Raw genomic sequence first — 144,179 nt, forward strand, 5'->3', positions numbered from 1 at the left:
GCACAACCATGATATCAAGGCTCTGCAGGAGAAGATGGGAATCTGGCTCTAGGATGCTGCTCCTTCCCTCTGGGAGGTTGAAGATGAACTGGCCAGGGATCATTGATTGCAAAGGAGAGAAGCATTCGGAGAAGCTCAAATGAGGGGTTTACTGGAAGGTGTTGAGTATGGTTGTGCAAGGTTTGCTTTGGGCAAGGACTCCTGACTGAAGGGGCATGTGGCAAGCACACTAACAAAATGGTTGGACTTTCTGGAAGTTGGAGAAGAAAAACAGATTAGCATCTTTGCAGATCCCTCCACCCAGAGGATTACTGTCCCTATGAGGAGGGAAGGCTCCAGTTTCCGAGGAATTTCTGAGTTCCAACTCTAAGCTTAAAGAATGTGTGAGTCTTTCAGATTCTCACTTGGACCAGGTATAACCAGTACAGATTAGAGCCTGAACTCAAAAACCACCATACCTACAACTGCTCTTTGACCCTGGCCTCACAAAGAGAGCAAGGAAAACCAAGTAATTGGCCCACAGGAGTAAGCTTCTCCATCCAACTGAGCCCTTCCTTTGTGATTCCTTCCCAAGTTCTGAGTCTGAGTTATGCAGGAGTTAATAAAAAACAATGAGCAATTTGAGGGAAGAAATGGTTCTTGGAGAAGAATCTGGAACTGACAAGACCAGAAGCAGCATTAATCACATTAGTCTACTCTATTTCAACAGGGATATGTCATTACAAATTTGACTGGACCAAAAGCATCTAATTCTACTGCCTACCCAGACACAGGCAAGTCTTGAGTCAAATTTCTGTTGGTGGAAGCCAAAATATTCTTTTTCTATCACTATTTTAATCATTTTGATGTTACACATTTGTTATCTATTTGTGCAAGAGATAAAGGAGCTTCCAAAGACAGTTTTGTCATCTATCTGATGCTAATTGGATATTTTCCAAAGTCTAGAACCCAGGAAGTACATCCAAAAGGGAAGGACATTACTGGTCTTGAAAAGTTGAATTATTCAGAGAGCTCTGTCAAAATATCTAGTTCCTACTGGGATAGTTCTAGGGGAAATTCTTAATTGAACAGAGGGAAAGATGTGCCCATGGAGCCTTTAATGGGGCTAAAACCTCTTTGGCATACCTCTGCCACCAACTCTGGTTTGTCACCTGAGGGAGAAGAAAGCCTCAATAGAATAAAAGAATGAACAGACCCTAACAGTGGTTTTGATGAAAAACTAATTAGGGCTATAACAAGGAGATTATTAATTCCGACCTTATCATGTTAAAAACATGAGCATTGGAAAAGAACAACCCTCAGACCAAGCTCTGAACACTGCCACCAGGAGGGGCATGAATGATGAATTTGAATGCCCGGAAGGGAATCAGATATATGGGCAAGCAGAAAAGTTTAATGCTAAAGAGACTATGATGACCAGACTTTGGAGCCATTGCAGGAGTGAGGTCATTATGTCATGTGTGTGACTAAGAAAGAGCCGGGATGGGTGGTAAGAGCAAAACAGGAGCTGGTACTAGGCAACTTGACTCCAGGCACTGAGAAGAAAGGAAACATACATAGCCGGCAAGTGGGCAGAGGACCCCACCTCTTCAGAGCATCAAGAAAAGTATGCTTTTAATTCTATCTTAATTTCTTCCCCCAGTCAAACTGAATATGTTTTAGGGCTTTTGCTTTTTTTAAAAATACAGAGAAATGTTGCAATTATATACCAAATGAGACATGAAATAAATGTTATGGATTTTATTTCTAAAATAAAAACTTGAGCTGATTTGACTTAGTCTTTAGCCCAAGGACATGAACAGCAAGAGAATTCCTATTTGGGAGATGTGCAGGGTAAAAGCTGAGACAAAACTGAAGGGCCACTTTATTAGCCACTAAAAGCCAGGCCACTTTAAAGTTGGACTGGACCCTCAGAAATCCTATATTGGTGTTGGATTGAGACTTCTACAAAGAAGCATTTTTTTCTATTCTGTCCATACACATCTCAGGAAACATATCTCTATTTTTTTAAGGTCATTTGTAATCTCCTATCTTCCCTTTTCCCCCATCAAGAGCTGGACGATGTTATAATTTTCTGTTGCTAAAATTTTTATTTCTCTAAACTGGTCATAAATGCTGGCTTGATGACAATCCAGAAATACTCCAAACATATACCAAACACAAAAACTCGCTATAAAAATTGCTTGGTTTATTTTTGTTTATGTTATTGAGTTCTTGCAAATGACACAGCTGAATGTTTATCCTACCATAAGGAAATGCATGTTGGTATTTGTATTTTTGTTTTTGGGGTTGTTTTTATTTTAAGTTTTGTTTTAAAAGATAAGAGCAATAAAGAAGGCACTAAAATGTGAACATACCCTACTCACCCATATCACACACAAACACATACACACACATAATTCTAAATTTAGGGGAAAGTTATTTTACAACCTTACAAATTTTTATTTTTCTCTCTTCCATCAAGTTTAAAATAGCCTGAATGCATCAATGTTAAAACACAACTTGAGAAAGAGTGGGCTGCCACCATTTTTTCTATACTGCACCCATTCCTTTTCCTAGGATGGCTATCGGAGACCCACGGGCCTCTACTCTACCATCGTGTAAGAGTTCTGCTTGAAAATAGTTGTCAGGACAGGCTGTCCTGGACCAGAAGGGATGGAGAAAAATATGCCCAGTGAGGAACAAAACAAAGGGACCAGGAGAGAAGGACAGCTCTTGTTAATAGCATTAAGTCATATAAGACTCCCAAAATTACAGTGGCAACAGGCAATTTAACCAGATTTCATGGGGACTGCTGTGAAATGGCAATTAAATCTAGATGAAGGAGTAAAGCAAATAATGGAGAAATAGGATATTGAGACATATGCATGTAAAACCCCTTACTTTGCAATCAAATATAATAAATGAGAGCTCTGGGAGTTGGACTAGTAATCTGAATTAAATACTTCTTGGCCACTGTTAGGAGGCCTGTCATCCCGAAGCCTCAACTGAACCATTGTTGGGGCCTCACTCGTCTTCCCTTTGAAGGGAAAAAAACTAAGTGCATGCCCACTTCCACGTTTTATTCCCCTCTCTTACAACTCGGGAGGTGTATGGATGCTACATCAGATTCTGTTTTTCTAAAAGTTGTCCATTAGCCTCTAAACCACCCCCCCCGCCAAGCCTCACATTTACCAAATAGATATTATAGAGATGGATTCTGGGCTTCCAAACGTTGAGAAAACCCAGGGAAAAAATCCCATCTGGATGTTTCTTTCTGGGAGTAACATGAAGTCAGGACATTGAGATCCCTTTTGAACATTTTCTAAGTAATAACAATCCCTGGCCCTAGTCAGGGCACATGCAGGAGGCAACCAATTGATGTTTCTCTCTATCTCTCTCCTTCCCTTCCACTCTCTCGCTCTAAAAATCAATGGAGAAAATATCCTTGGGTGAAGATTAACAAAACAAAACAAAAAAAAAGAAAGAAAAAGAAAAAAATGCTTCTAGTCTTCCAAAGCATTGGGTTGGTCAAGTAAACTATTTTTCCCTGGTTGATGAGAGTTGAAAATGCATGTGTGCCAGACACTGGACAAGATGTTTCACCCATAGCCACTCATTATCTGAACACCTGGAGAGAGGGGGTGGGAAATCAGCACATGATAAGGGATATAGGTGCCACCCACTGTGCTAAACCCATTACATATATCGCTGAATGAGGGGTGTGCCATTTTCCAGTGTATACAGGTGCCCCAAATGTTAAATATGAAGCACAGCCACAAGTCAAAGGCAGTCAGTCCCTAAAGCCCAAAGCCTTCTCTGTACTGCCTGCAGATCCCAATAGCTGGCACCTCAGATCCCAATGCAGACATCTTCTAACAGGCCTCTCTGGGCCTCAACATTTTCACAATAAACTTCCTCAAGTTAAACCTCAAAGTTCTCCCAGGACCTTGCAGCTCTAAAATCCAATGATTCTCTGGTCAACTCAACAAGCACAAAAGCAAGGGTATCAAGTACCTGTGAAGCATGTGGATCATCTCTATGTCTACTTGGATTTCAGTGCTGAGTCCTTTTTGTCCCTAGTTCTTCCCCCTGGTCCAGTCCCTTCCCAAATAACAGGTAACCTCCAAGGATTCACATGCTGCAGAACAATTCATAGTAATGAAATGTTGCCTGCTAACATAAGTCATCCTAAAAAAGCAGGACAATCAGCCTAGGAGAGCTTCAAAATCAAATGACTTGTTTCTCTTCTCAAAACTAATCAACTAGGCCTCCAGGGAGAGTTACTTGCTGATCTCTGAGTGTAAGGTGGTGTCCTCTCAGGCCCTTTCAATTCAGATATCAACCAAAAGACCTGAGAAGTTACTGTATTTCTGGGACTTTTCTTTGTTTAAAAGGAAAAAAAAAAAAAAAAGGTGCAGAAAGATATTCAGCGGAATAAAAGAGAAACATCGACGTTTCTATTGGTAATCTCGTCCATGTGTTCCCTGCTACTGAGCATTTTCAGAAGGCCTGACTGTCTGGGTTAATTGTTTAATGCTTTTAGTTAGAATTAAACTTTGCACCTGCTCTGACAGTGATAAATTAAATGTGCTCCTTTTCCAATACTGTTGCCCTCTTTAAGTAGAGACCAAGAAGTGTATCTCCCTTCTTCCCCTGCATTTGAGGAATCTCTGCTACACTGGAGTGTAAACCAGCATAATTTGTCACCAGAGCTAGCGCCAATTAAATTGATTGCGTTGGACTGAACTCTGGGACCCCTAATGCAAGCACTAAGGGAAAAAATGGGCTCTTTTCTGCCCATTCCCCCATGTGGCACTTAGGCATAGCTCAACAGTGGAAGGCTTTCAAGGTTCAAAAGGGTTTTATTTTCAAAAGAAATGGGCATTGATCAGCTGCATTTAAAGGCAAAGATAATTCCAGAGCTTGAAGGCTGGATTTGTGTTTAAGGTCTAAATCTCTTTCTTTAACCTTGGGGTGGGGGGGGCAGTATAACATAAAAGCAACAAAGAGATTAAGATTACAAAGGGTTTGCAAGTGTAAATGATGCAGTGGTATTCTCCAAACACAACACAGTCCCCATTCACAAGCTCAGGCACAGGCCAGCATGCGATCTGTTGGTTTTACACCTATAAAAACAACTTGTGTTTATCTGTCACTCAGCAAACCATTTCAGGCGAGAGGGGGAGAAAAAAAAGGAAAGTGGAGGAGAAGTGAACTTGTTCATACCAAAGAATTCAAACATGCCTTCCTTAAACACTCTGCGAAGTAAACACACTAAAGGTCAGGTGGCAGAGACAATCTGAAAACCCCCCTCTCTTTTTACACCACTCAGGAATACCAGAAGCAAGAAGCTCTGTTCCAACCCTTGGATTGTTCCCCTCATTATCCCAGCCTCGGTTGCTCAGATTTGTTATGTCACGTCCTACTAAGGGAGGTTGTTTCCCCCTGCCCTGAGAGGAAAATATTAGTAGGCCTGGAAAGGTGGTCTGGTGTGTATTAATTCTCTTATTTGTTCACCTTCTACTGTGTACCAGGAGCTGAAGGCCCAGTCATTCTAGCTCCTCCAAGAAAACTTCAGAAACTGGCTTGAACCTCTTCCTCCCCTAAACTACTGATTTTACAGTCTGAATTTAACTTAGCTCTCATCAGGTATCTTTTTCTCTAGTTCCCTTTGCACATGTCTTGTTTCTCGAGATGATTCTTTGTGCATTCTAGAACAGTTTATATATATATATATATATATATATATATATATATATGTATGGTAATATATTTTAGTAAATTATGAAACCATTCAGTAGGTTGCAACCAGATTTTTAAAACTGAAATGGTTGGATAGGAAAGGACAGATTGGTGTATTGTAAATAATAAGGGTATTTGGTTTTGTGAAAAATTTACTTTGATGTGTATTTGTTCATGTATCTATAAACTGAAACTTAATTGTGTGGTATTGTATAATAATGTAAAGTGCTTTGATAATTGTGAATTATCATCAAAAGACAGTTTTAAAGCACTAAAATGCATTGAATAAAGCATAATATACATGGGTAAAGTTCACCCAGAAATCAGAGTGCATCAGAAAGATGCCAACGAGTTCCATAGGCAGTGGGACAATGGGAAGCCCTGAAACAGACGTGCAAACTGCCTTTGCAATCATGGAAGCAGCTTGTGTCCTCACCATCTATGATTAGAAGAGAGATAAGAAGTAATATTCATACATGATTTTATCATCAACAAAGATTTCACCTTCTTCATGTCACCAGCATTCTATAAGGAAAGCCAAGCAGACTTTTTTCCATGACTCCCATTTTTTAAAATATGAGGCTTGAGTGGTTAGGTGGCTTGCTTATCCAAGGCCATATTGCAAGTTGGTGTTAAAAAATGAACTCAGGTTTTCTGACACAAAACCCAAGTTGTTTCTTGTACCCGTCTGGAAAATTACAGACTGGTTCATCAGAATCCTTCCCAGGGATAAGGCTCTAAAACAAATCCTCCCTCCTCCAGAAAGGACTTGCTGATACTCCCCTTGACCTGACCCACAACTAGCATCGTTCTTGGGTAGCTCCAAGCAAGTGGGTAATGTTTGTTCTCTAGCTCCATTATAAGCTAGGGACCATGATATATTCCTCTTGATAAATTCTTATTTTTTGCTTAATCTATTGAACACCTCAGCCTCCCATATGAGGCTAAATATTAAGGAGAAGAGAATAAACTTAGTGTGGGACCAGGAACCATCAAAGCAATCAGCAAAGCTAGAGTCCAGAACCAGGGGCCCCATCCTTTCATTTCAAATCCCTGGGCATTCAATGGGCACCTATACCAAGCCAGAATGGTGGAGTCCTGTGGAGCTGAAAGTCTGGGGTGCAGATAGGCAGGCAATCAACTGTGATGCACAGTAGAGGAAATGAGGGCTGATTCCAAGTATAAGATATTGGCTCTGAAGATGAGAAAGTGGAGAAGAAAGGATGAGAGAGAGCTCTACTGTGAAAGTAGCAACTGAGCTGAGCCTTGAATGCCCATGAGATTGTCACCAGCAGAGGCTTTTGAGACTTGTCATTAGTTTTGACATTTGCAAGACTCATTTCAAACTCCATGGAGCAATAGGATCAAGAGCCACAGCGATTAAAGTGGGAGGTCACCAGGAGAACCCACCCTGCTTGGCTTCAAGACTTCTGCCAATATCTAGGCTGCTAAGGGTCAAAGCTTTGTCCCTGAAGCCAGTTACCCAGGTCATCCTGGTGGTCAGCTGCCATGTACAACGAAAGAAGCCTCACTCCCAGCTCTGGGGACTCCGCAACGCCAATTGCAGTAGGGTTGCTCTTGTCCATAGTGTAGACTGTATCAACCAGCAGCCCTAATCTGTGACTGTCTGAAGTAAGAATGAGCAGATTAGCCTTCCAAACCCTCCAGGATCCAGTCAAAGTCATGAGAGGCCAGTAATCAAAACCAGGTTAGCTCCATCCTTGAGAATGCCTTGTGTTTTGACATTGTTTCCTTGGTGGAAGGGAGGTCTCTCTTTTCCCTGCCCTCAATTTGGCGGTTCTTCTGGTTGCAAGACAAAATATTTGCACATTTTTCAAGTAGCACAGGAAACCCTTATGGTCAGGGAGAAGAATCCAACCACTGATTTTTGGTCCAGGTACACCCACCACTGGCCCTCACACTCCTTTGTTCCCCTGGGAGTGTGGACTAAGGAGCTATCTGGTTCTTTTGTCTGGGAAAAGTCAAGCTGAGCCCCAAAAGCAAATATTTTCCCTGGAAAGGGTTTGCAGGGCAGAAGGCCATGGGGACAGAAACCTCAGACTCTCCCAAAGTCCCCTGTCAGTTGAAGATTATTCTGTGTCAAGTGCCAGCTGAGGGAATTTCCACACCTCACTTCCATTACCGCAGGCAAATGTTCGGTATCGGTCATGTCTTTCCTTTACAACCGGAAGCCTGAGCGGAGTTTCTGCAGGTCCCTTTGCTCATTACCACCGGCTCACTTTGGACTCTTTATGGATGAGGATTTAAGATTTCCAAGATGGTTCTGAGTGTGAGTTAAGCCCCTTCCCACAAAGAACTCCTTCCCTCTCCCCAGGGAATGTGAGTGAAGTATATACATCTGAGAGATGAGAAGACTGAGAACAGAGGGAGAGCAAATAATCTGGCCCAGAACCAATGGAGAAAAGAGAATTCAAATTCTGAATTCACCTTTGCTATGTTTTAATCAGAGCTCCTATTTCCTGAAGCCAGTTTTCCAAGCCACATTAGACGAATTTGTTCCGTAAGACAGCATGCATTCCCAAGAGGCTTTTTGGGAGGATTGTGTATGAATCTTCCCCATGCAGGCTTCTTTCTTTAAAAAAGCATTTTTTGGTTTTCCCTGATACAAAAGCAATAAATTGTCTTTGGCAAAAATTAGGAAACAGAGAAAATAACAAATATAAAGATCACTCCATAATCTAATACCCAGAGATAGCAATGGTGAATATTTTGGTATCCTTTTGTTGTATTCATAAATTCATTTTTTTCCCCAAACTAAGGTAGCACCCCTTGTCTGCTTGAGTCATCTTTTGCTTTACACATAATATCCCACTGTGATCATTTCCCCATATTGATAACTATTATTCTATAGTATCAATTTAAATAACGGAGATACTAGTAATGCATCATAGGAGTGTGCCATAATTTATTTTACCATTCTACTTTTAGACACTTGAGTTGCTTCCTAGTATTCAAATATAAAGAAGACTGTGGTAGAAATGCCATTATATTAAAGGTTAAGCAATATGATAAAACACCAACCCAACTTCATCCCCATTTATTAATTCATTGTTACTTTCAGGGAAATCGTGCCCTGACAAGGTTCAGTATCTTCTTTCTTGGACCCTTTTATGGACAGGAAGTATGTCCAGCACATACCACAATGGCACAGATGCCATCAGAAAGGGGAGAGTATCAGATGAAGAGTTGAGGGATTTGAGTCTATTACCAGCTCATAATCCACTGTGTGACCTTGAGCAAGGCTCCTACTTCTGCAAACAACACTCTTCTCACCCATTAAATAAAGGAATTGAACTGAACAACTTTAATATTCCTTGCAGCCCTAACACCATGGTCCGATGACAGTGTTATGGACACAGCACTCAAGCCCAAAAGAGTGAACTGTATAGGGCTAACTAAGCCCTATACAGTTCAAAGAACTCTTCTGTAAGTCAGAAGAGCAGTTCTCAGCTGCATCTGGAAGCAACTGTGTCTCTACCAGATATACCATTATGTCATAAGCAAATGAGTCCTCATAATAATTTATGGTTGAAAAACAATTTATTTTAAGAACTGAGAAGAGATTCAAGATTTCCATCACTTCCATTCTGATATGCTGAGAGTGGAAGAGAAGTGAGTAGATTTGGAGTTCGTTTGCCTAGAAGAGCTCAGAACTTTGCATCCATATTATTGAGCGGTTCCTTAGGGCTGAGAGTCCTTATGCCTATGGTCTCCAAAGTGCCATAAAAGGACATCACTGCTCCTCCTCACCCCCTTCATGTTCAGTCCTCAGGAGAAAGCAGACCAATCACACCCATTTAAGAAACGAGGAGCCTGAAACCAAAAGGTTCCTTTTTTTTTTTTAATATATTTTATTGATTTTTTTTTTTTACAAAGGAAGAAAGAGGGATAGTTAGAAACATCGATGAGAGAGAATCATTGATCAGCCACCTCCTGCACAACCCCTATCAGGGATGTGCCCGCAACCAAGGTACATGCCCCTGACCAGAATCAAACTCGGGACCTTTCAGTCCGCAGGCCGATGCTCTATCCACTGAGCCAAACCGGTTTCGGCAAAGTTCCTTCTTGAGACAGTAGACGAGTCTCTGTGTCCTGGTCCTAGGCTTACCTTCATGGATCTGCTGTCACCTGTTGACTGCCTGATCTGGTCGGCTGGAGGCAAAGTGGCTGCTTGGCTCACATGAAAACTTATTTGTGCTCGTGGTACCCATATACATTCAAGTGAGCCCAAATATGCCATGTGCAACAGGAGTGGGGAGCCATGTCATAAAGCTCTCCAGGAGACTGCTGTGTGCGTGAGGGGCTGGCTGTCGCCTGGCTTTGAAATATGCAGGATACGCTGAGGCGGACGCAGCTCATCTTCATGCCTGTGTCAGTAAACTATTCCTGAAGGGTTCAGCCTCTAGTGAATCATCCCCTCCAAGCCAGCGAGTAGAAACCGTATTTTATCCCTAGCTGAGAATACAATACAGAGCAAACTACCACGCTGGCAGTAACAACCAAGAGAAAGAAAAAAGCCTCTAGTGTGGAACAACACAGACTGATTCAAACACTCCAAAATTACCACCAGGGCCATGTTCCCAGAGGAAGCTCAGCTTAGGAGGAAGAAAACTTCAGTCAGTCCCAGAGCAGCCATAACTACATTTTATATATATATATATATATATATATATATATATATATATATATATATGTGTGTGTGTGTGTGTGTGTGTGTGTGTGTGTGTGTGTGTGTATGTGTGTGTGTGTGTATATATATATATATATATATATATATACACACACACACACACACATACACACACACACACACACACACACACACAAGTATATGGGGCAGGGAAGGGGCAACAGCAAGATTTTCCTGCCCAGGCCTTGCCCTCTCCTTCAAAGCCCAGCTCTCCTCCATGAAGTTGAGATTCTGTGAGGCTAGCATTCCTCTTCCTCCAGGAAGGTTCCACCCATCAGAGGCACAGCTTTGCCACGTTTCAAGAGATCAGAAGTCGGGTGGCCCCAGAAATCTCCCTGATCACTTCAGAAGAACCTGTATAGTTAAGAAAGAATAATCATGGTTGATTAGCCAAAGATTAGGAGGACCTTGAGACAATTACAAGGGAAAATCAGGTCAGTCCCAATTTTCCATCTCCCTTAACCAGGCTCATGGGAGACAAAGTGGATAGAACTCTTGAGGTTTTACCAGCAACTCGTTGTGGGTCCTTGGACTGCCCAAGGCTCAGCCTGGCTCAGACCTCTTGCCTTCCAGCCTGACTGGCTGGTTCTGGTGAGGCTGCATGTCAACACCTCCAAATCAACTAGCACTGAAAGTCCCTTGGGTGATGTTCTTTAGAGCATAGACATGGGTCCAGTAGAGTCCTCACCTGATAATCCAGTATAACCTACAGATGTGTGAGATATGAATGAGGTAAAAAAAATAATAATAATAAAAATAAAAATAAAAATAAAAAAACACTATATATTTTTGAGGAACACAGGAGTATTGGGGAGGATGATAAACCCTGTAAGAGCACGACCTAGGTAGCTCTGGATGCACACGGAAGGGTATTTCAGCTGAAAGGAAAAGCATAGTGTCTATAAAAATGCTTTGGAAAAGACAAATCCATTTTCCAGATAGAATCACTGAGTCCTACAGTGTTTCACAGCCTCCCAGGGCTGAAATACAAGTTTCCCATTTTGGTCTTCAAAATTCTGTGCAATATGTGATTCCCCATGTCACAGATCAGAAGACTGAACTTGTCAGAACATCAGCATTCATATCACCGCTACATGTAAGGCAGAACAGCATATTGGTCAACAGCGCATTCTCCAGTCCTATTGCCTGGCTTCTCACTCACTAGCCATGTGACTGAGGCAAGTTCTTTCTCTCTCCGAGCCTCAGTTTTGTACCTACAAAAGGAGTATAATAACTGTACTGCCTTAAAGGATTATTTGAATAATTATATCAGATAGTATAGGGATAATTTAACAACTCACAGTGGTTATTCTATAGTTGATAAAACCTGGAGACAATTAGGGCACTGAACGAGCCTAAGACTGCTAGTTGCATGATCTTGGGCAATCTTGAGCGATCTATGACCTTGTTGTTTCTGAACTTGTGTTTCCCTGTTCATAGAACAATTTGTTTGGATTAGCTCAGCTCTATATTTCCCTTCAACCCTAACATTCTATGGTTCTAAGCACATCAAAGCCTGTGATAAAGCATCTCAAAAATCACCCTTCAACAAAATCTTTCTGAACACCCTCGACCCTCCCAGCTCTGCTCTAGAAATAGAGAAACTCCCTCAGGACCACAGAGTTTGAAGAGTGGGCAGAGGCGAGGGAAGATACTACAATACAATGAGCTCAGAGCTATCTACAGAGGGCACACAGGTCAGGTGATGCAATGGGCCCAAGCCCGCCCCAAGCCTCAGTCAGTGGTTCTGCAAGTGCGTCCCCAGACCTGCAGCGTCGGCAGCACCTGGGAGCTTGTTAGACTTGTCAATCCTTGGGCCTGCCTCATACCTCCTGAGTCAGAAAACTGGGAGTGGAGCCCAGAAATCTGACTCTTAGCAAACTCTCTAGGTGATTTGGACATAGGCTTCTCTAGGGTAACAAAGGAAGTCTCTGTGGTTGGGAGTTAGCCCTTGTTATACTTCAGCTTTCTTCTCGGATCATGATAATATAAGCTGGTGCAGCATGGGGAGACACCCTCCCCCCCCCCCCAACTTCCCTGAGCCTGACTTCCTTGCCCTTTGAGCTCAAGAATGCAGAGTTATAACCAATTGGAGGTTGTGGCTAGACCTAACCCTGAGGAAGAGTGACCTCTCTGCATTCCCACCCTCCGGCCCTTTGCCAGATGGTTCTCACGGTCAAACAAAGCCACGTTCCAAGAACATTATCCAGCAGCCCCACAGGAAAACAGATGAATTTCTGGGGGACCAGATGAAATGTGAGGCCACCGGTGAGTTGCTAAAAGCAGACCCTGTCCCTAAGCCAGATGTTTGGTGTCTCCCAGTCACCCCCACAGCTCAGTCTCTGTCGGCCCAGCCCTATACTCTACCCCTGCTATGGAAACACCATCTGAGGAAGGCTGCACTACCGCCCTCCTGGGCTGGCCACTATGTGTGTCACATTGGGGAGCAAAGTAGAACTCTGTGTCTTGGGGATTTTTAGATTGGTAAGGCTTTTTTTTCTGATTAATCCTTCTACAATACATCTGGATAAATTGCCAATAGGCTGCAAACCCTATCAAGAATGTCTAGCAATTACAAGACCCCCAGACCCAGCCAGCATCAAAGCAGAATCATCTTCCTTCATCCCAGCCTTCAGTCTCCTGCTAACTCATTGCTCCTCTGTCTCATAGCCTCCAGAAAAAGTCAGTGAGCTCCTTTTAGACTCTCTTCTGAGCATAAGGCAGGCACCCTGGCTGGTGGTTCCACATAGTGGACTCAGGTTCTTCCTCAGCAAAGCCAGGATCACCTTCCTGGTCTCCCAGCACAGGCTGACTCCTAGGCATTCACAAACATGGCACCATGGGTACCCCAACCACTCTTACCTACCCATGTCTTCACCTCCCTCATCTATAATTCAAGAGAAAAGAGAACAAGTAGGGAGGATGACAAAAGAGTGAATACTGAGATGACAAAGTGGCAATAAACATAATAGATGGCACCAGCTGAGAAGGCCAACGGGCCTTCACACACTCTGGCTAAATGGCATGGCCACCATGTTTTCTTTATATAAAGTTAGTGAGTATATCTTTGGATTTAGAGACAAAATGATCATCAATAGAGAAGAACAGCCAATGCAAGATTTCCCACCACCTGTTGGGAGTTGCCCTTGCACACTAGCTCTGCTCTGCATCCTGGACCACTGTCTTAGGAACTAATCTCAACCTCTGGGGAGCAAAAGGATGTAAGGACTCTGGACTTGTGACTAAGTAATCCTGTTAGCCTTTAATAACCCATTACTCCACCCTACAGATGGTTAAAACCATTTTTCTACCACCTCTGACTTGATCTCATCTTAATTCCTTTCAAATATTTTAAGACACTTGAAGTGGAAATAAGGTGACCAGCCATGTTCCACAAGAACTAAGTCTTCTCCATGGACAATAAATATATTCAAGTGTTGTTTACTAACATTGTGCTCTAATTGTGAGCTACTTATTTATCTTATTTCTGAAACTTGGAAAGATAGGTGGCTATGGAATTTTGGGGGAGGGGCAATTGCATCCTCATGACACAATATTGTCACCTTGGTGTTTAACTTTTTTAAAAGAAAATTTATAATTTATCCCTAGGTTTCTTTCTCTTCTTCTCCTTTCGTTCTATCCTTCCCGCCCTTTTATGATTCCATTCTTTCTTTATATTCTTCCTTCCATCTTTTCTTTCTCATACTAAAAAAAGAATAATAAATAATAAGATTTTTGCAAGGAAAAATGATTGCACACAGATTCATATGGCTGAACTGTATGCATTCCTTTCTCTTAAAAAAAAAAAAAAGGCATTCCTAAAACAGAAGAGCTAATAAAGTCCTATATTTTTGATGATAGTGATGCAGCAGTACAAACAAATTATAGTGTTCAGAAACTCTGAGATTGAAAAGAAATGCACAATGTGTAACACCAAATTTGCCTGTCAAGGGTTTTTTTTTATTATTATTATTCCTGCTTGTTTCATTTTATTTTATTCTTAAAGCTGATGTTTGCAGCTCTTTGCCTCACTATAGGAAATTCCAGATCCTAGAATACTGATTTACAGCTTCAATCGTCACCTGACAAATGCAGCCCTTGCTAAGTGAGAGCTGATCCATAACAGGTATTTCAAATTTTCGTAAGTCACAACATATCAACCCTGAAGTGAAGAGTTTCATTCACAGGAAACAATTTTCTGAAATCAGCAAATATTTTTTTTATAAAGAAAAAAGGTAAAGAATAAAGGCTGGGTGGGAAAAATCCTATAAAGATAACTTCCTACCTGAATATAAAACTATGTTGAAATATGGTGAGTTCTGTGGTTTGTTCTTTTTATTATAACTCTCCCCCACACCCCAGGTTTAACTCTTATCGTCCCCTGCCCAGGTGGCTTTCCAGGAACCAATGTGGACGGCCTGAGAGCTGCACTGGAACACTCAGGGTTAACTGGTAAGACCCACAGCTTCTACCAAGGGCTGTTGGCTGCTTAGTGTCACAAAACATTGTGTCTGAGCCACTCTGACATCCTACTTCAAATTTTCATGGAATTGAGACCATTTAGGCATTGGGTTACTGCCATAGACCTATTGTGTATCACCCGCCAAAGTAGCTGCTGCTGCTGCCAAAAGTGTTAATCCCTAGTCTGATATAGAAGCACAAAGATCAGAAATGCCACTCTCTCAGTAAAAGTTCTTTCTTCACTAGAATTCCTTTTTTAACTTAAAAAAAGGCATATTTTTACTTCTTCCCAAAAATGCAATTATACCTGTAAAATTTATAGTTAACCAGTGAAACTAAAACATCTAGGTAATTTCTACCTTACTCACTAAAAAAGAGACTAAAAATTTGAATTAAAAAAAAAAATTTATTTCAGACCTTCCCAGTTTGGCTCAGTGGACAGAGCACCGGCCTTTGGACTGTAGGGTTCCAGGTTCGATTCCAGTCAAAGGCACATGCCCAGGTTATGAGCTCGATCCCCAGTAGGGGCATGTAGGAGGCAGCCAATCAGTGATTCTCTCAATCTGTCTCTCCCTCTCCCTTCCTCTCTGAAATCAATAAGAATACATTTTAAAATACATTTATTTAAAAGATGCTTCCAGTTATTCATTTTGAATATGCTATATTTTCTTATACGAAATATCTTTTTACTCTTTAAAAAAACAAACTTACTGTGCAAAAGCAAAGCCTCATAGCATTACTAGAATAGCTCCCTAACTTATTTTATTCAAACTTAAATGTCAAACTTGGGAAATGTTCAGTTTAGGGCTGTGGCTTTAATTTCTTTAGAAGAACAAATATTTCTTCAAATTAAAATTTACCAAAATTCATAATATACAAAGTAAAACCAGCTGGGTGCTTCTCTACCCTCAAATTAGTCTGGAAAAGAAAAAAACTAACTGTGCTAGGTATCATATATTAAAGAGCAACACCTAATGGTAGAACCCACACTGCAGGCTAGTTCTTAGACATTGGAAATATACCTGGCAAAGTAATCCGGAAAAGGGCTAAGTTTTAAATGCTTCAAATATAGAACAAGAACATTCTCTGAAGTGAAATGTGTCCCTTGGTGTGGAGTAGGTAGAGATAAAGGAGGACATAAAGTGAAGTGCAGCCAAGTGCCTTCTATTTCTAAAATAATTGCAAAAGCACACCCAATACGTCTCCAGGAGTCCACAGACCTTGGCCACCAAGTTAACATTGTCTTCATATAACATTTTCAACTCATTATTTGTTAACTTTTTTATGGGCGTCCAAGAAACGCTTTGTGGAATCAGTTGGGAAAAAAATGAGACTTGATATAAAGCCAATTCTGCTTAACAGCAATTATCTTATAAGGTAAAAGATACTGATAGCATCAATCACTCATTAAAATAGAAAGATAGTACCAGCACAATGCAAAACTGCACAATCTATTTTATTTCTATTTGGCTTTGAACTGCAAAGGCATGATTCCACTACACAAAGAAAACTGCCAACTCCACGAAATTCAGTAATAAAAATCATTAAGATAATTTAGACTAAAACAAATTTATTTGACTCCATTTTGGGGGGAGGAACTTCCTCAACCCTTACTAGGACACACATAGTCTCCATAGACAAACTATTTTCAGTCAAAAGGACCTTTTTAGAAAGTGGAATCCTAGCAGACTCAAGAATTAACTAATTTGTAATACAGATTTTAAGTAACCAATTTACCAGGTAAAATGTTGAGAAGCACCTTTTGAATATAATCAGATGCTCAGATATAATCAGATGCTCAGAGAGCCTCCCACCCTGGCTCCTGCCCAGCTGGTCTTGTGAATTAGCTGGACTGCTGGCAACCAGGTGAGCAGAGATAAAGGCTGGAGAACTCTGGCTTCCATGAATAAGCCATGATTTACTCCCAGTAGATTATTGAGAGCAGAATGCTATGGCCCGGTGAATGCAAGGGAACCCAAACCAGGAACTAAACCTTGTCACTTTCGAAAGAGAGCTCCATTTTCTCCTAGATCATGAGCACTCCAAACCTGGTTTCCAAATGAAAGAATTGCATCGCCATGAGAGTTGCTGGGTTAGTTTTTTATAGCCGGTAACACGATATAACATACAGCAGCCTAAAACAACACACACTCTCTCAGTTTCTGTGGGTCAGGCGTCTAGGCATGGCTGCGCTGCCACTGCCCCCTATAAGGTGGTGATCTATGTATTATCAGGGGTGAGAGTTCATGTGAGGCTCACATGTGGAAGGATCCACATCATGCTCCCATGGCCGTTGACAGTGGGCAGTGCCCTCCCGACGGTTGCACTGCAGGCCTCCATTTCTTCCTGGATGCCATCTAGATGCCCCCTCAGTTCCTTGCCAAATGGCCTGCTTCATAGGCAACTCACACCACGGCAGCTTGCTGCTCGAAACCAACCAGGGCTATAGATGTCTCTTAGCGAACTACTCGTGTTTCCCCGAAAATAAGACATCCTCCGAAAATAAGACCTAGCGCATGGAAAGATAAGACATCCCCTGAAAATAAGACCTAGCGCAACTTTGGGAGAAAAAAATTAATATAAGACACTGTCTTATTTTCGGGGAAACAGGGTAGATGTCACCATCTTGTGTGAGGGAATTGCACACATGCATTCACCTCTGCTGTATTTCTGTCAGTGGAAGCAGATCACAGAGCGCTCTCTCTCTCAAAGGGAGAGGTTTACCGAGGGTGTGGACACCAGAGGGGAGGATCAGAAGGTACACTAGGAGTCTGTCCGCCACAGGTTACCAGAAGGCTAAAGACAATGAGCTGTGGCAGCTACCTGGAACATGAGATTAGCAGACTTGTCTATGATTCCAGAGCCACGGCTCTGCCCCCGACCCCCTACAGAGACCACTCTGCGATCTAATACCCCCTTCTTTCTTTTTCTTTTTTAAAAACTAATCTTTTTGTTGGAAGTATTATGTGTGTCCCCTTTTTGTTCCCCACTGACCCCCTGTACTTGCCCCCACCCTCCCCCAGGCCTCGCCACACTGTTGTCTGTGTCCATGGATTATGCATATACACACATAAATTGTTTTGTTAATCTCCCCCCCCCCCCTCAATCCACCCTCCCTAGCCCCACACCTTCCCTCTAATAAACCTTTCTGTTAGGTAAATTTTCTCCCTGATATTCAGCCCAATTTTACCTGCTTTTAGCTTTATCCAATTATTCACTGACATACTCCACCGGGCCAGGCTAAGCATTCCTTCTCCCCTTTCCGTATAGATCCCTTGTCAGATTAATTCTGGCATCAGCAGCGTCAGCCAGCCATGCTCATGAGGTCCAACATGGTGGCATTTATGTAGCTGGATCCTGGCAGGAATTCCTCATCTAGAAACTTACAGAAGCACCAGCCCTGACTGCAAGGAGAGCATTCCTTCCATGTCCCCCATTACCTGCTTCCGCATCCTGCTCAGCGTTCCCAGCACCTTCACTTTTCCCTAAAATCCTCCTCCTCCTCTCCATTCCTTTTTCTGGCTTCAGAAAGATCTGAGGGACTTCAAGAATGCCCTCACCCCCCCCCCCACACACACACACATACACACACACACACTTTAGATGGCAGTTTACCAAGACCCGTCCTTTGTACACCAATAATGGATTCAGACATTTCACTCCAGCCTTCTGAGGTGACACAGAAGCCCTGAGACAAAACAGCCTGTTTTAACTCCCGACTGCAGTGGATTTACAAACCTGAGGAGGAGGTGGTTTCCACTGGGCTTTTTTCATATTGGCAACCTAAGATGCCAGGTCTGTGTGCTGCTTTGGGGGAAAGTAGTTACGTATACGTGCACGTGCGTGTCTTTGTAAAATCACCCTCTCGTTTGTGAATTTTGTAATTTTGTTTATTTGGTCTTAAAAAGTAGTGACTATTGAACATTTTTTGCTACATGCTACATTTTGCCACAGCCTCGAAGAAAAACATTTTCTATCACAACTCAAAGCAGAATATGTATGTGTGTATACATATGGGTGTACAAAAATATATAGATACATATAAAACTAAAATGAAATTTCAGGAAATAATATTTATTTTAACCTAAAGTGTGAGGTAGCCTTACCTTGTTCAATTAGTTAAAAAGGCTGTCCTCAACCCCTTAAATTAATGTTGCAGCCCACTAATGAGTCAAGACCAAGAGTTTGAAAAACCCTTAGTGCAGAGGCCCTGCCTTCACCTCTGACCCTAGAGTCAGTTGGTGTGTTGGGGGGCGGGGGCAGCCACTAACTTTGCTCCATCATTCCTGTGGTAAGTAATCAGACCCTCAGGAGACCTCGTTCCACTTAGAAACATGTGGACTTCTATCAACTGCCACAGGCAGCCTCTGACTCCCTGACCTTGGCTCCAAACACTGAAGAAGACAGAGGTTGAGATCAGGAAGAAAAATGCCAAGCTAAATCACCACACCCCTCTCTTCCGAGGGACTCAAAGCCCACCCAACACACTGTGTGGATCCGGAGTGGTGGCAGCAGATGCAGGGTAGAGACAAGAGTCCTCCTGAGATTTACTTTAATATCGAGTTCCCCGATATAAGAGCTCTTCTGGGACTGACTTTATAATCGAGCTCGGAAATATAAGCTCCATGGAGTGGTCACAATTTGACCCTAGTGTAAAACCTATCACTAGAAGACACATCACAAAAAGGGCCATCCGTTAACGTACGTCTACGGTGTAATAATTAAGGCTCTGGAGGCACCTTTTAAAATATTTCCTTCCCAATCTGGACTTTTCTGTCCCCTTAATGTTTATTTCAATGACATTAAATGTGAGAACTCAGGGAAGTTATGTAAAGCGTTAAATACGTTTATCTTAAACTTTCTCTTTGCATTGGTAATTCATTTCATCTACTGGTTCTCCTAAAATAAGTTAGATAATAATTCCCCTCTAGAATGATGATTCCCCCTTTTCAACAGGAAAGGACTTGTTGGGTCGTGTGGAGTGAAAGATGTCTATTTTCCTCTCAGGCCATCATACCCCTGGATGCGGGAAGCCGGGTTCTCCCAACGCTGGCATGCAGGTCAACCCCTTTCCATGGCTGCTTGCTTTACACAGGCCCCTATTACACGGTGGCTTCGCTAAGTGACAGGTACCTGATTAGTCCCATTTTTCAGCTAAAGAAACCCAAGACCACAGAACACATGAAGAAATTAGAATTTAACCTAATACTCTGAATCCAAACCTCACTCTCTCTTAAAAAAGACTGCCTCTCGATTTACATACATGGATTTGTACATTAAAAAAAAGTAGTGATACCCCCTGGCCAGGTTGCTCAGTTGTTTGGAGCATTTTCCCATACACCAAAAAGGTTGAGGGGTTGATTCCTGGTCAGAGCCCATACCTAGGTTTCAGGTGCAATCCCTGGTCAGGGCAAAGACGGAAGGCCACCTATGGTTGTTTCTCTTTCACATTGATGTCTCTTTCTCTCTCTTTTCTCTTTTTCTCCCTTACTTTTTCTCCAAAAATCAATAAAAACATCTCCTTTCTCTCCAAAAATATAAAAACATATCCTTGGGTGAGGATTTAAAAAATAAAACACAAATAAAAAAAGATAGTGATTCTATAACTAATATAAGGATTCATTACTTAGACACTTTTTTTTTCCCCCATGAAAATACACTTAAAAAATCAAAACTAAAGTCAAAGTTAAAATGTGGTTTTCTTCCTTTTATTGCCAAAATGTTTGCAGTGCATAATGAATTGGATAAAAGTAAACTACAATACTAGAGAGGAGGCACAACATTTTTTAAAAATATGTATCAAAAATACTTATTTTTCAAACAATGGATAAGGAATTTGCTGTGTTTAAAAATGAATTCTTTGAAAAAGCAAGCTCAGAATAAAATCTTATCATCTAGACCTAGAGGGTATGCTATGTGAAATTAGTGAGACAGAGAAAGACAAACACTGTATTTCATTTATATGTGGAATCTATAAAGCAAAACAAACAAAACAAAAAAGAAACTGATTCATAGTTGCAAAGAACAAATTGATGTTTACCAGAAGGAAGGGGTCAGTGAATGAGAAAAACAGGTGAAATGAATTAACAGGTACAAAATTTCAGGTATAAAATAAATAAGTCACAAGGATGTAATGTACAGCATAGGGAATATTAGTCAATAATATGGCAAAAACTTTGTACAGTAACAAATGGTTACCAAACTTAACATGGTGATCATTTTGTAAGGTATTTAAATATCATATCACTGTATTGTGAACCTAAAACTAATATAATTAGGTTTCGTGCACTAGTGGCCCGGTGCATGAAATTTGTCCACATTAAAAAGGGATTAGAGAAAGTATTTTAATATTGCTATTTTCCCTTTCTCTATAATAGAAGTGTCAGAGATGAAAGAAAATTAGTAAAATGTATATGAAAACCTTCCTCATCTCAGAGGCTGGGGCGCACCACGGGACCCAGAGTCAAGTCCCTGCCCACCCACATGCACCTCACATGAGACCCAGACCCAGACGTTTATCTCCCTCCTTCCAATTGTGCTAGATCCAGACACAGCCAGTCGCACCCTTATCAAGCCCCATCGGGCATAGGATGTAGCTTCAGGTCCCTTGGCCTGGTGCCAGGACGGGGGGGCATGGCCTGAGGTTCTCCAGCACAGACCTCGGAAGGGGGCATGCCTTGAGGTCCCCAGTCAAGCCCTGCCAGGTGGGGGACAAGGCCTGAGGTCCCCTGTCAAACCCTGCCAGGCAGAGGGGCACAGCCTCAGGTCCCCTGGCCCAGTGCTGGGGTGGGGTGTTTGGCTTGAGGTTCCCGGCCTGGTACTGGGGTGAGGGATGCCTCCTGAAGTCCCCTATCAAGACCCACCTGGTAGGGGGCTCAGCCTGAGGTCCCCCGACCTGGCACTGGGGCGGGAGTAGCAGCCTGAGGTCCCCTAGCCCAGCACCAGAACAGGAAGCACACCTTGAGATCTCTTGTCAAGCCCTGCTGGATGTGGGGCGTGGCCTGAGATCCCTCATCAAGCCCACAGGGCAGGGGAAGGCGTAGCCTCAGGTCCCTGCTGATTGCTTGTTAAGGCTTCTTATGGGAACTTGGCCCCAGCTGTGAGTGCAGCCATATTTGTGATGGAGTGATGGTCAATTAGCATATTTCCTCTTTATTAAATAGGACATGTCACCTTTACTTCAGTTTTGTTTTGTTTTTTTAAGAATGCTCAAGCTCTCTGTGCATTTAAAATATACACTTGATTTTACTTTCAAAGAATATATTGTTTAAGAAATATTTAATATATAAAATTAGATTTACTGGTATCTTGCTCTATCAAGTAAACACACACACACACACAGAGAAGTTCATCTATATTTAAAATAAGACTCTCAGTACTGTCTCAGAATTGGTAATCAACATGGTATAACCATAAACACTGTCTCTGCCACACAAGGCTTATGATGAAGCAGAGCCTCTGCATTAACACTGGAAGATGTGTCCCTTGCAGATGGAAAATGATGGTCATGAAACAGTCCTCACTGCCTTCCTTCCAAAGGAGACTTAAGCCCTGGCTTGCTGGTTGGTTTTTAACCTTATAAGTGCCACAAAGAGAAACTTCAGTCCATGCTTGACCTTTCGTGTTTCTTCACTCAAAAAAGCCCATGAATTATTTCAGATTCAATGGAAACCCAGATGAAGAAACAAACTAAGGATAGAAAGTGAAGAGGAAAATGAGTGGCTAGGAAACCTGAGATGGAATGCTCCTGTCAGACATTTCCCATCAGAGAGACTGGAAAGAAGTCAACTCCCTCACACTCCAGACATTCTCCAGCCAAAGATACTGACCTGTGAGTTTTATGATCCCTGTCTTCCTGGTCATTTTAAAGTAATGTTGACCTCCCCCCAACCCTGAATCTTTTGAGCCTTAGGATATATTTGGGGTAATAAAAATATATATATATATGGATTGAGAGTGTGGTTCTTGTAAAGTAAAATGGTTAACTCAAGTTAACTTGTCTAGACATATAAATAAAGTCTCTTAAAAATGGAAGGGCCACCACAGCCAAGATAGGTTTTTCCAGGGTTGTCCTATGGCTGAATACTTTCCCATGAGCTCAACTCACCTCAGGGAACAACTTTAACAATAAGAAAGAAATGCCTGGTTGGTATGGCTCAGTGGTTGAGCATCAACCCATGAACCAAAAGGTCACAGGATTGGTTCCTGGTGAGGGCACATGCCCAGGTTGCAGGCTCAGTCCCCAGTACAGGGCATGCAAGAGGCAACTGATCAATGTTTGTCTCTCATCAATGTTTCTATCTCTCTTTTTCCCTCTCTCTCTCTTAAACAATAAAAAACATATTTTTTTAAAAAATAAAGAAATAATCAAGCCCACCATATGAAAATCTCTGTGGCCTCCATTTAATTTTCTGCCTCTTCTTTGTATCACAGCTTCCTACAGGTGGCATGCAGAGAGCACTTCCTTAACTGAATTCTCCAAACCTGCAAAGGCTGGAAGCCCAGGACATTTTCTGGGAAGATGGCATGAAGGCCAACCTTATAAATGCCTGCTCCTGAATAACTCTCCCATTGGCCTATGGTAGGTATCTGATATTCAACCACTAAAATGCCATTCCTTTGGGTTAAATTGTCCCCCAAAGAATCAGCACGTTAAGTTATTACTTACAGTCTTCTATTTTAATATGCCTTGGTTTGCTGAACACCCACTGTAATACCACAGCAAGAAAGAAAGATGGAAGGAAGAGGAACCATGATGGATTCAGGAAAAACCTTATCTCACAGATTAGGAAACTGAGGCTCAAAAGAATGAAGATAATTGTCCAATAACACACAGCCAATCAATGATGGAACTGCAGCAATAGCTGACCATCAAGCCAATGTCTTCTCTATTGTATATACTCCATGCTCACAGTTCTCTGTACCAGATGGAATATAGAAAATACTTGGTTATTAGAAATCTGGGCTCTATTTAGCCTCTAGCCAAATTCTGAGTACCCAACAGCTAATAAATTCTTTTGACTGATTATTAATAAAACTTTATTGTAAGGCACTAGTGTTATTTTTTCAATTGCTTTCACATTTATAATCTCATGTTTATCTGCAGAACTGATAGGGTAGGTGTTATCCAACTCAAGGACAGGAAACTAAGGCTCTGAAAGGTACCATGCCTTTTGAAAGCAGGCACAGAGCCTAGCTAGAACTCAAGTGTCTTGACTTGCTGCCAGTGTTCTCCCATGGCCCGGATTCAACAATACTGCAGGAGCCAAAAGAGTTAATGTGGATGCAGCAGTAGATGGCTCCCTGCCTGCCAATGGAGGTGACTTTGTATCCTCAGGAACCTTTCTCCACCCTCATGGTGAGGGAGGGGGCAGGCAGGCACTGGCTTTTATGAGCCCATTTATAATAGAGAAACAATGGCTCGCCAACATGCCCAGTGCTCCCACACAGGGAGCAGGAGGCGTCCCAGCCACTGCCTGCAGGGCACCTGGGGTTCCACCCATGAAGAATCAGTCCTAGTTGTCACGCACTGGGACTTCTCCCTGGGTCATCAAAAAGTCCTTCAGGCAAAAGTAATGCTTTTTTTTCTTTTAAGGGACACGTGTGAGCACAGACACACACACACACACACACACACAGACACACACACACACACACACACACACTTTGTACATAGTTTTGAAATTAATTATTTATATGACTATTTTTTTCCAAATGGACAACAGTAGCAGAACCTTCTGCCTTGTTTTTATCTTTGTACCTCCAGCACCTTGCTTGAGTAACATAGAGGTTTGACAAGTATTTGTTGAAATACAATTAGGGTGGCTGTAATACCTGTTGGGAGGGGTGAAACATTAAGTCATGAACTCTTTAATCTGAATTAGTGCTGGGTCTTTAGTGAGGACATGAGCTCTAAGAGAGCTGGAGCCTCATTCTCTTGAGGGTGTGAAGCAATGAAAGAAAGAAGGACCCCCTGAGAACAAGTCCCCAAATGGACAAGGAAGTCCCAACCTCAGAATCCCAGATTTCGGAACTGAGTTGCATTTTATTGTAGGTCCCTTCAGTTCCATTTCAAACTTTAAGATTCAGGAAAGAAAAGTTGCAAAATCTGACACCAACTAAGCTCTTGTGGGATGATCAAGGCAATGAGACATGGGGTAGTTCCTATAAAGTCTGCCCAGGCCTCAATTTCCCCTCCCACAAATGTGGGTTCAGGGAAAAGACCTGATAGTTATTGTTGTGCAAAGAAGAGACCTGAGATAGAAACAACCAGTGCAGCCTGAGTGAAGCATTGATGTCTTCTCTAGGGAAAACTGGGGGTGCTTGTTTTCCATCTTACCTCCAGGTCAGCTTTCCCAAAAGGAGTACAAGAATGTGCCTCAACTGGAATGAGGCCGAATGTGCCCTGATTTGGACAAGGAGCTTGGTGAAGTCTGGTGGGGTTACTCAGTATTGAGTGGAAAAGTGGAAGAAAGACTTTCCCTGTGCAACATATGGAAACAAGATTGAGTTCTGAATAAATCTAAGCTTGTCTTAGAGTCGGAGGCGACTTTTTTGCAAAGGGGAATATAGGGTTGCTGTTCTTATTTCTATGGCTCATTGTGGCATTTCTGGATTCTGTTTCTGTTCATTCTTTATTGGTTTTTAAGTAGCCTAGTGCTTACTATGTTCCCAACACTACTCATACATTATCCTACTAAATTTTCTATTTGATCAATGTGTTAGGTATTATTATGTCCACTTCCTAGGTAGGGACATTGAAAGAGACAAATTAACTAACCCAACATCACACACCTAAAAGCCAGCTCAGCAAAGGGATCCATATTCAGCCCTAGATGACTCCAAACTCTTGCAATTTCCAATATTGAAGGCTACTTTTTTTGTCCCACGATCTACCTTCCCTGCGTCAATGATTCTTGGTCCAGAACACTGATTCCCAGGGGAAGAAACGGATGCCAGTAAAACCTAAAAGCTCTAGTCCCTTCTAAACCTCTGTAAGACGTTGGAGACAACTGCCTCAGGTTCTTCTACCACTGTACACGGAGTGGCATTTGCACCAAAGGAGGTCACATTAAGCAGCATTTGCGGGCAAAGGAGGCAGAAGTGAGAGAGGTCATCTCCAGAGGGGGAGCACCTAGCAGCAAGGGCAGTAGAACCCAGAGAATAAGGCCCACCCAGTGTCATGCCAGAACAAGAGGAGGAGAGGGGGAGGGAGTAGATTCTGTTCTAGCTGCCCAGACTTGGGTGTGTATACACAGGAGGCCATTGGGAACCTCAGAAATACTAGGGGGCTGAAGAAGGAACAGAAAATGTTTGAGATATGAGATACATCACCATAGCATTTTCCAACTTATTTTGATGTTGAGTGAGTGTCCTTCCATGTCCCATCTGGCCTCTTCTAATCAGAAAAAATCACAGAAGTCAAGAAGGAAGTGACCTTGTCTAGCTCTTCTAAATCTCCTGCCCCCCTCCCCAAAGAAAATTATACAAAATCTGACACATTCTGTCTGGTAATCAAGTTATGAATAAATGAGCCCTGGCTGGGTGGCTCAATTGGTTAGAGCATCCTCCCAATACTCCAAGGTTGCAGGTTTGATCCCAGGTCAGGACATATACAAGAATCAACCAATGAATGTAGAATAAGAAATTAATGCTTCCCTCTCTCTAAAATCAATAAAATAATCTTTTTTAAAAAATATGAATAAATGAATGAATGAAGCATTGTGCTCACCTCAGGAAAAGTAAACAACATGATCAAGAGCACAGAGAAGAGAATGAGAAGAACATGAGGAGGAAGCATCAGCCTAACCTCAAATTAAAGGTGAATGTTAAGGAGTGGTGAGAAATTGAGTTAGAGAAGGAGGGTGGAACCAGTCAATGATCAGCCTAAAAACCAGAAGCAGAGGAGCTTAAAGTTGGAGCAACAAGGAACTCAAAGGGATGAGGAGACAAAACGTGTATGTCTCTCTATAACCCAGTTGTGGTCAGTAGGAAAAAAATATGTAATTTTAGTCAAATATGTGGGTTTTTAGGTGCCCTATGATATTAAATGACCAGCTGAAAATGTGTTCTCTCAACCAGTTAATTTATTAGTTTTCAGATTTTCAGGTTCACTTTGGGGAAAGCTTTTGAGGACAGCATGCAAGTTTATTTTTTGTTGATTTTTTAATTGTGCAGGCATATTATTCATGTTAAGCCTAGTGTGTGGATAAGAACTTGAAAGAAGTGAAAGGAGCTTTCAATAGGCTTGGCAACAAACAGCCTCCCACATACCCTGGTCTGTTTGGCAGAGTGAGTCCTCACCTCCTCTGCTCTCTTCACGTGGGTATTTGAGTGAGTAGCCTGTGTCCAACTACACTACCTATGCAGCACTTAGAGCTTATCAATTAATCCCTCTGTTTCTGACATCACATTCTTCATAAGCCCCTAGATACTGAAATCACCAGTGAGATTACAATTTTTCAGAATTACCACACTTCCTCAGAATCTGCTTTAAACTCCAAAAGATTCCTCTGCAATCTGCTTCACCCTGTTCCTTCTCTGGCTCGTGAGCAAAATGTGATAGGGCTGCAGAGAGAGGAGGAGGAGGAAGAAAGAAGAGAAGGACAGTGTTGTTCCTTTTTGCATTAGATAGCTCATTTACCTCAGTTTCCCCATTCTGGGAGGAAGCAGATTTAATGGGGCTCATTGGGAGATTTTACTTCTAAATTCATTTTAGAACTTCTGAAAATCAATTAAAATATTAGAAAGAAAAAGAAGAGATGAAAAAGAAAATGACTGACATATGAGACACATCATCATAGTATTTATCAGGCAGTGTTTGTCAGATCTTGTGCAATTTTCTTTAATTTAATTACCTCTTTAAGGCCCATGGTATTAAGCCCTCTTTTTGACCCTATGGAGAGAGCTTTCAAATAATTCATGACCACTCAGAGCATCTGCCCCACCTGTTACACACGCCCTTCAAATTGGCTTAGAATTTTATGACATTTTCAGCTAATAAAATTATCCTTATTCCTAGGACATGCACTCCTCCAGGTACAGCACGCATGTTCTGAACCCCACTTTTGAAACTTGCCCATTGTAGGGTAGCTGTGCCATTATAAGCTGATTATATTGTATAGATGATTCCCTTCTCCCAAAACTGATTTTTCCAATGTCTTGTCTCCAAAACAAAGTGCCAAAGACTCAGTCCTCATCAGCCATCTATTTGGAGCCAGTGAGAACATGCACAGGAAAAGAAGATAGTGTTTATTTCCATGTGGATTCTAGAGAGAATATTTAAGGTGCTTTAGTTTCTATGATAATGACTCAATGGTCACCTTTCTAAAAGAGAGAAATTAAAGGTTTTTGGGTACTTTTATAATCATGTGTTATTACACCAGTGAGAAATGGCCTTTTTATCCAGATATCTGTACCTGATTATAGTAATAAAAATAATAATAATAATAATAATAATAATAATGTTATATTTTTATAGGCCTCAAATTCCAAAGGCCCTTGAGTGCCTCATATCCTCATCATTATAGTAACTCACTGTTAATTATACACGAACAGTCTGGGCATGTAAGTAAGAACACTTGTCTGTAATCTGACTCATTGGTAATGGTAAGGTCAGTGGTTCAAATCCTGTGAAGGATGCTGACGAACAACTATGGTTGCTGCTTCACTAATGTTTCACATCAGCAGGAATGGAGCTAATGGTTGCAAAGGAAGAGGAAGGTTGCAATATCATGGCTCTGGCCTGGAGATGACTAAAGATTAGGACTTCAACATATAAATTTGGGGTGGAGAGCAAGGAACACAATTCAGTCCATAGCAGACAGCATCCCAATTCTGTATTGTAAATATGACCCATATAGTCCCTTCCATGCAATCTTCAACCAAAATCTGGCATTTTAGTTAGAGAAGAGAGAGGTAGAGCTCCTCCCTATGATTTCCCCATGATTCCCATTCAATGTTAATCCCAAAGTCACTTCCTCAGAGACCTTCTGTGATACCGAAAAGTAATATTGCTATTCATCCCAACCCCCAATCACATTGCCCAAGTCACATTTTTTTCATAGCACTTCTCACTATTTGAAATTGCCTTGTTAATTTGTCTACTTCGCAGTTTGTCTTTCCCACTAGACTCTAAATCCCAAGGCAGCAGAAACCTTATCAGGTTTATAGTTTTGTCCCAGGACCAAGGAAAGAACCTAGCACATAGTAGGGTTTAAATTCCTGTGTTCCTAATGAGCATACCAAGACTCAGTCAGGAAGGCTCAGAGACCAGGTTTTGTAAGAACCTGAAAGACAAATCTGTCATGCAGAGGAAAACCCACATTGCAGGAAGCTCACCATGTTTGAAGAAGAGAACTAGCAAGGCTAAAGCAGGATTTCAGAAGTGTAGCACAGCATTGGTATGTAGTATAGATTGGAAGGGGCTTTCTGGCCAAGAGGAGTGGCCATAGTTAATCTCAGGAGACAAATTAGATGATACAAGAAAGATACAAACAAAGCAGAGACTCCTGACCTTCATCCATCCACCTCCTCCCTGAAGATCTTATATTCCTTTTGGGCAGCATGAAAAGCTGAGAACATTCTCCAAGGTGTTGTTAATTTTGAAGCTCTTAAAGAGTCCATTCTAATGCCCATACTCCCTGAGAAAAAAAATAGTGCATCTAGTGAATGTTCACAGGCAAACAGACTTGACAATAATGGTGGTGATGCTTAATATGCTGAGTGCTTGGAATATGCCAGCAATGTACTTCACTCAATCCTCAGAACAACCCTTTGAAGCAGATGCCTTTACTATCCCCATTTGAAAGAAACCCACACCACAAAGCCATTAATTGGCCCAAAGTTGCCCGCAGTAAGGGAAGGAGTCAAACCCAAGCTGGAGTCTAAGCTACGGAACCACTGCCTACAAGACAGTGGCCTTGTAGAATGAAATGGCCCAAATGGGACAGACCCTGGCCCCAGGCTCAGCAGGAAAAAGTGGGGCCCAAATTACTTGTGGTCAAACTGAAATGCACAGGATGTGTATATGTGAGGGGGGTCGTGATCACAGACAGTGGGCTTCTCCCATGAAGTGAGGTAGAGACCTATCAGCTGCAGAGATCCACAGAGAAAAGCAGAGAGAAAAAATGAAGCATCCAAATTTAAACTAATACACAAACCTCACTGTTTTCTCATTATAAAACCATCTTCTCCCCAAAACCAGTCCACAGGAAAGTACCAAATTATGGACTTATTGTGCTATCCTGATACCCTGTTTCTCAAGAGAAGAGACCATAATGTATTAATGAGGAATAGAAATGGAATATGTTATCCCCTGGGAGCTGATTTTTCCTGTAATTTTTACTTATTTCGTCCATTTTGGTTCCTTCACCAGCAATGGCTGAAGAAGGTATCAGTCTGTGCAGGACATCCTGCAGAGCCTTCCAGAATATGTATCCTATAAATGTACTTATATTAAGTTGTTATCACTCTGGAGCCAGTAAGCTTGATGGTAGCATATAAAGTCAGATCATTCCAAATACATCCAGAGAAGGAGAGATGAAATGGAAGAGTTTATTTTGTTTCTCCCAGTAGGTCGGTTTTAGAATCACAAAGTGCTCTGAGGTCACTTAGAAAATAAAGAAAACGGAATGTATCCGACGGCTGCCCAGGCTGGGGAAGCAAATCCTCAAATCACACAGAACTGGGGAGGATTTGGTTTCATTAAAAGCAGCCACTGGCATTTGGCCCCTAAAGATGAAAGCAAAAGCCCCTTAAACAGGCTCGAACATGAGCTGAATTTCCGGACAAGTCCCCAGGGTGCCGGGATCATTTCAAAGGAAGAAATGAGCATCCACATCTTTCCAGAGATTTGAAAAACATGTTGATCCCAACCTTCTGGAAGAGAACAGGCAATGAGGAACCGACATGTTGAGTGCTACAGAGACTCCTTGATTTAATTCTCATCACAACCCTGGGCATGATACCATTCCCATTTCACTGATGAGAAACTGAGGCCCCGTGAAGTTCGATGGCTGTTAAAGTTCACGTAAGTGGCAGTACCAGAAGCCCCGAAGTCTTCCCAAAATCAAAGTCCACACTCTTTCCAGCACTTAACAGAACAGTGAGCGCTTCCAAATCAGTGGGTCGGATTCTCGCCAGGCCTAGCTTCCCCTGTCGTCATCAATCAGGCCCTTTGGCTTTTCACGTGGGTCCACAGAAGTTTATGTTCTGCTCTAGCTAGTTCCCGGAGCTAATTACTAAGAGCTTAAGTCCCAGGCTCAATGTCTAAGATGTCTAAGTGAAAAAGCTCATTTACTAATTTGGGTGTTCATGTAGGCCTTCCTCCAGAAAAAAACAGAAGTTGGCTATCCAGCCTCTGTACAATTCCAAGATAACAAAAGGGGTCAAAATTGAAGCCAAGAAAAATGTATGCCTCAATGATGCATGTTTTTATGTCTGGTGGCCACAGAACTGGGGTTCTGAGCTTTCTAGCATTGGTCTAAAAGAGGAAGAAAGGGTGGATGTGGGGAGAGAAAAAAAGGAAAGAAGGAAGGAAAGAAGGAAGGAAGGAGGGAGGGAGGAAGAGAGGGAGGGAGGAAGGGAGGGAAGGAGGGAGGGAGGGAGGGAGGGAGGGAGGGAGGGAGGAAGGGAGGGAGGAAGGGAGGAAGGAAGGGAGGGAAGGAGGGAGGGAGAGAAGGAAGAAAGAAAAAAAGAAGAAAAATGAACTTATGAGATTTGCTATGTGCACAAATTTTTAAAAATTCTTATAATAATAGACTAAGGACACCGCACAGAGCTATTTCCAACTCTTACCCTACAGAACATTTCAAGAAAAGCAGTTCTTCAGGGAGTCAGGGCAATATTATTTCCTAAACGCTCTGCTTATTTCTGAGTCAGCATCTCAGTCTCAGAAGCCTCAGATCACAATCTTTTCTAGGAGACATCTCATACCAACAGAAAGTGCATGGACCCCTGCAACCCTACTGCAAGAGAAAGACATCAGCCTTCTGGAAGTCAGACACCAGTCTCACAGTTTCATGCCCCCAGTGATCTGGGATGGATTCCTAAAGGCCCAGAGTCACCTCTAAGGGGGTGAAAGAACATTCCTTCCCTTCAGGAATAGCTCTGGTCTGGGAAAGCCTACTTCTTATGGATCCATCTGAAGTTTTCACCTAAACAATAAAGCCCACCAAGACCTAGATCCTGATTTGAAAAGTTCTAGAAATTCCATTTTTATCAACATTCCCTCCCTCGGGAGAGCTCCTGAACTCCAAGGAACAATCTAGTTTGTCAGAAGATTTCCAGCCTGCTCTGAAATTACCCACCCATCCTCCTTTCTCTCTTAAACATCACTTGGAACAGCAAGCAGGAAAGAAACACCCTTGCCATCCCTCTAGCAGCCTCAGTGTCAACTTCTCCCATGAGCAGGGCCAGGTCAAGGAGGTGCTGGAATGGGGAGTGCTGGGAACAAGAAGGGGCAGCATGCATGACTCCTCACACCTACTGTTGGACACGGCTTGACAGGACCCTCTCCTGGGCAGGCTCTCCTGCATGGTGTGCACTTCAAAGGTGAATCCAAGTGCCTTTCCAGCCAGGGTTTCTGACTGTCGCCATGCTGAGAAGTGAAGCACTTGACATTTGGCCGCCATGCTGCTGTGAGCACGTCTGATTTTGCACAAGGCATGTGGAAATCAGAATGTACCTGTCACAGGTGTCAACCTCTGTCTGACAGGTACAGATCTGAAGAGTGGTCACAACTTGCTGTTCCTCGTTGCAAATATCTCGTGGTGACCTTTCATCTGCAATGTGCCCCTTTATATTCCAAGGGTTTCCTTCCAGGTGGATGGCTGCATGCTGGGAATTCACAAGAGATAGTAACTGCTAGTGAGAGCCATTCTACACCTACATGGAGCATGTTGGAAAATGACACTGACTTTTCCTGGCCAACAGGATACCGATGGAAAGTTACAACTCATATATAATAAATCAACATGCTAATCCTTTATGCATATAAGAATATATGATTCAATACCATTTGGCATTCTGTTTTGTTTTATTATTTATTTAGCTGCTCCCTGCCTCATTTGACAAAGGATTATAGGCAGCTATTACATTTTATGGAACAAGGGAAATTCTACTTCTGTACTAAGTTTTCATAATTCCATAGGACATAATCAATTGCTTTCTGTGAACAAAAGGGGCCACATGCTACCTAACAAGCTCAGGGAAGGCCTGTATGGCAGTCTTGCAAACTCAGAGACCTAAAGTAACCACAAAGAATAGTCTGAAATTGAACTTTAACTAAAAACAGTTATGGTGGGTAGTTATGTCCTAGGCTGCTATCTTCATTGACAAGGTCAACCTTTACCTTAACTGAGCCTATGTCTTTTTGTATCTATAATAACAGACCCTTGAAATGTCCAGGTAACTTGTAACTTCCCTTTTTCTGGATCCCTTGGGGCACATCCTAATGTGCTGGGCGCGAGGACAAATTCCTTCATTATTATCATGTCAATTATTCCTGCAGCCTCCTAAGTATGTGTCTATAATTTTACTTTTTATCCAGCCGAGGCCGGTTTGGCTCAGTGGTAGAGCGTCGGTCTGCGGACTGAAGGGTCCCGGGTTCGATTCCGGTCAAGGGCATGTACCTTGGTTGCGGGAACATCCCCGGTGGGGGGTGTGCAGGAGGCAGCTGGTCGATGTTTCTCTCTCATCGATGTTTCTAGCTCTCTATCCCTCTCTCCTCCTCTCTGTAAAAAAATCAATAAAATATATTTTACATAAAAAAAGAAATTTTACTTTTTATCCAATCCCAGGGCTTCCCCCAGCAACCCTCCGCCACTTTGCTTTCTTCCACCTCCCTAGTCTATCACCAATGGATTTCATGTAACCCACCTATGTCCCTTCCTTTGATTGCAATGTATAAATGCAGATGTAACCCACCATTCTCTGGAGTGTTACCTCAATTCGCTGAGGTTCTGCTCCCCAGCATATGTCGACAGTTTGGCTCAAATAAACTCACAAAAATTCTTTACAAATTTCAGTGGGTTTTTTTTACGTTAGCATTTCTTTTTAGGGGACACAATTTTTCATTAAGCATATCACCACTGGCAATAACAGTTGCTTGAGTGGCTTATTACTCAAATGGCATCGTGTTCTTTGATGAATGGTGGCTAGAAATGTGTTAGTCTTATGAATGTTTAGACTTTCTCACTGGGGTTTTTTTTATTTACTATATTATCGCCTAGGATTACTAAAACAAGATACATTTACAGCCATTAACATTTTGGTTAAAATTTCTGACCAAAAAATTACTTTGTAGTTGTATTTTTTTATACATTTGAAACTCTAAACCCAGACCTTCACAGATGAACAGAGTCATGGCTAAGATCTACTCACCTGGAACAGAAACCACTAAAGCCACAAACTGGAAGAATCACCGAAATGGTAATTTTGACAACTCACTGGAGGCTGAGGAGCTCCCAGGGGCCACTGTCTCAGGGAGGCCCCAGGGTTTGGTGGATTTGACTTCTAGGGACCCCAGCAGGTTCTCACAGCTAAAAGCCAACAATGATCTCTTCATGGCTAGGGGAGAAGGATGTGAAACACACCTACACATGGAGAACAGTTTCCATAACAAAGCCCTGTTCTCTAAGAAAAACACTTTGCCTTATCCCCTATAGGGCTTTATGCCATAAAAGAGAACGGTCAATTACCCAACTCCAGCATTCTCTAGCTTTCCTGTCTCACCTAAGGACAAGAAGACATTTCTTAAGGTCTCAGGTCCACTAAAAGACTAAGATTTTTATCTTATGGTTATTTAACACATGCCCTCCCTGACATCTTGCCACCACATCAACAGACTCCAATATAATAACAGTGGATTACTACTCAAAGAGCTACAAGGTGCAGACTCCACTTAAGGAGGAATTCTTAAGGAAGCCCAAAGAAGATAAAGGAGACAAACAGGACACCAGAGGAATTTGAAACTCCTGACACCTAAAATTACAACACACATTAAATACAGCCCAACTCCACGTTAGACTGATTACTAACTTAAATTTCATACTAAAGACCTTTTACCCAAGTTCTTATTACCCAATCATTATGTCCAGCTTTCAACAAAAATTACAAGATATGCTAAAAAAAAAAAAAAAAAAAGAAAAAGAAAGAAACAAAGAAAAGAAAAGAAAAGAAAAGAAAAGAAAAGAAAAGAAAAGAAAAGAAAAGAAAAGAAAAGAAAAACAGTCTGAAGAGATAAAGCAAGAATCAGACTCAGATATTATACAGATAGTGAAATTATCAGATAATTAAAAATAACTATGATTAATATTTTAAAGGCTCCCATGGGAAAAGTAAACAGAATGCTAAAACAGATGGGTAAAGTAAGCAAAGAGATGGAAACTCTAAGAAAGAATAAAATTAAATCCTACAAATCAAAAATATGGAAGAGAAATAAAGAATGGCTTTGGCGGGTTTATCACTAGAGTAGTTATTGCTAAGGAATCAGTAACTTTAAAAATATGTCAATAAAAACTTCCCAGATTAAAATACAAAAGGAATAAAGAATGATAACAGAACATCCAAAAATTGTGAAATAATTTTAGAAAGTGTAACAAAAATAATTGGAATATCAGGAGAAGCAAGATAAGAGCAGAAGTAATAATATAATAAAGTAACAATAATGATCAAGGATTTAACAAAATTAATGACTAAACTGAAGGTCCAGGAACCTCAACAAACACCAAGCAGGACAAATTCCATCAAAACTCGACACCTAGATATATCATATTCAAACTGAAGAAACCCAAAGACAAAAGGGGGAAAAAATAAAGAAAAACCTTATCTACAGAAGAAAATTTATGAGTTAAGAGTTATAGCAAACTTCTCATCAGAGCCACGTAAGCAAGAGAATGGAGGGAACCTGGACTGTGTAGCTCAATGGATTGAGCACCATCCAAGTGCCAAGAGGTCAGTGATTCAATTCCTGGTCAGGACACATGCCTGGGTTTCTGGCTCGATCCCAAGTGGGAGACATACAGGAGGCAGCCGATCCATGCTTCTCTTTCATTGATGTTTCTCTCTCTCTTCCTCTCCCTCCCTGTTTCTCTAAAATCAATAAAACTTAAAAAAAAATAAAAAAGATAATGGAGTGAATTATCTCTAAAGTATTAAAAGAAAAACACCTTTTAAATTTTCCTTCGAAAGTGAAGGCAGTCTGATTTTCTGGGTAGTCAGCCAAGCCTAGGGTTACAGGTTGGTGAAGCAATGAAGATTCAGGGAGAGTGGAGAAGACAAAGGGGGCATCATCAACAGTGATAAATCATGGTGATAGTACATATCCTTAATATGATGTGATGTAATAAAAATGGCAATTTACCTCTGAGATGTGTTTTTTCCAGAAACTATAACCCAATCTTAATTAGGGGGGGGGGGGGGGGGGGGATCTAATTGAGGGTCATTATCTAATACACCTGACCAGTACTCCTCAAAATTGTTCATCCAAAAACAACATCTGAGAACCTCTCACAGACAAAAGGAGACTAAGGAGATATGACTGCTAAAGGTGTGGTGGTATCTGGATGAGATCCTAGAACAGAGAAAGGAGGTCCTGTTAAATTTAGTTCATAATAACATACATTACTGTTGTAATAAATGTACCATACTAATATAAGATGTTAATGAAGTGGCCTAACGTAGGCCTGGCACGCAATCCAGAAACTACCCTGCCCCCTTCCTGTGACAGAATCTATCCTTAGCCAGCTGTGCCCTAGGGTTTGATTGAGCTTGAATAAGTTTAAAAGCCAAGTAGTAGTGAGCACAGCTGAGAGACTTTTGCCACTGTGTTGAGCTAACATGCTACTAAGCCCTTATTCAATATTTGTTGAATGGATGCATTATGAATTTAGGAGGCATTTCTTAGAAGCCATTGTAATGTTTCACTGATGTGTAACTTGTATATATCTAGAGATTAATAGCATTTTCCATCTACAGAAAGGCCTGAGAGAAATCTTGTTACCTAACCCTTTTATTTTCTAAATTAGAGGCCCAGTGCATGAAATTTGTGCATGGAGGGGGGTTCCTCAGCCCGGCCTGCACCCTTTCCAATCTGGGACCCCTCAGGGGATGTCCAACTGCCAGTTGGTCAGACATCCCTCTCGAAATTCAGGATGACTGGCTCCTAACCACTCACCTGCCTGCCCTCCTGATTGCCCCTAACCCCTCTGCCAGCCTGCCTGCCTGATCACCTCTAACTACCTTCCCCTGCCGGCCTGATCTCACTCCTAACTGTTCTCCCCTGCCAGCCCAATTGCCCCTAACTGCCCTCCTCTGCCGACTTGATCTCTACCCCAACTGCCCTCCTCTGCAGGCCTGATCTCACCTCCAACTGCCCTCCCCTGCTAGACTGATCTTACCTCCTAACTGCCCTCCCCTGCCAGCCTGATCTTGCCCCCAAATGCCCTCCCCTGCCAGCCTGTCTCACCCTCAACTGCCCTCCCCCATTGGCCTGATCGCCCCTAACTGCCTCTGCCTCAGCCCTTACTATCATGGCTTTGTCCAGAAGGAAGTTGGACATCCAGAAGATGGCTGGTTGACCAGTTTAATTAGCATATTACCCTTCTATTAGTATAGATAGGTTATATAGGATAGGATTGCTTAAATGGGGGTAGGGAGGGAAAACCTTTTTTAGCAGAAGGAGATGCTCTTGGCAAACAAAAACACATAATCCCTATATCTGGACTGATAGGCAACCATATGCACTATACTGCCAAGCTGGTCATTAAAAAATTTAATCACTTTCTTACACCTTACACCAGACAGCTGTTATCCTTAAAACCCCTCCTCAGCCCCCACCTTAGGTTTTGCCTTCCCAGTTCACCCAGATTTGGTTCTGATTGGTCAGTTTCTATGCCAGGCAGCATCCAAAGCCCCACCTCCTAGGCAGCCATTGCCTTCTTGCAATTCATCCAGATTTGGTTCAGATTGGTCAGTTACTATGCCAGTCAGCATCTCAGTCGCTGGGCCTGATCATAGAGGCGGGGCTGATCAGCAGCCTCCCCAGGCTGCTGGCAAGCAGACTCAACTGCTGACCTCTGAAAGAGAGAGAGAGCTTGGCTGCTGGCAAGGCACTGCCACTGCTGATCAGCCCCGCTTCTCTCTTTCTCTCTCCGAGAGGTCAGCAGTTCAGCCCGCTCGCCTGTTGCATGTGCACTCTGGCATTCTGTTGAGCCTCTGGTCATTGTGGATGTTATAACCTTGGCTCTTTATATATATAGACAAGAATGGGCCTTTCTTTTCCTGGCTGTGGTCACCACCTTTCTACTCTGGCCCCGGAGCCACCTCTTTCAGCTCTGGCCCCACCTTCCACACTGCCCAGAGGCCCTGAGCAGCTGGGGTGGTGCAGAACGCCTGCATCAACAATGCAAGTGTCCTGCCCCCAGCCGCTCAACGCTTGAATATGCAAATTAACCTGCCATCTTTGTTGGGTTAATTTGCATACTCATTCCTGATTGGCTGGTGGGAATCACAAAGGTACAGTTAGTTTGCATCTTTCTCTTTTATTAGTGTAGAAGATAAGAAAACTGCCTCAAAGAGATCAGTTAACTTGCTAATGTCACACAACTGGTTGATCCTTACACCAGAACTCTTTTTATTATTACCAGCTTCCTACTTAAATATATTGTAGTAGTACAATAATATGTATTAAAGATTAGTACACATTTGTTGGTGTGCACTCCTAGAAAGCCCCTAGGTTCCATCATGTCTATAACTAGTCAGTCTCCATCTGTTGCTTCCCTCTCTCTGCCTCTCTGTCCCTCTTCCCCCTCCTTTCCACAACTTCACCCTTCCCACTTTGTATGAATATATTTCTATTAGTGTTATTTTCCTCCCCGCTTATTCACAGTTAATTCAATATCAATGCAGATTTAAAGAGTTAATCTTGCTGACTATTACACCTCAACCCCAATAAGAAGGCATCATAAACGCCCCATGGCTTAACAAGGACATCCATGGGACTTCCAAATCAAATCAGCAAACTTATATTTGATATTTTAAAAATCAGCAGTTCTTTTGGATCAGTGTTTCATTGGCAACACAACTAATTCAATTAACAATCTATGTAATCAATATGAAGAAATCTAACCCTGGTGGTAACCTGGCACAAATCTGAGTTTCAGACACCGTGCTTCCCCTACATAAGTGCACTGTCATCACCTCAAACGTGAATTATGTGGCCATTACTAATGCACTCCTCAGCCAAGAATCTATTCTGGATCATGCCTCATACTTTAGAATGCATATGTGAACAGTCCTCTCATCTGCCCTCTAGATGAAAACAAATGTCTAATGAATCCACCCCTTATAGTTTGTATGTTCAGAGGAACCATAATGGGATACACCACCAGTCCAATCAGATCCAACATACAACTACCCACTCAGTTTACATTCCTGGTCCTAGTTCCCAAGAGCATAAGTAGTTTTAAATGGTTCCAACATTCTGTCATGAGCCAATTTCTCTCTTTACTAGCTTGATCTAATAAAACAAAAAGTCCTTGTTTTAGCTTTCAAAGGTTATTCTTCAGATGCAGAGCAACACATGTCATTGTCAGTCACGAACCTGCTGGCTGTAACGAACTTATCAATACTGTATCCCCGGGCAGCTGAGATTTGATAGGAATGAAAATTTTATAGTCTGGAAGAGAAAGCAGTATCAGAGTAGGTCCTACACAGCCAAGGATCAGTGGAAGGGGTACTATGGAAACCCAATCATCACTCCAAATAATCAGTTTATAGGTCTTTAGAGAAAATGTGCAGTGTGAAGATAGTTGATTGCTTTGTTAATAGTGGATGCTTAATTAATATTAGCAACAGTGCATTGAAAAATATTTGTCATGACTTCAAAGAGTTTCCCACCACACAGGGGTTGAATGGTCATGTTGAGGGTTTGGTAGAGGAATTGGGGAAGAGAGTGGTCTAGTACAGGTAATCCCCCATTTGTGACCCAGAAAATCAATGTAGGGGTCATGGTCAGTATTACTTAATGAACAGAATGTAAAATTTCAACACAGCAAGGATAAAAATTGTTTTGTGAAACTTTGTTCCAGTTGTCTGTGTGCACACATGTGCCTATGTGTAACATGGGGATTGTGGTAAGAAAAGTAAAACACTGCTTTAGATGATTTTCACAAACCGTGATTCTATTTATTCACCTTGCCTTTCCACTTAATTTTATACCAACTGGTCCATGGTAGGTACTCAGTACCTGTCATGCATAACATCAAGTAAAAATAACAGAATCTTAGAATCTCAACAACTCTTTAAGGTAGGTATTCCGACACTGATTTTAGAAGATAAGATAAAATTACTGGCCCTTGCTAAATGACTCAGTCAAGGCCACACAGCTGACCAACTTGTGCATTCAACATTTGAACCCAGTCAGAACAGGGCCTTCAAGCCTGGATGTGGGCAGTACTCCACTGCACTATTTAGAAGCCTGATAATGAAACAGCAAAAATTAAAATAAAAAAATCATCAAAAAATTTTAGCTAATTAAAAATGAATCTATGAGGCTCTAATAGGAATAGCAATCATGGCAACTTGCACATTCCTACTATTAAAATAAATCTCTGAATCACATCATCTATAGTGGCAGTGCCCAAATGCCAGTCTATAGAATGGGTATATCACAATCACTGGAGAGGTTTTATAAAAATACAGATTCTCAAATTTCACTCCTAGAGAAACTGACTAAAAAGATATATTAACAAAGCTCCAAGGTTCTAGATTTAGAACCATGGATCCAATTACAGTTCTAAATGGAAGATCTCACAGAACTTCTAGCTGGAAGAAACTGTGGACAACATTTGGCCTTCATGTGCACCAAGAAACCTTTCCACGAAAATCAAACTGAGTTCTATTCAACTCAGGGCCCTATTTGAACTGAGACTTCCATGGATCATCTCAGGCCAAAAGCCAAAGGCAGGGAACACTGTTATAGAGCCAGGAAGATGGGACTAGTCATCTTGAGGAACAATTGCAAACGATAAATAATGCTTCTTGGAAGATCAGTAAAGATAGATTTCAGGCAGCATCTAGGCTTGATCATTTCCATTATCCATAATAAGGCTTATCAGAAATGGTGGTTTCTAGAGTGCTTCTAGCTGGTGCATGACAGAGAAAGCCAACATTTACTTTACTTGAAAGATTAAAGCAAACCTGCCCTAATTGTTCCTACTCATTAATGCCTCAGCTTCTTGAAAAGGCAAGTAGAATATTTTATTCCATTATTAGCTACAACATTTAAAATACTGAGATTCTTTGAGACTTAATCAAGAAGAATCACATGCAGCCTAGCAGTTTCTGACTTGGGTTTAAATTCATACTAAGGAATACATGACTAATATAAGATCTTTTTTTGAAAAAAAAAGGTTTTGATGAAAATATAGAGCATGGAGAGAGAAAAAGTACTGAATGCCTGAAGGGAAGAGGAAACATCACTGAAGAAGGGGAAATATATGATACAAGAGAAGGTGCCTGGGGTACCCAGGGGAACTGGTCTATGTCACAGTTGCCTGACTTAGAACAACCAGGTCAGAAAAATGTGCCCCCCTGAGCTACATCTTAGGCAAGTTACTCAGCATTCATCAGCAAATATGGTAATAACCCCTATGCTCAGGATGGTTTTGAGAATTCATGGAGAAAAAACTTACATTCCAGAAAGGATGTGGCACGTTTCCTGGCATATAAAGTGCCTCAGTAAGTGTTAGTTAATCTACAGATTAGACTTAGGCAAAGAATTTCAGGTGTACTGACTGACAAACCTTTCCACACAAATCAAAATGAGGTCTATTCAACCCCGAGCCCTATCTGAACTGGGACTTCCATGGACCATCTCAGAGGAAAGCCAGAGGCAGGGAACACTGTTACAGAGCTAGGAATCAAAGAACTCCAGGGTAGTCCATTCAGGTCGTTTGCAAACCAGGAAACTCCACTCCCTGGGAACCATTCAGGTAGGTGGCCCCCCATCCCAGATTCTCTCAGCAGCCGCGAAAACAGGTATTTCTGGCCCTGGGAAGCTCCATTTGTCGGTTACACAGGAGGCTTCCCCAGGAACTAAACATTTTGACTTCTCTTCTTCTCCAGCCTGTCCATGGAATATCTCCAATAGGTACTTTTGAACACCTATTCTGAAGTGATATGGGTAAATTGCAAAACATTAATTTACTATTAACATAATTACAGGGGTTTTTTTTGTTTTGTTTTGTTTTGTTTTGTTTTGTTTTCTGCTCTCCAAAATTTGTTTAGTGCTTGGGGCCAAATACCTTTCACTCTCACAATACCTCCTTTGTTTTAAAAAGAAGATATTACAGAGTCTGGCTGGTGGGGGGGGAACTTGCCCTTTGAAATTTCCTGTTATCACAGTCATAAGCTGCCTCTAATCAGAGGCAGGGCAATAAATAGACACAAGGCTTCTTTAAATGACCACAGTCTGCTAAGAATTAAAGGTCTTCCTTTGCTTCTCTCCTCAAAATGTATTTTTAAATAGTTGCTCAACCCTAAGCGTTCCCTAATAAGGTTCCATTTAAATAAATTTGGAAATATTTCCCTTCATTTAAAGAAAGCCACTCAATTTGGAAATGTCAGATAAAAATACATGGACATTTACAAGGCTATCACCTATTTTCAGCTGTTTTTTTTTCCCCAGGCTCGCTTTCTGTCTTTCTTTCCTTTTCCTTTCTTTTTTTTTCTTTTGATTCTTCCTCCGCTTGCTGTTCCCAGTAGCTTCTGGGAAGCATCCTCACCCCAAGAGGACAGGGCTCATCAGATCACAAACAATTTCATCTGTTTTCCTGGCTGTAGCCATTATATGAACAAAACTGGCCCTGGTCGGCTGATACAGCCCTTCTGAGTCACCCCAGTTCCCCAAGCCCCAGCTGAGGTCACGTGACTGAAATGAAACCAACTTGCCCTTAACTTTGGAAAATTAGCCACTCTCCTCCTTGCTGTGCCATGTCAAAATTAAAGAGTAAACAGAGGTCCCCCCAGTCCCCCTGATTGCATTAATCATTCAAATGACGTATTAGCATTCTTCAGACTCTTCTGTTGTGCTTCCAAATTAACACCTCCAGGTTCAAGGGAATAGAAATTAACTGAATTATCTGGCAGCCCCAGATGTCCTAGCATGCTCTTCCTTCTCACTGATTTAATATGCCTGAAGAACAGTTATGAGGCAGAAACACGGCTAATGGTCAAGAAATAATTTATGACATGTGTAACCAAAAGCCTTAGCCCCCTCCTCCCATATTCCAAAGTGGCTGGGATTCTGGGGAAGCCCTGGCAGCTACCCTCTCTCTCTCCCAGGTCCCGGTGAGAGTGCTGGGAGTCACACACCCCCAGCACAGGCTATGTAGCACCCAGCAGCATCTGTGCAGGGAGTCTGTCCCAGAGCAGGATGAACAGGAAAGGTGGTGAGAGCAGCGCCCACAGATCAGACAGGGGCCTCTCTGGCATTTCCCAGCTCTGGCCACTGGCAACCTTCTTGTCAAGGCATGAAAAGTATCAGCGGTGCCTCAGAGCTGTGTGTGGAAGGGCTTTTTAGAAGGTTGATGTAATCCTTCACAACAGAAGCCCGGTTCCCTTGGGGGTTAATCCTGTCATTTGGGAGTGTCTCCAGGGCATTAAGCCGTAATTGCTTGCATAACTCCAAGAGGCAAACAGGAAGCTGGCAAGCACACACGTTCGAAAGCTTCCTAGAGCCAGTTGGTTGTCCTTGGCGTTGCAGCCCCTTCCAAACCAAAGCTCCATCCCCCTACCCATTCTGGGGGGTGGCCTCAAGAGGAGGCAAGAGCACGAGGGGTCACCCAGGAACCTCTGCCCCTAGCTCCCAGCGGCTCGGCTCTCCTGGAACAGGGCGTAGGAGAATAGAGATAGGGGAGGGTCAATACCAGACATCACCTGAACACAGAGGCCTGGAAAATAACAGGCAGAAATGCAAAGGCGTTCTCCATGCCTTGGTGGGAACCGAAACATCGGATGTTTATTAAATGACATAGCGGTGGCGACTACTTTGCACGGCAAGCCCAGAAGTGTATGCTGTCACTTTAAAAAAAAATTGAGCCGATGCCAGGCTAGTCATGGTAATGCTCCCATGGCATGATTAGATTCATGCCCAGGGTTGTATTTGCATATGATATTCAGGGCATGATTTTTTTATTGTTCTTAATCAGAGCCGAATGTCAACAAAATAAATGAAGTTGCGAGTTGAAGTGAAATTTTTATCACATCAGGGATGTGCTTTTTCTCCCATTTATCACAGCCCATATTGAGAGAGTGAAATTTTTTGAAAATGTGGTAATCAATGGAAGAGCTCCATATGGCAGGGATCAAAGGTGTTACATAGTGTGTGGTTCTGCTTTATTGCCAGCCAGTACTGTTAATTGGACAACAAGATCAGAGGCAATATTAAAATCCAATTAAATTGATATGAACAGATTGCCAAGTGATGTACACTAATGTATAATTGAGTATCAAGCAAATGCAAGTCCCCATCTTCTGCTTCTACCTCCTGAATAAATGATGGCGCCATAGAGGACAGAAACAAGTTTGCACATTAGCTCCACAGCTCTGGGCTCTCATTTGCTACTTTCAGAGTTGATGACTTTTGGTTTTCCTCCTGGTCTGTCTTAAAGAGACAGACCCTTCCCCTGTCCCCTAAGGCCCCACCACGGGGCCCCCCACCTGAGATGGGTTTTCCTCCCCGAAATCATTTTCCTTCCCTTTCGAGACTTGGAAATGAAAATGCATGTTTCCTATGCTTCATTACATGTCTATTATATAGCAGGTCCTAAAAGAGCAGCACATTGATAATACATTGTGCTAGTTGTAAATGATCTGTCCATCCAGAGCGGAACGCTAACACATTTCTAATGCTGTTTCCTAGATAGAAATTATGGCAGAACGTTTCTCACTCCAAAAGCAAAGCCAGAGAGCAGAGCCTTCAATGAGCGCTGTCAGGAAACCTCTCCGCACAATGAAGGGCCGGAGCAGCAGTTGGAAGAGGGCTGTGGGCGATGTGCATCCCGGGCAGTGGATCCCATGGCCCAGCTGGCCACCGGGGGCTGCCAGCAGGAGCTGAAGTGGGCCTCCATTCATTCCTCTCCAAACGGGGCTGGGAAGGGATGGGATGGAGAGGAAGGCAGTCCCTCCCACTCAATTAGAGCAATTAGCTCATGGGCCTAGCCGGGGCCAGGCCTGGCTGAATAGGATCCCCCTGCCCCGCCATTTGTTATGGGAGCTGAGCTCACACAATTTAATGAGGATCAGGCATGGGTAAAGCCAAGGGCCGATGCTGGCAAACACTCTGGGGGCCTCGTCCCGTCCTCCTGGAAGAACAACCCCAGATTACCCCCGACAATAGAGCCGGTTAACTTACACAACTCTGCTTAAGAAACAAGCCTGATGGGACGTTGGCAGACGTCCCCCTGCCAAGCAAGAACTACTGTGGGCGGCCGCCAGCTTCTCAGGATTTAAGCCCAGGATGGAATGGTAAACGAGGTAGCAGACTGTTTATTCCAGCAGCCAGATTGTCTCTGGCCATAAAGTTCTGTGTTTGGAAAGTGTTTTTTTTTCTCCTCCCTAGTATATTTAAAAAAAAAAAGGGGAGGGGGGGGAAGAGGCATATAGAAGGGCATATTGAGAAAGATGTTTTGTTATCATTTATTCAAGCTGCTGGAAGAAAAGCATAACCTGCCTGGCTTTAAATGGACTTGCTAAGACAGACCCCTATCTCAGCATCTCAAAAAGAGGGAAGCAGAGAAACCAGGAAGACCCGAGTGTGAGGGAGACATTGGGAGGAAGGTGGTATTTAATATAAAGCCTAAGAAATGGGGTTTTAACTGGTTTGAAATTTGAGTTGCAGGATTAGGCACATTTCAGATGTTGACCCAGCATTTATGTCTTTTTACAAAAAGGTACACACTTTTAAAAATTAGATTTTATTTGTTGACCTTAAAAAAAATGAGATGGTATCTACACCCATAAACCACTTTGAATTTTCTCTTTTTGGCTTATTATAGTCAGAACAAGTGGTGGATTCCTCGTCAGCAGCTACTTACTAGGCAACTGTTGAATCAAAATGATGCTTTGTTTTCTTTGTCCCAAACCCTCCTGACGTAGGTCCAAAAAGCCTCAATCAGCAAATCCCCTTGATGGTGGAGCAAAGAGAAACTTCAGGTGAAATCAGCACTAACAGCCAGGAATCCCGAGAAGCAAGTGGTCCCGCCCACACGAACCACCACAGGCGATGCGCCTTGCTGGCCTCCTGTTAAATGGGGAAAGCAAGACCAGACCATCTTCCCAGTAGTGGAGCCCAGTTATGGTTTCCGACAAGGCAGCCAGCTCAGGGCTGTGACTCCTCTGCTATCACTGTGGCAAGAGTTGCTTCACAAATAACAGAACGGCAGGCTCCCTGGCCCTGTGTATTCAAAGGTCTCTGGGAACTAGGATGAAGTAGTTTCTAGAAGCTGCTATGTGAGTTGAGTAATTTTGTGGTGCCTGTTAGCTCACACTGTGACTCCTGGGCTGCCCTATAAAGCAGTCCAAGATTGGGGGAGAAAACAAAACAAAATCCCCCCAAAAAACCCTAAAATGTCTGATGGAACTTAATAGAACTTAATGATATTTTAGCAGAATAAATTGAGTAGCTTACAACAAACAAAAACCAAATTGTTCGTCTTGAGACAATGTCCGCCCCACTTGGGAACAGTGCCCTAATATTCCTGGCCTTTTTCTGATCCTCAAAATGTAGGAAACCAAAAAACTGAAGAACCCGGAAATGTTGATCACAACTGCTCCACTTAGAGAACTGGTCCCAGTGCCAAGCACTGTGCTATGCATTTCATAGCTTCTCTTTCCTTTGCCACCACAACCTGAAAGGGCGGGAGGGAATATTATCCTCATTTTCCAGAGAAGCAATCCAAATCTCAGACAAGTTAAGTAACTTCCATGAAGTCACACAGGGGAGAGACAAAACTGCAATTTAAATCCAGACCTGCCTGTCTTTATTTATATATATATGTATGTATATATGTATGTATATATTGATTTTTTACAGAGAGGAAGAGAGAGGGATAGAGAGTTAGAAACACCGATGAGAGAGAATCATCGATCAGCTGCCTCTTGCACACCCCCTACTAGGGATGTGCCCGCAACCAAGGTACATGCCCTTGACCGGAATCAAACCTGGGACCCTTCAGTCCACAGGCTGAAGCTCTATCCATTGAGCCAAACTGGTTTCGGCCAGACCTGCCTGTCTTTAACCAAAATTTTATTTTCTATTTCTAATCTACACAATCCAGCCTCCCAGAGCTGCTCCAGAAGAAAAGACCAATAATTCGAAAGTCTTTTTAAACTACAAAGTCACACCACATAGAGCTCTGGATTCAAGATGCTTGAAGAAATGAGAGTTATTCCTAAAAAACTAAGGAAAGCCATGCAGGTGGTTCTGAAGACAGGGTTCAGAGGTTAGGATTTGTACTAATGATTTCCTGGCTTCTAGTAAGTCACTACTAGTAAGTCTCCCTCCCTATGTCCTTTACCTCCTGGAGGAGCATCAACTTACCTGTCTCTCTTAAATGTGGAATAGTTATAAACACTGAAATCACTTTAAACTCCTCTGGGGGAAAAAATACACCTGAATCATCACTATTACCATAGAATCACGTTGCAGGTATCAGGGCTGTTCCCACTTATTCTGATTCTCTTTCCAGACTGCATGGTAAAATTTGGTCCAGGGGTGGCCATATGTCTCATCTTAACCAACACAGAGATTAGCGTCTCTTCAGAGTAGATTTCAGAGCTGTGTGATTCTCCATGTCCTTTCTGCATTATGGCAGAGATGTGGGAGGACATGTTGTAATGAAACTCCTCAGCTTAAATCCCTGAGGGACTGGATGAGCAGAGCCTCAGTGGACCCTTGGTGGATACGTAGTATGAGTGTAAAGTCACAGAGATGTCTGGGCTCATTTGTTACTGCAGCATAACCAAACCACCTAACAGATACAAACTACAGAGAAAATCTGTTTCTGGAGAATGCCAACAGAGAAACAGACCATAAAGGAAACTGAATGAAGAAAATGCTTACATTTAATAAATAATTACTAAGCACTTATTTTTTGTGATGGCTGTGCTGATGTGCTAAAGAAACATTATTTATTCTTCCTGAACTAAGAAATTCAAAAGAGCACCTTCTATTAGAAAAACAAGCAGTGTTATTTTAGGAAACTGATTTAAAGTTAGAAAAAAACTGCCTTCGACACATTTTCAACTATCAAAATCTATTTATAGTCTGGGAAAATAATTTCCCTCCCCAAAGTTATCTACAAATCTAGTTAGATGTTTCTATTATCCTTCAGCAAATCTAGCTAGATGTTTCTATTATCCTTAATTCCCTGTAATTATTAATTTGTAAAAGCACAGGTAATTATACCTAAAAGAAGGAAAACTTTACTCTAGATGTATTAAAAACATTCCAAGATGGTGACTACCACTTCTATAGACTTCTGCTAAATGCTAAATTAAAGACCAGGATTAAAAAAATTTTTTTTTTAAATAGAACATGTACGCCAAAGGGCAATCAATCTTTATGGCCACTTACACTCAAGCAAATAAGTAAATAAATGTATTGTTTCCCCATTTAATAAGGTTTATATAAACTTCAGTTTTGTTTGTAAGAAAGCAATTGTCCATTGTAATGAGCTTACACTATGGCTTTGGTCTTTTTTTCTTTTTTCTTTTTTTCTTATCCTATGGGCTTACTTCCCAGGGCCAGTAAGGTTTTCACATTTCTAAGCAGTAGCACTCCATCATAAAAATATAAAAGTACATAGCATAAAAATCTTTGAAAAAAGCATTTTTAGAAAACTTGTTATGTGAGAAAATGTCAAATTCCATAGTCCCATGATTACCTTTTCAAATCATTTCAAATTTCTTAACTGTTTATAAAATTACTAGTGTAATGGATTCAAGCACATTGAAAGGAAAGTAATTAGTCCCTCCAGTGTAGGAACTAATGCAGGTGGTCATGGGTGGTTGGTGGACCGGACTGGGTGAAATGGGTCAGACACGCCCTGGAGTCAACCTCTCATGGTCCCTCCCAGTCAGCCACATCTGGGCTGGTGCTGCTGGTGCAGCAGCTCAAAGGGTGTCTATGGAGTGAGCAGAGTCCCTCCAAGAGGTGGGGTCCCTCTACCTGGCCTGTGGGAATCAGCCAAAATCGGCTCTCTGACACCCCTCCTCCCCCTGAGGGATCCCAGAGTGCAAGAGGAGTCACAAGGAATCGGGCTCCTTCCTCTCTGATTCCAGGATGCATCACCCAAAATTCACTGCTGCTAAGCGACCGCAGCTCAGCAGCTCCTGCATTGAGTGTCTGCCTCCTGGTGGTCAGTGCATGTCATATCTACAGGCAGGTCGGATGGTCGGTCACTTAGCCTTTTATTTACAGTATATAGTTTGCCTTCATTAAGCTTTTTTATATATTACACAATAATTCATGTCTATAAATATAAATAGATATTTACATGTACATATACATACATACAAATGTACATATATAGGTTTACAGTTGTTCATATGAAAAATAATAAATAATAATACATGAATAAACTGTTTTACAAACTCACAACTGTAAACCTACTTTTGCCCCATCCTGTATACATTCATATATTAAAAAGCCAAATTGAAGAGATATGTGGTGTTGGAGGCAAGTCTCAGGACAAAATTAGAGAGAGATCATGGAGCGGTCAGAAGCAGTGCTATATTGGGAAAATTCTCAGCTCAGCTACTACCAACCTTTGCCCTCTGGGCAAATCCACACTTTTTTGCACTTCCGCCATTTCACCTATAGAACAAGGAGATCAGGCCAGATCTGAATGTCCCTCCTTGTTCACCCATCGGTGGACCTATTACAGAAGCTGCTTCTAGTTTGCAAATGTTACTGCATAGATTAAAAGTCTGTGTAACTAGGATTCCAACTGGGTAGAAACATGTCAGCCAACAGCAAAAAGGGAAAACTCAAACATGAAAAAGTTATGACATCAGAGTGGCATGATTGCTAGACTGTTTCTTTTTTTTGCCTTTCTCCGAATTCACTTAATGTTATTGCTACATTATTTTTACTATTTTGTAAGTGAATACAAATTAAATAAATACAACAGCCTGTGTGGAGGACAGTGTTTATAATGAAGCCCAGGGAGTGTCAACACATGAATATACATACCCCTTCTTTATAATTATTAGCACACAGCACTTACTGCTCACAAATCCATGAATATCAATTCCAATTTTTCAACAGCAAAATTCTCTTAAGCAACACAATTTTTTTGTTTAATAAACTGGCAAACATTTTTACTTTTCAGGTTTTTGTTTTGTTTGTTTGTTTAATAGTCTGGCAAACACTTTCATTTGTCAATGGTCTGTTTTGGCATTGTGCCACGATATACCTGATGTCACTGTCTCACCCTGTCCACTCATGCACACATGCTAGCAGACATGACAAAGCTGGCATTCTCAGGTTAATACTTATGCCAAAGGTCATAAAAGTCATGTTAAGCAAAAGTGCCCAGGGAATTTGGGTCTCTCTCTATTACCTTGCTTTCCCCCACTGTCCCTGTTTTGACAACATAATGTGATTACATAATAACTCAGACAGGAAGAGAATTAGACACCGTACAGGAAACCCAGGTGAGGCCCCCACGGAGTTATCAGAGTTAGTTACCCTGCTGCATGAGAAGTCAGGCAAGAAACAAACTTGTGAGCATCTGGAAGCCTTGCAAAGCCCTACTCACTTCTCCGCCCCACTCCCCCTCAACAAAACTAATCCTTTCCACGGGAGAAATGCGGCTACTTCGAAAATGGTTATTTTCTGCAAATCAAACACTGATAGCAACAAATGAATTATTTCAATCAACAAAAAAGTTGGTGGTTCAAAGAACCAAAAAAGTCAGCAACCTCCTTCTCGGTGCCTTCTCTTTGTCTCAGAATAATCCTGAGGTGTGCCTTTTTGACCCTTGACTACAAGGACCTAGTTTCTGAGCAGCATAGTCTAAACCATTAGCACCAAAATCACCTACAGTCCATAAAGAGAAGTCAAGGTTTTAAAATATCTTTCTCTCAGAACGTGAGTGAATAGTTTTCACATGAATTCCATACCCGACAAATCTACCGTATTTTCCGGCGTATTAGACGACTTTTGAAACGAAAAAAAGTCAACTGAAAATCGGGGGCAAAAGACCAAAATTGCACAAAAATTATCTGTAGGTCTTGACGGCAAAGTAAGTCTTTTCTTTAAAGTGGGGGGTAGTCTTATACAGCGAATATAGGCCTAACCCTATGTTTTAACTGTAAAATTAGGGGGTAAGAGCTCACCAGAAAAGCAGGCTCTCCCAGGGTTAAACCCTTATCTGCAAGATCTCAACTCTGGTTGCTGTCAACACTTCTCTGAAGTTCACAAAGAAAGAAAATGCAACTGACATGGAACCCTCCTCCACAGTGTGGCTGACTTCAGCACTGATATGCCTCCTCCTACCTAGACAAAATTAATCTGCACAAAATGAGAAGCCAACAGGAGTCCTTGGCAATAACCAAGAAAGTGAGACAAAAGTGCCAGCAGCATTTTCCCTCCTCAGACCCTCCGATCAATCATCTCATTATCATACTGAAAGTGGTTCCTATTTTCTTCTCCAACTATTGATGTGGCTTTTATAATAAACAAATGAACAGAATTTTTTTAAGTCTCTGGTCTTGTCACATGTGTCGTCCATTTAAGATTGGGAGATCCTTCAAGAAGACAGGGAACTGTGAAGGGAGGCGGTAACCGGAACAACAATTGCCTGGGACCAAGCACTGTCTTGTCCAACACAGTAGACAAGTACCTAGACTCTAGAGCCAAGATACCTGGGTAGTTATCTCAGCTCCACCACTTACCAGCTGTAATCTTGGGCAACTGATTTAATCTTCCTATGTCTCCATATCCTCATCTGAGTAACTGGAATACGCGGTGCCTTCTTCACCGGGCCACTGGGAAGATTCAATGAATATTGATACTAGTACCTGGTACAATGCAACTGCTATGCATTAGCTATGTTACCAGTTAAGCTCATGAATGTCTTTGGATATGTAATCACTTCCTCTCCTTGAGGTCCCATGTTCAAAACTAAATTAATAATATCTTATCCACCCAACTTACCTCACAGGGTTGTTGAAAGATCAAATAAGCCAATTCATGTGATGAGTTGTTTGGGATACAAAAATACTTCGCAGTAATATCTGTAATATATTACTTTCCAATATAATAATATTATACCCTGGTCAATTAAAATTGAGTCCTTCCTTTTAAAGAAACTAAAAAGAAAGGGGAAAAAATAAAAATAAAAAAACAATCCTGGATTGGCCAGAAACTTCATTATGGGCCAAGTTGAGGGGAAGACTGGTACAGGTATGGGCCAGCTGGCTTTTTCCTTCCAACAATATATTTCAACCCCACTATATGGGGCTTTTTCCTTCCAACAATATATTTCAACCCCAAAATAATAGCAATGGCTGCATTTCATTCTGTTTACTCTGAGCTAGTCATTGACCTCAGTATTTTACATATGACATTTTACTCACTATATGACATGAGTGTGTGTGTGTGGGGGGGGGGGGGTGATGACAACACCAAGTCACGGTGGCTCTATAGCAAGTCATTTGCATTTTCTCTGAGAAAAAGACAATTTAGTTTTTGATCAGTTTGTCTTACTAGACTCTGAAATCAGAAACATTTGGTAATTGCTGGTCAATGCAATGTCTGACCCCAAGAACTGCCCTGGTGAGGACTGGCAGATGCTGCTGTTGGAACTGCTTGATCCCAATAGCCAACCAGGACAGATGATGATTTGGAGTTTGGGGCTCACAAAGGCAAGCCACCAGCTCTCCCTGGATGTTGGTTAGGCTGAACTGCTGGACTGAAATGGCCAGCTGTGCTGATGCCAGGTGAGCATGGTTGAAAGGAACCAGATGCCAAATGAGTCAACTCCATTGACACTCCTAGTCAATAATTGAATGCCTCTCCCATTATGTTATCCCAATGCCACACACCCTTGACAGTGTAACTATCTTCTTCAAATGTCCCTTCTTTCTCTTCATCTCTAAAGAGATGCATCCTGGGCTATCAGCACTATTTCTACTTACATCAGATCCCACTTCCATTTCCATCCTCTCCTCCCAAAAAGCCCATCCTTCTCTTTTTTTAAAACTCACCATGCAAACACACTACCAATACATATTTATGAAAATAATAGCAATGGCTGCATTTCATTCTGTTTACTCTGAGCTAGTCATTGACCTCAGTATTTTACATAAATTAATCCTAAAATAATTCTATGAGGTTAAGACTATTATTATCCCTTGTACTGATGAACAGATTAAGGCAAAGAAATGGCAAATATTGTGCTAAAGGCCATACAGGTTCCCTGTGGAACCTAGACATATGCCAGTCCTAACCAGGGCAGTAAGACCAGGATTTAAGTCCAGGAAGTCTGATTCTGTGAGCCCCAGATTTTAGCAAAGTACTGTGCACCACAATACCACACACAGGGGGACATGTCTCTTCACAATTTACACAACTCAAAGTAATTTCATTTCACACTGGCCTCCCTGGATATGGTGACCCCAGTAAACTTATCTCAGATCTTTTCAAGGAACACAAGAAAGAACCACTTTAAGGCTTTAGTGACATACATGGGCTCATTTTAGCTTGATCCCAAGGATCCCATTTCCACACACATAACTATGGGTAACTCTATGAATATTCATCCTTGCTGTGTACAAACTTCCAAAAAAACATAATTACACCTTCCAAGTAGGATTGACATTTTGTAAATCAAAATTTCCCAGTCAATAAATAGTAAAGAACTTAGTGTGCCTGCCCCTGGCAATACAATGGTGAAGATAGTTCTCAGGGACCCTGTCCAGATGGAGACTTTTGCAGTCTATAGGGAAGACAGACATAGAGAGAATGACTGTAAATAATCAAGGGAATAATGACAAGAAAGCAAGATGCTCTAAAGAAATATATAGGGTGCTTTTGAGAAATGGAGGGAAAGAGAGAGAGAGGTAGCTAATTTCCTTTAAACCCATGGTATCCTTCTTGGAATCTGAACTGAATGCTTTCAAAATTGCCCCAAATCCTGCAATCACTTGATAAGTATTTGTGAATTAATATCCTAGACAAGGGAAATGAGTATAATGTTTGCAAACCAGAGTAGCAGTGCCTTTACACTCCCAGTACAAAGTTGAAATGAGCTGGAACAGAGAATGAGGAGAAATAAATACAGGGCACACTTTGCTGTGGCTGAAGCACGAGCCACACTTACGGGATTGTTTGCAGCCTCGCTTCCATGAAGCCTAATACAATGAGGAAGGGCTTGGATACCCAGCCAGGATAAACACCCCACCAGGAGCCTGCTCAAGGAGAGAACCCAAACCCCACCAGCCTGCGCTCTCTTGCTGTGCCCAGACACACATGTGGGCAGCTCCATGAGCCAAAAATGCTGGCCCCCTCTGGGACCCCCCACCCCCCACCAATCAACACATTCGTAAAGTAGCCTCAGGCTGCTGAAGCTCATAATCAGACCTGGGTTGGATTGCAGACATCTCTATGATGCCAGTGCTGGCTAAAGTGATTAGGCACAGAGCATTAGCCAAATAAAAGGAATGGAGGACAAGGAGGCAGACAGACAGGGAGATTGAGAGAAGAAAAGGACCATGCAGTCTGCACCAGGGGGACAAGGAAGTAGATAAATGCTCTATGACACTTAAAGAGAGGAAATTAAAAGTCAAGGGAGTACCTGAATCCAAATCATTTATGGCTTAGCCAAGGGGCCAGTCATGCAGTTAACCAATAACAAGCGCCTACAATGTGCCGGTTTCCTACATTGCGGATGCTGCAAGGAACAAACAGTCTGACCCCTCCTTTCATCAAGCTCAAGCCTCCCAATATAGCCCAATGCTGAAGGCATCCATTAAGACTATACATACATTTATAACAGATTTTTTGGAAGCAGGAATGAATGAATGAATGAATGAATGAATATAATGGACAAACAAATGACTATCCCTCTGTGGTGGTTAATTCTATGTGGTGCTAGGCTATGGTGGCCAGTTGTTTGGCCAAACACTATCATAGATGTTGTTGTGAAGATAATTTTTAGATGTGATTAATATTTACAATCAGTTGACTTTAAGTAAAGTCATAATATTGACAGTCTCAATCAGCTGAAGGCCTTAAGAGGAAAGATTAAAGTTCACCCCCAAAAAAGAAATTCTGCCCCACAATTGCAACATAGAAATTCTGCCTGAATTTCCAGCCTGCTGGCCTGTCCTACAAATTTTGGACTTGCCACCTTCCACAGTCACATAAGGCAGTTCCTTAAAATCTGTCTCTCTATAAATAGATATAAAGATACAGATATAGATACAGATGATATAGATATAGATATATAGATAGATATAAATATAGATATAGAAATAGATATAGATAGGATATGACTATATAGATATAATATATGCATCCTATTGGTTCTATTTCTCTGAGAAAAAATGTCTAATCCACCCAGTAAATATGCCCATTGATTATAAAGTAAGCCCTAATTCCAGGCATGTAAAAACTAGTATTTCTCAGAAATAAGGATATACAATTATTATTAATTTAACAATTACCAGCATATTATGGATTGCAAAGAAGAACCAGAGGAAGCTCTGGAAGCGCCCCACCCCATAAGCCCGGGAATGCCCGAGTGCTAGGTGTGCACACAAAAATGGGGGAAGACAGAGGGCTAAAGTGGCAGAGGAGAAAGGAGAACTGGTAAAGTACGAGGATGCCTTGATAGAATGCCCATAAACTCACCGCCACCACTCCAAGCCATTTCCAACTCACACTGCCCAAAGCCAAGTCCCTGAATGAGTCTCACCAGCCTCTTCTCCAGGTCCTGGGGGAGCTGCCCCAAAGCAGGGCATTTCTCTGTGGGCTCAAGCCTCCAACTTTCCCAGTCAGAGAAGGAAAAGCCAAGAGCAGTGAGTCCACACCCTACTTGCACAATCCCAAAAGGGTTAATTCCCAACTCCCCCCACACACACACCCCACCCCCTACTGTAAGTAGTGGCAATCTTTCCTAATCATTTCCATTTCTATTCCTTTTTAATTCTCCCATTCCCCTCTTTGTTTTCATGACCTGTGGGAACCTGAACTCCAGCTGGAGGTAGAGTCTGCCTTTATACTTAAAGCAGATATTTAAGCAATTATCCTGTCACTAGGCCTTGCCTTGACTCCTCCATATGGGTTGCTCCCAAGCAAAGCATTTTGTTTCTCCTTTGTTCCCAGTGCACTGAATAAAATTACTCCAGAAACCCCTTGCCCTTAAGCAACAGGGCTGGGAAGAAGGAGGTAAACTGGGCTGGGGACCTTCAATGTCCAAAAGGAGGCAGGGAATGGGCAGATGCCAGCCTCTTTGGCTCTATCCCCCTATCCTAACCTTCCCATGCTGGACATGCTGTTCCCTTAGCAGCAGAGGACTCCCATCTGTTCCCCGACCAGAAGCTCAGGTGGTGGGAAAGGACAAGGGTGTGAGGAGGCAGTGAACTCTGCCTGCCTCCTCCGTGGGCGGCAGGTGCACAGGCTTCCCTAGGACCCTGCAGGCCCAGCAGTAGGAGCTCGACATCAGGCAGAACAAGACATGCAAGCAAAGCCCCACTGTGTATGTTGTGACTTCAAGGTGCCATCACAGAGAGTACTAGGATGTCCATAGGGAACCTGAAGTGTTCGTTTCCTAGGGCTGCTGTAATAACAAATTACCATGAACAGGATGGCTTAAAACAGTAAATTTATTCTCTCACAGATCAAGAGGCAAGAAGTCCAAATCCAGAACCCCTGAGCCAAAACTCCATTCAGAGGAACTAGGAGAGAATAATTTGTCTCTTCCAGCTTCTGGTGGCTCAGGGCATTCCTTGGCTTATGGCCTCATCATTTGAATCTCTACCTCTGTAAGCACATTGCAATCTCCTCTATATGTATGTCAAATCTCTCTCCATCTCTCTCTTTTAACGATACTTGTAATTGTTAACTGAGTGGTTCTTAGCCCTGGCTGCACCAAGGTAATCAAGACTATCTTTGTTTTTATCCTTAACTTAATCACATCTGCAAAGACTTTGCCGTATAAGGGAATGTTCATAGGCTCCAGGGATTAGGACCTGCTATCTATGGAAGGGACCATTATTCACCCTATTACACCTCTCTACATATCCCTACTTTATTACAGAGTAAAAGAGGGGGCTAAGAGAGAAGGTGGAGGGGGCTTCTCTTATATTCTAAATTCCTAAGCATTGAGAGGGAACAAGAATCTTCTCAGACAAGTAGTGACCAGCTCATTCACAGCCACAGAGGCCAAAGAGAAGAGAGTAGATTGGGATTTTATACTCCACTGTAAAAAAAAAAAAAAAAAAAAAAAAAAAAAAAAAAAAAAAAAAGTGGTCAGAGCTAAATTTTATATTCACCATTTATTATCAATGTGGCTCTGACCAAGTTAACCTGATGATGTGTCTGAGCCTCAGTTCCAATATCTATACAATGTGCAAAATAATCCCTACCATACTGAGATATTGTAGGAATAATTAAGTACTCCCCATGTGCCAGATATCATGATCAGAATTTTGCAAATATTTTCTACTTTGATCCTTAGAGATATGTGTAAGGTATTTTAATGCCCATTTTACAAATGAGTAAATGGACACTCAGAAAAGGTATATAATATGCCCAAGATCACACAGCCTAAAGTAACTCACAAAGCCTTGGTTTTTAGCCATGTCTGACTCCAAACCGTAAGGCAATCAGCAGAAAGATAAGTTAACTTTGGTCACATCTATCAGAATCCCCTGGAGAGTTTACACTTTATCGATGCTCAGTCCACCCTGACCAATGGAATCAGCATCTCTGGGGATAGGGCCTGGATGGTTGATAAAAGCTCCCAGGTAACCAACGTGCAGCCAGGGCTAAGAACCACTCAGTTAAATAAACCCCTTTCCCTCCTCATGCTGCGTGAAAACAGGCCTGCCTCCATCCCACACACCCCATTCCAGCTAGAGCACCTGCTCTCTGATTTCTAACTGTGAGCTCTTCTGAATAGCCTTGATACCTGATCTGACAAGAAACACCATTCCTTGCTAAGCAAAGAATGCTGCCAGTTATTCATTGATTTATTCACTGATTAATTCAATGTATGCAAACTCCATGCTGCTTTCTCTCCAGCCTCTAGTACAGTAACTGGCACTTAGTAAGTGTTCAGTGAATATCATTCTTTCATTCAAACTGTTATAAAGGTTTCTTTGTTACTTATCTCTTAGATATGTTTATTTCCATTTTGACTAATTCCCCTCATTCTGGGTATCGCTGTGTGGGTCCTTCTCCGACTCTCTCTATTTCCTGCCTTACCACTGAAATTGGCTAAATGACAGATGTTCAACCAGTGTGCCATGGCACATTGGTGTGCCACAAGAATATTTTTTAAAATGTAATACCTGATTATTTAATTTAGTTAGGAGCACTGACCTCTATTCCCTTAGATTGTCAAATTTAAAAAAATTAATAAAAGACAACAGCCAACACAACAATAGCCATCCAATAAGAATGAATGAATTTATAACTATTTTTTGTCAGACTGGAAAAAATATAACATATTTGTGGTGTGCCACAGAATTTTAGTAATTCGTTTATGTGTGCCATTAAGTAGAAAAGGTTGAAAATCTCTGTGCTAACCAATGGCCTCCCCAAAAGATAACATTGTTCTAATCTCTGGAATCCATGTGTTACTTTGTGTGGAAAGTGTCTTTACAGATATGATTAAGGATCTTGAGATGAGAACATTTTCCTGGATTATCTGTGTAGATCCTAAATGCCATATCAACTATCCTTAAAAGAAAGAGGCAGAGAGGAAAAAGAGGAGACAACGTGACCATGGAGGTAGAGACTGGGTGATATTGCTACTTGCCCAGGAATACTCATAGCCACCAAAAGGTGAAAGAGGCAAGGAACAGATTTGTTCTTAAAGCCCCCAGTGGGAACGTGAGCCTGCTGGTATCCTATTTTGGCCCAGAGATAGTGGTCTTGGAATTCTAGCCTGCAGAATTGTAAGAGGATAGTCTGCTGTTGGTAATTTGTTACAGCAGCCACAAGAAACTAATACACAATTTATCCTAACCTTTACCTTATGCCTACCTCTGGACTCTGACCACACCCAGACTGGCCCCCAACAGCTGGTCTACCTCATGCCAGATTATTGTCCCACATCATCCTTCCACAAGGGCTCTTAATCCACCTGCTCACTCCTGGGAGCAAGGGCTTGGATTTCCTTAATAGACCAAAAGGACACATTGCCAGACACCAAATTCAGAGTCTCCAAGATAAAACCCTGGGTGAAGAGAAATGGAATGCAAGACTAACCCTAAAGGACCATCAAAATCTATTCCATAGACAGCCCAGAAAAATAGTTCATTTGCTGAGGAATGCTAAGAGAGTAGAGACATGCAGAAACAAAACAAGCTTGAAAACTAAAGTAAAAAGTTAGGAATCCCCAGTTCTCTTATAGTTTCTCCATTTCATTTGTTCCTACAGAGGACCACAGATCTTCCATCACCTTTAGTTTGTTTTTTCCAGAGGGAAGCTCTCATTAAACAGAGAGCTTTTAGTAATAGTTTTTAAGATACTGGTGCTCAAAGTCCCTCACATTTATACAGCACACAGTGCTTTTGTAAAAAGATTTCTACATCCATCACTTCACCGATTCACCCTGTGAGGATAGGTAGGAGTGTTAGTGTACTATTTTAGAGGAAAGATTTGAAGACTGAACTAAGGTCTAACAGTTTGGGGAAGTTAATCAAACAATCAGTCTAAGACAATAGCGTGTATCATGACCCTGCATCCAGAGCTCTACATCAGCTCTTGCCTTTGTGCCTCTACGGCTTAAACACTCAGAAATGCAGTATAGATTCGCCTCCAAATCAACAGCTCATCCAGCTTCACACTGTAGATGGATCAACTCCTTTAATCCTCACAACAGCCCCATGAGGCAGGTACTGTTCTTTATCTTCATTTTATAAATGAGAGAGCCAATGCACAAGGAAATTTAGCTATTTTATTGCTAGTATATAGAAGAGTTAGGAATTGAACCCAGGCAGCTTGGCTCCAGAGTTTATGCTCATTTAACCCAAAGGGAGCTAAGGTAGTAATGCAAGAACTTCTTTCTCAGAACTGGAACTCCACAAAAGTATATTAAATACCAATAATGTTCTAAGCACTCTTCAAAATAAAGAACCAGAGGCAAAATGTAAATAATTAGCCCTTTAAAATGAAAATGATAGTTCTTTGAAATCCCTATTGAAAACTCATTCAGCCAGATGTGTCTATTTGTAATGTGGTCATCATTAGGCACGTGTGTGTGTGTGTGTGTGTGTGTGTGTGTGTGTGTGAGCGCATGTGCGCACACGCCCGTGCTCATGTAGAGTGAGATGACTGGCAGACCCTCCAGATGGTCCACCAAAAATCTTACATCAGAGCTCACTCTCCCGGTGCCCCTACTCCATCAAAGGGACTTTAAGTTTGGAGTTTGAGTAAATTAACAACATCCCTGTTCTTTAACTCACTTTTGACTGTGATAAATAGCCCTAGGGAATCCTCCCTATTTCAGGGTTGAGAGAAAAATGAAACATCTCTGCCTACATTTCACACCAATGTGGATAGTAGGATATTTAGTACAAGCTAGCTAGCAGTGTTCTAACCTTACAGTACGTGTTTTCAATCTGCCCAAAGTAATAAACGTGCTCATCACCATCTTCCAAAGCCTTACTAGTTAATTACCTTGACCAGGTAGGGCAGAATGTAAGCACTATGTAGGAAGAACTCTACTTCATTATAAAAATGGCAACCTATCCCACAGGTCTGCTGCATGCTGACACTTGCTGAAAGATGGATTCGAGGATTCTTCTACTCTAATCATTTCATTGTATAAATGTGTATAAATGTGAGGTCCAGAGGTGGCATGATTGTATTGACTAGGAAACTTAGAAGAACTTTCATGCAGAAAACAACCAGGAAATCTTGGCAACATTTAAAAATTATCTGGCACAGGAGATATCCCAACACAAGGAAGAATTATAGGACTTAGCTTGAGGGATAAAAATGAAACTCAAAGAAATTAGTCTGACAGTCAAGGCCACTTTTTCCCACATTCTAGAGCCTCAGTCAACTTCAGGACAAGTAGCTAAGAGCTTCTGCTGGGTGGCCTCTGGGACAACGTTAAGCGTACCAACATTCAAATTATGGAGGCGCCAGAAGAAGAGAGAGTGCAAGATAAGCAATTACTTATGAATATCAAGCAGGATAAACAATAAAATAATAATAATAATAATCATACCTAACCTTCAGAAAAAAAAAACAAACACTAAAGATTAACAAAAAAGGGGAGTCTTCAAATTAAAACAAGAAAAATTACAGAGGCAGCAATAAAACTCACATCTGACTTCCCATTAGAAATAGCATGCCTGATAATAATGTAACATCTTAAAAGGACTGAGAAAATAACTAAAATTCTATACCCAACTAAAATATCCTTGAGAAGTCAAGATATTTTTCACACAAAAACAGAGAATTTTCCAGTAGATTTGAAGTAAAGGAAATGTCTATACACAAAAAGAAAATGATCCTAGGTGGAAGCTTAAAGATTAAGGAAGACATTAAGAGTACAGAAAAGGTCATGTGGATAATCTGAATAGTTACTGTATAAAATAACAATAATTTGCTTTTATAAAATTTAAAATAACTATAAATTAAAATTCATGATCATAGTAGCATACTAGTTGAAAGGGGGAAATATATAGTACTAGAGGCCTGGTTCACAAAATTTGTGCACTGTGGGGGTGTCCCTCAGCCCAGCCTGCACCCTCTCCACTCTGGGACCCTTTAGGGGATGTCTGACTGCCGGTTTAGGCCCGATCCCGGCCTAAAATGGCAGTCGGACATCCCTCTCACCATCAGGGACTACTGGCTCCTTACCACTCACCTGCCTGGCTGCCTGATTACCCCTAACCACTCTGCCTGCCAGCCTGATAGACCCCTAACCTCCCCCATGCCAGCCTGACTGACACCTAACCAGTCCCCTGCCGGCATGATTGACACCTAACTGCTCCCCTGCCAACCTGATCAACCCCAACTGCCTTCCTCTGCAGGCCTGGTTGCCCCCAACTGCCCTCCCTTGCCAGCCATCTTGTGATGACATGGGGTGGCCATCTTGTGATGGCCATCTTGTGACAACATCAGGGTGACCATCTTGTGGTGGCCAACTTGTGACAAAGTGGAGGGGGGCCATATCATGATGCAAGGGTGTGAGGATGAATTTACATATTACCTCTTTATTATATAGGATTTGCTTTAAACAGTAAGGAAAGTTCATATCTGTCAAGAACATATATGTTAATTTTTTTAGTAACTTATATAATTATCACCAAAAATATAGCTAATAAGCTAACAGAGATAGAAAATGAAATAATAAAGGAATAATAAATCCAAAAGAAATCAAGGAAATAACATGCAAAACTATAGATAAGACAAATATGAAATAAGTAGTAAGTATATAGATTTAAATACCAATATCCATAAATGCATCAAAAGGCAGGTGGATAAAATGGTTTAATGAAAAAAGAAAGACTATCAGACAAAATAGAAATCTAAAACTCCTGAGATAAAAAAAAAAAGACATTTTACAATGATAAAAATATTCAACTGACTAGAAAAGTACATCACTTTAGGTTAATATATAGGTATTAATATAGCCAGTCACCAGTGGGTTGGCTTCAAAGTGATGAAAAAAGAATGTCCCTGACTTCACAGATTCATCTTAAATAAAGACAAGAAAAAGAAGAAGGGGAAGAAAAATGAAAGGGGCATGAGGTGTGTTACAAAGATTAAAGACAAAGGAGGAAGAAGGGGAGAAAGAGAGTGAGGAATGGAGGGAGGAAAGGAGGGAAGGAAGAAAAAACTGAAAAAAGACCTGGATATGAAGGGGAGAAAAAATATCTAGGAAAAAAGAAATGAAAGAGAAAGAAAGGGGGGGGGAAAGAAGAGAGAAAAGTAAAATGAAAATGTGCTGAAATAAATTATGGAGTCAAAAAGATTCCACAAATGTATCTCCATCATGGAAGCCAAGCTTTTCACCACCCAGGGCCAGATCTTCCTGTGGCACATAGTCACACCTGCAGCCAGGCTTCTGGCCTTGTTCATTTCAGGTATCAAACTCAGTAATAACATGAGGAACGGTCATGACCATGACCCAGCTTTCTGGCTTCAGAACTGACACACAAATATGGTGTTCTACACACCATCCATATCATCCATAGCATAAAAGCAAGAATAATCACTCATTTCCCTTCTTCCTGGAGAAGACATGAAGGCACAGATCCTCCAGCCATGCCCCACCTTCACCAGGTGGCTAAGAGCCCAGTGCTGCTTGGAGTCATATCTAATGTAAGACCAGAAAGTCCTAAATCCAGGACAGGCCCTAACTAAACTCTGAACTCACTTTTTGAACCATTTTCCCCAGATGGATTTAACTTCCGGGTCAACATGACAGGGAAAATTATTTGATAGCAAATGTGTATCTGTTATTCTCCATTTGCACTGAATTCTTTCCTGTTTTGTTGTGCTTGAAAGTGGTTTGGGTTTTTTTGTTTGTTTGTTTGTTTGTTTGTTTGTTTTTTCCAGAGGGAAGCTCTCATTAAACAGAGAGCTTTTAGTAATAGTTTTTAAGATACTGGTGCTCAAAGCCATCAGCTATAAGACCTTTCTTTAGCCCACTGACATAGTATTTGTGAAAATTAGGGGATCTAGCAGGAGTCATTAATTTATTCAACCAATAATAATAATACAATGGCGAGCAAAGCATACATGACCCTACCCTGACCGAGCTTGCATTTTAGTGAAAGGAGCATAAAAATGTGAACCCAGTTGTGGTAAGAAATGGGACCAAGAATAACTAGGAGAAGAAAGAACCAACTTCAAATAAGATGGTTAGGTAGAGTCTCCCTCAGGAGGTGACATCTTGATGAGGTGTAAGTGATGAGAGAAGCTGGCCATATAGCAGTTACAGAAAGCTTTTATACAGAGGGAAATGCATGCAGAGAGGCCCTGAGGTGGGAAGGGACTTTCTTGGTGTGTTTGAGCACCAAGAGCCAAGTCAAGGCTGACTGACCGGTGCTTGGTGGAGGTGCAGTAGGAGGGGCAGTCAGTGCAGAGATCATGCAGAGCCTGCTGGCCAAGGTCGGGAGTTTGGTTTCATCCTGCCAGCTGTGGAAGCTTTCCAAGAGGTTTTAAGCAGACGAATGATTTGATCCATTAAACAATTGCTAAGCCATAGCCCTCAAGGGCTGCTACAGGAGGAAGACCCATGAAACCCAAAGAACTTCCTGGTTGAGTCCCTGGCACCAGAGCCTGTAGATAAGCAAGGACTAAGAAGCACCCTGTCCCAGGGCTCTGAAAGCCTTTAAAGTATTTGAAATGGTTTAAGAGGGATGTTCCTTAGGGAGGGCTGGGCCTGGACTACGTGACTAAGAGGTGGTTCTTTTGGCTATAATTAAACTACCGGGGTTATTCCCAGACCCAATGTTGTAACAGTAATTCTGAGTATTGATTCTATGTAAAGGTGGGCAGCTAGGTCTATCCAATAAAAAGATACTACAAAGGTAAGCCAGGTAAATTACAGACCTCAACCAAGAGAACCAAACACAAGCCAGACTTGAAGAGAGAGACAGAAGATTTTTTTATGTTGAGATTTTGACCAGCATTTCTCTAGAGTACCTGTGGCATGTCTTTTTATTCTCTTAATAGAGACTTTTGAAGAGTTCTTAACATTAATTAAATCCAATTTATCAATTTTTCATCCTTTGATGAATGAGGATTTTTATGTCGTATCCAGGAAATGACAAACCCTAGGTCAAAAGATATCCTCCTGTGTTTTCTCTGTAGGTTTTGTATTTAGGCCTATTACCTATTTTGTGATAATGTTTGTATACAGTGTGATCTGAGAATTAACTTTCTCTTTGTTTTTCTGCTTTTTCATATGGATATACAATTGTTTTAGCACCATTTGCTGAAATGAATATTCTCTCACCACAGCACTGCCTTTGAACCTTTGCCAGAAATCAAATGACCTATGTGTGTTTCTGTTTCTCAACTCCATTTTGTTCCACTGGCCTACTTATTTATCTTCATGTCAGTACAACACTGGGGCTTGATTATTGCAGCTTTATAATAAACCCTCCAAACATCGTTCTTCTTTTTCAAGGTAGTTTTCTAGGTCTTTTGCATTTCCTTATGAACTTAAGAAGAATCAGCTTGTCAATTTATACATACATATAAAAAGCCTATTGATTGGACTTATAGATCATTTGGAAAGAATCTTAACAATATTGAATCTTTCAACACAATATATCCCTTCAATTATTTATGTCCTCCTTCCTTAATTTCTTCCTTAATTTCTCTTAGCACTGTTTTGTAACTTTTAGAAAACAGGTCTTATACAACAACTTTTATCATATTTGTCCATAGTATGTCATATTTTTAATGCTATTATAAATTGTTTTTATTTCAATTTCTCTTTGTGCTAACATATAAAAATGTAACTTCAGTTATGAATACTGATATATTTTATCCTGTAATGTTCTTAAATTCACTATTAATTCTGTTGTTTTTTTTTATAGATGTTATAGGATTTTCTACATAGGCAATTAGGTCATGCACAGTTTTACTTCTTCCTTTCTTCTTTGAGGGTCTTTTTTTGTCTTTTCTTGCCATATTGTATTGCCTCGATCCTCCAGTAAGATGCTGGATAGAAGAATAGATGTCTTTGTCTTTTCCTCAGGCTTAGGGGGAAAACACCCAGTACAGAGGGGAGTAAAGGGAGAGGGAAAGGGAGAGGAAAAGAGAGAGGGAGGGAGAGGAAGAGTGAGAGGAAGAGGGAGAGGGAGAGGGAGAGGAAGAAGGAGAGGGAGAGAGATATTGGTGTGAGAGAGGCATGAGAGATACATCGATTGGTTGACTCCTGCATATGCCCCAACTGGGACCAGGGATCAAACCTGCAACTTGAATACATTCCCTTGACTGGAAATCAAATCCAAAACCCTTCAGAGCATGGGCCGACACTGTAGCCCCTGAGAAATATTGGCCAGGGCAGGATTTTTAACTTTCTAAAAACATTTTCCTCTCTGTGCTTTATCTGAGATAGTTTCTATTGTTACATCTTCAAGTTCACTGATGTTTTCTTCTGCAATGTCTAATCTGCTGCTCATCTCTTCTAGTATATTTTTCATTTCAGACACTGCAGTATGTATATCTTCCATTGCTCTACTTAATAAACTTAAAGGTAATCATAGCTTCTTGAACTTTTAACTTAAAGCAGTTATAACTGTTTTAGTGAACTTGTCTATAGTTTTATCATTTGTGTCATTTTTTAATTGGTTTACATCAATAGACTCTTCATTATAGGTGACATTTTTCTGCTTCTTTGCATGCCTTAAATTTATTTTTTTATCAAGTTGCTAGACATTATGAATTTTACCTTGTTGGGTGCTGGATATTTTTATAATTCTATAAATATTTTGAGATTATTTCCTGTGGCATGGTTGTTTGGAAATACTGTGATTCTTTTAGGTCTTTTTTTGTAAAGCTTTGTTGGGTGAGATCAACATTTAATCTTTGGCTATTTTTTTCCCCACTGAGACAAAACTCTTCTGACTATTCTCTTCAATGTCTTGTGAATTATGAGGTTTTCTGATTTGGATAATAGAAGCAGGAACTATCCCTGCCACTGTATGATCTTTAAAAATATGTTTCATCTAATCCTTTTAAGTGATTCTTTCTCTAGCCTTGAATAGATTCTGTACATGCATGTACTGATTATTACCACTGAACTGATTATTTGATGGAGCCCAAAGATCTCTGAAACTCCTTCTCTATGAAATCTCTCTACTCTGAAACTCTGCCCTGTTATTAATGGAGATGAATGCCTCTTGCATTTCCAGACTTCCAGCTATGGCTGCTAAACTTAGAAACTACTGGATCAACTAGGTTTTCCTTCCTTATAGCTTGGCCTGGAAACTCTTCAGACAAGCTTGAGTGATCACCTCATTTGTTCCCCACATTTCAGGAACACTGTACTTATTGCCTTATGTCAACTGAGTTAAAGTCCATCATTTCAAAATATTTTATCCAGTTTCACAGTTGTTTTTGGTGGGAAGGTAAACCCCATCCCTCTTATTCCATCCTGCTTGGAACAGGAAGTCCTTAAAATACCTTTAACCATAGCATTTCCTATTTGTGTTTATGTAACTGACCCTCACTAGACCAGACCATCTTTGAGACTAGGAAATACACTTTGCTCACCACTAAACATATAAAATACATTCAATTAGAATTGACTAAACTGGGTTATTATGGTAAAGTGTTTCTCAATAATTGCCACTCACATAACAGCATGGGAGAGACAATTCCCTTTTGTCTTATATAAGGTATGAGTGTCAGAACTTCTGGGTTCTGATCCCACTTCTAAAGGGTTCACATAATTTTGGACAAAGTACATAATCTTTATAAATCTCAATTGTGAAATGGAGATAAATGCCCTTGCTAATTTCACAAGATTGCTGGGATGAACGTTTCTGAGAGATAAAAATCAGCCCAACAAAAAGCATATCAAAAATATAACAAAAATCTCCCAAGGAGCCGAAGAAATGACCATCCCTGAAAATACATTTCTGAAGTTAATATGATTTAATATTCATAAACATTACATTCTAGAAATGTAAAATACTAAAAATGAAAGAATTCTTTCACATTTTACAGATAGGAAAGCTAAGTCCCAGAGAAGTTAAGTGATCTGTGCAGGAACACACAGAGTCACTGGCAGAGCTGGGATTAGATCCATATAATGTTTTTAGGTCAAATCATCATTTTATTGTTTTCATTGATGATTGGTTTTCATTCATTCTTTGATTTCACAATCTCAGTGAGATGCATTTCCATAGATAGATTACAATGTCATAATTTTTTTTTTAAATTGTGAAATCCAAAGGACACTTGCATAGCTGTCATGGTAGACAGTAGGAGGAGGATTTACAAATGCAGGAAGTATTCAGTCACAAAGGTTTCTTCTAGTATATATTATTCAATCTATACCACATGCTGGAGTTTAAAGCTGCAATACTACTAGTGAAAGAAAATCCGACTATACATTTCACTGTTTAACCAGTGCTCACTGGGATTAAAACACCACCATGTCTTCAGGCAAACTCATGACTAATCAAGACCAAAGGCTTGGCAGATAAAAATAATCCAGGACAGGAACTGAAGGGAAGAGAAAAATCCAGCAGTAATAAATGCTGGGTGAAATCTAATGAGCTCCCCCTATTGAATAGGTCCAGAAGGCTTAGGTCACAAAAAGAAAAAATCAGAAAACAGGAACTCAACATACACACAAATTCAATTTAAAAATAGGCAAAGGACCTGAATAGACACTTCACCAAAGAGGACATATAATGGCCAAGACACATAAAAAGATGCTCAATGTCAGCAATCACCGGAAAAATGCAAATTAAAGGCACAATGAGGTATCACCTCACACCTGTCAGAATGGCTATCTTCAATAAATTAACAAACAAGTGTTAGCGAGGATATGGAGAAAAGGGTACCCGCATGCACTGTTGGTGGGTATGCAGTATGAAAACAGTATGGAATTACCAGAAAATAGGATCCTCTCTGGAGCGGAGGTTAAGGAGAAAATGAGAATGAAAGGACCTGAAAGTATCAGGCACTCACATTTTGCTTGAGTCTTGCCAAAGATGTGCATGGTAAGGGGTCCTCCCATTATATTTTCCTGCAGGATTGCACCAAAGTCCAAAGTATCTTTAGAATGAACTCTCTGGTGGTTTGTATCGATGGTGGAATATACAGTGCTCTCTGGCTCCTAAAAATTTTTTTCTTTCTTTCTTTCTTTCTTTCTTTCTTTCTTTCTTTCTTCTTCTTCTTTTTTTTTTTTTTTTTTTTTTTTTTTTTAGAGTTTGTTTATTAAAGCTGGGGACAATGAAAAAAGGAATGGCTTAGTATAGAAGACTTAATAGGAGAGAGAGTAGGCAGAGCTGCTGTCAGTTCACTGGAGAGTTAGAGAAAAGGGGGCCTTGGAGACATGTTCTGAGGGTTAGCCAGGGACAAGCTGCCACTGCCCATTGCTCCCCTGGTTGCAAGTCTTGTGGGAGTCCTAGGAGATACACTCCTGTGTGGGAATATTGGGGGGGAGGGAAAGGTGTGGGTTTGTTCCTGAGAGGGGGAGCACACCTCCTGGAAATTTCTTATAAGCAGTTCCTCTGTTAGAGGAGCCCAGCAAAGGGTTTGCCCACCTTTTCACATTGTGGTCTTTGAGAATGTCCTGCTCCTTATGTGTTCGTGCATAACCTTGCAATTGTACATGGCAGTCCTGCCCTGATATCTTGAGACAAGACACGTAGACACGGGAGTTATTTGGCATTCTACATCATTTACTGGGAATCCCGTGATGCTGTAGGACTTAACAATCTAGTTCAAGGCATCTAAACAAAACATTTCTCTTTGGCCAGGATATGGATTTTAGATATCTGGCTTACGGCACTGATAAGAATAAGAGTCCAGCTAAGTAGAAAAAAATCTTTATACTAGTAGAGGCAGATAAAAATTGCACATTTAAAGACTTTAGGGAAAAAACATCTGGATACAGATGAGTATATCTGTGTATTTGTGTATCAGTCAGGGTAGGTTAGGTTAAATTATAGTCATTTTTAAAATCCCAGACCTCAGTGGCATAAAACAACAAAGGTTTATTTCTGGTTCACACTTTACATCCAAGGTAGATCAACTGGGGATTCTCACCCCAAGATCCAAGCTCATGGAGCAGCCACCATCTGGAACTCTGCCTGTCACTGGGACAGAAGAAAACTGGAATACTAAGTTCTCACAGCTTCTACCTGGAAGGGACACAAATGGGCTTTAGTTAACTTTTGTTGACCAAAGCGAGTCACGTGACTATGCCTGCCAGTGGCCAGAAAGTGAAATTCTTCCCACAAGGAGAATTGATGATTGGTAAACAAAGAGTTACCCATGGCATGGGGAAAACACGGTTTCAGAGAAAATCTAGGAAGAAGGTAGCCTGATATTTGGGGAAAAGATGTATTATGTTATGGTATGTTATGTCATGTCATGTCATGTCATGTTATGTTATATGTTATTATTTATCCATTCATTCATTTAACTCCAGGCGTCTTCAAACTACGGCCCGCGGGCCACATGCGGCCCGCAGAGGAGTCTGATCTGGCCCGCCAGGTTTTTTGGGCAGTGAGCGCAGCCGAGGTGTTACAGCAGGAATTAGTAGTTCATATAGTCCGGCCCTCCAGCTCTCTGAGGGACCGTGATCTGGCCCCCACTTTAAAAAGTTTGAGGACCCCTGATACTAGACTATTACTCTTTGTCAGGCCTGTGCCATGAGCCTGCTCAAGTAGCCATCTCCTTATCTTACCAGAGTCTGTGGTAAGAAAGCTAGAAAGCTCATAGAATCAAAAAGTAAACAAAAATGAGAGAAGAGGAGTACTTCACCCAGGAGAGGCAGATAGGAGCAGCCACAAAATTCTGAACTAATACACAGGCTAAGGATCACCAAGAGTCAGTGCATCTTGCTGAATAAGGCAAGAGAAAATCTGGAAGTAAACAGAAGAGGTTGGAGCAAAAAGAACCCAATGAACTACCAAAAGTCACTGAGGGACAGTTGAGAAAGAGGAAGGACATCAGAGAAGACAGTAAGTCTACATCAAGGCCTGTCCCCAGATGCCAGTCATCCACCGCCCTCAGGTAGGAATTTATGAACACAGACCCCTGAGCTGAATAGGTTCACACACATCACCAAAGTCCAGTGCACTTCCTGGCTAGAATGCACACTCCACACCCAGCCACCCTCCTGGGACAGCCACCATCTTTCTCTCCCTTTTCCATCTTGAATGGCAATTAGAAGAGGGTTAACTGAGTGTCCTTCTCCCAGGAATCCTCCTTCCACTTTTCACAATCACAACGTTAGCAAAAGAAAACCCCAGCTTAGGCTAACAGGTAGAAGCATGAGGCCCTGGGAGCTGCTGTTGGAAGTGGGGAGATTGGGCGAATCTTCCCAGCGGGAGGTTAATACTCATCATTCGGAGTTGCAGCTGAGGCCCTTTTGAGTGACAGGCAGCCAGGAGCTGAAAGAGCGGCTAGGATCCCAGGACTGCTGGCATGCGGGCTTGAAAGAGATTTATTTCAGGATAATTAGCTGGGAGTATTAAAGGTGGCCAGGAAGATCCCCAATTACTGTTTAGCAAACAAAAAAAAAGACACACACATAAAAATAAAAATAAAAAGCCAAAAACAAAATTTAAAAACCCACATTTTTCTCCACAATGTTGTTGAATAATATGGGGAGGGAGGAAGCTTAAAACAACTTTATTGTTTTCAGACACACATGCAAAAATGTCAGAGGAGGAAGGAAGGGAAGAAAAGGAGGGAAAGAATGGAGTCTTGGGCTCTTGGAAAAAAATACTCCCTCTGAGGCTGGGTATTTGGTGTGCAGAATCTTATGACAGATCATCTCATATCAAGAGGGAACTTTTGTACCTCTTTTCTTTGTTTCTTCCTTTTATTGACCCAAAAAGACCTGTGCCAACACTAGCATTCCTTCAGCTTTAAGAAAAATAATCAGATCAAATCAAATCATCTGAAACAAGAAGTTTCATGTTTCCCAGAGATTAGGAAAGAACTGAGAGAAAGGAGGGAGGGAGGGAAGAGGAGGCCCTGCCACTCCATTCTCTGTGCCTTGGAAGAAATGAGCGCCTTTCTCTGGGGCCAGAGCAACTGACAGCCCCAGCACCTTCTAGATTCAAAGCGCTGGGGTACTGCAGCCTCCCCTCCACCCTGGCCAGAGACAGTTGTCCCCAAAGGAAGATGGTGGCCTTCTGTGCCTCATTTCATCATAAGAGGACTAAGAATGGGGTTCTCTAAGTAGCACTATCAGTGAGAGCCTTGGTCCTGATTTGGGACAGCCAACATGAGTGCTATTTTGCTCTCCACTTCTGCTGACCAACAGTGGCCAAGGCTGCGAATAAAGCCATGCCCCTTGCACGGTTTCCTCGCCAAGAGAGGCCCAAATGTTCTCGTCCATTCCCGCAATTCATTCCTTAGCTTTTTAATAAATGTTTGCTCTCAGGTGTTTCCCCATAGAAGAGTCCTTGGAAAACGAACCTTCAGGTTTTTATGAGCTAAGGTCTTGGCCCAGAATCTTTCAAAAGCATTCAGAAATTAATGTCAGGGCTTGGGGGAAGGACCTGTGGAGAGGGCACCAGGAGAGAGAGGTGGGATGAGCAGGAGGAAGGCAGGCAAGATGGCCTCCCAGAGACCACTTTCTCAAATCTGGTCAAGCACGAACACCATGCTAACTACTCATGAAGGCTGCAGGGGTCACATAAAAAGACCAAGTCCCTGGCCATGTGTGTTTACAACTTGCAGAAAAGATTGGGGCCGGCACCATCAGCGGGTATGAGCAGCAGCTGCTTCCCCAATAGCCCCTCAGGAGCAAGGGGAGGTGGAGAAGCTCTCAGGGGCGATCGGGCGGCAGTTGCCACTCTCAGCTGCTGACGGCGCTAAGTGATCGGGACTAGTGCCTGGTGCTGGCAGTGGGTGCAAGTGGTGGTTACCAGCCCGATCACTCCTCAGGAGCAGGGGGAAGTAGAGAAGCCCTGAGGGGCAATTAGGGCCAGCAGTTGCTGCTTTCATCTGCTGAAGGCGCCAAGCGATTGTGTGAGAGCAAAGGATTTTCAGTAACCACCAGAGGCTCGCCCTGATGACAGCAACCAGGACCCTGCCTTGATCTAGTGCCCCCACTCACCTGCTCTACCATCCCACCACAGCAAACACCCACCATGTTCTGTGCTCTGCTGCCTGTTGCGGACACCCACCATGTTCCAAGCATACCCTCTGGTTGTCAGTGTACATCAAAGCGATTGATTGTTCGGTTGTTCCGCTGTTCGGTCTATTTGCATATTAGCCTTTTATTATATAGGATATATCTTTTACATAAATGCTGTGATAGCTGGAGCATTATTTCAACTTGTATCTCCCCACCTCCCACCCATGTGTTGTACCAAGGTTCCAGAGTTATGCAAAACAGAACCTTCCCTGTGGCCCCCTCCAGCCACTCATCTATTCCTCCAGTCATTACATTATCCCAAAAACACAGGAATTATTATATCATTTTTTGGGCAAGGGAGTCTTTGCAGAAGAACCTGATGACTAAAGTGACTCCTTTGGGCTCATGAGACAACATATGTGTCCTGTCCCTGCCTAAGAAAGAAGTGAAGTTATGGACAATGTCCCCTCCCATGGAACCTGTGTGTGTCTTGGGGCATCTCCCTGGAGCCCCTCTTCAGAGCTTCTGCCTCTTTTGCCATCCTCCCTGAGTAATAAGACCATCAAGTTGCAGGGCAAACAATTTCTGCTTTAACATTATAATACAAAGCTGGCTGCCTTCTTGGAATGGGAGAGTAAGAATGAAACACAAATAAATATCTCAATAAATTTTTCTTCTATAAATGAATGAATAGATGGATGGATGGATGAAAGGATCAGATAGGGCATTAGCCAGGGTTCCCAGAGAAACAGGAATGTGTGTGTGTGTGTGTGTGTGTGTGTGTGTGTGTGTGTGAGAGAGAGAGATAGAGAGAGAGAGAGAGAGAGAATATAGTTTAAGTAATTGACTAAAACAATACTGGAGGCTTGGTAATTTGCAGAGCAGGCCAGCAGGCTGGAGACCCAGGGAAGAATTGCAGTTGGGTCTAAAGGCAGTTTACTGACAGATTCCTTCTCCTTCCAGGAAGGTCAATCTTTGTTTCATTAAGGCCTTCAACTGATTAGATAAGGCCCACCCACATTGTGGAGGTTAATTTGTTTTACTGGAAGTCTACCAGTTTAAATGTCAGTCTCATACAAAAAAACATCTTCACAAGACTTTCAAAGTAATCTTTTACCAAATTTCTGTGCACCATGACCCAATCATGTTGCTACATAAAATTAGCCATCACAGGTAGGTAGACAGATGTGCAGCACGTTGTAGACAGAAAATAGAGATACAGATGATAGAGCTATATGGTCTCTGGAAGGATACACTCCTAAGTGATTACTGTAGGGAGAAGTAGCTATATATCTCTTGTTTATATTTTTCACAATAAGAATGTACTCTTATTTGTGGGGGTGTGTTTAGGATGTTTTGGTTTTTTTTAAGAATAAAGATTCTGGATGGAAAAAACGGAAAAGAATTCTATCTTTGCCTTCACTGCTGTCAGAGGACTCTGCATCCTCCATCCTCTGCAGCGCCTCTGCAGAAGAGGGTCAGCATTGCTACCAGCAGATGCCAGGCAAGTGTGAGGCACCAGGTACAAACAAGCCAGCCCTAAATTCATGGGATCTACATTCATTTCATCCTTTTTTTTTTTTTTATTAAAATAGGTTTTTTTTAATTTATTTCAGAGAAAGGAAGAGAGCGAGGGAAAGAGATAGAAACATGAATGATGACAGAAAACCATTAATCATTCACCCTGCACGCCCCCTCTGGGGATTGAGTCCACAACCCAGGCATATGCCCTGACCAGTAATTAAACCTTGACTTCCTGGTTCATGGGTCAATGCTCAACTACTGAGCTACACTGACTGGGCATCATTCCACCCTAAAACAACTTAAGAAGGTAGGTATTAATACTCTGTTTTTTGTAGATGAAAAAAACCTGGGGAGATATATATATATATATATATATATATATATATATATATATATCCATCCATCCATCCCTAGGTCACACATGCTCCAGAACCTTTATTTATCAATCCTCAAATCTCATGTTCTTCATAGGATGAACACCAGACTTCCTTTGCAAAGGGTGTCTGTGCCTCTTAGAAATTAGCACCACAAGCATGTTGTACTTTTTTTCTGAGAGATTCCCATTTCCCTCCAGCAGCCCAGATAAACTTGCTGCTGCCTGAGCACCCTGGCCACGGCTGGCAGGGGCTCCATGATAGGCATGCCAAACGCAAATAGAGTTCGAAGGATGGGCACAGCCAGAAAGCATCAGAGCTTTCTATCCAGCTTCCAGACTTATTATTTCTTATTATTTCTCGAGAGCGTCCACTGCTCTTTTAAACACAAGGGGCCTATTTTGTGAGCTTCTCAATGGTCTATTTTAAACTCATGGGCTGTGTTTGTTTATGTTCAATCCCAGGCCTTGCCCTCTGCAGAAAACCGTCCCTGGCATCGCGCAGAAAGCCAGTGGAGACTGCCATATCACCGTGTACAGCTTTCTCACTGGAAGAAAGGGGGTGGAAATCAAATATCTGCAATTGTCCAATTCTGAGAAGGCCCTAGAGAAGAAAGATGGTGCCAAGCCGAGGAGCCTAAGAATTCCTGGGGCAGCAGTCAGTAGCATGTAGGTGCTGAAATGGAAGAGTGAATTCTCACACAGCAAGGAAAAGAATAAAGGTGCCCACTTATTTAATAAATACTTACTAAACACCAACTATCATATATACTAGCATAGTTCTAGGCTCTAGAGTAAAACAATGAACAAAACAAAGAAACTTCTCTGAAAACTGACATTCTGGTGGGGGGAAGGAGACAATAAATAATAACCAATAATATGCCCTTACATTTGTTATATTAGCAATGTTAATAACTAATTATCATATTAGAGAAACAACAGGTGCTTTACAGAGAAACACAAGACCTTTCCTAGCGAGGCCCAGCCCCTAATGTGACATTGGCCAATCATTCCTACATTACGACATCTGAACTCTTAACAATGTTGGTCTGGTTTTATCACCTTCTCAGTCCTCCTCATCACCTTGGCCAGAATCTCTCCTCTCTAAGGCTAGGCTGCAGAAAGACCAGGAAAGAGGCCAGGCTGGTTTTCTGAGCTCTCCAGCTGCCCCCCTGGCCTTTTCCTGGCCTCAGAACTGCAAAACAACACACTGACACCCAGCAGGCTCTCATTCTCCTGCTCCGGGCAGGACCTCTCAGGTCAGGGAGAAGCAGTTTTATGTAAACAGGTGCTTACAACTGAGTGGACCCTGACTTGCCTCTGAATAGAATATGCTTTGTAAATGCAAAGCCCCCTCTCTTGCAAGAGCAATGCTTCACCCAAAAGCCACCCCTGGTGGTGGAAGAATGTGAAGATATTTGGAACCAAAAGGCTTCTGGGCACTCTGTTGGGATCTTATAAATCTCCATCTCTGTCCCCACGTCTGCCCCTTACAACCTTCACTTGCCACATTTCAGGAACAAGTCTTATTTTCCAAGGAATCAACAATTATTATATAAAATGGAATAAAGTTAGGGGAAAGGAGGCAACAGAGACAGACAGACAGACATCAAGAAACTTCACACCTGAGCAAGACATTTTTTAAGGAGAACTTTGAAGCCCTTGGGGAGAAGCGGTCCATTGTAGATCCAATCCAAAGGTCTACGTAAAGAAAACATGCTGCAGTGATGCTTTTGATAAGACCTGTGATTGGTTTAACAATTCATTAATGAATGGACCTAGAATTGCACACCGCTTTGGCTCTAGAAAAAGCATATGATTGCAGCACGAGTGGTGGCAAATGCTGTAATTAAAGAGGCAAAACAGGGCTCTTTACACACCCATTTTTAGTGCTTAGAACTTACTAAAACTTTCAGAAGTACCATCTGCAGGTGATAAGCCTCAGAAGGCTTTCCTCCATCCAGGACATTATAAAACAATTTATAGAGCAGGATTGGGGCAGGGAAGGAGAGCTTCCAAATCATTATAATGGCAGGGGGGGAGGAGGGGGAAAACCTATCTTGCCCGGTAAAAAAGTGAAAGAAGGATGACCACATCTCTGTAAATTGGGCCCGCATACATAGCTGGATCTCAAGAATTAGGGCAACATGCTGGTTTGCATTCGAAGGTGACGCTTGGAAATTATATCATAGCTCTGAAAGACTGCATCTGAATAGCTGATCACCGTAAGATTGGGTCTGTCCTGTGATGCTGGGTTCACAGTGGTTTCTACTGAGTCATTAAAAAATAAAATAACTATAATCGTATCAAAGACAAAAACACCATCATGAATATATAGCACACCTTCCCCACTGAGACATCAAAGTAAAATTGCCCGGATACAGCCAGCATCTCTGAGTTAAGAGGACGGGGAGGAAATGGTCCTGGTTTTCCAGGTGGGAACAGGAAGGTAATGAGGCACAGAGAGGTTAGGTGAGCTGCCCAGGGAGGAGAAGCAGGTCAGCCACCAACTCAGGATAAAAACTAGCGCTCCTGATTCCCTATTCAGTGCTCATTCTCCTAAGACCACCGTGCCGCGGAGATGTCAAACACATTATGCAAGAATATCAGGAGTCTGTGTTGAGGCAGAAAAGACTCGGTTTCCAGTGAATAGAATTATCAGTACACGCACAGCACAAAAATGATCTCCCCAGCCGAGTGCACTCTGGAGACAGGCCTGGGAGACCAAGACCCCCTCCCAAAAAATCAGCATCCCCCTTTAAACACCGGTGAATGGTGAAGCCTCTCACCCACATCCTTTCCAGACACATGATTAATTGCCAGCTTGAAGGAACCTCCAACATGTGTCATGCCCACTATGGGGCACAGGAATTGGGGCCTTGATGCTGGACGCGTCTATCTGACTCATCTCATTTTTGCCCTTTTCTTGATAAAAACGATAAAATGGTGGGGAATGTGAAACAGAAAAAGAATTTCTTATTTTATATCTGCAAGTCCACACCAACAATATAAGACTAAAATTTCTGACCAAGCCAGGCTCCGAACATCTAATTCCTAGCATCCAGGCCCTTTGGCCCTCCTCTGAAAGGCAATCTAAAGGACACTGGGATGTGGGCCCTGCGTGTGCAAACTGCACACGTGCATGGGCACACATCCGGCAGATTATTACTTCTCGTAACTGTTTAAGGAGACTTTTGCAACACTGAGCTAGAAGATAATTTCATGAAATCATCAACTCCCTCTGCCCAGGGAGGAACACTGAGAAGGTCATGGTTAGCATCTCTGGCTTGAGCCAATCTGGAGAAACACGTTTAAAGATCTCTAAAGAGATGAACTGGAACCTTCCTCAGTCCCCCCTGGGAGAGCTTAACCGCTTCATCTAAGGAAGTTCTCCTTTAAGAAGAACTTATTTTAAAGCTGTGGCTTAAACCAGCTATATCTTATCATTCTCAGAAGCTTCTTTTTGGGGGGGGTGGGGGAGAAGCAAATTCCAATTTTTCTCAAGAGTACTATAGCAACCAAGGACCGCTGAGTCATTAGAGGAGAGCATGCAGATTTATGTAAAAATCATAGATAAGGATCTTTTACTACAATCTATACTCGTATTTCTACTTTAAGTTGATACCAACTTTAAATTACCACACTCATGAGAATGCTTTGGTTACTTCTGCCTAAAATGACCAGTTCAAACCAAAATTAAGAATTTAGTATGGCTGCAGAGCTTGGGGAATTCTATTCCAGCACGAATCAGAATTTCTGGTGTATGTCCGAGTAAAACTAAAGATTTTAAAATTTAAGGTTCAATTAACACTTTGCTAAGGCCACTAAAATATCCAGTATACATCCCTACTGCACTATCCCCCCCCCCCCCCCACACACACACACACACACTCCAGCGTCATGTCCTTGTTTCAAGCATCAGGAGATCTGGGCTTTCGATCCTAGAATAACCATTAATTTGTTGGCAACCCTGGGGAAAATCACCTCTCTGAACTCGTTTTTCACCTGAGAAATAAAGGTAGCAGAATAGGTGAATTCACTGGGAACTAAAACATATAAGATTATTCTTAAGAAGGTTGTGATTATGAATTAAGATAAAGCATGCACCCTGGCCAGTGTCCTCAATGGTTAAACCATTGTCCCATGCACCCAATGTCTGTGGGTTCAATCCCCAGTCAGTACATATGCATGAGGCAACCAGTCAACTGATCGATTTCTTTCTCACATCAATGTTTCTCTCTCTTTCTCTCCCTCTCTCTTCCTCTCTCTCTAGAATCAATGAAACAAACATATGCTCAGGTGATGATTGAAAAAAATAATAATAAATCATGAGAACTCCTTAGCTCAACACCAGTACACAGTAAGTGTTCAATAAATGTACCCCATAATTATCAGTTAGCAATATGCACAGTCTGGACTCAACTTGAAACAGAACTTTCAGCCCCATCCCATTAGGGTCTTATAAGGATGAGCCCCAAAATCAAACAGTGAGCAAACTCACATTAATTGTAGAAAACTACACCCATCAGTGAGCCTGTGAAACATTAGAACCATGGGGACGGCATAAAGAGAAGCACAACGTGCCCCGCTCAAGTCATTAATTCGGGCTGTTCCCTTGTGACAAGGCCGCATTACCCCAATCGACCAATCCCACATCTTAATTGCTTGATTGATAAGCTTTCCATGTATCCAAGACCTACTCTACCACCTTAAGTACTTCATGTCACTCTCTCCATCTCCTCTCAATTTCTTCTCCTGCTCACACAGGAAGCCTCCCTTGCAGGTAGATGGGTTGGGGCTACCATGTGCCTGAGCTCTGGCCAGTAGAGGGGTGGTAGTGGTATGCTACCTTTCAGATCCAGTCCTTCAAGGCACCCATGTTATACTCCAACCCATGTTTTCCCTTCAGCCGTACCTGTGGAGGCCATGGGCAGGTACAAAGCCATGGGCAGGATGACAAAGCCATTGGGCAGAAGCCACCCAGGTCCCACACAGAAGAGAGCCACCTTGAAAAGTTGTCCAGCCCATTCCGGACTTCACTAAAGCAAGAAAAAAACTGGCACACCATTCTGCCACAGCCATGCCAGGGCTTGTTCCTGTAGCACAGCTTACCGCATCCTAAGTAATAAAGATATGAACCTCCAACATATTAAGGGAATGACATTTGTTAATTCAATGTCTATCAAATTCCATCTTAAAATCCATTATTTGGTCATAAAATCAGTTCAATGATTTGCAAGCACCATGTTCAATGGAAAATAGAATAGAAAATACTAGCATATAAATAAAATTTGTTTCATAAAAATTTTTTTCAGGTTTATAAGTGCATGTGTGCAGTTATGTATGCCAGGTCATGAGGCAAACTGGAGTTCTTACTATAGTTCATGTTCAAAAATACTGAAAACTACAGTGATCTTATGAGATAGGAACTCTCCCCCTCCACAGCTAAGGCACCATTCAGAAGGTCTAAGTGACTTTTCAAAGTCACACAGCCACTAAATGGTGGCCTTGGGCATTTGGGCCCAATTTGTTGTGGCCCGAGCTCTGGTGCCAGTTGGGTCTGCATCACAGCTGGGCACCCAGCAGCCACCACCCACAGCCATCAGCCAACCTCCTCCTGGGGCTCCTCAGTATGTAGCTTCCAACCTTATGTGGCCCTTCACACCTTTTTAGGAGCCTTGTGTGAGAATTTCAATGCTTCTACTCGTGGCTATTTTTCACAGATCTGTGTAAAAAAAATTAAACAAATGTCTTGGTCTATCTGTAAAATAGGTCAGTTTGCATCTGATTTCTCCCCAGTGGAGTTTCAAACATCACAGAAGGAGAATCCAGACAGAAAGGTTAGATGATTCCAGGCTAATCATGGCAAAGGGGATTCTGATATTTATAAATCATGAGCGTCAGATGGGAAAAGACAAAACAGAACCTGTTCTTTGAAGACTGGATGGGGTAAAACAGAAAAACTTGAACAAGACCTATCCATCCCACTATCTCAAGGATTCCTTAAGTGCATCTATGGACAATTCAAAACTAAAATACAGATACTGCCGAAACCGGTTTGGCTCAGTGGATAGAGCGCCGGTCTGTGGACTGAAAGGTCCCAGGTTTGATTAAAGTCAAGGGCACGTATAATACATTGGTTGCGGGCACATCCCCAGTAGGGCGTGTGCAGGAGGCAATTGGTTGATGTTTCTCTCTCATCGATGTTTCTAGCTCTCTATCCCTCTCTCTTTCTCTCTGTAGAAAATCAATAAAATATATTTAATAAATAAATAAATAAATAAAATACGGATACTGCAGATCTTGAAAATGAGTTTTAAATGTTCCTGGGAGCTTTGCCCCTCATATCAACCTATGTGGTTATCAATTTGGCTCTTACGAGGGTCAGGCCTTGATTCTTTGAGGAACAGGAACATCTGCTGTCAAATTCAGGAGCTGTGGGTGAACACAGGCAGGTGCCCTGGCTGCGCACCGGAGGAGGGCGGGGGCAGCTCCTACAGGCGCTCGGACAACTAGAGCATGAAGAAGACCAACAACTTCAGACTGGACTTGGACTGAACAGAAAGCATGAAACAGTCAAGTTCATCTCCAATCCCTAAGGCAAGAATTCAAAAGGAGCTTGGGAGGGCACGGGGTCTTGGCCAGCAGCCTCTCAGGGAGGAAGGTCTTTGCTCAGTAGGTGGTAGAGTACAGGATCTCTGGCCATTTGGAGCCCCCTGACTCCGGGCAGCCAAGCCTAATACTCGAAGGTGGCAGGTAGCAAAATGAACAGAATTCTCAGAGTATTTCTCACCCACTCTCACTGGGATCTATTCTGTTCCACCACAGCCTTACCAGAACAGCTGCCGGAGACTGACCTTTTTGCATCCCTGGGGGTCCCCTGAAGAGACACAGTCATAAAAGCTTAACAAGACCTACACCCTGTCCAGGCAGCTCCACCCTGAAACCCACAGAACAGGCGTGCAGGGACTCAGACTCCCAGCCCATCTCCGGCTGACAGTGTGTTCCTTGAGGCAGGATCTTTCGCATTGAATATTTCCAGCTCAAATAGTCCATCAAAACTGTTTGGGCCCCATCTGAGTTCACACATTCTGGCATGGCCTTGCCCACACCCCTCCCCATCCACCCCCAAGAAATAAAGGCCTGATGTTCCCTCTCTTCTTCCCTGTCTCTTTAGGAAAGAAAGAGGTTACTCACTAGCCTACCAAGTATATTTGAACATTGCAGCTGACTGACATAGTACATTCGTGTCATGTTTTTTTTATGATAGATAATATTTCAGAGACACAGTCCTGAATGGAAGGGGGGTGGGGGGAATCTTAGAAAAACAATTTCTGTTCAGAAACTCAGCTGCCCGTCTTTCAGCTGTTCCTCCGATAGAGAAAACACGCTCAGAATTCCGTCAGGCAGGCCACAAAGCCAGCCAGGGACTGATGCACAGAAGGACTCTGTGTGTAACTTACACCTAATGTGGGAAACTCCAGTCATGGTCCTGCACCTTTAAATCTCATTAAGCCCCTTCTGGGTATCAAAGGTGGGCCAGTCATGCCATTTCCTGAGTCCTGTCAAGTACAGGTTACAGGAAATTGACAAAAGAGCTTCCATTAGTCTAGCCAAAATTCACATGGCCCTATTATTAAAATGCTGCCGAGTTTGATCACCCTCTTAATCTATCAAAACTGCAAAAAAAAGATAATCTCTTAAAAGCTTCTCCCCTCCCCACCCTTCCAACCCCCGAGACCTTTTCTTTGTTGCTCAAATCAAGGTAAGTTGATTTTGTGCAAAGTTTGGAGGAGAGGCAGGCTGGTAGCTGGTAGCGAACAAAAAACAAACACAAGACTTTTCTACCTGGAAACCGTTCCCTTTGATTCAAGACTGAATGTCACCACTTTGTAAACAAACACGATGATTAAAAAATGCTGCCTTTCTTTTTTTTTCCTTTTTTCTTTTTTTCTCTTTTAGCCCAGAGTCTTCTCACTGTACCTGGCACACTCAAAAACCCCATTAGGCACACCAGAAGAATACTCACAGGGATTATGTGCTCTCTGCGGGTTTTGTTTTATAAGCCAGGGGCCATTCAAAGAAAAGAGAGCCTCCCATCCAGGTGTCTCTGCTTGGCAAAATAATGGCCACAGATTGATGTGATCCGCAGGTAAAGGACATCATCGTCCTCGGACCTCCGGCAGGCACGGTGCCAGGCGAGCTCCGAGAGGCCTTGAAGAGCAGAGCAAGACTCACTTGCACCCTCAGACATCTCCCCAAAAAGGGCTTTTATTCCAGGACAAGGCTGGAAGGCAGGTGCTCCACAAACACCCCCCACCCCCACCCCTCACCCACTCCCACCCCCGCCAAAGCTGAATGAGCGAGGAGCTGAATGGGTGTGCAAGATGGACTGCCTGCATTATTGATTTAAGACGGCCAGCTGATGGTACACTGTGCCTCCTTTTATTTCTTTCTACAAGGTACATCTTTTTCTAAACTGAATTGTCTTTGATTTAAAAGCCAGGGTGTCTACCCCCCACCCCCGCCGAACTCCCCCACAAAGACACTGAGTCCCATCTCAACACAGCTGCTCAAAGGCAGCCTGGTGACTGTTACCTACTGAGGTGAGCTTTTGTGCTGCCGGAGGGAAGACAAGGCCCGTGCTGGGAACATAATTTTTTATCATCCCTGTTTAAATACACTGCCTGTCAGCCAGAGAAGTTTGAAGAACATTATAATTACAGAACATATCCCTGCTCTATCATCAGTACTGTTTGTTACAGTGGCCGGTATGGTGATAACGGTTTCAATATGTAATCCGTGGGACTTACCAACACCCATTTCACATGTGCGTTTAGGGAAAAACACAGGGTAGAAGAAAAAGTAAAGGGGACCACACTGCTCAGTGGCATGTTTTAACACTGGACCATCCTCCCTGCGGTGGCAATGGTGTCAGTGCAACAATAATGAAATGACACCCACGCAGGGACATTTTGTGGCCAGAACCCCCTGGCCTAGAAGAGTGGGTCAGAACTCACTGGGTTCATTAGATGACTGACTATTGCCTCGATTTCACCTTCACCTGATGTGGGATCTTGCAGGACCCCATCTGACAGGCATGCTTCCCCAATTACCTTCAAGCTCTGTGTGTGTGTTCGTGTGTGTGTGTGTGTGTGTGTGTGTGTGTGTGTGTGTGTGTTTGTGTGTCTGCATAGGTATGTATCTGTATATTGTTAAAGGCTAAAGTAAGACAGCCCCCGGAGACATCTAATGGGAGAGATAGAACAGACTATTCCATGCCAACTGGGTACTTTACCTGGTTGGCTTTGAAACTCCTTCACCCTCAAAGAGACAGACTAAGTCTGAATTTCAAAAGAGGCCCCCCCTATACACCCTCAGCTTTCCCTTTACTTTGAAAATGGATTAGCAAACCAACCCATCCAACATGTCCCAACACCTGGATCAGCGTCCTTCAGACCCACCTCCTACAGGGCGCCCCAGCTTTGTCAACAGGATCCTCTGCCAGCATTGCAGGGCCTGGAAGATAAACTGGACAGAACGGGCTGCCTTCCTGGGGCCCCTTGTGAGCCACCACAGAGAGGCCAGCTCCAGGGAGAGACAAAGTCAGCCTTCAATGGCTTCCTTATCCTTTCCCTTTTAGGCAGCCATCCCATACTACCACCACCTAGCCCCGCCTTGCAATTCAGTCGCCCTCTTCAGCCCTCTTATTTATAATCTCCCAAGTCCCACTGGGAATTCCTACCACTTCCCCTTTTTCTCCTGCCCCTTCTCCTCCTCTGAGGGCACTCCCCAGCCTCCCGCTCCATCAATTTAGGTCCTATCAGGTCCCCTCCAGTTCCCACACCCGCTGTGCCCTGACACCAGGATCTCCTCTTTGACACCTGGTCTTTGCCTGCTTCGGTGGAGTTACAGAATTTTAGAGTAGGAGACAGCCTTACACATCACCTAGGGCAGCAGCCTACAGTTCTTCCGTTGAAGAATCCAAAGTGGAGACTCGGGTTTCCCAACCTGCAGGCCAGAGATCTTGCCCTTGCCCTTTAGCCTAATAAGCCTCTGGACAGCAAGGTCCCAGCAGGGTGGCTCTCTGCCTTCTCTTGTGGGAGCTCGGGGATGCCCCTCCCTGCAGAGGAGTGCAACTGCTCTGGTGGGCGAAATCCCTGCTGCCATATTGATTAGGGCGAGCCGGCTGCTCTGAAGCTGTACATTCCCTTTTTATTGTTTCCGCAGTAAAAAGCTCTCTCTGAGTCAGGACTTACGTACCAGTCTGCGCCACAGCCCCTGCTCTGGGGAGCCCACAGTGGCCCTCACTTCCTTTCAAGTCTGACATTAACTTGACCCAATTCTCGGAGTTTGGGATCACATTTTTTTTTGTTTGTTTGTTTGAACAAGGCCAGGAGTGGCCACTGAAACTTGGTAGAGGGGTTGTGTGAAAGCACACAGGCAGGCATGCAGTGTGGTTTAATTCAGGGGTTCCATCAGTGAGGGTGGACAGGAAAGGCTCCATGGAGAAAAGAGGATTTAAAATTAGCCTTGAAAGACCATGTTCTTTTTTTTTTTTTTTTTTTAATATATTTTATTGATTTTGTACAGAGAGGAAGGGAGAGATAGAGAGTCAGAAACATCGATGAGAGAGAGTCATCGATCAGCTGCCTCTTGCACACCCGCTACCGAGGATATGCCCGCAACCAAGGTACATGCCCTTGACCGGAATCGAACCCGGGACCTTTCAGTCCCCAAGCCGACGCTCTATCCATTGAGCCAAACCGGTCCCGGCGAAAGACCATGTTCTGAGTAGGGGATGGGAGGAGACAGTCACAGGAGTGAAATCCAAGATGGCAGGAAGCAGTGAAGCAGGGCTGAATATGAACTACAAATGGTCCTCAAAAACAGCACCTATGATGGCTGCTGGTGATGCAGTCAGTTTTCCACCATTGCCTGGGTGCATGGGAGGAGGTGGGGGGAGGAGAGGGTGGGCAAGAAGAGAAGGGTGGAAGGTGGAAAGAAGGTGGGAGATCAGAGCCATCAAATGTTACTCCGGAAGCCAAAGGCAGAGGCCGATCAGAAAACTGCTGCTCAGTGTTGGGAAGGGCCCTGGGGACGTTTTCCCTGCCTGTGTCCCCTCTCTGCCAGCACCTGCCACAGAAGGGATGATGAAATATTAATTCTATCTGATCGGGGGCCACCCAGGCAGGATCATGTCACATGATACTTTAATGACCACAATCCAGGCAACACAGTCTGGCTGTGAAGGAGGAACTTCTCTCCAGGCCCAAGTCCAAGAGGTGCTCAGGTTACAGGAAGGAACAGGAAGTGGGGCTCAGAAACTGAGCATGGGACCCCACGTAGGTTCCACGGCCCCCTGTCCACGCAGGACAGAAAGGCAGCCACCACTTTCCACTGTGCTCCTCGTCAAAGCTAAAGTGAGCTGTTCTTCAGCACGTAGTGTCACTCCAGAACTAATAAAATGTGAAAGTCTAATTGTATTAGCAATTTCCCATCATCTTCTATTAATATGTATCATATTGGTATCCATTCTCACTAATGTGACATGAAAGGCAGTAATGTGATTACTATTTTAGTGAAAACAAATGCTAATGTGATTAAATGTTGACCACGTAGGTGGGGAGATATGACAACCAGCAGGTATTTGGGACTTACTTCCTCTAGAAGGAAGGAAGCAGGTGGAAGAAGAGGGAGGCATCCATGAGAATCAGGAAAAGTGTTGTAAGTATGCCATGGAAATTCATGTCCAAAAGGTTTCTTCTCTGGGACAATGCCTGGCACCCTGTCAGTTAACAGGGCACAGAGGGAAGCAGTACAATACAGAAGTACGACATGGTTGTTGACATCAAAGCGATCAGCTTCATATTCTGGAATTTTTTAGCTGGGAAACTTGGGGCAAGTTGATTTCTTTAAACCTAGTTTCAGTGTTTCAATAAGTGCAATAATAACAGCACCAAACTCAGAGGTTCTCATTATAATTCAATGAAACCATGCTTGTAAAGTACATAGTGCTGTGTCCAGCATATAGTCAATGCTCACTAAATATCAGAAACTACTGTGGGGGGGAGGGGATAGATGCTGAATAGTCTGAAGCATTTTGTCCAATGATGTTAGCTCATGTTCAGCATGGAGCCCTTTGGAGTATGCCTTTGTTGTCCTGGAAAAGCCTACCTTCTTTGGAAATACTACATTGAAACTACAAGAAAGGAAAACATGAGAAATGGAAAATAAACCTAACCAGAAACCCTTCTGAATGCTGTTCACTGCTGAGCTAACAATGGGTGCGATTTTAGGCTTAAATTTCCAAACAAATCAAGTACCATTTTGAATCCAAGCAGACCAAGCGCTGTTTTGAAGTAGAAAAGATATGGTTATTATTGTTGTTGTTTTCATCTAGTCTTCTTGCCTCGCTCAGAAGTGAAAACCCACCAGGAAACAAGGGAGGTACCTGTCTAGAGACTTGGCCATTGCCAAAGGCACAGGGGTGTGCACTGGCCACCAAGTACCTCTGGCCCAGGCTCCTAACCAGTGGAGAGGTAGGTACTCCAAGGGAGAGGTGGCAGAAAGGCCTTTAAGAAGCTCTTCCCTGCCATGGTTCCTGGAAGAGGAAAGCCACGGGGAGGAAGAGAACCAGAGGGCCTCTTGCTGTTGTTTCCCAGCAGGATCAGTGCAAGACAATCTAGATTCTGACTACCAACGGTGCCGAGCAATTTCTGCCCGGAGTGGCACCAGCCTCCGTCCAAGTTCACTTCTGACTACAAGAGCCTCTGGCTCTACAACACTCCTCTGAGAGAACCAAACCACTCAACCATCAACTTTGACCTCTAGCAAGCAACACACAGGTCTTCCATCTCCCAGCAACCCTAAAACAGAACTATCCCTTGAATATTGGGAAAGTGCATCCATGAAATGAGAACCGGCCTATCCAAGGTACCTATTGCCCTTTGATGCCCCAGGACATACCAAAAATATATACTAACTCTGAGAGTTACTATGAACCCCATACCTAGAGAAGAAAGCTGAGATTCAGAGAAATTAACTGACTTGTCAAAGACCAATAGCCAGTAAGAAGCAGAACAAAAACTAGAATGCATGGGGAGTTAAGGGCAGAGGGAGGAGTGGGGACCAGGTGGAGGGGAGCTATGGGGTGGGGGTGGGGAGGGAGAAGGAGAAACAATTGTAATAATCTGAACAATAAAGATTTATTAAATAAATTAATTACTTAATTTTAAAAATAAAAAAACTAGAATGCAGCCTAAAGCTAAGTCCAATATTCTTCTCCAGAGAGCCACCTGCCTCTGAGGGGACATGCCTTTCCTGCCAAAGTTACTAAAAGCTCACTGAGGGCAGGAACTGCCTTTTACCAAATCCAGTAAAAGTAGGAGCTATGGGTTTGATCCCTGCCTCTGGCTCTCACCAACTCTGTGAACTTGAGCTGTTAGCTGACCTCTCTGAGCAGGGTAGCCATGTAATTTATAGTCCAGACCAGGAAGCATCTGAGACTGAAAGGGAGAACTAATCAGACAGGAGGCTGGGACAACAGACAAACCAGGACTGTCCTAAGGAAATGGAGACCTGTTCCCTCTGAGCCTTGAACACATTTGCAAAGTCAGGAGGTTGGATGAAACCTCAAGTTCAATTCTAGGACTGAAAATTTGGATTCTGTAAGCATAGTGAGGCTGGGAGGAGGGCGGGAGGGGTATAATACTTATCTAGACTAGACAGCTAACCAGGAATACAAAATAGTGAATATTGGAGGTGAAATGAGTGCACAGAAAAGAAATGCTATGAGTGCATTTGTCCGTGTTTTGAATAAATTCTGAAAAACTCTACAAAACACATAAAAGGAAAGCCATGTCTAACCTCACTGACTAGAGCTGTTTTTGGAGTTTGGTGTATTTTCTTTACTGATTTGTACCTATTAATATGTTTAAATAACATAGCTATATATAAACACACTATTTTTTTTTATCAAAAAGTGAGTGATCATAATCTGCTTGTCAGCCTGCGTTATGCTTATTATCAAGTTATGATATCAAGATTTATTTAAGAAGGCAATAGCTACAAAATATTCCACAGTGTGGTTAAAATTATATATCTCACCATTTCCCCTGGATATTTAAGTTGCTACCAAGTATTTCACAAACCAACTATTAAGAATGTTATAATACATATGTCCTTATACAGATCCAATAATTCTGCTATTAATTTATTCTTAGGTGTTAGATAAGAGCATTTTAAATTCTAAGAAATCCAGCCAAAATCCTCACCACCTTTTTGGCTCTGCCAAAATTACCTATTGCCACCAACACTACATGAGTATGCCCATTTCCTGGCTTGCTTGCCAGCATCAAATTGTTTTCATTTTTGCATATCTCCTAGGTGGGAAAAAAAATGTATGTTTAACATTAATAACTAGGGAGGCCATGTATCTCCTCTTTTTCTTTTTAAATGTATATTTATTGTTAAAAGTATTATGCATATCCTCTTTTTTTCTCCCCATTGACCCCCTCCAGCTCACACCCCCCCCCCAAAGTTTATCAGCCTAATATATATATATTTTTTTTTTTGGGGGGGGGAGGTTGATAATTTTTTTTTTTTTTTATAAATTGCTTGTTCAAACTTTTGCCCATTTTTCTATGGGTTTGTGTGTGTGTGTGTTTACTTTCTGCTTTCCAACACCTCTTTGTATATTAAGAATATTAATACTTTACATGTGATGTATGTGTTTTCTCCCAGTTGGTCATTCGTCTGATAAATGTGTTTATATTGTATTTTGTCTTTCATTGAGCCCTATGTTTCCATTGTTTTTTCTCTAAGGAAGGCCTCTGGGGTTCCTGTCTTCCTTCCTCTGACTGGCATTCCACCCCCCACACACAAGTTTATTGGAATATTATCCACATAGGTCCCAGAACTGGAGTCCTCGAGAGTCCTACAGAAAGAGTGCTGGGTGGGAGCCAGGCCTCACCTGCCCTACGGGATTGCTGGACAAGGTAGCTCCTACTTTTCTCCCTAAAGGCCCCTAAGGGCAGAGAAGAGTGAATCCATACTGCCAGTGACCTGGGAACTAGGCCAGAATTCCAGTGAAAGGAAAACAGTTCTTAGAAACCCTATATTTCATCTTAAGAATTCTTTAGAATTTAGAATTTTGTTTTCTACTCCATAATGTACTGATAGTTATTTTACTGTAAAGCTAACATTTTGATTGCTAACTACATTATTTAGCTTCCTTAAAATCAGCCACCAGGTCAGTTGGGCAGGATGGGTATCTACATCAGAAACTGAACCCCAGTTTAACATGGTTATTAAAATCTAACCAACGCAGAGAAGAGGGACAGCACCCAGTTAACAAGTTCTACAGGTTAAGAAACTTAAAGCTACTTTTAGGACCTGTCATCATGGGAACCAGATTGGGAGGATAGGGTCTCGGCTTCCAGAACCTCTTTGCTGATGCCTTCTTTCCCTCTTCCCTCCTGCCCTTCTTCCACAAATGTGTCTTAGCCCCTTTTCCTTCCTCCACTCACCCAGCCTTTCCACACCATCCCCAGACTCCTAGAGTTGCCCCCCAATTTCCCACATACTCTTGGCTGGGGCTGCTTTATTCCTGTCTGCTTTGGAGCAACAGATCACAGAGCTGCAATCAGCCATCCAAAAGGGCTGGGTAAGCAAAGCTTTTCTTTGCTGAAAGTGTAAGCATAGAATGTGGTATCTTCCCCTGGGACGGGTGCTGCAGAGCTCTGAGGGCAGACGCTGCACCGAATGTCCAGGGGTTGTAGTTACCCTCAGTTTACCAGGAAGTAAAACAGGGCTACAGATAGGGTTCTTCAGAGAATAAAATAAGTTAATATAACGTCCTTAAGAAAGTATTTGTCACAAAAAAAAGCACTCAACAAATGTTAGCTGTTGTTCATATCATATAAGAGCTCAGTCAGGTTGTCAATGAACGGTCCCTGTGCCACTGCTTCCAGCATAAGAATAAGCAGTCCCCTCCCAGGTGCTCCAAGGCAAGCAGGGATTGGAACTGAAGAGGGGGCAGAGGATGGTGCTAACCAAGCTGACATATTAGGGTAAGTAACCCGCTTGCCTGTCACGTGGCACTTGCACTCTAGGCTGTTCCAAAAAAGATCATCAGGAGATCTCTGTCTTGATTCGTGTCACTTCCAGCAAAACAGATTGAGATGAGAAGCGGTGACCGCCTCTGGAGGCCTGATATTTCAGGTGGATTTCCCTGGTGTACATTCAGACCTCCTCAAAGTCTCACATGCCTTCTCTTGGGTTGATCCTGAAGTAGGACTCACCCACACCTTTTATTCTCTCCTTTCAGTTCCTTCTGAAGCAGCGCTGTAATTTGCCACTGCTACGCCGTTTTCATTCCAACTGCAGCATGGCCCTCCCTCTTGCTAAATGACAAAAGATCAAAGCTTTCGTAAAGCCACAATGAGAAGGAAAGAGAGATCAGGTTATCTGGGCCATTACTATACACAAATGCAGCCATGTGTGCACTCACTCGTATGTGTGTGTGTGCGCACACACACATGCATAAGCATGCACACCTCTGCCAGATTATAAATTGCAAAGCCAAACAAGCCATAAACTCTTATGAGGGACGAGGGGGTGAAAACCATGCCAGAAAGATAACAACAACAATGTCAAATTTCAGACGTGAGAAGTTTTTTCTGTGTGTGAGCTCCAAACCAAAGGCTTAGGATGGAAAAGCTGAAAGCCCCTTCGAACTGAAGCAGCACGACTGGGTGCCACTATAATAAAGCAAAATCAGTTATGTAAAGTGTAAAATTATCATTTGGAAATCACTCTCTCTGAATAATTCAATCATTGACTTTCACATCAAACAACCATTTCAACCACCCACACACACAGTTCAGTCTCACACTGGTCTTAAACTCTCTCTAATTATCAGCATTAACCTATCACATTACTATTTCATTCCTATTTCATCCTGGGGGAGGGGTCAGTAATTATGATAAATCATAATGAATGAGAAGACTTTCAGCTGTCCTTCCGCGTGGTTTTCATAGTTCCCTTGATCTGACGGTGACAGGTCTGCCTTTGTCAAAGGGACAAGGACAGATAAGCAGCCTCCACCTGGACAAATGCATTACAGATGCCAGTCAGGACAAAAAGGCCAAAGCACCCAGCTGAATATGGCCATCTCCCATGCCCACATCCCAGGCTACTTGCCTCTCTGTCCTGTGGGTGGAATATTTAGGTTCATGTGAACAAGTTTCACCAACAGTTCTCATATTCCCCCTCAGAACAGCCATTACCCTATAATAATAACAATAATTTTTTTAAAACATACTCATATACCCAAAGTTAACTACTTATCCCCTCAAAGAATAGCTTATTGAGCCACAGAAGGTGAGTCTCCTATTATATCCTTTTTGGGGGGCCCTCTGGCCCTTGCCTTCATGAGCCCCAAGAAAATGGGTCTACATGAGAATGGATGTGGGATGAAATATTTCATTTAGGAAGACAGGGTTTCTTCCATTGCTGGGTGAGAGTCCAACATCCTAGTCTTCGGATCTGGGAGGTGTCCCCCACCTCCATCTGTTGCTCCCCCTCGTCTTTCAGATATTCTGATTTCCATTCATTTAGTAGTGAAGGGATTACCATTTTGAAAAAAGATAAAGATGTTTCTATACAAGCGTCCAATGGAACATGCAATAAGTGAGAAAGAAGAAAACAACCTAAATGTTAACCACAGTGCATAGGCCAAAAAACTTGTGGCACGTCCATTCAATGGAATATATTTCAATCATTGAAAGTCATCGTGTGTGTGTGTGCCTGTGTGTGTGTGTGTGTGCCTGTGTGTGTATTAATAAACAATGGAAAGCTATTATTAAGAGAAAAAAGTGAAATCAGGTGAATCGTATGAGAGTTTGTGAATAGGTTTGAGTCTATTTTTTAGTATAGGGTGTACCCAAAAATTGTACACACACGCTTTGAATAATTATAAAGGCAGTGTTTATTAAAATATGTTTCACTTTCAAAATTGAGCTGTCAGCTGTTAAAGTGTGTGTACGTTTTTTGGGACACCCTGTATATAAGAAGGAGAACAGATTATGTTAAGTTATATTCAAAATTCTAATAATGGTTCTATCTGTCTGGGTAGTAGTATTACAGGTGACGTTACCTGTCATCTTCTAGTTTAGCTCCATCTGCATTTTCTAATTAGTCTATAAATTAGCAGATTAAGTCTTCCTGGAGTCACTAGTTCTGCCACAGAGGGATGTGACCTCGGGTAAGTTATTTAACATCCTGGTACCACCTTTGTTTCTTTATCTGTAAAACGGGGAAATGGTGATATGACCTCTCAGGATCACTGTGAAGATCCATTGGGTTCATTCGGTTAGTGTTTATACCAGTGGCTGGCACGCAGTAAACACTATGTGTTACCTATGACTAAGAATGTAATCTTATAGTTCTTGCATAATTAAAAAAAAAAAAAACCAAAAAAACCTGGAGGCCCCAAACCAGCTGTCAAATCTTAGGCACATCCATATCTCTTTGGCATGCGTTTCCTCCATAGTGAAATGAGTGAATTGGATAGATGACCTCAAGCTCCGTTGTCCCCGTTCTGTGATGGCATAATCCAGCGGGGACGCTTCCAGTGGGCCCTGAATGTAGCACAGAGGGTAAAGGGACACTGCCAACCAGGCTGCAGCGGGGGCTGGTGGGAAGAGGGGGTGATGGGGCTCCTGGGATAGATCAGAGCAAGCATGTGTGCCGGGCTGCGGGGAGGGGGAGGCTGGGAGAACGACAGCCAAGGCGCAGCCTCGACGCTCCACTATGTGATTAAATGACTAGCTTCTCCTTCTCGCAAAGCCAGGCTCCAGCTCAGAGAACCTCGGGGACTATTTTAAAGAAAAGTTATCCCTCTGTTTTTAATTGTAATTAAGTAGGTATTTTATAATTTTTAAATGGTGCAATTTACATGTCACTTCCATGATATGCTGGGTACCCTTCGCCGGAGGGAAAGAACGTACGTTTAAGAGGACTGCTGTGTATTATTTTGTGATTAGCAAAGTGCGTTTATGCAATTGTGAATAGACTGGAGATACTGGGAGATTTCAAGACTTCATTAAACATGCCAGAACTTTAACAAATGTACACGGAGCCAAAGTTTATTCGTCTTAAGATTTCATTCATCCTTCTTTCCCATACTTTGACAAAATGTTTAAGTTGGTTTCTCATTTTATTTGTCTACTGAGTTCCCTAAGTTAGGGAAATTAGTATTGTGTGTGCAGTTTGATTTAATTAGCAATTGGGGAAATCGGCCTGGCATGTTTCATGGAAGCTTGGGGAAATTGTCAATTAGCATTGTGTTAATTGGTGTCTGCCGTCCTTTCTTTTTAGTTTTTAACCCCTTTTACCTTGTTCCCTCTTCCAGTATGTAAAATCTGGCTGTTTATTATTCTTTAAATAAAGGATTAATTGCCTGAATTCCTTCCTCTGTTCCGTGTCCTTTTTCTCCCCGAGCAGATGGGGAGCTGGGCAGGTCCTGGTGGTGGCCTTGTTTCTTTCAGACCCTGGTCCTCCCTGGCACGGCAGGGAGCTCTCTCCGCTGCACCACCCTGCGCCCAGCCTGACGCTTCCCTCTGTTGTCCTCCGTGCCCAGTGGACCCTCTCTGCCCACAGTCACTGGAGGTCCCGCCTGGCTCTCAGGACACCGGCACTGCTTGTTATTCTGGAGTCTGTGCCTGGAGCACCAGACCTGAGCAGCTCACCATCATCTGGCCCAACAACGCCCTTTTGGAGGGCAGGTGGGGAGCCAATCCAAAAGCAGAAGGAAGCTACATTTAAGTGCCTCGGGGAGCCAGGCTCTTTCCATCTCGATGCATTCCCAAAGGTAGGTTTACAGTAAAAAGGCTGTGATTCAGCTCAACTTGGGAGACGCAATGAGTCTTTGTCCATCCTGTTCGTATTTCCAGAGTCTAGCCTTGGTGGTCACTGTGTTCCTTGGACCCCAGTGACCACCTTGATGTCAATCAGCTGGGAGCCTGGCAGAAATGCAGAAATTGAGGCCCCAATGAGATCTACTGAGTTAACAAGTCCTCACAGGAGCAGCATCACATTCAATGTGAGAAACAATGGCCTACCACAAGCCGAAAACTTGACCCTGTTGCTAGAGTGCTTGTTGTGCCCCAATATCTGTTGTCTTCTTTCCATAGTCATAGAAGTTCTGACTGGGCACGTAGCTGTCCAGATAAAGAACAGATTTCCCAGACTCTCTTGCAGCTAGATTTTTTTAACCATGTGACCAAGTTCTGGCTAATCAAATGTAAGTGGAAATTTCCAGTGGCAGCTTCTAGGACACATCCTTAAGAGAGGTCTAGCCTCCCACTCACCCCCACCCCACCCTCACCTCCACCCCTCGTACTGCTTAGAACATGGATGTGAGCAATGTGAGGGCTAGAGTTCCATCTTAAATCATGAAGATGAAGGGCTGCACTTTGGTGATGACAGAGTAGAAATGTGGAAGGAGACTGAGTCCCTGGGGACTTGACAGGAAAGAGCTCCCAATTTATCCTGTATTGCCTCCCCCAGGTTCTAAGCCTTGTTTAAGCCACTTTGCTTGGGGAAGGGTGTTAGAGAGAGGGTCCTATCACGTAAGGACAGACCTACTTCTGACCAATACAGAATCCAAAGTCCATTTAACACACAGTACCTCCTGAAGTAAAAGGAGGTAGGATGAGGAAACCATCAGTGGTGTACTGAACAAGGACCAATGGGCAGACCTTCCTTGAAGACAAGTTTCAGCTCAACAAAAATGCTTGCCTTACCAAAGCCAGTTTGGCTCAGTGGATAGAGTGTGGGCCTGCGGACTGAAAGGTCCCAGGTTCGATTCCGGTCAAGGGCATGTATCTTGATTGTAGGCACATCCCCAGAAGGGGGTGTGCAGGAGGCAGCTGATCAATGCTTCTCTCTCATCGATGTTTCTGACTCTCTATCCCTCTCTCTTTCTCTCTGTAAAAAATCAATAAAATATATATTTTTTAAATGCTTGCCCATGATTAAACTGTCTAGCTGTGAAATGAAGCAAGCTCCCTATGACTGCAAATATTCAAACAATAGCTATAGGGCCATCTTCCTGTGCTTTCACATGTTGCAGAGAACTTTCCTGCCCTGGGTGGATTAATGTTCACCTTCAAACTCTAACCTCTTTTCTCTAGAGAATTTTTGGAAAACACACACAAACAGGGCACAATGGATTTTAAGTCTTGAATGTGTCTTATTCAATGAACCAACGTAGGAACTTTTCTTAGTTGCCACTTCTGCAACTTATCATGAGAACTCTGTGTCATTTATTATCCATTGCCTCTCAGTTCCACACATGCACTTCTATACTCTTCTCCTCACCACGAGGTGAGAGTCTGCAAATTACACTTAACATACTCTCCAGCAGTTTCTGTTTATGTTCTGCCAAGGGGAAGGCACTAGTAAAAGATCAGAAGGTGGCAGAAAGAGAGAAGCTTCTAACTTTTTCCTAGGACACTAGAAGCAGCCCTGGCACTGGCTGGCAGTGCCACAGTGGCAGTGGGATACAGTCATCCCTGACTCCAGCCACCTGGGCGGGTGGCAGCAGCCCCTCCTCAGCAGTTCCAGCAGCACAGCCATGGGCTCAGATGCAGGCTCCAGTTCAGGGAAATTGGCAGCTTCCTGACCTGTGGGTATTGCTTCTTCATTCTTCTGCTCCTCCACACCTACCTTCTCTGTTTTGTTCTTCCTTCCAAGAACTTGGGAACCAATTCCCTGCATTAAATATCTGCTGTGTGAAATACCTCAGGTGGTTCCTGTTTTCCTGGCTGGACCCTGGCTAATGTAATCACTAGCCTTCATGGGTCTCCCTTTTACTCTGAGGCAGCCCTAGTGCATGCCAGAGGGGGAAGCGGGTTTTTCTATGTATAGATAGATTAGATAGATAGATAGATAGATAGATAGATAGATAGATAGATTTGGCACCTGGTATCGACAGCAGCCACCATCAGCCGTTCCTGCCCTAGATGATCCCAGAGCTGCCATTCATCAAACACAAGCAAGACCAGAGGGCTGTAGAGTCTTGAACTGAAACCTAACAATCACAGCTGATGAGGCCACACTCTGAGACAGATCTATGGCTTCAATTTCTCACCAGGATTTTAGCTCCCCGGGCTAGCTATCATGTAGCTGGTCTCATTGAGAGGACATTAAGGGACCCATTTTTCAGGACTTTCAGAAGTCTACTAGCAGAAGTCTATTTCTACGTGATATTTATCAACAAGAAACTCTCAAATGCTCTCCCACACCCCAATCCCCTAGCAGTTTTAACTACTAGACAGCACCTATTTTTTATTTTTATTGAATTTAATGGGGTGACATTGGTTAATAAAATTATATAGGTTTCAGGTGTACAATTCTATAACACATCCTCTGCATATTGTATTGTATTTGCCACCCCAAGTCAAGTCTCCTTCCATCACCATTTATCCCCTTTTTACCCTCTTCTACCTCCCTCCAGTCCCCTTTCCCCCTGGTAATCACCATAAGGTTGCTTTGTTGGAGGGAGAGGTGGAATCTGAGAGCCAACATGAGGAAGCTCATAGAGTTTCTGTTCAACTCACTCCATCTCATTCCAAAAAATACACTATCAACATAAATGCAACCACCACACCCTTACATTAATCCACTGAATTGGGATAATGCATTTTGATACATTTCATTGTGCCACATGCATAAAAACTCTGATACAAGTCTGTGTGGGACACAGCACAGGGCCCAGAGTTAAATCCTAATGTGACCCCAGAACCTGAAACCTCCTTTGGAGGGGAGCTTGCCTTTGAGAACCAACTGAGATGCTCCAGAGAAATTTAGGGGATACTCAGTGGCATGGGGTCTGCTGTGGGCAATGGGGTCTGCTGTGAGACATGTATATATGTATCATTTGTAGATGTGGCTTAGAAGACATTCCAATCGTTTTGATGGAGAACCAATGTATTTATACAAGTCCCTCTGGGTATCAGGCCCAGCCCCAAGGGGTTCTGAGTCCTGCCTCAGCCCACTGGTAGAGGATGGAACTGCCCATACTCAGGTCTACAGAACACCCAGCTGCTGTCAGATGAGGTCAGAGTGGGACAATCACAATAATTAATGTGGTTAGAGAGTAGGGCAATCACAATAATTAATTAATAACTAGCATTTACCACAGGCCAGGCACCTTGCTGGTGCCTCCCTCTGCGATGTCTCAGTATTTTTTAAATTTCCAGCACCTGTGTTCATCCTTTACAGTTTTGGTCATTTCCATGTGCACTTAGAGTATCATTTGCTAAATGTTTTACTTTCAACCAACTTATTCTTTTCAGAGAAATATGTCAGAGCATTACAATACAATCATGAGTTTGATGTGCTATTTTTTTTAGCAAAACACACTGGAATAAAATATATGACTATAAAGTTCAATGGAGTGTTCACCAAATATGAGCATTTGGGGCAATACCACATCATATCATTATTCTTCACAACAACTCCATGCTATATTACAACTGTCCCCGATGTTCACTGGGGCAATCAAGATTTACAGACGCTAAACAACTTGCCCAGAGCCCAAGGGAGCACAATTACAGGAGTCAAAGGAGGAGACTTTCCAGAGGGAAGGAGTGGCCAAGAGTGTCTAATATCATAGAGAGGTGGAGTTAACAAAAAATGCACAGGATCCCTCTGGACTTAAAAAGTCATAAGCCAAATTATGAGATGAAAATTGGAAATGTGGAAGCAGGTGTGTTAAGTGGGCAATTCAGAAACCTGGAGAGAGATGGGAGGAATAGAGAGTTTGTATTGTGTACGTGATTAAAATAAATCCAATCATGTCCATAGCTGCTTCCCAGCTCAATCCCCAAAAATGTGATTGTGTTCCTGTTTCTTCCTGGTGAAAGCAAGATAAGCTAAGGGCAAGGCAATCTGAAGTATAGAAAGGATACCTCAGATGCCCCCCCCCAAAAAAAAAAATATTGAGGTGTCAGGTGGAAGCTTGCGCCAGATGGGAGTGAAAGCTCCAGGAGGAAAACCACTCACATGGCCCAGTAGACAGCCCTGCATGGTGGCTGTAAAAAGGCAAAGGGTAAACTTACAGCAGGAGGCTTCTGGTTAGCTATGATTTGGTCATTTTGACCAGAGATTGGGGGTCAAGGGCTGTTTTCATCCTGACAGGAGGAGAAGGTAAACATCCTTTGTGACAATTTCCAGCTCTGAGTTCTACTTGTAAAAGCTTAACCATGAACTAGATGCCTACCCAAGCCTGACACTATATCTGCTTAGTTTTCTATTTGCAGGGCTCAGCTCATAACCCAACCAAGACACCTGCATCTCCAGGTGAAATTTGGGCTCCAAACATCTCCTCAGAGATAAAGTCTGTTCTTTTTCAATAAATAAGGGTTCATTCACAAATTGATAATGCAAACCAACAAAACACACATGATTGTTTCCTGGGAAACCAGGGAGCAGATCAGACTGGATACCTAGGAAAAGGCTGGTCTGATAATGGGCCTGGCCTTGGACAGCAGGGGACTGCAGGCTAGTGAGAAAGATACTTGCAAAATAATAGTAATAATAATAATAGGAAGACTGATGACCATAACAAATTCTGCATACCACATACCACTTTAGCAATAATGTCATACTCATTTTTTTTAATTTTTTAAAAAGATAGATGATAGATAGATGATAGATAGATAGATTTTTTTTTTATTGACTTCAGAGAGGAGGGGAAAGGAAGAGTGAGATAGAAACATCAATGATGGGAGAGAATCATTGATAAGCTGCCTCCTGCATGCCCCATACGGGGGATAGAGACTGCAACGGGAATTGAACCATGACCTCCTGGTTCATAGGTCAACACTCAACCAATGAGCCACGCTGACCAGGCTTCTCTTTTATTTTTAAATATTATTTCTACCTTGATGGCTACAAGTGTATTCCACGTGCTTAGATGCATTGATCTCCTCAGCCCATCTCTCCTCTACTCTAGTGCTGTTGAAAACATCAACAATCTCCCTACCCCTAAAGCACAAAGTCTAGGACATCTGATTCCACCCCCAGTCAAATTCTGAGACTCCTTTCTTTGTAACATTTCACATCAAGCTTTGTTTCTCAATCCATCAACAGCACCCCACGTCAGGCCCCGGGGACCCCTCTCCTGGGCTGGAGCTGCAGTGGCTCCTAACTGGCCTATTCAACCTGGCACACTGGGTCTCAATCTACAGCCAGGGGAGGGGCCACAGAACTCCCCGCCCACACAGTGCCAGTGGACTCAGCATGCACATCTCTTTCATCTCGACTCCCAGAACAGAAAATGCACAGGATCCCTCTGGACTTGGCACCTCTCTGTGTCACCTGTTACTAGCTTAATAGGAGTGCACAATCTTTTGTCTGTAATTCCAAAATAGAAAAAGCTCTAAAAATTGAAAAAATGGGAACTCATTTGTTGCTAAAATTCTTCAGGAAGATATTTAAAATTTTATTTACCTCACTTAGAATATTCACACATTTAACTACAAAGATGTCAATGGATTTGACTATGGGACACTTCTGCAACCCCCACAGGAGGTATTACAAGTTATATTGAATACGCACAGTATCCTGCTAAAATCTGGGGGGGCGGGGGGGGCCTGTATTCTGAAACTTATATGGCCCAAAGGGTTTTAGATCATGGATTTGGAGCCTGTATTAATGTGTGTTAGAGTCATTACTCTTTGTGTTTTATATCTAGTTATCAATCAGTGACTCCTCAGGGTGAGCACATATTATACAGGGTGAAGAGAAAGTAGGTTTAACAGCTGTGAGTACATAAGGCACAGAGTTCATTCTTGCATTGTTATTTATTAATTATTATATTTTCCCATACAAATAACTGTAAGTCTACTGTTGGCCCACTTTGTACCAAGGACAACTTCCAGGTGGGGAAAGCTTGTAACAAGTTAAAATAACTGACCCTTGACCACAAGGTCTTACAGCCCTAAATCTTTGAGATTGAGAGGAGGACCAATATGCATCGGCCCAGTGGAGGAATCTGATGACAGACGTATCATGGCAGACTTAGTACTCAGAAAGAACTTTGCGGAAGATGTTTACCTTATCCTGAGTGGCAAAGAAGAAACAGAAAAAGCAATAAAGACCTGAGGGGGCAGTCCAGGTATGAGAAGGTAGGTGAGAAACTCACAAGGCTTGCAATTTAGTTGACTATACTGAACAACTAGACTCATGGACAGTCATAGGAAGGTTGGCCACTATTTATACTATTAAACTTCTTAGAAAACCATTCCTTCTGTTCCTACCAATGTCTCTTCCACCACTGCAGCCAAAATGTCATCTGGACCCTCAACAACATTGGGTGAGAAATCCTACTTCTGTTACAAGAACTGTCAATGAATGCCAGTGTTGGTGAAATGTGGCTGGAGAAATAGCCAAGGTCAGATCATTAAGGGCCTAATTAGCAGGGGATGAGTCTAGTGGCTGAGAGTGTGGGCTCAATATTGAATAGCTCAGCAACCCTGGGGAAGTTGCTTCATCCTAACGTGCCTCCATTTCTTTAGCTGCACCAGGGGGAATGCTGCTGCTGAGGGTGATCCTACCTAATCCATCCGAGCATTGTGAGAATTCAATGAGACTGTGCATGTGAAGCACTTAGTAAATATTCAACAAATGTTCACTGTCATTATATTATCATTCGAAGAGGCTTATGAGCAAAAGAGCAGCTGAAGGGTTGTGACAGGGTCAGATTGGCTTGGCCAGCCTCGGGTGTGTGTGCACAGCCGGGCTGGATAGGGAGGAGGCCGGAGGAAAGGAAACCAAGCAGGAGGCTGCTACAGGGATACGGGAAAGAAATGAGACAAGGCTGGATTCACAACGACAGTGGGGGATTTAAAGGTGGTCTATGGATTTACAAAAATAAATATCCATTAGTCTATGCTGATATAAATAAAAATTTAAGACAGCTGGCCAGTGCAGCTCAGTGGTTAAGCATCAACCTAAGAACTAGGAAGTAATGGTTCAATTCCCGGTCGGTTAGGTCACATGCCCAGGTTGTGAGCTCAATCCCCAGTGTGGAGTGTGCAGGAGGCAGCTGATCAATGATTCTCTCTCATCAATGATGTTTCTATCTCTCCCTCCCTTCCTCTCTCTCTCTCTAAAAAAATCAGTAAGAACATCCTCAGGTGAGAATTTAAAACAATAAATAAATAAAATAAAAAACTTAAATAGATAGATTCAGAAAAAGAGGCATATATTTCTTACAGAATTCCAATTAATACACGTAGAAGAAACTATAGAAATATAAAATCACCAGTAAGCAAATACACTGTAGTAATTGTGACAAGCAAGAACCAATAGCGGATGCTAAACTTAGTGGGCAAAAGTATGATGAGAAGGGGAGAGCATGCTGGTAATGAAAAAAGGTGGTTATCTACCAAAGCAGAGCAGAGAATTTCTGCCAACAATAGGTACACTTGACCATCCAGTCAAAGGCACCATGTACACAAATCCAAGGTGCTGAACCCTTGGCAAAGCTATACAACCAACCCCAGCCCTACCCCCAAAGAATTGCTAGTCTGCCCAACATAAACAATAATAACTCCAGCCAGCCTCTGAACAAAACAGATTCAAGAACATCAGGTGTCTCCCCTACCAACTAGTAATAAACACACAGAGTCCCTTCTTCCTCCAAGCAAATGGAGCCAGTGTTCTGTGCCCTGGGTTTGAGTGTGACCTCTGAAACCAGGCTGCCTAAGTTCCGATGACAACCTAGTACTCACTGGTGTATCCTTGGTTGGTTGACTTATTCTACCTGGGCCTCAGTTTTCTCATCTGAAAAATGGTGTTACGGGTACCCACCTTGCATGGTTAATCCACATAAAAGGCTTAGCACAGTAAACGGTCTACAGTCAGCACTTGGGAACATTAGCAGTCAAAATGTGTGGCTTGGAGACTCTGCTCAGTGGGAGAGACCTGGAGGATAGAAGGAGCTATTTGGTCTATATCTTCACACACACCTTGACCCCTGACCTAAGGGTGTGGAGAGGCACTTCCAATGCCACCCGAATTTGGTATAAACTTGGAAAGTGCTGATGGATCTATTTTGATTTGTTTCTAATTTATACCCTGACAGGTTCCAGAAAGGATGTCAAGCAGCACAGATAAATCTATGTAACCTCCGGTGACGGGAGCAAGGACCCTCTCTTCTTCCACATCTGCCACGAAGGTCAGCCCACCTCACCCCTTCCAAGCAGGCAGGGATCACCAGGGAGCAAACACAGGAGGGAGGTAGCACCCTTCCCAGCACCACACAGTAGCACCCCTTCCCCAAGCTAGACCATTTCCCTCCTGCCCTGCCTGCCGGCTGCTCTCTGTGTATTTATTACTAGTTGGTTGGAGAGACACTTGATGTTCTCCTGCAGCCACACATGTCCATGCTGGCCTCTACTATCCCTGAGCGGTAGTAGGAACAAGATACCATGGAGGCAAGCAGCCCTGCCACACCCACCCCAGAAATAAAAATAATGTCACCAGGAGGGAGGGTGTGTGCTCGTCTAATCATAAAGAGCTGCCTGACAGTATTAAAAGGAGGAGGTGGGTACCTCGGTAGCTGGTAGGTCACACAATCCTCCCACCCCACACCCCAGTGGCTCCCCTTCCCTGGGGGAATCTGGCAGAGAAGAGTGGGTGTGGGCGCCCATGTGCATGCATAGGTGGGGTGGCCTGAGAAAGAGCATTTTGTACTCTAGCTCATTGTTTGGGTCCACGACATAAATGACAATGTGACCTTGGTTAAATTCCTCGTTCTCTAATTCTCGGTTTCCTCCCCTATCTATGGGAATTAGAATTTCCTCACAGTTCTATTATTAGAATTGCTTCCAGCAAACATTTACGAACTAATCTTGCCATGTTGGTAACTAGGAAGCTACCAACACTCCCCGATATCCCATGATCAAAGGGAGAAAAAGGCTCTGAGGGATCCAGCACAGAAGAAAACCAGCTATCCAGCTATATCCCTTCGTCAACACTGGCAACAATCAATGCGGAAATTCCTGTGAGAACATCAACTCTAGTGATGGTGAAAAGAGCTATGAATTCAACAGTATGCACAGATTCAGTGTCTCTTCACACATCTTCGTCCCAAGCACCATGTTGTCATGTGAATGGAAGCAGAGTCAAAGCCAAAGTCAAGGACGTGTTCAGAAGTGAATGTTCAAAATGGTGGGAAGGACTGTGCTAAGGACAGGGGACACCGGGCACTCAGTTCAGAGGGAAACGCATCTAGAGAAAATCCTCTCCCTCCACCCACACTCCCTCCACCTGAACCTGAGAGTAAAAACCAGAGAATTCATGTTAAATTATTGAGAAATGCAAGAGCATCCCTTTAATGAAAAAAAAAAAGGGGGGGGTCTTTGTTTCATAGTCAACTCAACAGTCAACACTGGGTCCTGACTCTTTCGTACAAGATTGGCATTAAAGAGTGCCACCTTCATAGAGTGGCTGAGAGAATTAATTGAGGTAGCACAATATCTGGTACATAATAAGCTTCTGATAAACATTAGATGCCATTGCTCTGTTTTTGTTGTTGTTCCTATTCTTGAATTGTTAAAATTAAAGTATCATGAATTAGGGAAATAAAAAAAATAATTAAATAAATGGTTTAGTCTTTGGCTTAGAAATCCCATTCAAATATCTAAACATCTCCTTCTCCCCATATCATGTGTCTTAATGGACCACAACCAACATAGCTCAAGTCAGAAGTCAGGTGGAAAGACTGGGATTGAGGTTCAGAAGAGGAGCAGCTGAAAAGAAAATGGAATTGGTCCAAAAAGACACACACACACACACACACACACACACACACACAAAAAAAAAAAAAAAAAATAGAAGGGGGGCGTAAAGAGCTCTTTAGACGGCTCACATGCCCTGGGAGAAACCTTCAAAGGAGAGAAGAATGAGCTAACCCTTCAGACCCTTTGAAGTACTTACATGTACAGTGGAATCCCCTAGGTCCACTCGGTCTTAAAATCCTGCTGAGTGAAGGGCCCCCCAACTACACGCTTTATATAGTGTGTACCTGAAAAGCCAAGTGCTCCGGCATTGCAGGGAATTTCTCTCGCTGTTTAATAAGAAATGCCTGGAATATTCCAGCCGAGAAGTATTTCTTAATTTCCTGTGCAATCTGAAGGCATTATCCAAGGGTTATTTTTGTTTTGTTTCACTCAGAAGTGGGGTTGCTGGAGCATTCCTCTTGGACATGTTCAGATTTGAATTAATTAGAATTCCTGTACAGTTTTCTTCGGTTATAATTATAGCTTAATTTGATTGCTTAATGGCTCTGGTTTTCGTAATGTTTAGCACCTGTTGTAAATTGCACAAGATAAATCACCTTCTACCTTCCGCCATGTTTATGCCTAACTTTTGCCTTTTCCCTTTCAGGTGGTGGGCTTGCGACGACAGCCATACGCATTGCTCATCCCTGCCCTTTCCACCCGAGAACTCTCGTTTGCGAGGCTATTTAACCAAAGAAGAAGTGACTTTTACTTAAATGCCTCCTTAAGACTGTTAGATTTTTTTTTTTAAGGGGGAAAAAAATTGAGAAGAAAGAAAAGAGAATTTCAGACGCTATAAACTCTGAAGACTGACCTCTGGTATTATGTAGACTTCCACTTAAGGGTCACCTTTTGATGCACTGGATGGGGGAAGGGGGGTTGAGACAACCCCCTCCCCCAGCCCAACCCTTTTCCTTTCTAGGATTATTAGACAGCAGTGGAAGCCCTGCATCATTAATTGATTTCTCCCATGCATTGTGCTATGATACAATTTTTCAAGGCTGTGCATAATTGTGTTCTCCGTGCCAGCGTTCTGTGTTCTGTCCTTGTCATATTGTCATTGAAGGCTGCTTCCACCCTCTGTAATTGGAGATGTTCTACTTTTGGACAAAGGTGTGGGGGCAGCTCAGGGGAACAGCGCTGACATTTACTTCATCAATTTATTTTTATTGTTCCTACATTTATTGCAGCTATAACAGCCCTTTAATAGTTATATCTCCTCCCTGTAGGGTATTCTGGTATTTGAAATTTTTTTAACTCATTTGTTCTCATAGATAACAGTAAAGTGCATTTCAGGATAACCTTTAGGTTTCAATCTCCTCTCTTCTTTTGGCTCTGAGGCAGTCTTCGCTTTAAACTTTTACTGCATTTGCTAGTCTAAAGGCCAGAGCGCCAAGTTCATTCTAGCACTGGAGTAACCACAAATTAGTGGTCCTGAAAATTTCAGGGAGGTTAGTCCTAAAACCAAGAGTGCAGCTATTACCGTAATTCAAAACTGGTCACCCTTTTCACGGGAGGGGGCACTAACGGAAGGTGGGCAGGAAGGGGAGAAAGTGAGGGGCGACTAGAGGAAAAAATCCCAGGAAATAGGAACTGGGCCTCACATTATAATCCCAGTCAAATAGGGATTGTAATTAAATCTTTATGACTGCTGAAGCATCACACCGGACCAATTCGGAGTCTCTGCCCTTCAAGGCCAAAGACACGGGGCACCATAAAGAGGAAACTGCACTTGGATTAATTGCTCTTCTTGTCTTTGGATGCTGTGACCCTCCATCAGTCCTACGTACCTTCAAAATGGTTATCTTAGAGATCGCTTGGAAGGAAGTCCTTATCTGCAAGCCTACTTTCTTTACTCTTTTATTTTGTACCAGCCCTATAAACGAAATAAATTCCAATTCTGTCTGCTTTCCTGCCACCCCCTCTGTGGCTGAGAAAACATTTATAGGGGCAGGAAACATTTCTACGCTTATTGGCTCCCATTGCCAGCTCCACAAAAACTTCCTCTGAGTGGCACCAATGCACATTCCTAATGGGAGTTCCTTCTTGTTTCCAGCCCCCAATTTCTCCCACAGAATCATTACCACACCTCTTCTGAACAGTAGTATCACAACCTACCAGAAATTACTGCCTTTGTCTCATCTGAGAGGGCCAAACACCTTGCTGATTATCATAATGCCCAATAATTAGAAGAAAAAAAAAAGGCTCCAAATGCCATATAGGTCCTAGCACCAGGTACCTTTCTCTCCTCGCTACTAACATGAACATCAACCTGGACACAGCATTTCTCATGCAACCAGCTGCCACCATTTATAAAAAGGGAAGCTGTCACGCGCCACATTAATTGTCAAGACCTCCATTCAGCAGGATGGGTCTAGTACGTTCCTGATAACAGCAGGAAGAGACTGAGTGGTCACAGTGGGTGGTCCTGTTTCTGGTCCCTATCCCTAGGATCTCTCACAATAGTAGAGAAGGGAAACATCAGGCCCAGGACATCCTGTAGAAGCTTCTAGAGCCAGGAAGCCTTCACAGTGAAAACTCTGCCAAATGGTAACCCTTGCCTCCACAATGCCCAGACACCTCACCCCCATATCTTTTCCATTTTTTACCCCCTCCCACCATTTACCTTGCAAAAGAATTCTTTTCAAAAGACCGTCATGTTGGTACATCAATTAAACCTTTAGAAAGAGAAAAATACAAGATGAAGAAATAAATCAAGTGTACAAAACCAAGAGGGACAAATGTCACGACTACCAATCCTAGTTTGGTCAGGAAAGCTATAGGCATGCATAGTTCCAGGCCTCTGCTTCTAAAAAAAAAAAAAAAAAAAAAAAAAAAAAAGAATGATGCTGCCAAGTTTCTGATGAGGATAGGATGTTCGGAGGCTCGATTGGGATTTTTTTAAGTATTATTACTGTGATTAGACTTTATCCCTAGATAGCTACAGAAAGATGCCACCAGCAGGGCATTAATCCAGATGAAAATATTTTAATGTTTCCTCTTTATAGATCTGGCTCAACATTTCAGGTCTTGCTTATTCAGGTTCCAGATTCCTTTCCTTATCTTTAAAGACTGACAAAGCCCTAGCCGGTTTGGCTCAGTGGCTAGAGTGTCGGCCTGCGGACTGAGGGGGTCCTAGGTTCAATTCCTGCAGGCACAGGTTGCCGGCTAGACCCCCAGTAGGCGGCCTGCAGGAGGCAGCTGATCAATGATTCACTCATCATTGATGTTTCTATCTCTTGCTCCCTCTCCTTTCCTCTCTGAAATCAATAAAAATATTTTTAAAAGACTAACAAAGAGAAACCCTGATACACTAACACTCCATAGCTTGAGACCCATTAAACCTGAAGCCCCAATGCCCTGGCAGGGCCATAGGTGGCTGACGTTCTGATTTCTTTGCCCAATGGCAAGAGTCATTCTGTAACAGTCATCCTCAGCCACGGGTGTAATTACAGGCCCTAACCAGCTACAAGTTATACCATCCACAGGCAACTTATTTTCAAGGATGCTGGAGCCTAATTAAGATTGGAGTCGCCATAATCAAAATGATTAAAATTGCTGAAAGTCAAGTTTGGTCAATTTTGCTTTTCCATATGCATATGCATTTCCATTGAATCAAGTCAACATGCTGGATGTGTCCTCTCCTCTCCTCTCCTCTCCTCTCCTTCTCCTTTCCTCTAAGGTGAGGTAAGTTGTGCAACAATGGCATTCTAACAAGGAAAAAGACCCTCCTGAGGGAAGGAGTGTTTTTAGATTCATAGGTGATCTGTGAAGGTCAAGTGTGCCCAAGGTGGTCTCTTAAGTAGCAGGCTAAAGATGGCATGGAAGAACACAGGGCACAGAAGAGGGAGCTATGTACCAGTCATTCCGATCTGAAACCACAATGCCAGCAGCAGGACAGAGCAAGGCCAGGCAGAGGGAAAGCCACCTAGAGTACAGACCCACAAGCAGGAGGCCTGATTACACCTTTCTCTAGCCAGCAGTTGAATGGCCCTTAGCAGGAACACACACTAAGGAAAAAGGTCAGCTGGTGAGGGACCTTCCATGTCAACCTTATCCTCTCAAATGACATCCCAGGTAGAGCTGTAATGGAGGATGGGTAATGAGTAAATGGACAGGTGCCCAGAGCTGAGTTGCCGTTGTGTCCCAATTCCTGGCACACATCATGTTGGCCCAAGCAAAGTCCCCTCATTTAATCTTTTCATTCTCCCTCCATTGTCTTCCTCAGTCTCCACTCTCACCCACAGCAATAGGCAGCTACTGTGTTTCAACCTTCATCTTGTATCTGTGGATTCTGGGGAGTTGGTTCAGGAGTGATGTCATGCTCAACTGCCATTTCATTCTTCAGACTGACTATAAGCTGCGCTTTTCCTTTGGTTTAGACCTGCCCTAACAGGGAGTCTTGCAGATATCAAGGATTTTGTATCTGTTGATCTAACAAAGAAAATACAGTGTAGGGTTTCAAGGACTACTGTCAAGCACACTTACATAGCCATGCATGGCTGTGCAGAGTGTCTCTGGGAATGGTGCTGTCTGGATATGGAGGATGAAGAACCTGTGCAACTGGATGTGGTGGTGGTGTGAAAAGGCTTTCTGAAACCCATCACTATCGACAGTGGTATTGTTCTGCTGCTATCAGTACAATTTTTAGATTGTTAGCATTTTTTCATTTTAAAGATATACATGCTTGTTTTAAACAAAACTGAAAGAATTCAGAAGGGCAAAAAGTTAAAGTACCCTTTTACCCTCACCAGCACTTTTCCCACTCTACTCCCAATGGTAAACACACTAACTCTTCCATATATCCTATATAATAAAACCCTAATGTGCAAATTGACCAAACCGCTGAATGACTGGAGGAATGACCGGTCACTATGATGCACACTGACCACCAGGGGACAGATGCTCACCACAGAAACTGCCCCCGGGTTTGGGGGGGGGGGGGGGCACGCGTTCTTGTCCCTCAGCCCAGTCTGCACTCTCTCCAACCTGGGACCCCTTGAGGGCAGTTGGGCATCCCTCTAATAATCCAGGACTGCTGGCTCCCAACCATTTGTCTGCCTGCCTGCCTGCCTGATTGCTCCTAACTGCTTCTGCCTGCCAGCCTGATCACCCCCTAACCACTCCCCTGCCAGCCTGATCGATGCCTAACTGCTCCCCAGCTGGCCCTATTGCCTCTAACTCCCCTCCCCTACAGGCCTGGTCACCCCTAACTGTCCTCCCCTGCCAGCATGGTCTCCCCTAACTGTCTTCCCCTGCAGGCCTGGTTGCCCCAAACTGTCCTTCCTTGCAGGCCTGGTCCCTCCCAACTGCCCTCCTCTACTAGCCTGATCACCCACAACTGCCCTTCCCTGCTGGCCATCTTATGGTGGCCATCTTTTGTCCACTTGGGGGTGGCCATCTTTGACCACATGGGAGCAGCCATCTTGTGTGTTGGTGTGATGGTCAATTTGCATATTACCTATTTATCAGATAATATATATATCCTTCCAAAACTGTTACACATGCAAGAATATAATACACACAAATATTTTCATACAAGTAAGCTATTATATAAACTGTTTTACTGCTATTTCTCTTAACATATTTTGGACAAATTTCTATAAAATATAGGAAAAAAAGACTTATTTCATTCTTTTTAGAAGTTGTAAAGAATTCTATTGTATCAAGGTATTAATCATTCCCTTACTGATGGAAATTTAGGCTGTTTCCAATTTTTGCGATTATAAGGAATGTTGCATATTAAATGTTCATTTACATAGATAGATAGGTAGATATGTAAACACATATACACAAAAGGTTATGAAATAAATTACTAGAAATGGCATTTCTATGTCACTAGGAATGAACATTTTGAATTTGGATACATACCAGTATTATCAAACTTCCTTTTTTAAAAATAGTACCAATTACATGCCCACTGACACTGTTTGAGAGCTTGTAACCTGGAAACACTAGGCATTATAAGACTCTTAAAACTACCAATTAGAAAAGTAAAAATGACATATGGTTTAACCTGCTTTTTAAAAAAGAAAAAATTCTCATATATTTATTGGCCACGTATGTCTTTTCCTTTAAAAAATATCTATTCTTGAGTTTTACTTATTTTCCTACTGGCATACTTGTCTTTTTATTGATTTGGAAGAGCTCTTTGCATATTAAAAAAAATGTATGTTTAAAAAAGATTTCCCAGTTAGCCATTTTTCATTTGTTTATGGTGTTTTTGCTATCTAGACTCAGCCATGTTTTATTTACTATACTGCCACAAGGAAGTTTAAGGGTCTATGTCATCAAACTAATCAGCTTTCCCAGGGTTTCATGTCACACCTAGAAATGTCTGCTCTGCTTGAATATCATTAAAGTTTTCTTTTTTTGTGTGTGTGTGGTGGCTCTTTTATGATTTACTTTTTTTTTTACATTTAGGAATACAGGTTTATTTATTTTTCCAAGTGATTTGCCAGTGTCTCAATACCATCTACTGAAAGCACATATCAATTACCCATTTCTTTGCCATGCCTCCTTTATAATTTAATAATGTCTCATATATATATATTTCTGGCCACATTTATGGACTTTCGATTTTGTTCCATTGAATTGTCTATCTTTTTCCTAAACCAGTATCATACTATTTTATTACTATAGCTTTACAGCATACCTTTGATCTGGTAGTGTGCCTTTTTAAAAACTGGAGCTTATAAAAAGCACAAACTGTCAGGATCTTAGCCTAGGCTAAAGATTTTTCCTTTCTTGAAGTATATTCATACAAAGAGTTGGAGGTGTGTTTTTAATCAATTTTTTTTAATATTTAATAAGAACGTACCATATTAGTAGGTAAGAGAATTTGTAGAAAAAGATAAGGCAGAGATCCCAATTTAAAGGAATTATTTAGATAAGAAGGTACCAGAACACAACTACCAGGAAAGTTAAGAAGGGTCCCTCCCCCTGGAGATCTGCTCACAGGCTGTATATTTTTTGCTAATAATAAAACCTGACATTTATTGAGTTCTTACTGTTTACCAGGCATTGCTCTAAGGGTTTTATATGCATCAATTCATTCTAACTTACAACCACCCTATGAAACAGCACATACTTTCATTTGGCCTGTTTTATAGATGAACAAATTAAATCACTTGCCCAGAGTTGCCGAGCTACTAAGTGGCGGAGCAGAATTTGAACACAGGCTGTCTGGCTCCAGAATGCTCATCCTCAATCATTACACTTCGCTGCCTCCCAAGCCAGGGACAGGGAGGGATCTATGCACCACCCCTGCCTGGAGCACTCCCCCAGATGATAAAGCTATTAAGGATGACAGGCTGCCCTGCCAGCACAGCCTGGAGGCCCCTGTGTTCAGGTTGCAGATGCACAGCTCAGCTCGATAGAAAGCCTGAACTTCCTGAAAGGATGGAGGCACCTGGAATGCTGGCCCCTTGGCCAGAGTGTGCAGTTCCTTCCCATCAGCCCTTGCAGCTCCTCCCCTGCAGAGGAGGCCAACAGTTCATGCTCCTGCACTCTCCCTGGGCCTCCGGTGCAGTCTGGTCACCTGGGTGACCCCTGCCCACCTGGGACCAGGGTGGCCTCTGTCTGACCTCATCCCAGGCTGACAGCTGGCGTCGCACTCATCCAGACAGCCGGCACTGAGTCGGACAGAGTATTGTCTCCTGTCTTGCTTTACAAATGGGGGAGAGAGAGAGAGCAGGCCACTCCTGTGCAGCCGTGGCCTCAGAAAAAGGCAGGTCCCTGGAATTAAGACTTAAGATTTTTTTTTTTAAAAAAATCAAAAATAAATGCCAGCTGCAACCATTTCTGACTTTAAGGGAGACGCAGAGCCGATGGCCTCCTGAAGTCCCGTGCCAGTAATTGTTGGAAACAAAAGGCCCTCTGGTAGGCAGGGTCAGGCTAGCGCACAAAGCCCCATTGTTAGGCTTACACTCGCGGTTTTCCAACTTTTCTTATTAAGCCATGGGACCGTTTGCGACCTCTCAGCCATGCCCTGGACGTCTGCAAGGGCTTTCAGGTAGAGCCCATTACCAGGAAGAAAACAATGGCACTCTGAACCCATTGCGAGCAGACACAGCGTTGAGACAATACGGCAAACTGTCCATTTTCCCATCGAGTCGCTTTTCATCTTAGCCAGACTGCCTCAGATGGTCTCTGGGAGTCCCTTCCCTCTGACCTCCCTGGCTCCTCTCATTGTACCCCTTGCTCCTGGCTGCCTTCCAGAAGGGCAAGGCTGGGTCCTTACCCTGCCTATCACCGTCTCTAGGGTTTCTTCACAGCCACGTCAACTCTCCCGCTTCCTAGTATCTCCATAGCGGCACTACCACAGGATATGAGGCTAACAAATCTCTACCTCTTATCCATCATTCCCTCCCCACCAGAGGGCAGGAAGAAAAGGAAAGAGAGACACAAGGAAACAGAAACCCTAACCCTGACCCATCACTTTTTTCAAAGAATATCAGATGCAGGCATCAGGTACTATAATATTATTCTAGTCCAAGCAGCAACGAGACTTCACTCTCAGCCTCTGAGAACAGGATAAAAGTGGGGGGGTGGGGGTGGGGATTCCTACACAATATTTTGACCCAATGTGAAGAGGTGCAAGAACCCTCCAAGACTCAAGGATCTCAGGTGAAGAAGCTTGGCCCAGCTCTTAAGCTATCCTGCACTATTTTGGAGTGTCTTCCAGAGACACCTAAGGTTCTCAACAAGCCCGTTTTCTCTTCTTTCTAACCCTTGGCTGCAAGCTGGCCTGGCCTGGACGCGCAGACACAGCCTACCTTGTCCCTGAGCTGCCCTTCTCTGCAGGCCACACAGCTGGAGCCCGGTGACACAGGAATTCAGGACTCAGTCCAGCTTTAGGACAATCTTAGGGCGAGAGGAGAGAACTTCGGATAGGTAGTACTCCCACCAACCCCAGCTCACCCAGTGGCCTTACCCTGACTACGGAACTGGGATTCTTACCTTGGCACAGAGGCCAGGGTCCTTGTGCCCCGGCCAACGCTTAGCCCGCCAGTCTGTAAAAATGGGGGTGCGGTTTGCAGTGGGGAAAGAGAACTGTCACGTACCCTCTGTTAAGGTCTTCGTTGAGCCAGTCCAGAGCAGGCAGCAATCAGGTAACGCAGGACACCTGCACAGCCCAAGCTGGAGACCAGGATCTGGGCGGAGCTTGGTGAGGGGCGGGGCTTGGTGAGGGGCAGAGCTTGGGATGGGGCGGGGCTTGGTGTGGGGCGGGGCTTGCAGTGGGAGGCGGGGCTTGCGCAGAGATGGGTCACAGGCAAAGGCCCGCACAGCCCCTTTCCAAGTCAGATCTGCCTGTTCCCTGGCCTTCCTCAGATGCTTAGGGCACTTTTCGTCTTTAAATCCATTTCGCACGTTATTGCACATTACTTTATGCAATTTTAAGAGATCTATAATTTATGAAAGCTGTCATTCGATAGGGTTTTTTTACTCTCCCAGGCTGGAACTTCTTCTGAAGTACTTCTCAGTAGGCAGCGAATCACTTTGATTACCATGTGATTAGTTTGTTCAACTGATGGCCTTTCTTCTCCAAGATACTCATTGTGTCTTCTGCCTTCTCGGCAGTTCTTAAGAATTTAAATGAGCCATTTTATGTCTTCCTCAGAGCAGGGAATCCGAGCGTCAGCCCCACCCTTCGGCCTCCCCTTTGAGCGCGTCTAATAAACGGCAGCCCGGTTTCCGAGGGCCCCATCTAATGGGGGATTTTATGTTGTTTCTGACATTGTTTGTGGTGCTTCCCACAAGACCGAATGCTGCTCACGATTGAGAGACAGTGACATAAATGTCAGGGAAACGCCTCGGTAGTGTCAAGCCTAATTAGACGCTTGCACTTGGGGTACAACTACCCATACCATAAAACTCAGAGCTCATCCCCTCTCGCACACGCCTGCAGTCTGGCAGCTGGGGCGGGGCAGGAGAGAAGGCCCAGGAACAGGAGGAAAGGGACAGGGAACAGTTAACTTGCTGCGATGCTGAACTTGATTTTAATACATCTTGCTCCTTTTAGGTAAATCACGCTGGTCCTGGAAGTACCACAGGCAGAGCTATTGTATGCACCAGGCACGGTGCCTGAGGCTGTGGGTGTGTCAAAGGCCACGAAAATGTTTAAGAAGAAAATAACAATTTGGCTCCAAACTACAAAACAAAAACTGTGGAATGAAAATGTTGATTAAAATAATTAACAATTATTAACAAAAATTATTTTATGGGGAAGCTATGTGTGAAATGTACATGCATTACTTTCCTTTTAAAAAAATTTTTATTGATTTTCTTTAGAGAGAGAAAAGGAAGGCAGAGGTAGAGATAAAAACATTGATGTGAGAGAAGAACATTGATCAACTGCTTTTTGCACTATCTCACAAATGACTAGGCAAAATAATGTAAGTAAAAGTGATATTTTAAGACACATATACACATTCTGGGCCTTAATTTTCTTGTCTATAAAATGGGGATAGCATAAGCATACTGTATGATTATTAATTTATTGTAAAAATTAAATGACTTTTAACATATGTACAGTTGCAGAGCCTGGTGCATATCAAGTGCTCAGTGTTCAGAATTGTTTTGATCTTAGGTTCATATCAAAACAAAGACACCTTGCCCTAGCTGGTTTGGCTCAGTGCATTAAGCGTTGGCCTACAGACTGAAAGGTCCCAGGTTCGATTCTGGTCAAGGACACATGCCCAGGTTGTGGGCTCAATACCCAGTAGAGGGTGTGCAGGAGGCAGCCAATCAATGATTCTCACTCATCATGGATGATTCTATCTCTCTTTCTCTTTCCCTTCCTCTCTGAAATCAATAAAAATATTTTTAAAAACAAAGATACCTTAATTGATTCTAGGTTTAGAGTCTCTAAAAACCTTATGCCTGGGATAGTAGAGTAAGGCGACCAGATGTCCCGCTTTTGGCGGGACAGTCCCGATTTTTAACAATTTGTCCCGCGTTCCACGGCGTTTTAAAGAAGTCCCGATTTTTGGAAAGAAATAAGGTAAGATGAACCTCAGAGGAACTCCTCACTCACTCAGACTGAAGAAGGGTCGTCAGGAAGGCTTCCTGTAGGAACTCTCTAAGCTTAGTTCTGAAGAGTTGTCCAGGTTGTTTGCATACAGATCAAAAGCAAGAAGTATTATAGAAAGATACAAACATAGGAGGGTAAACAGCAGGAATGGGACAGCAGAGTCACTGAGAGGCAGCTGCCCAAGCCCAGGCTACAGGTTATGGCTTGATCCTGGGTAGCACAGTGCTGAGGGAGAGGCGACCCAGCTTTAGAAGAGGGTCCCCTAATGGGGGGGGGGGGGGGGGATTGACAGGACTTGGTAACAGATTGGCTATGAAGGTAAGGTCGTTGACTTCTTTCCCACTGTTGGTTTGGATAGTTACAAAGATGTTGACACCATTGACTGAAACAGGGAACTCAGGAAGAGGAGATGAGTTGGGGAGTGGGGGGGGGGGGGGGCAGGAAGGGTGAGGGAGGTGGGGAGAATGCTAGAAATGAACTAAGGTCATGACTTCCATTTGGAACCATTTACCTTTGGTATTTCTATAAAACAGCTAAGTGTGAATGCTGGTAGGTAATTGGATATACAGAGAAAATAATTAAAAATTCAATAGCCTTCCCTTATATAGAATTCGTTTGTGGAATGAATTGTTCCACATGAATTTTATAATTCCTGTGGGATGAAAACAAGAATGAATGAATATGTGTGTATGTGTGTGTACTGCATATATATATATAATTTACTATGCTGAGCATATTGCATACATTAGCTCATAATCCTTCCTTCAACCCTGAGAGGTACCTACTGTTAGTAACCCATTCTACAGTTAAGGACACTGAGGCTTAGAACTAAAGATTATGTAGTCTGACCAACATCACACGGCTGTTAAAAAGCAAATCCACATAGTCTGTTTTCCTTTTTGTCAGATCCAGAAACTGAAGTCAAATAAGACAAGGGTCAGGTACAAAGTGACAGAACCAAGAGTTGTAGAGCCAACTGTAGCACCCAAATCTGCTGCTTCAGGGCTATGATGTGCTTTGCATCCCCCCTCCCCAAATTCAGGCTGTCAAAGGCCATTTGCACAGGGCAAGAGTGAGAAGGTTATAGGCGTAGGACCAATCCGTAGCCATGTTCAAGCAAGGCCAGAGCTGCTTATCTCCCTGTGCAGCTCATAAGAATAAGAATTACCTACCTGCCTGCTGCTCTTGATGATGATGATGATGATGATGATGATGATGACGACGACGACAGCAGAGGCTGGATGCTGCTGAGTGTGAAGCACCATTGGTGCTGACACTTTAATTAAGAACCAATGACCTTCATGACCTTTGGGTTCTTGAGGACAAATTCGGGACTAAGCATTATCTTTTCTCTCTAGATTATTCAAGAGAAGGGAACTTGAGCTGCAATTGTGTTTGTTTTCATTCATTCAGCAAATTGTACAGGGTCCTAGCAGCTTCTGTCAGGCACTGTGCTAGGTCCACAGAACACAGTGGTGAACAAAACAAGCATACTTCCTGCTCTCCTGTAGCTCACGGTCTCAAATATCCCAGCCAGCCATGCTCACTGGTTGGATGGTGAATGGGGAAGAGCATTTCCCCCCTAAAAGCTGCCCCTCAGAAGTGGACATTTGTGAGTTTTGTTGGGTCCCCCTGGTGAAAGAGACATGAAGACAACAGCTGTGGGCTAGGCTAGCTGGAGGACTGTGAGAAACTCACTTGGCTCCTCTGGCCTTGAATGCAAATGGTTGGAAGGGGAGGGCGAAAGGCTGGTTTTCAAACTCCCTTTAAGCTTCATTACTCACTCTATTCACTAACGAATATTTACTTAGGTGCCAACTTTGTGCAAATTACATGAACAACACGCACAACACAAGGCCTCAAGGAGCTTATGATCTAGTGAAAATCTCATGTCAAATTCTACCATATTTAACAGATAAAAATGGAGCTAAGCCTGAGGTTGTCTGGGGCTCTATAACACACACACACACACGCACACACACACACACACACACACACACAGACAAGCTAGTTTCTGAGGGTCTTTCCTGCACTAAGATTCTTGGGTTCTTTTCTCCCAGGCTGGGGCAACGAAAGCAGCACCAACTCATGCTCAGCAGGCCTATCTCCAGTCCTTTGTCGACTGAATGCTTTCTGTCACTTTGTCCAACCAGTCCCATGCACTCAGGCTTGTCAAGGCACTGCTGCTTTGCTCCATTGAGCTGTTCTAGGGTAGCCAGCCACTGACATGAGACTCTCCCAAGGTCTAGTTCAAACCAGGCAGGGATGGGAAGGCCATATTTCCATCCGGAGGCAGACTGATTTTCATGCATTACTCCCAAGCACAGAGCAGACCTGAGAGGCTGTGATGGATGCTAGCAAAAGCAAGACACAGGGGCACAGTGGTGAGCTGCTTCATCCCAGAGATTTTTAAAAAAAAATTTTAAGAAAGGGGATGAAGAAAGTCAAGCTCCCCTGTTCCTTTGCAAAACAAATAAGAGCAAATAATTTTCATCCGTTGATTTTGTTTTTCACTCAAGGAAATCTCTTGGTCCTCTGAGGAAGGGCCAGGTGAGGGGTCCTGCACACTGTCTGTCCACTCGGTGGGAGGGGTTTGACTTTTTTTTTTCTTTCTCACACCACTCTGTGCCAGCGTGAGCCTGACCAGTTCCAGATGAAACGCTGCCTTTACCAGAACGAAATGTTTGCGAAAAGGTCTTTAATGAACTGAACACGTTAATTTGAAAAGTCTCCTTTGTGGAAAGAGTGAGGCTTGGAGAGGGAAGGAAATGACACAGCCTGTGGACTGGCAGACGGCTGGTTTCTCTCAAGTTGTTCAAAGGCGGGAGACAGAGAAGGGGCTGCATTCGGTGGGGGGGATCCAAACCGGACCCTTGCTTGGAGGGCAGGACCCATATGGCCAGTCTGAGCTGCTCACACACTCGCCTCATTTTGGCTGTTTCCAATGTCTATGAACGCAGGCTTCTCCCTAGGAAAAACAATGCCCCGTCCCCAGCCTCCTTCCCAAACACCAGAAATTCCGGCGAAGGCCCCCCTGGCAGAATTTCAGAGGTAATCTCCATGAGGGCGATGTTCATGGCAGCGGCATCCACCACCAACACCGGCATTTTTTTTTTTTAATCAGGTGTTATTTTCCCCTACCCGCCCCCATCAGTGCCACCCATACTGCACACGGAACGAGAAAACATGAAAGTTACAGACTCTGCTGAGAATGCTGATTATAAGTCACCCGGCAGATATAATTACAGGAACTGCTCTCCCCAGCCCAGCCAATATTTATTTCAGCAGCTCTGACCCTTCCCAAGGAGCTTGCTACCACCCCACCCCCAACTCTCAACACCGCCCCCCCTCACCCTCAAACCCGCCCCCCCCCCACCACCACCACCACCACCACTCCCCAAAGGGCTTTTCTAACTGAAAGCAAACCCGAGCCAAGTCCTGCTCATGCTCTCGGCCAGGTGCCAGGAAAAGAGTAAATTTTCGTGAGCTCTGGCTATTTTGCCAGAAGTCTGCAATGTGTCTGGACACGAATGGCTGTTCCCTTTTGTGAGGCCAGACCCGCGCCCCAGGAAGCTCTAAAAGCAGCACATGGAGTGAGATCGGGTAACGGGAGAGAGGGCCAGAGCAGCCGGCCCGCAGTATGGGAGGCTCCCCTGGGGGGTCCCGCCGGCACCCACAGCCAGTCACCTCACTGCCCTTGGGGGGCGGGGGGGGGGGCCGCCGGCGTGGGGAAAGGTGATCTTTCTCAGACTCAGTATTTCACTCATGTGCTAACTTTGTCCCCAAGGGCAACGTCCCAACTCCCTACCAGGACTTCACCTTTCACCTCTCACCTCTCCTAATGGAAATTAAACCAGTTAAGTTGAAAGAGAGAGAAAGAAGGGGAATATGTGTGTGCATGTGTGTGTGCATATGTGTGTGTGGAGAGAGAGAGAGAGAGAGAGAGAGACTAACTTGAGGCACAGCTAACTAAATTTAACTCTTATTGCTTCTTTGGCCTTGGCAGAGATAAAAGACATTTTGAGGCTATTGGAAAGAAAGGGTTTTAGACTAACTAGAACGCAAAGATCACCACGCAAGGAGGGGGCATCATTAACCGGTCTCCTCAAGGGTCACCCTTGCCATCAGAGGACACGTGCTTCTGCACACAGAACCCCCACAGCCCTGCCGGTGAGTCCTCCCCTCCAAGACGGAGCGGTGCTCCCCCACAGCATCACACCCGGGGAGCTCCCCTGCTCCGTGAAAGCCGTGGTCTGTCTCTCAGCTCCCCGGCCCTCATGCCAGCCCCATGAAAGGGGGCCATAAACTTTAATGTAGAAGATGCAATTATTTGGGGGCCAGGTGTGACTTAACAAGCTTAAAAGCCTCTGAACAAAAGCAAAGCCAAGGGGAAGGGCATGTTTTTCGAGTGATTAAAAGCAGGGCTGTTCCCTCCTCACCCGTCCCGCCCTGGGAGAGCACGAGAAGGATGCACATCAAAGAGCTCCGGACTCCACTCACCTGACGAAGGTGTGAAAGCGCAAGTGCCGCTGAGTCTCCAGCAAACGGGCCAAGGCGAGGATGGGCAGGGAAGGGCTGGAGCAAGCAGAATGAGGGGACGGGAAACCCATACAGGAACACAGGTTTGCCTCAAATTACACAATAGACACATTTCAGGAAAGTGAAATATAAATCATTTTAATAAATGGGTTCACCGTCAGTGTACCAGCTATTGTTCCTGGAGGGGAAATCTTTTGTAATTTGAAAAAAGAAAAAAAAAAAATAGCTGCTATTTATCTTTCAGGCCAACTTGGGTTGCTAGGTAGGATATGGAATTTTTATAAAGAACATCAAACTAAAAGGTTTTTCTGAATTAAAAAAATATATATATGATACTCCAGCCAGAATAGCTGCAAGGTACAGGGGCTGGCACACGCTAAGAGAGGGAAAGAGAAGGAAGAAGAAAAAAGAAAGAGGAAGAGGAGGATAAATGAGAGACAATACCCCCTTGGGTTCAACGAAGCCAACTCAATGAATTAAGGGGTCCATGCCCCGTCCTAAAGGGAGCGGAGATGAGCAAATAGCACCCAGACAGATAACGGGCCAAACTGGAGAACCGAACAGAAGAGGGAGGAAGTGCTACTGCACAGATGGCGAGGAGAAGGAAGGGAAGAGAGGCCTGGAAAACTGCATGCAGGTTCAGGGTTCCGGGGGGCATCAGAGATCCCAGCCCAGTGTTTGCAATGGCTCCGGGCTGGGTGGGAAATGGTGTGTGTGTGTGTGTGTGTGTGTGTGTGTGTGTGTGTGTGTGTGAAGAGGGAGACAGAAAGGGCAGATTCCAGATACAGAAGTCCCTTCCCATGGTTTTCTAGGAAATAAGACTCCAAAATAAAACGTGACTTTGCTGCCTTGAGATCTCACGAAGCAGAGATCCGAATGCCTTCCTTACAGGCAGGGCACCATTCCCTACTGGAAAAGGGTCCAGTCCACTTCAGCAGCAAAACAAAACCGAGACCTCTCAGCCCCAGGAGGAGTAATTCCACACAGGGAGCGGGAAAAGGAAAGTTACCAGAGATGTGAGAATTGGTAGCAGAACAGGGAAACTTCCAAGACCTGAATTCCTAATGAAAATACAGTTCGCTTCAAACGTGTCAAGTTTTTCAAGGTGTCTTTTTGTATGTGTTTTTGCTAAAGTTGTGCGTTTAAGAAGGAAGTTCAGAGAGACTGGGACTTTTTCAGGTCATTTTAAGAAAGCTGCCTCAGTAGTTTCATTCTTCTTGGTTGCACCTTTAGTCCATGCATATAGGAAGGTTCCCAAAAGCCAGTCCGCCTACAGGAGATGGGGACCTGGTTGCACACACAGTGGAAAGATTGATCCACGGGAAGAACCAGCACTTTTTCTTAGGGGCCAGGCATCATACCAAGAACTTCCCCCACCATATCTTAAATAAACCTCACCAAAACCCGCCCAGATACATACGATCCCCTCCAGCTCACAGGGAAGGAAAGAGAGGCCCGGAAGGTTAAATCCTTTGCCCAAGGTCACACAGCTAGCTACGTGGCCGAGTTTGGATTGGAACCACAACTGAGTCTCTGAGCATCAACGTGACGCAGAACACAATGCAGGGCTGCAGGCGGTCAGCTCAGAGCCCAGGATGCCTTCAGGGGTCACAGGTAGGCTGGACTCCCTGCCTACCTGCCGGGCCAGGGTCTCGGGGATGTGCTGGTTGGTCCCACAGGCAACATGCAAAAGAAAAGCCAGCCTTTGCCAGGCACTACAGGAAACCCATTTTTCTATCTTTAGGTCATTTTGTGCCTTCACGGCCATCTGCAGAGATGGAACTTGATTTCATTAAACATGATATTTATGTCAGCTTTCTTTTGTTTTGTTTTCTCTTGCTTTCAATTAAAGGATTTTTTTTTTCACTCTCCCAGAAATTCTTTGGGGATTTGAAATTCACTTCAAGGAAGGAAAAAAAAAAAAAAAAGGAAATCCATCTTACACTATTAGTCACCTAGATGGGTGTGAAGACAATGGCTGTAAACTGGCATCAACTCCATCTCCAAAAGCAGAGAGCAATCTCTAGCAAACTGCTTTCAACTTTAAGAACTAGAGAGCACTGGCAAACAGGCTTGCCTTTCTATATATATAATTGATTTTTTACAGAGAGGAAGAGAGAGGGATAGAGAGTTAGAAACATTGATGAGAGAGAATCATTGATCAGCTGCCTCTTGCACACCCCCAACTGGGGATGTGCCCGCAACCAAGGTACATGCCCTTGACTGGAATGGAACCTGGGACCTTTCAGTCTGCAGGTCGACGCTCTATCTACTGAGCCAAACCGGTTTCAGCGGGCTTGCCTTTCTTAAAGGCAATAGTTTAAGAAAGAAGGCTCTGAATGGTCCCAATGGCTCCAACCAAATGAATTGCACAGGCTGGGACTTCAGGACAAAACTGGGATGCTCTACCACAGAAGAACACTCAGCTGTGACGCAATATAAATGTGAGCTGGAAACAGAAGTAAAAGCAAACCAGAGCAAATGTGGTGGGTCCTGGACGTCTTGCATTCCAGCAACAAATAAAACCAGTGCAGTGTGGGCTGGTGGTGTGAGGTGGGGTGGGAGTGAGTCTCACTTTTAAATCAAAGAAATGGGCATCTGTGGGGTGTCTGCCCTGCATGTCTGACTGTCTCTCTCGGAGTCATGGGGAAATCATCTCTCTTATCACGGCCTTTGATCTCACAATCCCCTCTTCCCACGCTATTAAGATATCCCATGTCTCAGCAATTCACCTTTGCATGCTCAAATACTTTTTTGTTCTTTTCTGCTTCCACCTGCCCACACATCAGTGGCTCTGCTTTGCTTTATGCCTTGTCCATCTTGCAATGTTTTCATTAGACCGGAGCCATTGCCACGGCAGAGGCCAGCTGCCACCTCCGCGTGGGGAACTAAAGCCAGCATCCCTCCTCCATAGGGCTGCAGAGGGGTCACGGGAGCAGGAGGGCTCCCAGGAGCTCCAGGCCTCCCCGAGGGAGGAGGCACTGACCCAAGGGAAGAGAAAGGTCACACCTGCTTAGTTCTCCGGGTTCTCAGGGACTCTGTCTCTCTCTCTGACATTCCTGGGCAACATTGCTGTCAGGAGTTCATTGAGGAGTTTGGCTCAAGAAGATACTGCCTATCTGTATCTTGTCTTTAGCAATCATTTCCCCTGGGTTTGCATCACAATCAGGCACCCAGGTTCAAATCAACCTCACTTGGCTCCCTTAACCTCCTTGAGGCTCCGTTTCCTCATTTCTAAAATGAAAATCACAGTATCTTTCTCACATGTCTCTTATGACAATTCTGTTTAATCACGTGTGTAAGATGCCTGTGTAAGCCAGTGTCAGACACATAGCAGGCACTGAACTGCAGTGGTTCCAACTCCAACTGCTCACACCATTTCCTTACAATAATAATTTCAACTATTTACTGAGTCTTTGCTACTCGTTAAGTGCTGTCCTAAGTATTTTGCATAATCTACTGCACGTTCAAAAATAAAGCCCTACAAAGTTCCACACTGGTTTCTCTTTCATAAGCCAGGAAACTAAGGCTTGGAGCCTGAGGTCAGGCCCTTTAGCAAGCCACAAAGGTAGAATTTGAACCTAGATCTTCTGGATTTTAAAAACCCTGTTCTTTCCTGCACATCTGCTGTTCCCTGTATCTTCAAGATCTTCATGAAAACTCCAGCCTGACTTGCTAACTATGGTCTTTTTAAAAAGTTTCTCTTAACATTTCCCATTTATTCATTCATTAACAAGTCCTAGCTTGCTTGGAAGAAGAAGTATAAATCATTTTCCCTATTCCATGTCATTTACATTATCCAAGGCTGCGTACCTCATGGAGCATTAGCAAAGCAGAGATCCCAACAGAAAGTGAATTCGCCTTTGCCAAGACCAAGTTCTTGCCTGGGAACAGACATATTTCTTCCTATTCCTGGGAACAAGAATTCTGGGTCCTTATCCTAAGGCACCATTCACCCTAGCTACAACCTTTACAAAGCCCAGTTTTTATTTATCTATCCCAAGACACAATAAAAATTTTAAAACCTTCATTCACCCTACACTTTGTTCTCTGAGCCCCAGCTCAAATCCCTGTAGGCAGTCTTCCCCGTCTTTCAGCCCAAGGCTCGATCCCATGCCCCGATGTGTTACAGAGCTCAGAGCCTGTTCAACAGACACCATCTGGCACTTCCTTAAAGGGTTTTTTAAGTGTCTCACATGTGGACATCTTGTCAACCTAAGAAGATTATAAATTCCTCAAAGGCTGGGATCTTGTCTTCTGTTGATTTTGAAAATCCTGAAGTGCTTAGCACTTTACTAGGCATCAAGTAAAGGCCTAGTAGAATGTCCATGGATATAATCACCCCCTCAAGTGCCAAAAGCATCAGTTGTCCCACAGGCCACATGCATGCCTCTGAGGGTGTTTGGGGGGATTACTATAACCAGCCCTATCCCAGAGCCCAAGCCAGACCAAAATGATCTGTGGTCAGTCAGAGACCCACCCAGAGGTCAATAATCCTATCTCCATGACCCATATGACCTTCTACCTCCTCTTGTGAAGATGATACAGCCTCTCCTTGCACTGAACTCTTCATTTACAAGGAGGCACTAGCATCAATCCTTTCTTCTGATATTAGCACCTCGTCGCCCCAACTCTTTGAAAATTCTCTCCTCCCAACACAATGAATGCTTCTGATAAAGACTAAGTATCTCATTCCTTTGTCTATAATGGTTGACCCAGGGATAACCGAAGAGTGAACATCTCATCTGTCAGATTACAATTATTGGTCCAGGGATGAGTATGTGGCCTAAAATAGGCCAATAGGATCCTTCTTCAAGATGGTTCTAACTGGAACTAGGAGAGAAGAACCTCCTCCCTGTATGATTATGAGGTTGTAAACATGAAAGTTGCGAGTTGCCTGCCTCCTTTTAGAGAAGAGAAACCATCTGTGGTTAGGCCAAATGAAGACAGAACTTGAAAGAATATTGACCAAGTTCAAGCCCTGGCTACAGTGATCTGTAAGGCTGCCATCCTGCTGCTCTGCCTGAGACTGGCTTCTGGGAGTCCAAACCTCCCTGCCATTTAAGACAGGGTTTCTAGCATTTTTATCCAGAGCGCCCTCCCATAACTCCCAGGAGTTACATAACACCCAAACATCCCAGAAGCAAGTGTGGATTGGGCTGCCCTGCAGATGAAGGACAGTGGTGGCAAGAACTGAGCCAGGGATTCCTCATGGGCAGAGCCTCTGCTGGCCCACCGATGGGCACAAGAAGAGTGATGGAGCTGAAACCCGTTTGCTCAGTGGTAGAGCATCAGTCTGCAGATTGAAAGGTCCCAGGTTCGATTCCGGTCAAGGGCATGTACATTGGTTGCAGGCACATCCCCAGTAGAGGATGTGCAGGAGGCAGCTGGTCGATATTTCTAGCTCTCTATCCCTCTTCCTTCCTCTCTGTAAAAAAAAAAAAAAAAAAAAAAAATCAATAAAAATATATTAGAGAGAGAGAGAGAGAGAGAGAGAGAGAGAGAGAGAGAGAGAGAGAGAGAGAGATATGGAAGGAAGAGTATCTCAGCCCACTGAGCCCTGTGTCTTGGCATACATCACCAAAGGGCTAATGTCTGAAACCCCTGAAAGCAGTGCCTCTTCCTTTCCTGCTGGCCACAGGTGCTGATTGGGCAAAGGGACTCATCAGCCTCCTGGTTGGACCTTTTAGGAAGAGGCTGCTTCCCTGGTCTATGAAGATAGGTTCCTTCAGGGTCTGCTTTTCCACGACAAAATGGCACCAAACCGAAGCCTGGGATTACCAACCTAATAGGAAAAGCTGAACTGGGAGTCAAAGCCTGAGACACAGAGCTTCTCTGAGTCTCTGTTTCCTCTTCTGTTATGTGGGCAGAGAAATGCCTGGCTGCCTCCTTCCAGGCCTGTGCAAGGCTGAAAGAAGAGGAAATACTCAGCAATAATTTACTTAGCTGTCACTGGGTGCTGAGCCTATACCTACACTGCCTCATTACGTCCTCACAGCATGGCCTGGAGCACACAAGGAAACTCCAGGTGGATTTTAAACGACAAATCTCACCAAAAGACACAAAGTTAGTAACTTGCAGAGCTTCAAGTGCAAACCACGTCTATATTATCAGCGTTTGTGCTTTAGACATTATGCCAGTCCTCTGCTAGGGTATAGGATAGTATTGCCAGATTGAAAACAAACAAACAAAAACAACAACAAAGGAAACAGGACACCCAACTACATTTGAGTTTCACATAAACAACCACCAATATTTTCGTCTAAGTATGTCCGATGCAATATTTTGGGCATACCTAGATCAAAAGATTATTTGCTGTTTACCTGAAATTTAAAAATATAACTAGGTGTTTTGTACTTTATTTTGGTTTTGTACCTTCCTCCTGGAGATCAATTTTTTTTTTTTAGATCAATTTTATGAATGCACTTTGAAAATTGTGGAGTGCTACACAAGTAAAGCTCTTTTATTAGTCCCAACCCCAGGTCTAACTGGTGACAAGCATTCTTCTGGGACATTGTATCCACAGATGTACACAGTCCTAGCAGCTTTCCGTGGCCCTTATGGAGATCAGAAAAGCTCTAAGCACAAAATATTCCTAAATAACATTAATTGGGATTCGGAGGGGAGGAGGGTAGAGAAGGGGAAATGATATTAACATATATCAGTTTAGAACTAGATTCTGGGGAATTTTCCTGTAGAGATGTGGGGCCAGCCATTGAGACGGTCCACCATGCTGTGGTTGAAGGGACAATGTCCAGGCAAGTGCAGGAGCATGAGATAGTTCTCACTTACTGGGCACCTCAGACTCATCAGGAAGTGTGCTGCCTACATTCCTAGGAATGATCTTGTGTAATGCTCCCAGCACCTTGTTTGCAAATCATGGGCACCATGTAAGTTCTTCCAACAGCTAGAAACCACCAGGGAGCTCCCACCATGCTGTGAGAAGTGCCAAGAAAAGCACTGGCTTTTTGGATGAATAATTAAAATCACCAAATTGAGTACATCAGGATAAGAGGCCCTGCTCTTTCCCATGTCTCACTTTCCTCATACATGTCCCCTTAAGACTGATCAAGATGTTCATACTTCGGGGACAGTTACAGTGTCAACGAGACTGGGTCCCAACACACAGCCCTTGTCAGAGCACATGGTACAGCAACAATAATAGAGGGGGAAGGACAGTGTCCAACTTTCCTTTCCCAAATCTAGGTCTGTGGTTCTACCAGCATCGTCGGCTACCACCTCCCAGATCACTTTCACCCAAACTTTCACTTCCATCCTGCTCGTGGTGGCCTGGCCCTCGGTGACTAATGCCCTGCTCTCCTCTCATTGTGAATCTCTAATCTCTTCTCGTTTTTTCTCCATAATTACAACTAATGAGAATAATCAACTTTCTCTCACTGTAAGAGAAGCCTGAGATAATGTAAGAGGACTCAAGAAGAATTTTTCAGGTTCTGAGAAAAACAGAGCAGATGATGACAAGTTCCAAGAGGCACACTACTTCCAACTTCCCACATCACTGTTTCCAGCTCATCCCCTGGAGCACTAGAAGCCTTCTGCCTGAGCACTGTCAATGGGATTAACACCACCAGCCTTTCTAAGAATGGTTTTCTCTCCTCTTTTCCCAACAAGCTACTGCCCCTTGTCCTGCTTTTCCACCTGGCCTTAGCCAGGTCATGGCTACAATGACCTCAATTCACTTCTAATTTAGAGAGGGCGACGGAACTCTTTGTAAGAAAGGTTGAAGCCATGGGATCACAAACACGCTCGCTTCAGATATTGCTTGCGTTGGGCTTCTGGAGATAGAACTTGACACCTTGGACAACTGAATCCATAGCTTAGCAAAGAGGATCCTACTGGACTTGCATGTCCTGCTTCTATCGTTTTCTTCGTTTCTGGACGATGTCTTTGTTTTTGTCAGAAACATCATATCTGCTTTCCATCCCAAAGTCTTCGGTGCTTCGTAAGGGATGTTCAATATAACCCTTTCTTGCTTAGTTTGCTTTTTCAAGGTCTGCATTGTACACCCCTAACTTGTAGTGAGAGGACTGCTTTTGTTGTTGTTTCTGTGTTCTCTCTTTGAGGATTTTTGTTGTTGTTGTGTTTTGTTACTGTCCTTAAAATATTCTAGGCAGTCGGCATAGGAGTCATATATGTAGCACCACAGTTATACATACAGATAATATATTATGTTTGTGCTATACACACATCATTTTTTTCCTGACTACCAATCTATTTTCAGTTGTAACCCCCAAGCATGGGACACTAAAATTTATTTGTGAGCCATGTCCTTCTTACATAGAATCACAGGATGATTTGCAGAGAGTCCGTGGTGAGCTGACACGGAGAAGACATTTGGGGGAGCAGGATTTGAAAGGGGAAGTCACTGTGAGGCAAGAGTGGCCACCCATTTGTAAAGAACACAGACACGACTGGATAGGCTGAGGCCTGAAAAAAAAAAAAAAAAAAACCCCTCCCCAAAACTACTGAACTTTTAAAACTTTTAAACTGAGTTTCACAGTTGAAAATGGTGAAGGGGAACTGGTTGAATGTATCTCAACTTGAAGGGAGAATTTTTACTGATCCTTTTCTTTAGGAGCTCACAATCAAGGAAGAGTAATGGGAGGTTTGGGAAGGAATATGGACAAAGTTAGGGATTTTGGAGGGGCCAATGCAGGATGGACCATTCTAAGTAAAAAAAAAAAAAAAAAGAGGAAGTATTAGAGGCATAAAGTTAAGAATGAGGTCAAAATATCAGATTTTGGAACCAGAGTTATATCCTGTTTAGTACTCCACCTCGGTCATCAATAGGTATGGCATTATTACCAAGGCGAACACTTATCGAGGGATAACTATGCTTCTGCACTCTGCTAAGCAGCATATGAGACCTTAACTGTTCATTCTCTCATAAGCCCCATGATGTAGCTATTCTTTATAAATCCATGTATAGATGTGGAAACCAAGGCTTAAAGCTGTTCATTATCATTCCCACTTTACAGAAGTGGAGACCAAAGTCCCCATAATTTGGCAAGTGTTAGAGTGGGAATTAGAACTCAGACTCATCCAGCGCCAGAGCCCCTGGGGTAACCACCACCAATGGTCTTCCTCTGAGAGGCTTCCATTTCAAACTTGTGCATGGGTCACGAGTTCGAGGTCCTCCCATCAGGCTGCTCACTGAGAGATAAATCAGTCAGCATTGCTGTCGCAGGTCAAACTTCGCTCCCCATCTTTTGTGGACCATAAAGATGATTAATTGCTTACACAGAAATTGATCTAACCACTGTTTTTGCAAAAAATGCAGGATCTCCGTATCTTTAGAGGGACTTCTAGAAGAAACTTGAATTAGGAAACGAAGTAATTGAAATTTTCTGTCTTTCTTGGCATTTTTAGCTACTAATTAATGTAGAGTCCGGGGTGTTGGAAAGATTTAGAGGGATCAATAATAATATTAACCCTTATGAAAAGGTTTGCTGTGAGAAGGGACTGTAGTTTGGGGCAGGGTCTTTGATGGAAAACAGTCAGAGGTTATAGTTCGTGGGTGTCATCGCTATTGGCAGGGGTCGGGTGGGGGTGGGGCAAACTCTATTGCTACTGTCACCTTTAACATTTCTTCAGAACCCTCACTCTCTTGGTCTGAGGGAGATAGTAACCCCCTCCTGTAACATGTCACGACTGGGAGGGGAGAGGAAAGAGTGGGGCTGATAATCCCAGCCAGGCAACAATATCGTGTCCAAATGGCACCCTCCCAGCCAGGCCGACCGTCTGCCCCACCCCCTCTGTCCTATTAAGAACGCCCTTGTCTCTCAGGCCACAGTTGGTCATGAAGATTAACCCTTCCCACACCCTCACCCCCAACCCTGGCATTCTCCCTCCTCCCAACAGTCCTTTGGGCAGACGTGACTGACAAGAGTACCACAGGCGATGATGTCATAAAGAGAGGGGACAGCGTGCCCTGTTAGACCATCTTTCACTCCAGCCGACTCGCCTTCACAGACAAATTGATTTGCAAAGGTTCAGGCTGCCAGCCCGGCCTGCTTTGCATACAGAACGCTCCCTGGTGACACAATAAAAAGTGGTCAGGCTCACAGAGGAGCACAGCGGGGTCTGGCCGGTTCAAAGTCCAAACTCCACACCCCCTCACCTCAGTCTGGTTTGAAAGGTCACTGTGTGTCTGGGAAAATAGTCGCAGGATACAATCCTTTATTAAAGGTCACTATTTTTCAACAGTGCGAGCGCACATGCACACATACACACACACACGCACACACACACACACACACATTGAGATTGGAGAGGGGGAAAACCTGGGGGCTGCATCGTATTGTATATTGTGCTTGCAAGATTTATGTCTTGTGGTCACCAGCAATAAACACACACGGCTTCAGTATCAAAGTTTGCATTAATCCACTGATTCTCCCTCCCCTGTGCATCGGCTTCTTCTTTGCCGGGCAGACAGGGGCAAGGGAGACGTTTGTGCAGCTCTTTTGTTCCTGCCCCATCTTTTCCTCCCCTTGTTGCAAGTCTTTAAAATCATGGCTGTGTTATCATGGATGTGCAGCCACAGAACTTTCTTCAACGCAGTTTCCTCCCTCACACAGGTCACTGTGTGCGTTCAGCATTTGGAACCAACACCCTGCATGCTCACCATGCCCAAGGCTCGGAGTGTGCGTCTGAGTCTGCAAGTGCACAGACCCTGAGGAGCCAAAGTCAAGTTCTTCCCTGGGCATGAAGATCCAGGGAGCACCACCGCCGAGCCAGTGGCCATAAAAGAGGCTGCCTATCCGTTATGTTGTCTATTTTATTTGAGTAAATACTTCTCACACAAGCAAAAATAGCAACTGTTTTCCTCCAATAACAGACAGGTCATGTTTGGTTCCCAAAGAATGTTAACAATAGCAACCCCTGCACTCATAACAAAAGAGAGTATGGAAGGAGTCAGCCATTAGATTAATTTAGGCAAGAATTGCAAAAGAAAATATTGGGGTGGGGGGGAGGTGAATCCTATGAATTTCTAATAGCCAGCAAAATATTTAATGTTGAGGATCCCACACTGCTCTGTAGCACATTTTTGCAAAGCTTCTTGCCAGTGATAGATTTCTGAACTATCAAAAGCACATTAATTTTTTTCTGATTAAAACAGCTGTGAAAATATACAAGTGTAACTGTGAAAAATCCAGGGCTTATTGTAATACTTTAAGCAAAAACAAGGATAAAAGATTTTTCAATACGGACTTGCCAGAAAGTAAAAATATCTCTAAGTATGGGGAGAGCTCGTCCTGCCTGTGCTTCTAATATTTGGGCACAAACACTTTAATCCTCTTGTCCATCCCGTTGGCACCTCGTCTGCAGTTGACTTGTTAAGGGTGAGTTCCTTTGTAATGTCGTCAGCACCTCTCCATAGTTATTGACTGTGCTCTCATTAAAGCAGCAAGATCACAAACCGGCAGAAGTGAGAGAAGGTGGGGAGGAAGCTGGCTCCTCACTACAAAGGTATTCAGAGAGGCAAAAGAACCTAAAGGAGAAATGAAAAAACATGACAGAAGTGAAACTGTCTGAGAAGGAGGAGAGGGAGGAGGGAGGCGGAAGAGAGGAGGGGAGGGGAGCAGGAGGAGGCGGGAGGAGGAGGGCGAGGAGAAAGATGACAAGACTTCTGGAGGTGGGGCTGGAGTTTGGCTATTCTGTTTTCAGGTTTCTGTTTATGATCAATATACACAAGGAGCCACCAAGACCAAGTTCAAGTTGCTTATCGCATCGGCCCAGAGCGATGCTGTCATAAGGCACATGATACACACGCTCATGCCATACACCACAGGCTTATGTTCTCATGACTTAAAAATACATTTTTGGGGGGTGGAAAATGCCCCCTTCTCTTGCTTGTGCCCTGATTTGGGCTTGGCCGGTCTGATTTCACTGTGCACCTAGACTCTTCATTCCCTAACCTACTGCCTTGAAAAGAGTGACTTCATGAATAAAGTGGTTGTGTGATTCAAAATCGTGGGGTGGGGGTAGTGTGTGCTTAACCAAAACAAGGTGCCTTTTGAGGAAAACCACCCAAAGTTTCGCCCCCCAACTCTGAAAACAGAATGAAGATGGATAAAAGAAAAGAAGAGAAAAGAAGCTGTTTACCTCTCCCCTGGGCTGCAGCGGGAAGCTCAGGGCTGTGAGGCAGCACTGACCTCCACGCTCCCATTCAGACAGCTCTGGGGTTGGGGCTCCGGGCGCTCCTGGATGACAGTGAGGTTGCTAAGTGCTACCATTCCGAATGGTGGGCCCCTGCCTCCGAGACAATGGCCACAACTGCCAAGGCCCCTCGGAGCTGTGCGGCGAGTGGTCTCACGGTAAACACAAGCACAGGGGATTCCAACAACCCCAGCCTGTTCAAAGGCAGCACCCTAACCCGTCAGCAGAGGCACTGAGGCATCCCATCTGTCTTGCAAATGAGGCTTTTAGGGCAGCAATAGGTGAAGAGTCAGATTCTGAGGGAGGTTAGGGATCACCCAACTGGGATGGAACTTCTATCCCTTCCTCTAGATTCTCTTCAGGCCCGAGAGGGTCTCTAAAAAGAGCCTCATTCGCTGCAGTGACCCCCAGTGCTGAGAGAGAGAGGAACAAGCAGAGGCTCCTCTGTTGCCAGATGTGACCAGAAGCCAGTGAGTCTCCCCTGGCCAGGCCGAGAGTGCCCTGGCCCCTGAGTAACTGGGCACTCTGCCTTGCCCAGGATGAGCACAGTTCTGGGGTTCAAAGATGCCCCACATACCAGAAGGGCTCCCAGCACCTTTGCACAATGCAACCTCACAAGCCTGTCCTCTTCCTCTGATCCTGGTTCAGCCTCCTGTCCAGGATCACCCCCCACGCACCCATTCCTGCATCCTATCCCGCACTCCCCGCCTAATCCAGGATACCTGAGGTCAGGTACCTGCAGGGACTGCCGAGCCAAGCACCTCCCAGGGACACAGCGCTTCTCACTACTGTCAGAAGCATTGGACTTTTCCGAGCACAACACGCTCCAGAGATTGTCCTTCTGAATGGACAGCGTCTGGCTAACGCAAAACCTCCCATGACACAGTGGACCTTCAGGGCCCAAAAACTAGCATCACTTTTCTCCAAGGCTCATGGGTTTGGGGCGTTTTCATTTTCCCTATATTTGCAGGCCCCAAGAAGTGTCCCACAGCTTTTCTTAGCCTTGCGCTGTGTGAACCTATCATGACTACGTGTGTGTGTGTGTGCGCGCGCGCGTGTGCAGAGTTCCCTGGGGAAGATTCTGAGCCATGATCCTTTGGTCATGGGAGGCCTCAGTTGTCACAGACTTCGAAGACAGGCAGGTTGTGTCAATGCATTCAAAACATCAGCTCCACGAGGGCAGGGACTTTTGTCTCGTTTGCATACTGCTTAGTCCCAGTCCCTGGAAGAGTACTGGCTCTCCAATCCTTGTGCAATAGAGAGTGTTTAAAGATTTTTACATGCTTCAGGATGCGAGTGTAGGACTTGGTGCTTCCTGCATGTCTTTTCTTTTTCACCCACTAGAAGGAATAGTCCCTGAGTAAGAGATGGACAAGCTCCTTTCTGCTTATGGGGCCTTTGAGCAGAAGACAAGTCAAGTGAATGGATGTATCTATGCGTGTGCACCTGTGCTGAGTGGGTTAGTATCTATCCATGGTTTTCTCCCTTCGTTAGGTCTGGTCCAATCCCTCCACTTCTTTGCAGCCTGGGTCGTGCACCTGAGCTCTGTTATAATGGTAATTACAATGGTTTTGACAGCCTTGTGAGTATAGTTCGGAAAGGAGCTGTCACGGAAATTAGCAAGTTTTGCCAACAGCTCAGCTCAGAGGTGGAGGGAGCCCGGGCAAGAGGAGTTAATCACGATGAGTGGGGTTTTATGCAAAACACCAAATCCCTAAACTCCCGCCAAGATCTTTGATGACCGTGATCAATAGATCCTCAGACCACACTGACATAACCTTGTCACGCCTCAGCAAGGGTACAGTGGCTAAAAAGGCGTGAGGAGGTGGCGAGGTGGCGAGGTGGGAGGAAGTGGTGGGGAGAGAGGACAGTGGAGGCGATAAAGGTATCACATGCCCTCTCCTCTCCTGCCCCTCAGCCCCTCCTTTCCACACCCTTCCCCCCTCCCCCCTCCCCCCTTCAACAGGCATCACACAGCAAGTGACTGGTAATGGCCCTTTGGCCTTGTACAGCTTTTAAAATCCTTCAGCTGGAGCATCTCAGCTCCAATCGCCAGCAAAGCTGGAGCACCCTTGAGACCTTGGTGCAGATAATCATCATCCACTCAGTGACAAGAAGCTGAGCGCCGCTTCGGTACCCAGGAGACCGAGTGTGGCAGGCCACCAAGGTGCCATCTTAGACGCATCCAAGCAGCCGCCGTGGCAGCCGAAGCAGCAACACACGGGATATGTGTGTGTGTGTGGGGGGGGAGGTGCTTTATCCCCCTTTTCTTCTCCTTCTCCTTCATCGTCCTCTCCCCCGTTCCTCTCAAACCTCCTCCTCTGAGAATCCTTTCTCCGGAGGGATGCTGTTAACACTGTGGCTCGGAGCAGGCTGCCCGCTACCCAGCGCCTGCCAGACCAAATTGAATCCTGCACAGTCAATACCGTTGGAAAGGAAAATGACATTAATTTGTGTAAAAGTGTAATCAAAAGGTGGTTGGGTGCTCTTTCTTGCTTTCAGAGAAATGCGGGTTTGAGTTTGTGATTATATATTAATAAGAGAGAGGCGGCCGGTCAGCAGCGGCCTGCCTTCCCCCCAGCACTTCCCGGCGCCCTCTGTGCCGTGTGACAGCATTAGAGCTAATGGCGCTGCATTATGTATACAATACACCGTGGATGGTGCAGCTGGCCGGGATGGCCCTGCGGACCGGGGTGCTGATGGGTATTTACACGCCCGCTGAAAGGTGGCAGAGAGAATACCAAGAAATAAAAGGAGAGCATCCCTGCCGTACGCAGCGCTCAGACCCCAGCAGCTTGGAACCGCGGGTACATTTCGAGATCTTAAGAGGCCCTGCGTTTACATTCCCTTTCCACCTTCGGCCTTTGGCTCACATTTTCCATTCACCGAGCTCCCTGGCAAATTGAAGATGGTCTAAACAAGGAATACCACATCCCTTGCCCGTATTAAAAATAGCTCTCCAAACAGCCTGAAATACTCTCATTCCACTGTCAACTCTCCCTCTCTCACCTTCATCGGGGGCAGTTCTGGGAGAGGGACCGCTCGCTCGGGGTAACTGCCCGCTGCAGGCGTGGCCATACGGCCAGGTCTTCAGGCCTGAACCCTATCCCCAGAAGCAGGTCAGTCTCTCTCTTAAGCGCGGGAGGCACAGGCACTAGAGGGTCATGGAAGGGAAGACACTGTTCGGTTTCCACGCCGCCAGGACTGAGGTGGGCACTGCGTGTGCGGCTGTGCTATCCCCCAGGGGCGAATGAACGCCAGGCACTGACCACTCCGCTGGCAGAAGTCACGGTAATGAGGCCGGGGGCCTGGGAGAATGGGAAAGGAAGCCCTCTTTGTCCTAAGAGCGGGGAAAGTTTGCCAGGAACCGAAGCAGAGGCTTTTAGGATCCCAGAGAGCCTGACGAAGAAAAGCTACATCTTTAAAAAGTTTCTGAAGAATCAGCCTTAAACAGGGGCCGAAGGAGGTGGAGCCTGAATGTAAAACCCCAGAGTCAGCAAGGGCAGCCTGGGTGCCTCCCTATCCTGCTGCCCCCCTCACCAGAGAGAGAGAGAGAGAGAGAGAGAGAGAGAGAGAGAGAGAGAGAGAGAAAGCTGTCCCCATGTTCTGGCCAAAATTTGGATTTGCTTAGTTGATTCACTCATTCAAGAAAACGCATTGATCATGTACTATATGCTGGGTCTTGAGGATACAATGGTGAACAAAACTATCTGTCCCCATGGAACTGACAGCCTGTCCCTCCATGAGGAATGAGGCTTCCATAAGGGAGTGAGAGATGCAAACAGGTGACTAAGCTGTGACGGAGACCTGTGTTCTCGAAGGGATTCTTACGGGTGTGGGGAAGGAGCACAGGACACCCACTGAGAGGGCAGGAGGAAATGGGGGGCCAGGCAAGGAAGGAGAGGCCAGGACAAAGCTGAGAGGCTGAGGCAAGAGTCGCCTGCTTTGCAGCTGTGCTGAGGATTCGTGCTGGCTATGAGGAGGTGATCATGCAAATATCCACGGGTTAAACGCCAAGATTCCGAGTTATGACTATGTTTGTACGAGGCAAGGAGCTGGCAAAAATCATCTCTGCTCAGCCGCCAGGGAGCCTGCATTCCATGGCCAGGTCCAAAGGCAAAGCCGCAGGGCTCTCCCGTGCTCAGACCAGGGGAGAAACTGCCCCCGACCTCTACGCAACTGGCCTCTCCTTCATCCCCCAGGTCCCCCAAAAACCTCTGTAATGCCTAGGAGCCCAAGGATGGCCCCCTGCTCACTGGAAAAGATCCATCAACTTGTAAATACTAACTCTCCCCCTAAGATTCTGGTGGGCAGCTCACCCTTACTCAAACTTGACCGTCATCCTCACCCATTGCATGACCCAAGGAAGCCATGGACTTCACTCAAGCCACGTGTCATGCTTTGTCCTGGTGTTCAGATTCACTGGGAGCCTGTAAACGTAGGAAGGCCTGCATTACGTCTGAATCATCCTGAACCTGTGTCCAGCGACCTCCTTGCCATCATGCTATCTCTAGCCCTCACACAGAGTCACCATCTCTTTTCTGAGCCCTCACTCCTTGGATCCTCTATCTGAATCATGACATATTAAGTTGGGCATTACCCTCATTCTAGAAAAGTCTTTTTCTCAGTAGTTGAGATTTCCTTCTCTCTGATGAAAAGGGAAAAAGGAAACTTTAAAATGACTCCATAGGCATCAAATAGCATCCCCCAATCTCTTTGCAATGCCCTGTGGGTGCACAAACACACACACACACACACACACACACACACACACACACACAGAGTCACCAATCCCAAAACTGTTGGCCTGAAAACTTGGCTATCCCACAGCTGCCCCTTTCAACATAACTACATAAAAAGAGGTCAGGTCTCAGTCTGCAGCCTGTGCTCTGTCTGTGGTCTGCCCAAGGTCACTAACATAAAAGATCACCCAAAGAGCTGAAGGAACCAAAGTTACTCAGCATGCACACCGCCCAGGGGTGCTGAAACAAGGTTGAAAATACAACCCGGTGGGTGACGGTTGTGTGGGATATTAGATCGGAGCTGGCCCGGGGTGCTGAGTGGTGCGCTGATCTATTGGGCACAGTTTGGTTGGGCAGAGAAACGAGCTGAAGAGAAAGACCCAAATACACAGAGAGAAAGAAACAGGGAGAGAGATGGGGGGAGACACAGAGGCAGAGACGACAAAGGTGGTGCCCTCTTTGCCTCAATGAGATCAGAAACGAGGTCAAAATGAATACATTGCCATCCTGGCTGGTGATAATGGAAACTTATTTTTTTTCTTCCTGGAGGGGTGGGAAAGTGGATAATATGTTCTTCTTATCCAATTTTTAAGTAGTCTGCAGGGAGCTGGGGGGCGGGGGGGAGGGGGGGTTGCAGACCAGAAAATCAACGGAGAATGGGCTGTGAACGGACTGTGAAAGTGTGTGTGGCAATCAGATGGCTGTGGTTTTATGACTCTGATGTCTCCTTGCCAATATTTTTTTCTGTTCTCCCCCCAAAGTTGTTCCCTTAGGCCCTGCTTTATTGAACCTCAGACAACAGTGACCTCACGTAGATACATACATCCAGGCAGCCTCAGCCTGAGGCAGGACACCAGGACGCAAAGGGCAAAGGTTTTACCCCAAGAAGAATTTCTCATGGGCTCGGATCACATTGCCTGGCCGAAGAGATTTTTTTTTTTCCTCCTGACATTGTTTTCTCGCTTCAAGTGACTGATTTTCCCAGCCAAGTCTTGGACTCCCGTGCAAGAGGAGTGATGTTTGCCTCTTCTGGATTTGGCTATAGATGTCTATCTTCTGCCACTTCCTATTGAGGGCATCTTTTTTTTTTCTTTTCTAAGCCCTCACTTCTCCAAGCCTCATCCTGGTGTCATGGGCAGCGCAGCCAGGGCTGGACTGCACCAGCTCCCTGCTCCCTGCATCCTCCCACCCCTATTCCATACCCTGTCTCTTCCTCGGGGGATCCAGCATCTCCCCAAACTTCCAGATTATGTGTGGGCCAGGGGGAAGGCATTTGTTAGTTGCAAATGTTCAAATTAACACTTGCTCCTGTCTCTGAGTCTGCAGGGAAAACCAAGTCTGACTACTAATTACAGCTTTTGGGGGTGGAAATAAACGGGCGTGTGGCAAGGGGAGGCCTTGGTGCAGAAGAAAAATGTCTTCATTTGTTTGCAGCATCTTGACATGTGAGGCCTGAGAGCTAGCGAGAGGATCCTAGGCAGGAAGCAGCCTTTCCCTGCTCCCTGGTTGGGGGATGGGGGTGGAGCGGGCGGGGGGAGGGGGGGGGGGGGGGGGGAAGGAGTACAGTGTCTTCACATAGACCCTGGGTGTCTGAATTCCAGGGCTGCTTCACTCACTTTTGTTGGTGTGGGTTTTTTTTTTTTTAATAATGGCCGGATTGGAAAGAAGTTGTCCCAGAGGTCAGTGGAAGGTCAGTGGAAGGTGCAAGGGCACCATCATGGCTGCAGAACACAGCAGGCCCCTCTTTCCCCTCTGAGCCCCAAATTCCCTCCACTGTACCAGACCTAGCAGAACATTCCAGACTTGCTGCCACCACCTATGAAGAGTTTTCTGACTATTCCAGCCTTTGCAAGCGCTTCGCTTCTTTGAAGTTCTTTCACCACCACGCCTTTGTCCATGTAACTGCTTTGCAGAATTGGCTAATGTTTAGTTATACTGCTCAGCCCTAATAGAATTTTTCAATCTGAGAAATATTGTCTACAGTCTTGGGAAATTCTCAACTATTCTACCCTCAAATATGGCTTCTGCATCTTTTTCTCTATTTTCTCCTCTTGAGACTCATATTAAACGTTTACTGGAGTTGTGTGTGTGTGTGTATCTGTGTTTTAATCTGTCCTCCAGATCGCTTAACTTTCTTTTCATGCTTTCCATCCCATTATCTCTTTCTTCTGCACTTTCTCAGCTCAGTCTTTCAATTTCATAACTCATTTTTATTGTAGTACAACATGTCATTTGGTCCATTATGTAGTTTTAAAATATACTTGCAGATTCTTTGGTAGCCCTTCCTCTAAGAGGGGCATCTAACTCCTCTCCCTTTGACTTAGGACTAGTTTCAATGACGCTCATCTCATGAGTAGAATATGATGGAAGTAACGGTGTGTAACTTCCAAGATTTGGTCACAAAAAACATTGGGGTTTCCTCCCTCCCGGGTCTCTATGATGACTTTCTCTAGGGGATTCCAGCTGCCAAGCTATGGGAACACATCAAGGTGTGCTTTGGAAGGGCCAACACGGAGAAGGGAGGCCATCCCCCTGGAAGGGCATCCTTCAGTCCCAGTCAAGGCTTCACATGACTGCAGATCGGGTTGACTTCTTGCTATAACCTAATGAGCCCCTAAACAAAAACCAGCCAACTAAGTCATTCCTGATTTCCTGACATAGACTGTAAGAAAATAAACGCCTATTGTTTTAAGCTACTATTTTTGCAGGCTTTGTTAACTAATACACCTATACACTCCATGTTTTTATTCTATGATAGTAGCTGTTTATTCATTTCTGAAGTTTCTGAGAGTTTGTAAACATCTGCTCTTGTTTCATTGCCTTCTGTCCATATTTCATTATTTTTATGTCCTCCCTTATCTTTGCAAACATTTAAATTATTTATTTTAAAGCTTTTTTTTAATTGCTATAATATCTCTTTTCCTTGGATGTTGGTTCATCCATTTGCTGAATTTGTTATTTGTCTTTCATGATGTTGGACCTCCTGGGTACTTTGTAATTTTTATGAAATTATCTCTTATGAAAATTTTCTCCTATAAATATCCAGAAAACCCAGGGCAGTGTTAAGGGGGTCTTTATATTCAGTTCAGGCTTCTTAGCTCAATGTAATCTGCTCCCTGGCTCTGGACCTGAACATGGGTGGTGCTTCTCAAGAATTTAGCCACCACCTCAGGCCAGAAAGCAGGGTTCTTCTGCTGCATCCCTGCCCCACCCCATAATCCCAACCCCAGCTTTCAGGGTAAATGGAGTCCCAGCCTGAACCCACAGATTAGCCACTTCTGTTCCTGGACCCCATAAGCCTAAGAGCTAAGGCCTCCAACTTTCACTGAGGCCCATGTGTTAGATTATTTTATGGAAACCTCTCCATTTAGAACTGCTGGAAATTTCCTCTCTTGATTTAAGCATAACCCTGTGCATATTAAATCCCCCCACCCCCACCCCAATCAAGAGAAAGGGGAGGCTTCAGCCTCTGGCCACTGTATTCTCCATGTACCAGAAGTCTGATTTGCTAACTTTCCCCATTTATTGTTTCTCTCTCCCCAATTACACCTTGAGCTTCTAAAAGTCAGAGACAAGGCCATGCCCTTTTTACTTCTTCCTGTCAGAAGAGCAGGATGCCTTCAACATGGGAGCCGCTCTATAAATATCTGATTGACTGACAGATGAAGGGATGATGTGATAAAGAAGTCTGAAAGAAAAGGAAGTAAAACTTCTCCCATATGTCATCAGGATTTGACCCTCAGTTTTGGAATCCCTATAAGGTGATTCTTAAGCTTTTCAATCATAGATACTAGTAAAACCTAATTAGATCCTCTCTGTAACACACAAACACACACACACATATATATATATGTAACACTCAAATGCACAAAATTCTGTCTTTGATTTTAAAGATCTAAGTAATTTTTTTCTCGCCACTTACCAAAGACCTTTTGTTTAATCACTAGAACTAACCCTGTCCAGTGTCCTCTGCTGACAGCCATGGACGCTGAGACCATGAAGGCCTATGTGACTTACTCAAGCAACTCATGGTCTGACCTCTAGCTAGATGCAACTCTAGGACTGCTTTCCACTACCTAAACTGCTTCTCCTCATAACTTCATGACTAAGTACACTCCTATATGGTAGCACCACAAAAAATGTTAGAAATAACTCTAATCCTGTCAATAGATGACACTAATTTGTTACCAACATGGAACACATACTTTACCTTGCTTTATAAATAGCCCCTTGTACCTGGCCTTTTGTTGTGGATCAGTAAAATCAACTGGTCTCTCTAAAAATGGAACCCATAATCTCAGCCAATTGAGAGCATGTCATGCTCCCATCTGTCATTCAAGATCATTTCAGCCAACATTTATTGATGCCTGGTACTTACCAGGCAATGCACTAGCACAAAAAATACAGAAACGACCAAGGTCACCCAGGGCTCATTGGCTAATGGAATGATAGACATATGGACACATAATTATAACAAAATGTCCAAGTTGAAGTAGGGGTATGCCCAAAGTAGAAGACCCTTTCAATGAAGAAAATTACAATTAATTCGTAAAAGTGGGAATTGTTTAAATCACACTCTATTCTTCATAAAATAGACCTAGAAATTATTAACAAAACTGGCAACACCCCACCCCCCAAAATACACTCAGCTCTTTGAAATTTTTAAATTCACTCACAGGTAATTTTGGTTAAAGAGAGAAAAATAGTATAGTTCAGAACTACATAAAAAATTACATACATAAGCTTATGAGATGCTTTCAAATCTATAGTCAGAGGGCAAATATATAGCCTTAAATGTTTTCATCAGTAATTTTTAAAAGGAACTAAAACTTCAAATCAAATAATTTAGAAAAAGTAAAAAAGGAATAACTGACAAAAATAAAACAGAAATTAACATATTAAATAAAGAAAAAGACTTGATATTTTGCTCTTAAAAAATAAAACAAGGGGAAGCAATAAAGAAAAAAGAATTACACTTATAAATATATTTAAAAGAATAAAATACAAATATTCAAAAGTAGGAGTAAAAAAGTATATAATCTCCATGGACATGAAATATTTTTACTTATACAAGAATCACACTACAACTAATAAAATAGATAATTTCATACAAAATAGATAATTTCCTAAGAATAAACAGGTAACCAAAATTGCATCCAAAAGAAGTAGAAAACTTGAACAAACAAATGCCGTAGGAGAAATGAAAAAGTCTACCAACGGATGGTTTTATGAGCAGATTCTTTCAGACTTTCAAGAAATCAACTATTCTATTCCCATATAAAATGTTCCAGACCATATTTTTTTGAATACTCCCTTGTTTAATTAGTGAAGTTAGTACAATGTCAATACAAAAATCTGACAAAGACAAAACCAGCACAGTAAACAATCTAAAAAAACTTTGGCCAATCTCATATTAGTATAAGTAAAAAGATTAAAATATATCAAGGGCAGGTTAAATATGCTCATTATTCTCACTATAGTTTATTTTTTTATATATATTTTAAAAATTGATTTCAGAGAGGAAGGTAGAAAGAGAGATAGGAACATCAATGATGAGAGAGGATCATTGATTAGCTTGCCTTATACACACCCCTTACTGGAGATTTAGCCTACACTCAGGCATGTGACCTGATTGGGAACTGAACCCTGACCTCCTAGTTCATAGGCTACTGCTCAACCACTGAGCCACTCTGGCCAGGCTGTAGTTATTTTTATTTTTTTTAGACATTTAGCCAATGCAGTAAGACAAAAGAAATAAGAAATGCAAACATTGAAAAGGAGACCAAATTAACATTATTTGCATAACTGAAACTAGTAGTCACCAACCCAGAAAATTCAGGTAGTAAACCACTGAAAATAATTATTAAACTATACAATTAAAAAATAAATACATATAAAAATAGCTTCTTAAATAGCAGCCATAACTATCCAGTATATATAATGGGTAAAGGGTTTCATTTCCAATAGCAACAAAAATGCAAAGACCTTGGAATAGATTTAAGCAGTAATGTGCAGGATCTTTATAAAGAAAATGACATGCTTTACAAAGATCTATAAAGAATACTTGAAAATAGAAGAAGCTATATACATATACATATATATATATATATATATGTACACATAAATACATACATACATATATATGTCTAAAAGATAAGATTTAATACTGGGAAGTTGTACATTCCTCCCATGTTAATGGACTTTTACTCAAAATAACAATGGGAGTTTTAGAAATCTGAAAAAAAAGGTTTTGAATTTTAAAAAAATGTTTTCAAAATCAAGAATAATGAGAAGTTGAACTTCAGCTGCCAAAACAAATTATAAATCTAGTAAATAAAATAATGCAGAACAGAAAAGAAAGCACTAAAACAGGCCCAATCAGATAAGAATTTATCCAGGCTAGTAGAAGTGTGGCATTTCAAATGCACAGGAAGAGATAAAATCTTTAAGCAGTTCTAGGACAATTGGGTAACTATTTGAAATAAAATATAAAATTCAATCGTTACATCATATGCATGCCAACATTTCAAATGGATTTTACAAATAAAATGTTCAAAAAATAATAAAATAACAAAAAATGTAGATGAATACTGATGTCCTGGTTAATAAGGAAAGCTTTTCTATGAATAAAATTAGAAAGAGTGGAAATACTAATATATTTAATGAAAGGAAAGTTACTTCTAGAAATAAAAGACATTAACAAACACTGAAGGCAAATATTAACTTGATAGAAATACTTGCAACATGTAACAGATAAGGAATTAAGATTATTACAATCGGCTCTTGTAAATGTATTAAAAAAATATTGTTAAAAATGAGCAAATGATATGAACAAGAAATTCAAAAGAGGAAAAACACCAATAGTATAGAAGTATTTGAATTGTTTAGCTTCAATATGGGCTGGAAAAAGTTTAGCTAAATCCAAAAACAGATCTAATTAAGCAAGTGTATTATATATAGATATAGATATA

Source organism: Pipistrellus kuhlii, unplaced genomic scaffold (assembly GCF_014108245.1).
Source record: "Pipistrellus kuhlii isolate mPipKuh1 unplaced genomic scaffold, mPipKuh1.p scaffold_m20_p_13, whole genome shotgun sequence".
Classification (NCBI taxonomy): domain Eukaryota; kingdom Metazoa; phylum Chordata; class Mammalia; order Chiroptera; family Vespertilionidae; genus Pipistrellus; species Pipistrellus kuhlii.